We start from the raw sequence: 144179 nt of genomic DNA on the forward strand, positions 1-144179 counted from the left end.
TACAGGATTTTTCCCCAAACTTTTAGTGATTTACTAGCACCATTATTTTTATTTGAATAGATAATTATACTTACAACAACAATTTGCAATTTGTGTCTAATCCTCTATTTTATAAGTTCTTAATGTTGTGATTTAGAATTATTGACTCTTCTTTTTAAACTATCAACAAAATTGACATTTGAATTTTATACAAAACTGCTTTAGTTCTCTTCTGTACAACTGGCTCAGGGATGCAGAAATAAATTGTCAGTTTTTTTCTCTCATTTTTCTAAGTCTCCTATAAGGCTTCATTAGAAAACCAACAAAAAACAAAATTTAAATTCATCTAATTTAACTTCAACATCTGCTTTATTCTTATCTTCTATTTCCATCCTCTAGTTAAAATTTATTTTTAACCAATTATCTTCAACAGGAGTGAATTATGCAAACTCACCCCGAGAAAAGTAAAGCTCAAATTAGAATTCCATATGAGTATGATTTGCATTAAAGTAGAATTAAGAGAAATAAAGTTTGGTAGCAACAATAGAAACCTTAAATAAAATCTCTATTTTTCTCTCTGCCACTCCCCCACACATGTACACAGTGGAATTTTAAAGTTCATTCAATCAAACTTTGCTGGAAACAGAACATGTAAGCTCTTAATTTAAGTTTTAATATTATGATATACTTTCCGGTTTTCTGTAAAATTCCTGGGAGAAGCCAGGCATGCTCCTGCCTCAGGTCTATGTCTTGAATATTTGTTATCTAAATTTATGATTTGCAGTCTTCTTCATTTTTTTTTAGGCATTTTCCGCAATGTTACCTTGCTAGCTCTTCCTTAGACACTTAGTCTAAAATGTTAAATTCTTTCTTCTAGTCCATCCATGTCAACTCCTCCTTGCTTCTTATAACAAATACTGCCATCTGGCTTCCAAGCTCATAATGCATTTCTTACTGCCTTTCTTTTATTGTTGTTCTGGGGGTACACTGTGGCATTTACAAAAGTTGTCTATTAAAAACAACCTGAAATGGTGAAATGTAAGCTTTATGTAGGTACATCTCTTTGTTTTTTGGTATGGCACTAACCTTCTTCCACAGGAGACAGCAAAAATGCTACAAAGGTATATCAATACCCTTACCATAATAAACAGTAATTTGAAGCTTTCTATGTAGGAACACCACAAATTTCTTAAACTGACTAACAGGAGATAATTTTTTTATTTTTTATTAGGATATGTTTGTTGTACAGGATGGATTCATTGTGACAATTCCAATAGGCTTATATCGAACATAGGTTAGATCACCCCCCCTCAACCCCTTCCCTGCCCCAATAAAAGCGCAAGAAGTTTCTTTGTTCTGTTTTATTATTTTAGTCATGGTAGAGTCAGAACTAGACTGACTAAGCCTGGAATGTCAAATTACATTTTATAGAACCACGTGGAATTTTAAGAGTGGTGCATTTGATGAAATGTAGAAGGAATTATGTTTTTGTATGAACACTGTAATAGTCAATCAAATAAAAGTACCTTGTGTGGGCTAAGCATATTATGAGCACCCAAAGTGCTAACATATATACAAACAAAATCACATATCTAAAATTCACCCTAAAATCAACTATTAATGGCTGAGTTAATCAAATAATAAAGTCATCTCCTATTAATCCAAATAACATATTCTAAGCAGCTGCAGATACCATCTGCAGTGTACTAATATTTTTATTAGTCTTTGGAGATACTTTCTTCAAGCTATGAGAATGGATGACTAGTGCCATAATTTAAAGTCTATGGAAAGGAAAATTAGGATTAGAAAGAAGAAAATGTCTCGGATAAACCAAGTTCATTTTGTCTCTTTGGTGGCTGGAATAACAGTCGTACAACATGAAGTGCTGTTTAACTGATATTGTTTCCAATATGGACATTGAAGAACAAAAAAACTCTCAGGATTAAGAATTGCAGGCAGATGGATAGCCAGCACAGGAATATTCCTAGCTCATGAAAGAATATAGCTGACAGTTTCTATCGGCTGATGTTATTGCATTTTGATTATGTTTACTATTTTAAAAATCTGGATCTGATGTCAATTATTTTGACATCAATTATAAGGACAGAGAATGGAATTTGCTTTATTTACTCTTTGTTAATTATCAAATGCTCACAGCCTGGTATTGACTGAAGTGCTACATCTGTTTATTTTCCCAGCTACCCTTCACAGAGTTAGCATGACTTTCATAAGTAATCTGCCTCCATTCACACACACACACACACACACACACACACACACACAAAATCCTTCTGACAATGTGCAGATGACCAGATTCTGATGTGTGGCACAAAGTTCAATTATGCACTTGCACTGAAAAGTTTGATATTCACTATCAGCAAGTTAAGTTTCCATTCAAAGGAAAAACTACTCTTACTATAAGTAGAGTAAGTAGAAATCAGAATTAAAGGAGTTAAATTTCACTTTAAAAAAATTAGCTATCTTTCTTATGGTGACTCCACAGTGTTCTACCTGATTAGCTATCTGTTCTGTAAGGCATGTGCATCCTGTCTCCTCAGTAATTCCCTATGCTGAGCACTTAATGATGTTAGGTAGGGTGAATGTGCTGAGATGCTCATTGTCCTGAATACCCTCAATTAAATGTGGAATATTAAAGATACATACAAGAAATATATGATGAATCACAAAATAATAAAATCATTTCATCATAATGATGAATTTCAGTATTTTTAATACAACCTAACTTTTCTTACTTTATAAGGGCCATTAGTTAAACACATCTTAAAATCAATGGCACAAGCTATTTAAAAAAAAAAAAAAACTTCAACTCATACCATGTTAACTATTATTTTTAGTATATGGCTATTAAATGTTTTATTTAATTTTCCAAAATTACCTTAATTTTTTTTTCTTATGAATTGCAATAAATTGCTTTTGCACCTACTTGATATGGACAATGTCTTTAATGCACTCTGATAACTTAATATCTTTCCTCTGAACAAATCCATTCTACCATTTCCTACCTATACAACCTAATCCAGAATATTCTACTTAAGAAATAGTTTTTTCTTCCCAAGAATCTCATTTTTCAAAAAATCCAACTTGCAAGTATGAATAAATTAAGTTTTTGTTCAAAATAAGTATTAATAAATTATCTTTTTTTGAAATGAATTTACTTTCTCTGTAAATTATTTTTGAGTGAATAGTATGGATATTTCTTTAAACTCCAAAGTCTTTTCTTTTACTCAAAAAGGTTGCCCCATTCTAATGTCGGTTATTGAAATGAACTCCCTGCAAGGATCCCAATACTAAATAAATTATATTTGCAGTGTTTGTCTTAACTTTGCAGAAATGAAAATTTTTGTAACTAACAGCACTAATAACTCAGCCAGCTTTAATTGTTCCTTTAGCAATACATCGTTTCTGAATACTTCCCTTATTAGAGAATGAAAGCTTTCCAATTTACTATACTATTAGATCTCTGATCCAATAATACGTAATCTTTGTTTACAAAAATATGCAATCATTTTTTACCAGATATAAAATGTAAAATTTTAAACCTTCCAGTGTTTCCCATCACTTGTGTCAATTCCAAAAAGCTAACACATCGGACATGGTGACTTGCTTCATTGACTCCATCTTTTCTTATTCCTTCTACCAGCTAGCTCATTATTGTTTACTTGAACATAAAAACATGGTGTGATCAAGGAATTCTAAGTTTCAGCAACTCTGAATTGTTGTTCCTTAATCATTCTCAGGTCTTTCATAATTCTGTTTTGCACATGCACTTTCTCTTTCTAGAATGCTTTCCCTGTTTCATGTAATTTATAAATACATACCTTCAACTAGAATGGAATATCCTTTTAGCACTTGCAGTAGCTTGGACTACCTCTTCCTTTTTGTTCCAATCATGTGTAACACTATATTTCTTCATAGAGTTAACTACACCCAGATTTCTTGGTATGATTGTAAACACAGACTTATTCTCACTAGAAAAAGATACTATCACTAAACTGTGTAATATATTAGTATTACATCTCTGGAGAATAGTTACATTTCAATAAATAATTGGTGAATCATTTCTTTCCTCCTTTTTTATTACTGTTATACTGGGAATACATTGTGGCATTTACAAAATTCTTATAAAGTATCATAGTTGAATTCACTCCCTTCACTATTCTCTTTTATCCTCCTTCCCCAGATTCCTGAAAGAGTTTCAGCAAGTCTTGTATTTCCATTTACATGTATGTGTACAGAATATTTCCACCATATCACCCTCCTACAGCTTTTCATTCTCTCCTCCCCCTACCCACTGGTACCAACCCCAAGACAAGACTTGTTTTGCCTTACTATACTCTGATTTGAAAAAAAAAATGACATTTTTGTTTGTTTAAGATAGCTATACAGGGTGTTTCATTGTGACATTTCCATGTAAATCTGTATTATAACTCGAATTGGTACATCCACTTTATTTTTCTCCTTTCCACCTTGGTCTCCTTATTACGGTGAGTTCAGCAGGTTTAAAAATTCTATATTCATTCTTGTATAGGAAGTACATCAACCATGTTCACCTTCATAGCTTCCTTCTTTTACTCTCCCCCCCCATATGTGACTTCCACTTAGCATGACCTATTTTTCATAATATTGCTATCTTTGTATTTTTTTTTCATTTATTCATATGTGCACACAATGTTTGGGCCATTTCTCCCCCAATATTACTGTATTTGTATTAGGTCTATATACTACATATGAGAGAGATCAAGTGTATTTTGGCTTTCTGAGCTTGACTAACTTCACTTAAGATGATGTTCTCCAGTTCTATCCATTTACCTGCAAATGACAAAATTTCATTCTTCTTTATGGCTGAATACAATTCTCTTGTATATAAATACCGCCTTTTCTTAATGTATTCATCAGTATTGGGGCATCTTGTTTGTTACCATAGCTTAGCTATTGTGAATAATTCCTCAATAAACATGAGTGTGAAGGTGCTTTATTTAACCTGATGTACATTCCTTCATGTATATCCCCAAGCGTGTTATTGCTAGATCATAAAGTCATTCTATTTTTAGTTTTTTGTGCAGCCTCCATACTGTTTTCCATAGTGGTTATACTAATTTATATTGCCACCAACAGTGTATGAGGGTTCCTTTTTCTGCACATCCTTGCCAACATTTGTTTTTGTTTATGTTTTGATGATAGCTATTCTAACAGGGGTGAGGGAGAATCTTAATGTGGTTTTGATTTCCATTTCCTTTATGATCAGGGATGTTAAGAATTTCTTCATGTGTTGTTTGGCCATTTAGACTTCCTCCTTTGAAAAAGCTCTGTTCAGTTTATTTGCCCACTTCTTCATTAGGTCATTGATTTCTAGGGAGTTTAAATTTGTGTGCTCCCTGTGTATTCTGGTTGTTAATCACATGTCAGATATAGAGCTGACAAAAATTTTCTCCTATTCTGTGGGCAGCCTCTTCAAACTGGTGACTATGTGTTTTGGTGTTCAGAAGCTTTTCAGTTTCATGTAATCCCACTTACTAATCCTTTATCTTAATTGCTGAGCCATTTGAGTTCTATTTAGTAAGTTATTGCTTATGGCTATTAATACCAAAGTACTCCCTCGTCTTTCCTGCAGAAGCTTTAAAGTTTCGGGTCTTTTATTAAGGTCCTTAATCCACTTTAAGTTGACACTTGTATAGTGTGAAAGACATTAATCTAGTTTCAGTTTCGTGCATGCAGGTATCCAATTTTCCCAGCAATACCTGTTGAATAGGCTGTCTTTTCTCTATGGTACGTTTTGGCAGCCTTTGTCAGAAATCAGGTATGTGTAGCTGCATGGATTTATATCTGGGTCTTCTATTCTATTCCATTGGTCTTCGCGTATGTTTTTATACCAGTACCGAGATGTTTTTATTGCTATGGCTCTGTAGCATAATTTGAAGTTGGGAATTGTGATACCTCCAGCGTTGCTCTGTTTTTGTCAGCAACTTCATCAGAATAAAGTCTGGTCATTATGTTGTCAACAATGATTGTGATTTATGAAAAAAAAATTAAGATTAACTAAAGAAAAGTATAATTTCCCAAAATTCTTGAGAATTTCTTTTTAGAAGTTGATTTCCTTTGGTTTTCACAGAACCAAGATAGGCCAGCTTTTGTGTTAAACTTGGTTTTGCTATGAGACATTCAGGTGTGACTCAACAAAACTGATAGAACTATAATGCTATTATTTACTGTTGAATTTACAATATTAATATTTTTTGAACAGTACTGGCGTCTGAACTCAGGACCTCATTGTTGGCAAGCAGGCAGAATTCCACTTAAGCCACATCACCAACCCTTTTTGCTTTTAGATATTTATCAAATAGGGTTTCAGACTTTCTATGCTTGGGCCAGCCTGAATCATACATAAACCTGCTATTTATACTTCACTTAGCTAGGATATCAGGAACATGCCACCACATTGGTTGAGTTGGTGTCTTGTGAACTTTTTGCCCAGGCTGCCTTTAAACCACAACCTTTACCTTCTGAGTAGCTAGGATTACAGGCATTGGCCACTGTGCTTGGCTATTACTGATTTTTCCACAAGAGGCTATGAATATGAGGGATGACTTGACATTACTTTATATAAATTCATGCTTTTACTTAAATATCATTGCTTTAAATATAGGTAGAATAAAAAATATATATTTATTTCTTCTTTGTCAGTAATTAAAGCCTTGCACCTGCTAGGCAATTGCTTTACCACTTGAGCTACGTACCTAGCCCTTTATACTTTTGTTGGTTTTCAGATAGTTTTTGGCATTATTGCTAGGGTCTGGCCTCAAAGTACAATCATCTGCCTCGTACAAAGCTGGAATTTAGGTGCGCGCTGCCACATCCAATACTATATTTTATGAATAAGTAAAATGCTAAGTAGTTTAAGTAAAATAAATAAATATTTATTCATAGTAGCTCAAGAAGGATGAGTGAATAAAAGATGTCAGTGCAAGAAGATGGTGCTAGACAAATAGTAACACAGAAGAAAATGTAAGATTTTATGCTTCAACACTCTAACAATGACACTTTCATGTCTCAGTCAAATAGTTCTTATATTGACAGTATTTTTATTGGAGAATAAAAAAATAGCAATAAAATAAAATATCATAGAAAATGAAACCCAGGTATGTAGACTTATGTCCTAGCCCTTTAAGAACTGACATTCTTAAACTAGCTTAACTCACTAAAAATTCTAGCTTAACTAACAAAATCCAACATATAATTATAATTTTTGTCTCCTTCTATTGAAGAATATGATAGAATATTCCAAAATCCTCTCTAAGCTATTGAAAAGCCTAATGAAAATAATTGTATGACAAAATGTTTTTGAACCCATTTATGCAACTGTAAATTTATATGCATTTGTGGAATGGTCACCTACAGATTGAAGGATGTGTAGGAGATAGGGAGAAGAAAGAGAGAGAGAAAATGAAAGAGAGAGAAAGGTGAGATTTTCCTACTATTAATACCTCTTTCAACAAGTGAAAAAACTTTTCTCCATTTTTCTATACAGTTTTAAAAACCAGTAATTTCTGAATTTAAATATAAGTGAACTCTCCAAGGGACGTTGATATTACTGTGCTCAGTATAATTTATATTTTTGAGATAGTTTTTTTTAAGAAAGTAAAGTTTTCAATGCTTAAATATCATGCAAAGCAGGAATGCTAAAAGAAATCATCTTGCTTATCATCCATTATCTAACTGTTAAAATATGAAATTAACATCTAGAGTTGTTTTAAGCCAGATTTGGTGGTACATGCCTGTAATCCCAGTTTGGCAGGAAGTGTGGGTAGGAGGATCACAGTCAAAGATGCCTTGGCCCAAAATATGCAAGATCCTGTCTGAGAAATAAATAAAGCAGCAATGGCTGGGGGAGTGTCTCTAGTGGTAGAATGCTTGTCTAGTAAGCATGAATCCCTTAGTTGAAACCCTAGACCTGACATAAATAAATAAAATCTTCATACTGTCAGTCAAAATTGGTTTTCCCTTAAGTAAAAATGAAAACCCTGTAAGCAAATGATATTGAAATAAAAAAAAATCACAAAAATTGTTCTTTGCTCCTGCAAAATTTTCTTCCTTGTGATGTACCAAGAACTATCATGGATATACGAATTATACTGCATTTCTTTTTTATGGATAATTTTTTGATTCTTTTTACTGTTCTTGAGAAACAACTTCATCATTTTCTTAATTTTATTATTTGCTTACCAAGTTATGCATCTTTCAATCTTTTGAAGTTCCAAGTCAGTTTAAGTTTAGTTTTCTAATATGTACCAGTTAATTAGTTCAGTGCCAGGAATAAGGCAGATGTTCACTTCTAAAAGCATATCTTTATATATCAATCCCTTGACATCCCACTCACTACCAAAAGAGTATGGAAAATGCTGAATTGAATTAATTTATCTTTTTAATATTGACAAATAGATTAGGCAGTCAAGTTCAGGATTATAAAGACTATAACTATGTATTTTATTAGGATTGTAATAACCACCTATCCTTTATCGCAATTGATGTGATTTTTTTACTTACAGAAATATAAGCTATGTTTTTTGTAGAATTTGCCAAATTAATACATTTGATGCATATTTCCAACTTGAAATAATAGAAATTAGAAAATTAATTTAGTCCCACTTTTAGATGAAGGAAACTTTTAAAAATTTCTTTTGTTTGTTTTTCGTTTGCTGTTTTTGAGACAGGGAATTCTCTCTGTGTAGCCCAGGCTGGCCTGAAATTCCTTAAGTAGACTAGCCTGACATCTGTCATCCTCCTGCCTAGACATCCCAAGAACACTGGAATTCCAGGCAGCTGCCACAACCCCAAGAGAGACGGAGAAAACTTTTGACAAAAGTGTTAATTGGGTATGTTATATTAACTAAATTCCCCTCCCCTAAACACACAGGCACACATGCATGTAGACACACACACACACACACACACACATACTTTAGAAATCTACAACCCAGAAAAGCATCTGTTTCTCCCATCACATAATACTGCAGTTCTGTTCCTCAGTCTGCTTTATTTATTGCCTAGGATAATGTTCTCATCTCATAATCTACTCAAGGCAATCATTAATCTCAATTTGATTAAACAACTTCACTGGACACAGAATTTTCAAAGCTCAAATGAAAGAATGTCTTATGCAAACTGAGTTGAGTTCAGCACTTAGGCCTACAATACTATACTTCTATTTCAGTAGTAAAAATTAAAAGTAATGAATTTAAAACACATTTCCAGACCTCAGCAGATTTTCTGCTAAATGTCTGTTATGTAATTCATGAATTCAATATGAAATAGTACTTAAAGCACGAATTCTAACTATTAATTTAAGGAGATTAAAACATCAAATTAAGAGAACATTTCCATGTGAAATATTTTAATCCCACTATGTAGAAAGAAAATTGATAGAGAAAAATTATTATTACCATTTTACTTCAGATTAATATGGAATTTTAGTTATCCACAGAGGAAAACCATTGTTCAATTGAAATTAACAGCAATATAGAATAGAGACCATGTGACAGTAATTGAATGCAATAAATGCACCTTTTTGGTCATACAGATGACTGAATCATTAAGCACTTTTAAAATTAAAATTTCAAGACCTAAGAAAAAAGTGGGGGATATTTTTTGGTTTTGTTGTTTTGGTTATTTCTTTTGGTAATACTAGGTGATAGAACAATAATGTCGCCATTTTGTAAATCTGCAGCAATTTTATCCTCAGGCCTCACTTGAGAAATGGAGCCATTCCCAATAACAGCCCTGCCCTTAAACAGAAATTCCTGTGCTCCAAGACAACCTTCACCCTTACTGGAGATGCCCACGCATGTGCTAAATTCCATAACCTCCCTCTTCTATAAAAGCCACGCCTGGCCCAGATTCTGTGCTGTGCCAACTTTCCCCCGGCCAGCCTGGCAGTTTGGGCCTGCCATCAAACATTGCTCTTGGACGTGAGACTTTTCTCATGAGATTTCCTTGTGAGTGGCATTTTTCCTAACATTTTGGTGCTGTGACTCAGATCGGGTACACTCCAGGCAATCACCTTGCTCTCCTGGCCTCTCCAACCCAAACCCGTTCTCTCTCTCCCTCTTTAAATTCCCAATTCCTTCCTCAGGGATCTGAGCTGCTTTGCTGGAACCCCCCAATCCTAGAAGATGCCCTCCCTGCTCACAGAGAATTTCCTCAAGGTCCTCTCTTGGTGAGTCCTCACATGCAGAGCTGTGATCTCTTTCTCATTTCCTCAAAATCCTAGCACTAGGTCTCAGCTCGCTCTCATCCCTGGGGACTGGGAACCCTAGGACTGTGGGCCCCCAGGATGGAGACATCCCTCCTGAGTGTCCCACATCTACTCTTTCCTAAGGAACCAATATTTCGGGGATTCCTGTCATATCCTCTCCTCAGTTGTGGCCTCACCATGGAGATTGGACCATCCCAAATTCCTTCAGATTCTCCGTTGGGATGTCTCCTGGCCAATCTTGGGCACCTTCACATAAGGCCTGATCTTAAGCCCCAAAAGCTAATTTTTCTCTGTAATCAGGCATGGCCCCAATATCCATTAGCCAATGCCTTCAAATGGCCACTTAATGGCACTTCCAATCCCAACATTTTAAGGAATTTATACAATTTCTGTGAGCGTGCTGGTGAATGGAAATACCCTATGCCCAATCCTTTTCCTATCTCTATACCAAACCCTCCCTCTGTACTTTTTGTTCACCTGCACAGGTTGTATTAGCCTCTAAACCAGCTTCTAAACCAACCAAATCCTTTCCCGAACCTCCTCCTTCCCCATGTAAGCAGACTTCCTTACTCTGCTCATTCTGTCTGTCTCTTCTTATCTTCCAGAGGGACTTTCTCATCATGGTACCACACCAGCCACTCCTTGCCAACTCTGACCTCATGGCAATTCGGGCTCTGGGGGAGTTCATGCTCCCTCCTTGTGGGCTGAGAACAAGCCTGGGGTTTATTCGGGTAAGCCTCATGCTGTGTTGGGGGAGTCCTGATTAATTATGGCATTTGACAACTGCTTCTCTTTTCTCCCCTGTCTAATGCCCCTTTTGCCTGAGACAGTGACTGGAGAGTAGAGGTTTTGTGTTGCTGAAAGTGTTCCAGTACCAGTCAATGGGAGCAACCTAGAGGCACAGGTGATGGCTAATTCCTCAGGCGTGTGTCATGCCTCCAGGCTCTGCCTTCCCCTCCCTTACCTAAGATGTCAGGACACCTTTTCTGCTTCCCTGTGTCCTTTATCTCTGTCTGCCTTCCCCTCCCTGGGCTTACTGGGACACTGCCTCCCATGAAAACTTTTAGCATGGTATTTTATGACTTAAGTTATTCCAACTAGTTTGCCAGACCTCTCACTCTAAAGTAACTTTAAATCAGGTGCTAGGCACCACTGAGGCAAAAGCACTTACGAAAAAAAAAAACAAACTGCGGCTGCCACACTCATGACCTATCTCTGCCCCCACAAGGGGAGGAGGGAAAGCAAATAGGTGCACGTGTGCACAGGGATGCCAGGCTCTCAGCATAGTGGGAACACCTGCCATAGCTAAGAGAATCCATAGCGAGGACCCAACACACATCCTAGGCCTCCAGCCTCACATGGCAGTGGCTGTGGCCCACTGCCACTTCCCCTAGAATAAACATGTGCAGGTGCAAGTTCATGGGAAGGGGGGAAGGGCAACAGGCCACAGGATCAGGCCTAAGCAACCAGGCTCACTTGTCCCAGGTGTATGTTTGGGGGGGAAGTGGTACCTTGCACAAGCCCTGCTCCCAGTCCTACCTCATGTCTCAGGCCCCCAGACCCACCCCTTGTAAGCCAATTATTAGCTCAAGGTTATAATCTCAGGAACAGCAAAATGGGCGTTACTGTGGTCTCTAAACTTCTCAGTAAAAGTTTTCTATACTTTCAGCCTCATCATAAATTTTCCATCTAAATATTAGCACTAGTCATCCCTTAAGGTGTGTAAAAGGGAAAAAAGTGAACTGAGGTCCCTATACAAATTTTCTTTCATCTCTGAGACCACCCAGACTAGCTCTGTAATTACTATCTGGTACTCAGATAGTGGACATTCTTTGTAAGCCACAGGATAAACATGGAAAGGAGGACCAGAAAAATCTCTTATCAATGACAAGGCCCAGCCCTACTGCGCCACCCTCTGCCTTACCTTCTAAACCACCCTAATATGCAGAACCTCCTAATGGGTGCTTCCTCCTTCAATAGGTAATGGTAGGAAGAGGGCAAGTCTTATGTCCCTCTAGTTGTCAGATCTAAGGGAAATTAAATATATATATATGGCTAGCTATATTTATGCACCTGACAAATACATTCAAGCCTTTATCTCTGTGATTCAAACCTTTGAATTGGCATGAAAGGACATTATGCTTCTACTAGACCAGACTCCTTCCTCATTAGAAAAGCAATGGATTCTGGCCCAGGCCATTCAGGTTGGAAATGATTACCATTTACAATGAGCCCCAATACTATTGGTACCTGGAAATTAGGGAATAAATGTGCCTACCTACAGGGGCACAGGCAGTCCCCTTGACAGATCCACACCAAAAGGAGCTGGTGATATGGCTCAAGCAGTAGAGTGTAGCTTTGCAGGAATAAAGTCCTGAGTTCAAGCCCCAGTACAGCCAAAGGAAAGAGAAAAAGATATTTGGGGATAAGGACGTAGTTCAGTGGAAGAGTGTCTGCCCAGCATGTGCAAGGCCCTGGGTTCAATTCCCCACATTGCTAAATCAAAAAAAAAAATTGTAAGGAAGAAGTGGCATTAATGTCATTTCAGCCATCTCATAATGGAAGAAAGTAGCTTAACCAAGACCAGATCCTTCATTCTTCAAATGAGGAAACTGAGGCCCAGAATGATTCAGATACCTGCTCTCCAGAGTGTTAGGTGCCAATGTAAAATAACAACTTTACTTTACAGTAACACCTTGAAGAAAACCGCTTACCTTTCTGTAGCATCTTAAGGACACTATCAGAAAGCATACCATGGTGGACCCAGAGTCACAGGTGAGAGAAATTTTCCTCAAAGATAAATTTCTAACACAGTCAGCCCCACATATTTATAAAAAACTGAGTCTGTGGCTGAAAAGAAAAAGTCATTGAACCAAGTAATACAGCTAGCCATGTCTGTATGTATAGCTATATCTGTATTTTTGTATTTCTGTATGTCTGTATGTCTGGGACCTTACTAATGGGAGAGAAAAAGATAAGAGATATCACAACCTCATTGTTGCTCTCAGAGAGGGCCCCACTCAACTGGGGCCTGCATCCTGAACTTGCTACCATGATGGACAGGAGGGGCACTTCTGCAGAGAATTCTTAAGGGGGAACAGCCTGGGAGTTAGACCCACCCCCAACCAGGTCCCTGCCCTCTCTGCAAAGGTAACCACTGGAGGTCTAAGTGACCCCATCTCCACATGGAAAGCAGGGTCCACCCCCTATGGATTGATGGGTTCTGGCCTCCTGTCCATGTTCCACTTATTGGCATCAATGTTGAAGAGCCTTGGAGTAGCCATAATGGCAGAAAAATAAAAGTTCATTTTCCTGCTAGACAGTGGAGCTTGTTCCTCTGCCCTACCTTTCTCTCTGGGTCCCCAGTCCAATAACAAGGTTTTCATTTGGGTCATATTTGGCCTGACCCTAGAACACAAGTTTACCCAGCCTCTGGTCTGCTCTTTGGGAGACCTCCTCTTCTGTCATTCATTCCTCATAGTTCCTGAAACTCCAGTGACTCTGCTGGGATGGAATTTACCATCTCAACTAAAAGCTCAAATTCTCCTCCCTCTAGGCAGCTATTTCTGCTGCCCCCTCTTTCAGGAACAAATAGATTCCATAGTGTAGACTGATGAGATGAGTGCAGGGTGAGCCAGGACAGCCCTCCCTATTCAAATAAAACTCAAAAATCCCTCACAGTTTCCACACCCAAAACAATATCACCTCAATCCTGAGGGATGAGGAGGCTTTATGCCTATCATAAATTCCTTAAAACAACAAGAGCTACTTATTAGTTGCTTCAGATCCTATAATAAATTTAAAATTCTTATAAAAGTTAACTTTAAAATACAAGTTATAAAGTAAACAACTAGAAAGGATATAGATAGGTATCTAATGTATTTTTTGAGAAGTTAAAGGAAAAAGGGATGCTTTGGAAGAGAAAGGATTTTGTAAAGAAGGGTTTGTCCTAAAGATTGTTTCAAATAGGAGGGACAAAGACAAGCCCTCGAAAGGTTTAGTACATTTTATGAAGGTCTGAGTAAGTTTTAAAAGTGTATAATAAAAAGCTCCAGTGTGTAATAAAATTAAAGTTCAGTATAATCTAGGAGTTGCTTAAAAGAGTTTTAGGGTCATGTCAAACTAAAATCAAATGCTCTATGTCTACACAATAACAAGGTTATCTTAATATTGTTGTTCTCTTAGTAACATCTACAGAAAACCGTTATGGGAAAAAATTGATCAAAGAAATTATTTGTGTTTTCTGCTAATCTTGTCAAGCTTTAAGTAGTACTAAATCAGAGTTCATTTACATAGTTGCTCATGTGTCTTAAATGACCACCTTGTAACAGTGTTGTGTCTATACTTTATCTAAATGTGTACAAACATTTACAGAGTTATATAAAAAATAAGTTAGAGTTCTCTTTTATCCAAGAGTGTTACATTTAACCTAAATCCTGACAGCCTCTGCTTCCCACAGGTCACCTACCTAGGTGTAGCTTTAAAGGGAAAGACTCACTCCCTGAATCATGAGGGAATTGACCCAATCCTCTGTTTCCCTCTCCCCCATACCATAAAGCAATTTAGAGCTTTCTTTGGAGTTACAGGATTTTGTAAAATCTGGATCTCTGGATATGCAGCCTTTAGCAGACACCTTTTTATGCTCCATCTAATAAACTTGCCTCCAACAGACCCTGATCCTCTGGCTGACTATCTAACTTATCTTAATCTTCTCAGGGAACTTCTCAGAGAGCATGCAGACCAGATCCTGCCCCACCCTATAACAATTTCTGTTAAACCAGGGGATCTTGTTCTCCTAAAGTATCTTCTACCCTTTCCATTGGGATTTCAGTGGACCAGCCCTCATCTGGTCATTCTCACAACACCCACTGCTGTGAAGCTCAATGGGATCCCCTAGTGGTGGCACCTCTCAAGGAACAGTTCGAAAAAATGGAGAAGGGTGATGGAGGACCTTGCGATTCTCTAGGGAACAACATTTTACAGTTGTTCACCTGGCTAATGACCATCCTAATGCCTATGTTTCTTGCTCTTCTCTTCTTAAGCTTCCTCCCTTGTATCATACTGCATGTCTGCTATTGCTAATCAAAAGTTTAACCAGTTGTAACTGCAGGGATACCAACCTCTCCAACATCCAGAGTACTGCTGTGAGGGCCCCTACCAGGATGCCACAAGAGTCTGAGGATCTTGTCCCACACAGCACACCCTGCCAGCAGGAAGTAGCTAAGAGGCTGATGCTTTGCCCCAATTCCCAATCCTCAGCCCCTACCCTCCTCATTATTAGAGAAAAAAATGAGTGAATGATAGAAAAATAATGTCACCATTTTGTAAATCGGTGGCAATTTTATCCTCAGGCCTCACTTGAGAAATGGAACCATTCCCAATAACAGCCCTGCCCTTAAACAGAAATTCCCATGCTCCAGACAAGCTCTGCCCCTAACAGAGACTTCTGAGCATGCGCTAACTTCCTTAACCTCCCTCTTCTATAAAAGAAATGCCTGGCCCAGATTCGGTTCTGTGCCATCTTTCCCCAGCCAGCTTGGCAGTTCAGGCCTGCCATTAAACTTTGCTCTTGGATGTTAGACTTTTCTTGTGAGCTTTCTTTGTGAGTGGCATTTTTCCTAACACTGGGTACTGGGCTTTGATCTCAGGACTTTGCCTGAGCTTGGAAAGCTCTCTACTATTTAAGCTACACATCTATGCCTTTTTTTGGTTTAGTTATTTTTCACATAAGGTCTTGTAGTTTTGCCTGGGTTACCCTCAGACTGCAATACACCCTACCTATGCCTCCAATGTAACTAGGATTATAGCCCTATTCTACCACACCAAGGTTATTTGTTGAGATCAGGTCTGCCTAATTTACACAGGCTGAACTAAAAACATGATGCTCCAGATTTCAATGTTCCAAGTAACTGGGATGACAGATATGGGCTACCATGCAAGCTGAAAATCATGTTATAATAGGTAAACAGGGTGGATTATATTAATCTTCATTTACATATGAATTCAAAATGCTTATCTTTTCTTCAATAGCAGCATTTTCAAAATTCCTACTCAAAAGTTAGTTTAATTATAAACCATCTTAAATAATATAGTACTATGAAGGTAACACAATAAATAGTTAATTCAAATTATTGAATTATTATCAATTTTTAATGTACTTCACAATATAACCTTTTCCCAAAGGAACATCATCCATAAATATAGCTCTTCTCTCAATAAATTAAAATCAATCCAACAACATCTAGTGAATCTATTAGACAATAATTATCTGTACATAATTATGAAGCTTGTTGAGTAAAGGGAAGGCTTTTCCTGGAAAGGTCTGGCTCAGGGAAGTCTATCTTACAAGGTCGAGTCAGAATCAAGATGGCACTGTGTAAGGTGGTGCCTACCCCAAACCACAACATTACTCAAAAGTTAATGAGGTGCTTGCTTAACCATTGTACAGATTTCTACAGCTTTTTGAAGAAATGGACCAGATATACAAAGGGCAGGAGATTCACACAACCAAGAGAGTGATAGAGTGTTATCACAGGGGTGTTAATAACAAGGTGAGCAGACTACAGGGACATTTGTGGTTTATTGCCTTCCTCTTTTTGTCTATCTCTCTAGGTTGCTGATATTTGACCTAACCCTAATTGCTTGTTTAAGACCATCTCATTGTTATTCCTGTGAACTTTTTTGGCATGTGCCATTAGTTGGTGCCTATTCCTTACTGATCTATTTCCCTCAAGGTTAGTTCAGAAGATTTACATCTTCCTTATTATAAATGGATCCTCACTTTCCAGGTTTGCCATTCAGAGATGGTAATTGCATATTTTTAGTCCAACTGCCTCTAACAAACTAAGTTAAAAAGTCAATGAAAACATAATACCTAACAGTATTTTACTTAACTAAACTAACTTAGCTTAGTTTTTATTGTTTTGTTTGTTTTAAGTGAAGAGATGACTGTACAAGAGTCATCTATCAAAATAAATCATATGATAATTTTCTAAGCTTATTTTGTAGTCAGAGATTCAGAAGTTTCTACACCTCCATATCTTTCACCACAAAGCTTTCAAATACAATAAAGACAATATTCTTTGACAATGAAGATATGTTAATGCTATTTGTACAGTTGTGATTTGATATCTTAGTATAAATGTGCTTTGCTTATGATTTTGCTGATTTTTAAATATTTGAAGCCTATCGCAGTATTGTGTTCCCTTGGTGTTCATGCAATAAAATTAGCTGTTGGTGGTTTTTTAGATTATTTATTATCTTCATGTGATTTCAGTTAGTTATATAATCATTTATTAATTAACATATAACAGCCCTTTATCACATTAAAAAATTGTGATTGTGAATCCAGGTAGAAGACCATTATGACTTGCAAAAATTAAAACAAGGCTTACTTAGCATTGCAATGCCAAAGGAACTGTCAGATGTTAAACATTTGGTTCTTTTTCTCCATGAATTAGCTGTGCATGCTTCCTCCTGCTTTAATCCATGGAAGATTTCTTCACTGAGATCATGAAGAAGTACAAATTGTTGGAGTGTATGCACCAAACAAAATGCATAGCTCTTAAATATTTTGTACACATTTATGTAAATGGAAAAATGGATACCTGTTGAAACTATTAAAGGAAGGCGGGGGAGGGAGATAAAGGAGAATGGCAGAGGGGGTGAGTTCAAGCATGGTATATTTGATATACTGTAAAAACCTTTGTAAATGCCACAATGTACTCCTACACAGCACAATAAGTTAAAAAATGTAACAACTCAAAAGAAAAAAAAATCATGGCTCTTGTCTGTCACTAGGTTTTAAATTTTTTACTGGTTTATGATTTCCTAAGGTCTATATAAAGTAGTATGTATTAAACTCAGTAATGGAGTTGAAGGACTAAAGGATGGACTGCAGGAGGTCCCAAAAGATGATATGTGGTCAAGGAGACACCTCTCCTTCCCAGGAAACCTCTGTCTGCACCTGGGAGACATCTCTGCCCCCAAGCAATGCAAAAAAGAGTGTAAAAACCCACTCCCCACCATGACCCACAGGATCACTGGTTTCCGGGTCCCCCTGCATTCTCCAATATGCAGTCTTTCTCTTCTCTTCTCTACAAATAAAATCTTTCTGACCTCTCTTGTTGGAGTCTGCCTGTGCTTTCATCCTCAGAGCAGGATCAAGAACCCTAAGCACCTGAAATCCTGCATGTGTCATCCGTGCATCACGTTTGGTGACACACGAAGGGAACAGCCATCACCTGAGGTCAGTATAGGTTATACCACTCTGGTGAAGTCTATTTTACAGGATAGACCCCTCACCATGGCCTAGCAATGGTGAAACTCTCAGGTCGACCTTCTCTCTCTCTGTCTTGTTAAGGAGGGTTTCTCCCTTGGGAAACTGAGGAAAAGCTCCAAGCCCACTACAGCTGAATGACAGGCAATCTGAATAAACTTGGATGAAGTTCAGGATGAGTGCCCCCTCCCCGCCTTTGCTGTAAATAGCAGTGAGCTTCTTTCTTCAGGGAGTTTGGGATAAATCCCTACAGGCATCAGAAAGTGATAGTCTCCAATTTAGGCTTAACTGTCTTTGTGAAACATCAGGTTAACTAGTTAAACAGGTTCTGCAGCCTGCCCTCAGGGAAAGAAAAAAAAACAGTTAAAAGGCAAAAACCTCAGGTCTTTTTTGCCCCTTACCAGAGCAAAAGCCTCCAGATGCTCTCACTCTCTCTTTTCATAAAAAGCATATATGCCTCACAGGATATATAGGGGGACAAAAGTCTCCTTCATCAGGAGTCCCCATCCATGCCTCTATAGGGGTCTTCCTCCTGGCAATGCAAGCCCTCTTGGTTACTTTGATAGAGTTTTTTTTTTTTTTTTTTTTTAATTACAAGCATTCAGCTGGTAGAGGAGAACTAGGACTACCTGAGTTGGAGGGCAAAGAGGCAAGTCAAAATAGATGAGAGATTGGTCAAAGATCATCTCAGGGGGGTGGGTGCAACTGAGGTGTCTGTATATCCTCCATGACTTCACACACAAGTGGCAGTGGAAGGAGAAAGGGAGAGAGGGACACCTCTCCTCACCTGGGCACGCCTAAATAAAAGGAGAAACCTCTGTTAAGGTGACCAATTTTCCCTTGTTTCCCTTTTTTAGATGAGGACTCAAGCCTCAAGGAACCAGGAAGGATCCCCCCTTGCCTGCTTATTTAAACATTGGAAAGGTCTTGATCCAGAAAGTCTTCAGCAAAAACGACTTAAGTTTTACTGCACCCAGGCCTGACCACAGTATCATCTGGGAGATGAGGAAAGATGGCCAGAAGGAGGGAGCATTAATTATAATACCATTCTTCAATTAGATATGTTCTGTAAAAAGAAGGGAAAGCAGACTGAAGTTCCATACATTCAATTGTTCTTTATCCTAAGAGACCACCCAGAATGGCTAAACAAATGCAGGATAGATACCCAGACCATGGTAACCCTTTGCAAAAAGCCCCCAAACTCACTTGAACCAAAAAACCTGTCTGATGTTCGATCAGCTCCCCTTCTGCCCCCTTACTCAGCTACCTCATATGGTGGACGCTGTCGCACAGGACTTACCCCCTCCGGTTAATTCCTGGAGGGGACAGAGCTCATGTTCCTTTTAGAGTGAGTGAATTTAAAGAAATAAAAAAGGATTTAGGAAATCACACAGAAAACCCAGATCAGTACATCCAGGCATTTAGAGGAATCAGCCAAAACTTTGAACTGAGCTGGAAAGATGTAATGCTATTGCTATCTCAGACCCTCACTTCTCTGGAGAAACAGCAGGTAGGGTACTAGATAAGGCAGTTACAGATGGAGACAATTATCATTTAGATAAAAGTGGCCCTACAGGCCTGTCTCAGATTGGGCCCTCACAGGAGGAGGAGGGGGAGGGAGAAGAAAGACAAAGGCATTGGATACTTGAAAGGGAACCTCAATTCCCAATTCCAACAGGAGATCAGGCAGTACCTAGTTGGGACCCTTAGAGGGACCCTGAAAATGACAAGGATGAATGTAGTAGTAACTATTTAATCCACTGCATTCTTGAGGGTCTAAGGAGAGCCAAGGTAAAACCTCTTAATTACTCCTAAGTCACAGCTGTACAGCAAGGACCATTAGAAACTCCAGTCACTTTCCTACAGAGACTTAAGGATGCTTTACAAAAGCATACCAACATTATACCAGAGTCACAGGAAGAGGAAATCCTTCTAAAAGATAAATTCCTAACACAGTCAGCACCAGATATCTGTAAAAAGCCTCAGAAATTGGTGGCTGAAGGGAGCAGAGATCTAGACCAATTGGTCCATGTAGCCATGTCTGTATACTACAACAGGGACTTAGAAAAAGAAAGAAAGGACCTGGAAAGGGAAAAGAGAAAGGATAAGTGGCAGGAAGCTCTGATCACAGAGCTCAGAGAGGCTTCCCTGGAGCAAAGTCCAAACCCTAGGACACACTTGCAATGTGGACAGGCAGGCCATTTTAGGAGGGAGTGTCCTGGAGAAAGCTACCTCCGGGACCCTGCCCTATTTGTCGGGGAAAACATTGGAAGGCACACTGTCCCCGGTTCTCAGGGGAACCAAGGCCAGAGCCTCCCACCCAATGATGGGTCCTGGGGACTCCCATATAGGCTCCTGTGACCACCAGAAAAGCAGGGGAGCCCTGGATTTTACTCACAATTGAAATGCACAAGGTCAGCCTCCTTATGGACACTGGAGCCAGCATCTCAGCTATTCCTCTCTCCCGGACCCAAGTCCTCCAAGAAAATTACTGTTCAAGGCATAACAGGCCAGCCTCTAGAGAATTATTTCACTCAGGCTTTAGCCTCCTCCTGGGGAGATTTCCATTTCTGTCACTCCTTTTTAATTGTTCCAGAAACCACTACACCTCTGCTAGGGTGAGACTTTCTATCCAAATTGGGGTTACAGCTCCTTTCACCCCCAGGAGAGTACTTTTGCTTGCCCCTAATAGAGGAACAGGTAGACCCCACATTGTGGACAGATGGACACTGTGTGGGAGGGGCACAAACAGCTGTCCCAGCCCTAATTCATCTCAAAGACCCCTCCTGGTTTCCCCATCAAAAACAATATCCTTTAAAGCCAGAAGTTAAGGAGGAGTTAGTTCTCATAATCAAAGACTTAAAGAGACAGGGACTGCTAATAGAATGCTCCAGCCCATATAATACTCCTATTCTCGGTGTCAGGGAGGGACCTAACAAATGGAGGCTAGTCCACAAGATCTCCACCTGATCAATGAAGCAGTAGTTCCTCTCCACACTGTAGTTCCAAATCCCTGTACACTTTTAGCCCAAATACCTCCAGGTACCGCTTACTACTCAGCCCTGGATTTAAACAATGCTTTCTTTTGCATTCTCTTACATCCTAAAAGTCAACCTATCTTTGCCTTTGAGGACCCCCTCAAGAAAGTTTGGACAGGTCACTTAGACTGTCCTCCTCCAGAGATTCAGAGACAGCCATTGTCACAGTTTCACAGACCTTGCCTGTGTGAGTCAGCATCTGGCCTTGTGAGAAATCTCTAAGGATCTGGGGCAAAAGTCTTACACTTGGTGCCACCTCTTTGGGTTAGCTCTAACCCAAGACTTGGCAGAATGGCAAGATCCACAAGCTACTCAGCTACACTATGTAGATCACCTCCTGCTCTGTGGACCAAGTAAGCCTGTGGTTTCATGAGCCACTGAATCCTTACTAAACTTCTTAGCAGATAGATGTTATAAAATCTCTAAAGAAAAAGCCCAATTGTGTCAGTCTAGGGTGACATATTTAGATGTTGTCTTGGAGAAATAAATGAGGTCTCTAGGAGAAGATAGAATCCATCCAATCCTGACTTTTTCTCTACATAAAACTTTAAAGCAATTGAGGGCCTTTTTGGGGGTCACAGGGTACTGTAGAATTTGGATCCTGGGATATACAGACCTAACCAAAACCTTATATCAAATCCTTAAGGAAGCACAGAAGGATACCCAGCTCTTTACTGAGTGGGATGACAAGTCAGAAAATGTATTCCACCAGTTAAAAAAGACCCAGCCCTGGGTCTCCTAGCACAAGACAAGTTTCAATTATATGTCTATGAAAAGGGAGGACTGGCCTTGGGCTTGGTGACTCAGCTCTGGGGCATCACTTCCCAGCCAGTAGGCTACATAAGCAGTTAGATCAGGTGGCCAAGGGATGGCCAGGATGCCTTAGAGCAATGGCTGCAGTAAGTCTTCTAGTGCCTGAAGCTCAGAAACTTATCCTAAACCACACCCTAATGGTTTATACCCCACATGACCTAGGGGGAATTTTAAACTCAAAAGGAGAACTTTGGCTATCTGACAGCCATCTACTTAAATACCAGGCCCAACTTCTTGGAGGGACAGAAATAACTTTAAGGACCTGTCAGAGCATAAATCCTGCAACCCTTCTACCAGAGGCAGAGGAAAATCCTGAATACTCCTGCGAAGAAGTACTTATGGACAATTATGCTGGCCGACCTGATTTAACTGATCAGCCCTTAAAAAACCCAGATCTAGAATTATACACTGATGGCAGTTCCTTTGTCAAGAATGGTGTCAGACATGCAAGGTTTGCAGTTGTGACAGAATTTAGCATCCTCAAATCAGGTCCTCTTCCTCCTAATACAAGCGCTCAATTGGCAGAATTAGTGGCCCTAATAGAAGCCCTACAACTGTCAAAAGAACAGAGTAAACATCTATACAGATTCTAAGTATGTCTTCCTGATTCTTCGTGCTCATGAAGCCATTTGAAAGAAAAGAAAAATGCTAATGAATAGAAACAGCTTCCCATAAAAACAAGAGAGGTTACTTTTACAGTTTTAGAGAGAACAGCATTAGTTGCAGCCCTTGTTGGAATCAGTTATGTGGTGATTGCCAATCAGGTAACTGCAAAAAAGCTAACCAAAGTGGTAGAGGATGCATGCAAAGGTCTTTGTCATCCCTTTCCTCTATAGTAATGGACCACCACCTGGCCCTAGATTTTCTTTTGACTAAACAAGGGGGATATATGCCATCACCAATACCTTTTGTTGCATGTATATAAACACTTCAGGCATTGTAGAGGTATTTGCAGATTACATTTTCCAACAGGCTAAGTGGCTCTGGGAGCAATCTCTTAAAATTCAGGTTTCTACTCAGGTATAGGAACAAATAAAATCATGGCTCCCCTCCAGGACTTGGTTCCTACCCTTTCTGGTGCCTACAGTTGCCATTATTCTCTTGCTTGTGTTTGGGCCTTGCATTTTAAACTTACTTGTCAAGTTTGTCTCTTTTTTGCCCAGAATCCATCAAACTACAAATGCCTCTAATGGAGATGAAAACAACCTACTATCGAGGTCCCCTTGACAACCCCTGTCGTGGTCGGCCTTGATGCTTCCAGCCCCTTCATCGCCCCCTGTTAGCAGGAAGCAGTTACTGAATAGACCTGTCCTCCCTATCTCTAACAGAAGTTAGGGCCACCATTGAGAGGGGGGAATGAGGAACTAAAGGATGGACAGCAGGAGGTCCCAAAAGGTGATAAGTAGTCAAAGAGACACCTCTCCTTCCCAGGAAACCTCTGTCTGCACCTGGGAGACATCTCTGCTCCCAGGCAATGCAAAAAATGCTATAAAACCCACTCCCCACCCTGACTCATGCATTCTCCAATATGCAGTCTTTCTCTTCTCTACAAATAAAATCTTTCCAACCTCTGCTGTTGGAATCTGCCTGTGCGTTCATCCTCAGAGTGGGCTCAAGACCCTGAGCACCTGAAATTTCTGTGTGGGTCATACGTGCATCAGAATCACTGTGGCTCAAGACTGGTTTAAATTTGATTAATATAGCTGTCTATATGATTACATAAAAATTAAATCTATGATGATACTGGAGATTACCATAGACATGAAAATATATTTTCATGCATATTTTTATTTTATTTTATTTTTATGTTGTACTGGGGGTATGTTGTGACATTTACAAAAAATCTTACAATATAGTTAAATTCACCCTCTCCATCATTCTCCTTTACCTCTTTCTTCCCATTCCTATTAAAAATGTTAGCATATTTTCAATTTGAACATTACTGTGGCATTTCATTGTGATAATCCTACTGGATTACAAGAATTTTAAATGATGAGCCTTTTAAATTATACTGTAATATTTTTAATTTGTAGAAGGGAAAATATTTTATAGGATAGGAAACAGAAGATAAAGTTCTTGTGTCTTTTGAAAAGTCATTCAAAGGTACAAGCTAGGACATCGAAAAGCTTTCCAGGAAAGAAGGACCCTAAAGAATGGCAGAGAGTTTGGGGAAGAAAACCTTCTGGAGTGAGAGAATTGTATTTGTAGAAGTGCTTCATTAGAATTCATGAGTCTTTTAAAGGCTTCTCTGTGGCTCTGAAAAATGTTTCAGACCAAAGAGTAAGGCTACAGCTAAAGTGCCTGGTAAATGTTTAGATTTTTATTCTAAGAAGAATAGAGCAATAGGAAGCCATTGTGCAGTTAGTGCCCTGAGTTCAAACTCCAGTACTGAAAAAAGGAAAAGTTGTTTAGAATCATATTCTAAGGCAATAAAAGCTTAAAATAAATGGAAGATCTTTATGGATTGTAAACAGAGAGCATGTGTTGGAGGTATCAAGAGGACTACTAATTTTCTGGTTTTACACAGCTGAAGTAAAAACAATTCAACACTTATTTATTAAGTGCATTTTATTTGTTTCTTAGAATGGCAACTCTTAGAATTGCTTTGATGAACATTATTTTCTGTGATGATATTTTTAATACTACTTGACCTGGCTGATACAAAATTGACTTGCATTCTTCAAAAAGTATGTTACTTTAATTAATTCTTTTAAAAACTATTTCTTGTGACATTGATATTTTGGCATTAGTTTATCAACCATCAGCAAATTAGCAGATTCAATGTGTCTGTTTTCAAGTAAGGGCTTATTTATTTAACTGACAGCAGCTGCAAAAAAGATTACCATTACATTAAATAGTGTTAAATAAACGAACAGTTAGCCTTTTAAGCACAAGACATGATAAGTTATTTCATCCTGTTCATGAAATAGTATTCTGCAGAGTTAACAACCTCAGATGACAGAAATAGTTATCAGTTAATTAAGCAAATCATACTCAAGACTAGAAGTGGTAAATGAGAACAAGTTGTTGATTACCCATGAATGCTAAAAAGAGCTTTCAGAGTCTTATGAGTACAATTTTATAAATGACCCAGTAAAACAAAATAAATAAGCACAGAAACTAAAGCCAAAGAAAAAAGAATTATTTGTTCTCAGGAATGTTTAGCAGTTGTGATAGCTGTGCATATTTAAACTGTGGCCATCTGAGGAGCTCTTGACACAACTTGATGAATATCCACTAGAGAATGAAGTGTTTTCACAGTGAGGTGGACCCAGGAAGCATTCAAAGGCTTCCTAAATGCTTGCAACCTGCACATGGAGAAACGGTGTCTCCTGTGACACATACAATCAGTTCTTAGAGTTCAGAGCTTACATCATTTTCATATTTTATTTTCCTTTTGTTTCAAAGTAGGAATAATGCTTTTATATGTGCTTGTTTTTAAGCACAGACATCTTTTGAGAACTAAAAATAGCTAAGAGGACCATATTCAGAATGATTTAGTAACAAATGCATTTTTTTAGGAAAAGTGGGGGTGGGAATAAGTTAAATTGCTCATACATAAATCAGTATTGAATAAAAATAGTTAATTTTATGAATGGCAGTAAAATAACCAATATATTTTTCAGAACATGGGGGGTATAATAAAAAATTCAAATTGCACATGGATAAATCAGTGCTGAGTAATTATCATCAAAGTAATCTAAGCATATTTACTCATCATTCCTTCATGAATCTATGGCCAGAGCTCACTGAATATAGCACATTATCACAAAAATAAAAATTATATAACCCTCACATCTGAAAAATCTAGATCACTTAGGCTGTCTAAGGGAAAACAGCCAGCATGAAATGCTCAATTGTCAGTAAATATTTAAGTAGAGTCACTCAAGCTCAGTCTAATGTCAGAATTAAAATTCAGCAATACAACTTCTCTCAGTAAGGTTTTCTAAAAAAGTAGACTTTAAAGTAAATGAAAAATGTAAGTAATATCATGTATTTTATGCACTGCAAGATTTCTTCTTATTTTTTCTGGTTGTTGCCATAAAGATCTTATTTTGTTTCCTCATAAAATATAATTGAAGAGGAACTTTAAAATCAATCTGGTGAGTTTGCATAGCAGGCATTAATTTTACCAGCAGTAAAATTATTTTAATGAAGGGATTTTTCTACCAAGTAAATGAAGTGTCTTACACGCCCAATCAATTCTCACCACTATGATTACTCTACAAAAAAGGAAGGGTAATAAATTAGAAGAAGTCTCTCCAAGGACAATTGGTACACAGTGCACAACTTGAGAAAGAGCTGACGTGCACTGTCTCTTGTCAATGTCACTATCTATGCTAATTATATGTACTATTAGATTTTAGAAAGGACCCAATGATAGAGCTGATGGTAAATTCTGAAGCAAAATAAGACAATATGAATCATGCTTAAGAAAAGATAAAATCATAGCAAACTTGTCATTATTACAATTTGTTAGGCAAATTTAACATACACACTTAAAATTTTAAATACATGCTAATAAATTTTCATAAGTAAATAGTGGTTGTTTTATTTCTGAATTGATGTTGCAAACCAATATTTACTTTAGTTTTCTATATTTCACTTATGAAATACTGGACCTTGTGGTAAAAGACCTCATGAGGTATTAATTAAAATGTAGACATTGTAATTTGCTTTTATAAATTTATGATGACTGTTATTAGAAGAGGAAACTCTGTATCACCAAAGAAATCTTTACAAAAGCCATTTTTTTCTTATCATTTTCCTCCATCTTCCAGTCTTCTTTTGTAAGAAATCTACTATTTATACATCTGTTTAAGGTTTGTGGCATTAGTTCAAGATTTAAAAAGAAAAACTGTCATAAAAATGCAGTTTACAGTTTTCACACAGATTAGATATAATATTAAATTGTGAAACAAGCATACACTGTGATAATTCTGCTAATTAAAAAATTCAGAAATGAAAAAATATGATTTTCATGAACACATGACATAAAATTATATAATGAAAAATAGAACGTAAACAGCATTATCAAAATAATAGCAAAAATTAGCAAAGCAAGCACAGAAGTTCTGAATGGAGAAAATGTTGAAATTAACCAGGTTCAGAAAGTCAAATGTTGCATCTTTTCCTCATACATGAAATATGGACCCAATACAAATACATCAATATTATGAAAAACAAGTCATACTAAAGGGAAGTCACAGTGAAGTCAGGAATGGTAAAAGAAAGAAATTAAGAAGGTGAACATAGTTAATATACTCTCTATACAAGAACGAATACAGAATCTTTAAACCTGTTGAGATCACCATAGGAAGGGGACTAAGGTAGAAAGGAGAAAAATAGAGGGGATGAATCAATTCAGGTTATAATTCATACATACGTGGAAATGTCACAAGAAAACCAATGTATGGCTATCTTAAACAAAAAAAAATGTAACTTTTTTTTTTTTTACAAAATTGGAGAACAGGAGTGCAGAACAGATCCTGTCTGGGGGGTGGTATTAGTCGGGGTGGGGAATAGGTGAGACAAGGGTGTAGGAGAGTGAATGTGGTGGAAATATTATGTATACATGAATGTAAATGGAAAAATGAGACTGTTGAACCTATTCCAGGAATGGGTAGGGGTGGGGATAAAGGAGAATAGTGGAAAGGTGAATTCAAGTATGATATATTTGATACATTATAAGAACTTTGTAAATGCCACAATGTACCACCAGCACAATGATAATAAATAAATGAAATAAAAAATTTGTGGTTTAAATTGAAATTGATGTTTTACATAAAAAGTAATTATGTAAAAATGTCAAAAATTTTGGAGAATAGTTTTATAAATTTAGATCAGGAAGTTTACATTCCAGCAAAAATATTGGTGACTTTGACTATATGAAAACTAAAATTATCTCCTTGTAAAAAAATCATAGAAATTAAGATGCAAAAGAAAAACCTTATGTTTAACTTCACAGAAAAAATAAATTAAGATGCAAAAGAAAAACCTTATGTTTAACTTCACAGAAAAAATATTATTATTACTATTCTATCAATAACACCTAGAAATTAAGAAACTACATAATAAAGACATCATTAAATATATAAACACAATGTAGTTCCCTCAATCTACAGGGAAGATGCTCAGCTTCACTTAAAATGCAAATTTTTAAAACCCTATAAATACATACTTTTTCTTCTATAAGCATAGTAAAAATTGAGAATCATCATTTATGATTTAACCCATGGCTGACGACAAGGTAAAATCACTGTACCTGTCCAACTGGGCAATTGTACAGCATCCAGCAGTGAATGTGCCAAGAGTTGGCCTGAGGCTCCCTGGCTGAGCACATCCTCCTGCAAGGTGATGCAGGCACAAGGTCAAAAGAGCTGAAGAATGGACATTCCACACATGGTGTGGGAATGAATGTGCAACCCCAACCCTGGTGTGAGATACCTGATGGCATGCAGCAACAGGAAGGCACACAGCAGGGCAGAGTCCTGCATACCAGGCAGCTTCGTGAGTATTTGTAGGAACTTGTGCTTAATGGTCCACAATCCTGAAGCCTATTTCTGTTTTGTGAATCAATCTGGAATTTCATAATGATGGGGGTCACTGAGAGTGCTTTCTGTTCATGGTAGGAATACTTTTCAAAGTCTTTTGTTTGAAAGCATGGGTCTATCACTTTTTAGATGGTCTCTATACTGCACTTATTCATCTTCTTTAAGGGTTTCTCTTTTTTTTGGCAGTACTTGGGTTTTTTAACTCAGGGCCTTGCTTTTGTTATTTTTGAGGTATGGTCTTGGGGTTTTGTGTGGGAATGACCTCAGACCACAATCCTGCTACCTGTGCCTCTCTGGTAGGTGGGATTACAGGTTTATATCACAATGGTAAGTTTATTTGTTGAGATCGGGTATGGATCTCATTTTTTGCCTGACTGGCCTTGAGCCATAATCCTCCCAATCTCTACCTCCCAAGTAGTCAGAATTACAGGCATGAGCTACCACGGCTGGCCTGTTTTATATTTCTATAGCTCCTAATTCCAAAATTACATATTGCATATCCTAAACTGAACATCTCATTTTCGCACTAGTTCTGTTTATGTTGTTCTATTTTCTATTATAGCCTTACAACTGAATCTCAAAAATAATGTTAAATTTTTAGTTTTTTTATTGAATCTGTGATATTCTGGGTATTTTCCCACCTTCTAAATTGTACACAAGTGAAATTCTATTTCTTTCTATGGATAACAGTGCTTTACTTATAAATAAATATTATAGTTTGCTTCATTTTTCTTCTGTTCTATGCGTTGTCTCAGTTTTCTCTAAGTGTTTTGATGGTTTCTTCTCTCTTTTTGTAGTCTTTCAGCCAGATTCTGGTTGACAACATTTAATGGTAAAGAGTGGGAGTGATAACAAAAAGTTGCCATGTGAACTTGGACTTGATGGCTGGGGATTTCACTATAGAGCTGGACATTAGAATCTGACTTTTCCTTAGGATTCCTGGTGTGTTCCATATCCTCAGACAGGAGGTCTGAATCTCAGACCTCCTAATACCAAACCTGGAAGATTCTGTGTCAGTGGATCAGGGAAGGTGAGTGGGATGGCGGTTATTCACTACTCTGCAACAGAAGCATCCATGCAATTGCTTAGTGCTCACTCTTCCAAGCTTCTGCACCTTGCAAAGTGCCGGCTAGTCATGCAAAGATGGTGTCCACCATTGCTCTTTCTCACTCATTAGGCTTCTGTGCTTTCTCTGCTACTTCTCTGCTAATTTAGTCACATCTCTGTCATTTTTTCAGATTCTTAATACTTATTGAAAATATTACTCACTGTAGTCTATCCTTCCATTCTCTTTGTGGGTTCAAGTTTTTTATTTATTTCTTGTATTATCTTCTTTCTGAAGCTTTGGGAGGCAGAGGCAAATAAGTTGCAAAGATTTAACAAATAGCTAAATTTTAGTCAAATGTACCCTTACAAAAAGCTGTTAACAAGCAAGAATGGATAAAGTGCTAGAAAATACTAGCTGGCAAATCTGACTTAATCTTAAGTACAAAATCTGAACAATCCTTCTTAATCCAGCTTCTTAAGCAAGTGGATAATTTTTTTTTTATTATTGTTGTGCTGGGGGTACACTGTGGCATTTTAAAAAAGTTTTATAATGTATGAAGTACGTATCATAAAATGGTTTTAAAAATCTTTCCACAAATAAACATACTAGGATATATGGACTTCTGTCTTAAGTTTTTTCAAATTTATAACAAATAGTAAATTTGAACCAATTCAGGTTACAATACATATATATATATATGTATATACACACACACACACACACACACACACTTATATCCAATATAAGTCACAGTATTTTGCTTTTTTGCAACCCTGTATTACCTGTTTTATTATAACACAGATGTGTTCATAAATAGCTACGTGTATATCTATACCTACACACATACACATAACATACACACACGCACAAATTTCCTTCCTCCATTAAGAGATTACAATAAGGGAATAATAACTTGTCTACTATAATATTTTAAGGATTTTTCTCAAAATTTCTTTCAAAATGGTTCCATAACCAACTAAATTATGTAGAAAATGAAAATGCCTGGTATTTAAAAATTTTGGGTATAAACTTTATTGCTATTATTATTTCATTATATTTACTAACTGTAAGTAATTGATAAGTGATTAAATTTTCAGATACCCTGGCCTGTGACATCTTGGGAGATATTCTTCTGATGTTCTACTTTATGATCCATTTTTAAAATGAGAGGGTTGTGCTTTGTTTTTTTCATCTTTTGGGTCTGTTTCAAATTTAATTCTGTGTAGATATAAAAGCCATTTTATGGCAGGTGTTTTCAAATTTATCTTTTTAAGGAATTTATCAACTCTCCTTAATAATTAAATGTGAATTCAAGCTTGTAAAAGTTTGTTAAACATTTCATCTTATTGTTTGACAGAATCTGGTGATGAAAAATGCAAAGTGGTTATAGATACCTACTTCATTCTGGTCACAAAATGCTGTGAAAGTGCAGTCTATGTAAACACACCCAAAGACAACACTGTGTGTGTATGTAGTCCCCAGTGAAGGCATACAACGTGGAAAGTGAAGGTGTGTGGTAACTCAACTTTATTGATCTCTATGTCATGTAATTGCCTAATTTAGAAAATAATTAGACTTTTCATTGTTCAAGATTTGAATAGCCTAAACATAACTTAATAGAGAAATTCCTAACATGTATTTACTTCTTGAATTTGTAATATACAGTGATATGAAATTCCCTTTGTGGGGAGGTGGGAGGTAAAGGGGTAAGAGAGAGTAATGAGAGTAATGGAAAGGGTTGAACAAACCAAAGTAAATTATACCCACAGTGGTCATTCATTGAGACACACCTCTGAATATCAAGGTAAATAATTATAACAAAAAACAGGACTGTAAAATAGGTACAATATGTGTTTGTGGAGGTACTTGTGGGAGGGGAAGGGAGATTAAGATTAGAGTAAATGGTTTCATATTCCTGTATGAAACAGGAATTAATTAGGAATGGGAAAGTGTTGAGGGGGATAGACGATGGGGCAATGTAAATAATGTACAATGTAAGTCTAATGGGATTTGTCACTATGAATCCCCCCCTCATAAAATGAAAATATCCTAATAAAAATTTATAAAAGAAAAAGAAAAAAATAAATTCCCTTTGCATCCTACTCATGTGATTATTTGCTGAGTGGACAGAGGGTCCCATATGCCACTGCAATGTGCCACTGTATGGTCGGTGCAAGAAAGCCAAGTGAACTGCCACTGCACTGGGCTTTAGGTAAGCCTCTGAGACAGCCCTAATCTTAGACGGTCTTCCTTCTAATAACTGTGGAAAGAATAAAAAAGTCCTCTTTGGCCACCACTTACTTCCACCTTAAACACATAAAAATACATAACAAGATTAAAAGATATTAATTTTGTGCAAATTAGAAATATTTTATTAAAATAATTGTGGAGGTATCTGAAAAATTCAGAGTTTAACAAAATAGTTGTGTCATCTCTTGTCTGGATACTAACATAGTCAGTAAGATTAACATGACCTTATATAAGTCACTGTTTCCTTCAAATTCATCATCTAGAGGCATGCAATTATCGAAAAATCAGACATCAGATTCCTTAGACTTTTAATTTCAACATGACCTAAATCTATATTTGCTAATGTTGTATAATGTAAATATATGAAGTAAAATACATATATTTTAAATGTTTATATTTTGCCAGTCATAAATGCATGATTAAGCACATAGATGATTAAAATAATGCCTTTAATTTTAAAATTTATTTAACTTTATCAGTATACTAAAGATCATTATGTATAATAACGTATTTATCCATGAACAATTGTACACATTCTCTTAGGAAACAAGCAACTCACATTTGTTATGTTGTACATGTTTGGATTCCTCTACAATTCTTATAATCATCATCAACTTTAAATCAACTCTATTTATTTATTTAGACTCAAGGAAATACAGAGAAATAGGCATCTGCAAAGATTTTAGCCATTTTTCTTCCAGTCCTAGGGTTTGAACTCATGATCTCACACTTACGAGGCAGGAGCTCTACTGCTTGAGCCACTGTGCTAGCCCTCTTTTGTGTTGGCTATTTTTGAGATAGAGTCTCATGAACTATTTGCTCAGGCTGACCTTGAAATGTGATATTCTTTGATTTCTACCTCCTGAATAGCTAGATTATAGGCATTAGCCAGCGATGTGTGGCCATTTTAAGTTTTTGTGATCACATTTCTTATACAAATTTTACAACTCTTGATTCCAAAAGTATACATCCCTTAAAGAAATTTTCACATCTTCCTTTTTGTAAGGTAAAAGTGTGATTTAAAAGTATATTTAGAGCATAGATTTTATATTTTTTAATAACAGTTATTTTGTTATTCAAAGATAATTTTATTAATTAAGTTGAATATCAACGTAAGTTCATTGTGTTAAGTGTATGTAACTTATCCCAGCATGTTAAACCCTTATGATTTATAGTATTTTCGATAAATACTAATAATTCTAATAAATCAGTATAGTAGAATCAAAGCCACAAGAGTGAACACTTTAAATTATATCCATGATTGAAACCTCAACTACTTCTATTTCATATTTGTATAATCATAAACAGCTTGAGTAAGCAATAGTGCTTCTGAAGTTAAATCACTCTAACTAATCTGAAGTGTCATGTACATATTAGGATATTATGTCAAGTCTTTTCAAATAAGTAAATTATTTATTGGTAAGTAAATTATCTTTGAATAGATGAATAAATTATCCTTTATATTCACATATTTTAAAAATCAAGACTTTTGATTCTTAAGCCAAAAGTTCTATGGGCCTAGTTTTCTTTGGAAGTAAGTGACTAACAACAGTTTCCCCACATACTAGTATGATTTTCTACTTTGATAAAGTTTTGGCAAGAGGAAACATATAAATAAAGCACAGTTAATCATTTTTCCTTTCTTATAAATTTATGAGTTTTGTATCTGACAAATAGACCTGAAATTTTCAGATAATAAGAAATTATTTATGATCAATTGATTTGAAATTTTCCTAAGCACAATGAGAAGTAGAAAGGTAAAAATGAGTAAGTGAAAGCAAACCAGATTCAAATAAATATACAACCATGATTGCAAAATGGTTTCCTTCTGCAGAAAGTAGCAGATGCTTAAATGCAGAAAAACCTCATTTCGCACATGCACATACTTACACACCCACACATGGAAAAGGATGCACAGGTTAAACATTAACTCATGTACTCCACAATTCCATAGAGCCATCTAATTAAAATCCTCATTCTTATCAATTCCATAAGAATGAACATAAAGAGGGAGTTTGTGCATTAAGCAAAGCGATCTTCTGTTAGATGCCCAGGGCAGAGTCTCCTCTTGAGGATTTTCCCTTTGTGTTCTAAGCATCTGTCAAATGAACAATCTTATTCATGTTAAAATTTCTCTAGAGTGACCAATGCAATTACAGATTATCCTTTGAGAAATTACACCAATTATAGTGATATGTACATTAATCATAATAAAAAGGAAATAATGTGGGTATCAAGGCCTAAGAGACCTAGAAGAACTCAGGAAAAATTACATCAGTCAGCATTTGTGCAAAGTCCTGTACTTAGGCCTCCAAAGGTCAGTTGTTCCCAACTGAGAGCCCAGGGAAAGCCATGTGCAGAATTTTTCAAAGGAGACAAGAAAAATTTTGTCTAAGTAGTATCAGCTTGGTATAGCCATCTGAACCCTACACTTATTGTTTCTTACAAATTGATGATGTCAAGGATATCTGACTATCCTTTCTGAATCAAGTCCCTCTCATAGACACCTGTGAAAATAATGCTGTGGAGCTGAGTGTTCTGGGTAGCACCTATAACCTATAATTCCAGCTACTTAGGACATTGAGGCAGGAGCATCCTTTGAGCCCAGGGTTCAAGGTCTTCCTGAGTTAAAAAAAAAAGTAATGATACCAACAAAAATCTTCTTTGTAGATAAAATTAGATCACATAATCAAACATTGCTAAAATGTTTCTTACTGTTAAAAGACAAAATCTTCCCTTAAAAGCCAACAAAATAAGGTAGCATTTGGAAATTTGGTAAAAATAAATTGTTGTTCAGACCTGATCCTCTGTCAATGTCACTGTTATGATAGGAAAGAATAGCCAGTGGTCTGAATACCCTAGATTGTTTGTGCTCTAGGGTCTTGAACCTTGAAAATGACAGCATTTTCATTTTCTTTGGTGTCAGAAAACTAACAATTTTGTCAATGGAGGACATTTAATTATTTTAGACTTCTTACAACAAAAGAAAACCAATAAACCAATATGTTTGACAGGGTTTAGTAGAGGCTGGAAGAGAGAATTGGGAAGATACTTACATAGCATTAGAGCTGAAGGACAGTCAGTAGGGGGTTCCAAAGTTACATGGCTGGAATTGACCTTCAGTGTACTGAAGCTTTTTTTTCTCTCAACTCTAGGCTCCCTCCCTCCTTAAACTCTCTCTCCCTCACTTAGGAGGAGGTCCAAAAACAGCCTATGGAAATGAAAGTTTCTCTTCAAACTATAAGGATTCTCTGGCCGGGACAACTCCCCAGTGACACCTGAAGCCTGGAGATGCAACTTCCTGACCTATCCTGAGGCTTCAAAGGTGGCTAAGTCTGGGAGCACTCCAGCCATGTCCATGGCAAACAGACAACCAAATCTCTACACTTCCTTCATGGTTCCCATGGCCCAAGAGTGGAGGTCACTCCTTGCTTCCAGTGATCAAGAACTGCTTCTGGCAAGATGGACATGGACAGCAGTGATGACCGATAATCCTTCATGTGTTGAGCCTGGAAACTCTCTTTTTCCCCAATCCTCAGCCTCTCCTTCCCCTTTCCTAACTAGTTCAGAATGAGTGCCTTCCTCCTTTGTTCTAAACAGCAGTGGGCTTCCTTCTTCACCTGAGTCTAGGACAGATCCATGCATCCCCCATGACAGACACCAAAAAGTGCTACTCTCTGCCCTCAGGGGGAAAAAAAAGTGAAAGGGACAGAGATCTCAAAGGTCCTCTGGCTAAGCAGGTTCCAAGGTCTGCCCTTAGGGAGAAAAAAAAAAAAACAGTTAAAGGGATAGACACCTTAATGGTCTTCTCTAGTTTTTCTCCTTACTGCTGCAAAAAAAAAAAAAAAAAAAAAAAAAAAAAAACCAAAAAAAAAAAAACAAAAGGGGGACAAAAGTCTACCTCATCAAGAGTACCCATTCATGCCTCTACAGGGGTCCTCCCTCTGGCCATGTAAGCCCTCTTGGTTACTTTGATACAGTTGCTTTTAAATTATAAGCCTTCAGCTCATAGAAGAGAACCAGTTACCTAGGTCTCAAGGCAAACAGGCAAAGCAAAAGTAACAGACAAAAAATTGATCAGTGTCACTCCGACAGAGTGGCTGCAGCTGGATGTACCTAAATGTCTTTCCTCCACATGACCTTAGACACAGGTGGCAGTGGCAGAAGAACACAGGAGAGAGGTATGCCCTCTCCCACATAGAGTTCTCCTTAACTTGGGGACACCTAGGTAAAAGGAGAAAACCTCTGTTAAGGTGATCAATTTTCCCTTCCTTCCTTCCTTTACCTAAGTAAATAATTAGATCAGGTAGCCAAGGGATGGACAGATGTCTTTGACCAGTCACTACATTAGACTTCTAGTGCCTGAAGATCAAATACTTATCCTAAACTGCCCCTTGAAGTTTACATTCCATGTAACCTAAGGGGAATTTTAACTCAAAAGCAGAACTTTGGCTGATAGCCATCTACTGAAATACCAGGCCCAGCTTCTGGGAGGGACAGAAATAACTTTAAGGACCTGTCAGAGCCTAAACCCTATATCCTTTCTACCAGAGTCAGAGGGAAATCCTGAACACTCATGGGAGGAGGTATTTATGGAAAATTACGCTGCCTCATCTGACTTAACTGATCGGCCCTGAAAAAATCCAGAACTAGAATTATACACAACAGGTCCTTTGCAAGAATGGTGTCAGACATGCAGTGTTTGCAGTTGTGACAGAATTTGGCATCCTCAAATCAGATCCTCTTCCTTCTAATACAAGTGCCTTCAACTGGCAGAATTAGTGGCCCTAACAGAAGCCCTAAAACTGTCAAAAGAACAAAAAGTCAACATCTATACAGATTCTAAGTATGCCTTCCTGATCCTGCATGCTTACACAGCCATGTCAAAGGAAAGGGGAATGCTAACTACAACAGGAACAACTTCCCATAGAGATAAAAAGGAGATTACTTTAATAGTTTTAGGGATAATAACATTAATTGCAGCCCTAGCTGGAATCAACTATGGGGTGATAGGCAATCATGTAACTGCAAAATACCTAACCAAAGTAGTAGAGGCCACCTCAGAAGAGGTAGGGCTTGCCATTAAGGACATGCAAAGGTTTTTGTCTTCCTTTGCCTGTATAGTCATGAACCACTGCCTGGCCCTAGGTTTTCTTTTGGCCAAACAAGGGGGGAATGTGCCATCGCCAATACCTCCTGTTGCACATATATAAACATTTCAGGCATCATAGAGGAACATGCAGAGTACATTTTCCAACAGGCTAAGTGTCACCAGGAACAGTATCTTGAAACTCAGGTTTCTGCATAGATGTGGGACCAAATAAAATCTTGACTCTCCTCCAGGACTTGGTTCCTACCCTCTCTGGGGCCTATAGTTGCCATTATTCTCTTGCTTGTGTTTGGGCCTTACATTTTAAACTTACTTGTCAAGTTTGTTTCCTCTCGCCTAGAATCCATCAAATTACAGATGCCCTTGATGGAGATGAAAATAACCTACTATCGCAGTTCCCTAGACACCCCTTTCGTGGTCAACCCTGATGCTGCGGGCCCTTTCATGACCTCTTGTCTGCAGGAAGCAGTCACTGAATAGACGTCATGGTCCCTATCCCTAACAACAGTTAGGGTGATCACTGAAAGACGGGACTTGAAGGAGGGACTGCAGGAGGTCTCAAAGATGATAATTGGTCAAGGAGACACTTCTCCTTCCCCGAAAACATCTGTCTGTTCCTGAGAGATATCTCCGCCCTCGGGTAATACACAAAAAAGGCTATAAAACGCAATCTCCAACCTGACCCAGGGGACCACTGGTTTCCAGGTCCCCCTGCATGCCTCCATGCAGCTTTTCTTTTTTCTACAAATAAAACCTTTCTAACCTCTGCTGCTTGAGTCTGTCTTGTGTTTTCATTCTCAGAGTGGACTCAAGTACTCTGAGCACCTGAAAATTCCTGCGTGTCATATGTGCATCAGAGCCTTGGGTGAGAGATGGGAAATGCTTATGGTAGATTATTCAGAGATTGTGAATAAAAGCTTTATAAGCATGACACACCAACATGAAGGAGACTAGTAACAAAAGCCTTGATCAGCAAGCTGCTGGCCTTGGTAAATAATTTAGTTGATTCACCATTTTATCTGTATTCCTGGAAGCAAAAAGTATGTTAGTTTTGTTTTTTCTGAGTATTTTTAAATGTATGACAGAAAATTAGATTTCAGTATTTATCATTAAAGAAATAAACTCAAAATTTTTTTATCATTTCTTTGTGTTTAAATGTGGCCTTTCTCCAGGGTCATTTTAAAATGTAAACTCTTTTAAAATGGCAATACATACATGTACCTCAGTCACCTTATTCTCTATGTCCCTGCTACAAAATGAGTTATAAGATGATATTCTATTATGTGTTACTGGGAAAGAGAGCCCATTGTTAAAATAAGTAAAAGGGAAAGGTACTTGAAATTCAGGAAGTGAAAATTTTAACAAGTTTTATCTATTTCAGAATTTGGGATTGGGTCAAAACCATTGATTTAAACATAGAGATTAATTCATCAAAAACAGAGATGAATCCATCGATATAATCTGTAAATCTATCCATTTTATTTACCTAAAACTATGATTGACACAGCCTTTTTATTCTTCACATCTTTACTAAAATTTAGACAGATTTCTGAGTAAAAATTCCTGAAATCCTTTAGCTTAGACTATGCACTTCATAAAATGTGCATGTGTGAATGTCTTCTCTGCCCTTTCAAAATGTATGTAAATCTTTTTCCAGTCTTTTGCAAGTTTTAGGATGCAAAGAATGTTTTTATCAATGGCCTAAGAGTCACTTATTTGGGATGTAAATACAAGAAGAAACACCACTTTTATCCTCCGGTCTCTGCTACACATTATGAAGGCCTACTGTGGAAAAAAAATCTTGCACACTCTGGAATAACTCAATGTGCCTGGTACATCTCAATCATCATCTCAATGGTCTAAAGTTTTCCAGTAATTTGCCACTAGCTCTAGGTAGAACATAAAAACAAACCCGCTTTCAGTTTTGCAGAATTGAGTTCATTTTCTCTTCCCTATTGCAATAGTCTTGAGTGAAATCTTTCTTACCTGTTGACTTTGGTGCAATTTTCATTTTTACACGTATTAAGTATTCATTTTATTTCTACATATCATGATTAGAAGTCACTCATTCCTATCTGTGAAGTAGATTCTCATATATGTTTTATTAATAGTCACAAAATGGTGATATAACTGTTTATATTATACATTACAAAGTTTCTTCTCATAAAGAATCTTTCACTGAGCAACTCTACATAATGTGGGTGTGAAAAATATTTACCTAAACACACACCAAAGATATTCCTGAAATAATGGCTGGTATACTTGAATGAGAATTGCTTTCTTTTGTAAGCAAAACATTCCACATAAACATAGCAAATAACCTTCATGCACCTTAGTTACGATATAATGGAAGTTATTTCTATAGAAAAATACTGCATTATATGTGTACCATGGTAATAACAAATTCCCAAAATAGGAATGTCCAGAAGTTTTGCTTTACTTTTACTTCATTTGTAGAGAATGAACTTCTAATATCTACATTTATGATTTCATTGCTTCTCTTAACCACTATTTTATTTTTTATATTATTGACTTTTTGTGCAATGTAAAAAAAATAATTATGCATAGTAGGTAAGAAATCCTGCTTAACAAATACTTTTTAATGCCAGAAAATAATTGTGATATTTTTAGATATACTATGTAATTTCAGTGCAGAGAAATTAATCATCTTTCTCATATAATAAATGGCCTCAACCAAAGTTTAAGAGGTAATTCAGGTGTTATAGAACACACTTTAGACAAATAATGATTTGATTTTGAGGTGTAGATATGAGGGAAATCAATTAGATAAGTTTGCTGCAAATTCTTTTGGGGTAGGGGTATAGATGAGTGGTAGAGCATGAGTTAAGAATTTGACAGGCCTTAGGTTCAATACACACACACACACACAATGTGTATATAGGTACACACATATATATATATACACATATGTATATAACAGATAGAAATATATTATATATAATATATATTATAGGTGTATACATATACTCATATATATATATATATATATATCTTTATGGATCTTTTAAAATACAGTAATAATAACTGAAATGATAAGCATGTATCTATATAAAATAATAGTTTGCCTTTTTTTGCATTCTGTATCTTTATTCCTTATTGTAAAAACCTCTCTTAGGTTTTGTTATGAATTATTAAGCTACATAAAGGTATATAATAGTTAAAAATAGAATGGGTTTTCAGTTTATAGTATTTTTCTTTACTACATACTAGCAAATCAAACATTCTTTTTATATGTTTAGTAGATATAGCAAATTAGCATACCAGAGTCTTCATAAATTTTTTTTTAGTTATTAAGATTTTTTTTTCCTTGTGCTTAGCTTGAGCAACCCAGATCTCACTATAAGATGTAAATAAATAAACGTATGAAGAAAATCTATGGTTTTACACAGTATCTGGGAAGGATTGCTCTTTGATGGTTTGCATGGATTAAATAGATACACCAGTGTAGTCCTGACTATATCTCTTGAATGTGCCACATAGCAGGTTCTACAGAGGAAATGTTGGAAGTGGAAGTAGTGAGTCCAGCAGCTGCTGACAAAGACATAGAAGTGAGCCAGACATGGTTGTACACCCTGGAATTCCAGACTTTTGGGGTGTGGAGGCAGGAAGATGGCTAGTTGAATGCCAGCACTTTCTCAAAAGCAAAATACAAACAAAATGGCTGTAGGTGTGACTCAAGTGTTAAACTACTTGATAGCATGTAAGAGTCCCTGGGTTCAATCCCCAGTACCACAAAACAAAATCCATAAGCGTAAACCCTGAGTAACAGGTAACAGGAAGGGAATAAGTGTATCAATAGTCTATCTCCTGAGTGCTGTCAAATCTTCTGTTTAAAATACATGAAAAGTTTTGCAGCACTGTGTATGTTAAAACACAATAATAAGGTATTACTTTTTTTAAAGACTATGCCAAGAGATCAAGAAAAATTGTGCATATATATGTGCGTGTATGTGTGTGAAATAAAGTATCAGAGTGAAACTAATTAAATTTTAATGCTTTTATAATCAACTAGCAGGGCTTTCAAGGTAATCAAGGTTAAGGCATGCAGTAGGGCCAAACCTTCCAACACTATGTACAAAATTATGTGGAGCAGCAAGAATTACAAATAAAACCAGGCACACCTATGTTTATGTATTCTCCACTTATGGGTAATCTGAAGTTTGGTGTTTTATAATTTATAGTTAGGTCAACTGTGAAGATTTTATACTTTTTGAGTTCTTTTCTATGAAAAGTATTAAACAATTTCAAACAAAGTTTATAGATTAAAATACAGTATTACAACAAAATATAGTTTTTATCTTTGGTAATTTTTCTGAAGAAGTGAAAGAGAAAAATATACTTGTTTTCCTAAGAAACAAATTCTAAAGTTATTGGGGAAAATACAATATAAACCAAAATTTCAGAAGTCCAATCCAATGGTACATATGTGTGTGTGTGTGTGGACAGATGAGAAGAGAAAGTGGTATCATAAAATGCTAATATTTGTTGTTTATGATGTGTTAATTTATGTGTGTTTAATTTTAGAAGCCAACTATGTTTATGCTTCTTTAATTTAATAAACTTTAGAACTAATGCTTCCCCTTAATCTAGGAAGTCATTACATTGTCAAAGAGAAATAAAAGCCTTTCTAAACTGCAAACACATCCACCTACAGCAACAGATAGATAATACTTAGCTTCAATTGTAACATGTTAACTATGAGTCAAGTGTATTTAGGATTTGAAAAAAACCACTCTGGTCATGTGTAAGAGCTGTTTGCCTTTCTAAAGGGCTTAAAATTCTTACGAGATTTTAGATATAAAAAATGTGGAAACAGTTTCTCAGTTCATTTTTATCCAACATACACTAGACCTCAATAAGCCATTATTTTTTCCAACAGTCATCAAAGCATGAAAATATGAAACTAAATACCTAATATTGTTTCCAAGATAGAAATAAGCTATTTTTCTATAGACCCAAACCAAAAAGAAACCATGAGAAAGTATCCAGGGGAGAACATTTTAAAATTACTAAAGTTCCATTGGTGTTTTGGAGTTACTTTTAGCAATTAGAAAAATATATGCCTATTAACCATAAGAGATGGCTAATTCATTGGGGACAGTTGAAAAATAGTTTTCAAGCTGGGCACTGATTGATCACTCCTGTAATTCTAGAAACTTTTGAGGATGAAATCTGGAAGATCATAGTTTGAGGCCCAGTTGGGGAAAAAGTTTAGAAGAACCTATCTCTACCTATGAAAGCTTGAAGTGGTATGTATCTGTTTTCCTAAGCTACTGGAGGCTGACATGGGCAGGATTGTGACTCCAGACTAGATTGGGCAAAAAAAAAAAAAAAAAAAAAAAAATTTACAAGACCTCATTTCAATGGAAAATGCAGAGTATGGTGGCCTGTGCTTGTCATCCCAACTACAAATGGAAGCTAAAAATAGGAGGATTAAGGTTCAGACTGGACTGGGAAAAAAGTGAAACTTTATCTCCAGAGCTAAAAGGGCTGGAGGCATGGCTCAAGTGGTAGAGCACCTACCTCACAGGCACAATGTCCTGAGTTCAAACCCTAATCCACCAAAAAAGTTTGCCTCATGGTCATGCAAATATTAACTACACTGGTATTGAAGATTTTGTTTAACTCATTTTTAATAAAAAATCCAATAACATTTTTCTAGTATTTCAAAGAAGACTCAATATAATCCAGTCAAAGAGGAAAATCTTGTATCAGAAACAGATTTCCCATGAATCAGTTTCTCAATACAATGCCATTTCAGCAGTATAATAACATTGAAGAAATATCTAGCTATAAAATTTGATTTAAGTAATATAAAATACACACAAATATTTATGTAATGGATGATTATTTAGATTTTTTTTAATTTATGTGTTTTCATAATTTGAGACTTGAAAGTGAACTGAAGATAACCATAGGAAACAATTTTTATACAAATCAAAGTGAATTATATTTTTACCATTGCTACAGGAACACATGATATTAATTTATAAAGACAGAATGATTTTTAAACTTTAAAATGACTTTAATATTGTAGTTTATGATGGGAATTTTAAAAATTCTTATTTTTGTAGATTTGTGACAGTAGAGTCAGGTGTTTGAATGAAAGAGATAGGGGCAATATTGTTTGTGTACTCTCAGATGGGCTTGAAAATTATATCTGGAAAATACCACTAACCATCATGAAAATATATGCCAAGATGAGATTATTTGTAAAGAAAAATATAATAAATGTAGGATGTTATGTACTGTTTGAAAAATAAATATCTCTAATCTATCCAAAAGTTCTACTTATGATGATAATCATTATTGAATTGTCACAATATTTTGACAGTCATTATTTTTTAAAAATTATTGAAATTTGTTTACCAAATATTTACTATTGCATATATTCATATATTTATTATATTATGCTATATTATATATATACATATATATACATTTTGTGTTGTGTATAATAATTGTAGCATAAGAAAGAGAAAGAAGCAATAGGTCTGTATAGGTGAAAGTTTTCTTCATTACACTAGAAATAAGTTAGCATAAATCTGTGATAGATTCTGATTAGTTAAGGAGGACATGGTAAGCTCCAAAGAAATGACTAAGAAAATAACTAGAATAGTACAGTAACAATAGCATCAAGGGAATTAAAACATTGTGCTAGAAAGACTTTAATCAAAATCTTAAACTTTTACTTTAACATAATGAGTGAGGAAGAAAGCTAGAACTAAAACGAAAAGAAGGTTTATGATAAGATAGAGTGAAATTAGTTAAGAATAGACAAGTAGCAAAGAAACTAATGAAAGCAGTTCATTCTTGCAATAAAAAATAAATAAACTTGTTCCTAAAGACACTTAAATTACTAGAAGCAGGAATGAAAGAATTTTATTAAATTAAAGAAGGAATTATAAAGACACACTATGAATAACTGTATAACAAAAGTTGTTTATGACAAAATCAGAAAATTCCTAGGAAAACACATATTACTGAAATTATCCGAGAAGAAATAGAAAATCTGATTAAACCTATAAATATTGAAAAGTATGAATGAGTAATTAAACAAAAATTAATTCCAAGAAGTACACAAGCTTTGTTGGTTTTAATTTGGGGGCTTTTTATTAAACATTTAAATAATAATTAAAGGAAATTATTTATCAACTTTCCTTATGGAGCTAAAGTTATCACTGATATGATAACTAGACAGACTTCATAAGGAAAGTAAAGATCAATATAGTTTATTGATTTGAACATGAGAGCCCTCAACCCAGTAACAGCACACCAAATCCAGAAACCTCTGTAGGTTTATGCAGTATAACCAAATGGGAGTTATCACAGTAATGCAAGGTTGTTTCAATAAATAAGGTTAATTAAGATAATATGCCTTAGTCATATAATTAAAGAAAGAATGAAAATGCATGATAATTTTCATAGACGTAAAAAATACCTTCACTATTTCATGATAAATACATTAAATAAATGAATTCAGTGCCTATTGGCTTATCTGATGAAGGATATTTAAAATAAAAGCAGAGAAAAAATAATTAAGCTACATGTAACAATGAAGGAATGAAAATACAAATTAAAAACACTAAAATAATGCTGTATACCCATTATAGTTATAATGTAAATGATAGATAATGACAGGTGTTGGTGCTGCCAATGATATGGAAAAATTGGATTCTCATAAATTTCTGACGAGGTTATAAAATGCTATAAGTCCTTTGCTTTTTTTTTTTTTTTTTTTTTGCTGTACTGGTCTTTGAACTCATGGCCTTAGCTTGAGCACATGAGCCATGCCCCCAGCCCTGTTTGGATTGGAAAGTAGTCTTTCAGTTCATCAAAAGGACTTTTGGTACCCGCGGGAGTGGGGAGGAGGTGGGTAAAGGGTATGGGAAGGTGAATGTGGTTCAAATACTGTGTACACACACACACAAACACACACACACATTTATATTTGTGCATATGGAAAGATGAGACCTGTTGAAACTATTCCAGGAATGGAGTAGGGTATTAAAGGAGATCAGTGGAGGGGGTGAATTCAAGTATGATATATTTAATATAAGAACTTTTGTAAATGCTGTAATACATCTCCACCCAGCACAATAAAAAATTTGAAAAAAGCTTGCTCATAGATCATTATATGACCTAGCAATTCCACTTCTAGTATATACTTATGAAAAAGGAATAGCAGTGACTGCATAAAACTTGTACATGAATGTTGCACATTTTTTCCAAATAGCCAAAATACTGAAAGAAACATCTCTCAACTGATAGTTCCTTATAACCATGCAATGCAATATTATTCATCATTTAAAAGGAATGGATTACTGAAATGTGCCTCAAGATGGTTGATCTTTGGCAGTATTTTAATAAGGGAAAGAGGTCAATCACAAAGGAGACAAGTAGTAGAGGTCAAGAAATATTTACTGAAACTGTTTATCAAAATATTTCTACTTATTTAGAAAATTGTCCTTTCTTATAACTACGTTTTCCTCATCTGTATTTCTTTCTTTGCTTACTCTATTTTTTTTTGTAGGCAGAAATATCTTGGCAGTTTTCCAATTCAAATTGTCATCACTTTTATAACTTCTAAATATTTTCTCATGGATTAATAATAACAATGGATCCTAGTAAATATTGCAGATATGAGTATTTCATATAAAATTGACAATTTATATAAGTCACACATATCTATAACATTATATATCACCTACCTAAATGACAAAGATATGGAAAATCTTAGAATTAACAAAAGAAAATATATTCAAGTTCTCTGTGTTACTAAGTTCAATAATGATAGAAAATAATATGTACTGTGAATTAATAGAAGTAGTATTCATTGATTCAGATATTATACCTTAATTTGGTTAAGATAACAATTTCTCCATTTAATACATACAGTCAGTGAAATACCAAAAGTATTACAGTCTATTGTAGAAACAAATAAACATATTCTAACATCTATATAAAAATAATCTTTTACAAATTGATAAGGCACCTTGAAGAGTACCAAGGTGGAACTTCATGTAACCACGTGGTATGACCCAGGGCAGAACTAACAGGGAGCCCTTGTACAAACAAAAAAGAGCTCTGAATGTCAATATTTGAGAAATGTGGTGCAATCCTATGAGAATTCATAGGTTAAATAGTAACCAGGATTGGAAACTTGCTCATTCTGAGATCATAAATGAAACGGAATTTCAGCTGTATATTTTTTAAAGAAGCGGATGCCATTCTACAGTAGAAGGAAAATGGCTTTTGCTAAATATGGAGTCACAGTTTCTGAATAACAGCCACAAGATGTGAAATGTTCCTGATTCATTTCTTTGAAGCTTCAAATTGTCTAAATCATCAAACCCTACCTGATACCAGAAGTGTAGAAATTTGAAATATTTTCAGTTATACTTTCGTAAAGCATTTATTGAATATCCCCCAATTAGAAGACATCATACAAATGTGGAAAATAAACCTCCACTTCTCCTAGGTAATGTACCTTCTTAGGTTTATTTACATTCTGTCCAGAACCAATCTTATGGTTGTTCTATTTCATTTATAGAGCAAATATCTTTTTAAAGTACTTATTATTTTCACTTTCTGAGCATATAAGTACTATGTATTATAATGAAGGTTTTTCTGCCTTTCTTTCTTTCTACTTCCTTTGATGGCTATTTTAGGAGTTTCACATTTTCTATATAATGCTAAATATAACAAAATACTATTTTTCAACTTTAAGCCAGAGTTCTGTTTCAAAGTACGAAACCTGAGATCATCCATGATGATATCAGTTATTATTGTGAAACCTACTTCCACAGACTCAGATGCTTGTTTAAATAGAACTTTATGTGATTTTGCCACACAATAGATTTTGATTAGAATTTTCTTAAATTATTTCTGAACTAGAAATTCTAATAAATTTTTCCAAGACAAACGTCTTAGGAGTGGACTCTACATAAAAGTATCATATCGTGTGTGTGTGTGTGTGTGTGTGTGTGTGTGTGTGTGTCTGTGTGTGCGTGCAATGGTCTTTGATTAATCTTGACACCACTAAAATATTTTTTCACTACTGGCTGGATTCTTTTGTCTATTGCATTTACATATACTGATTTCTTCATTATCTTTTATATGCTCTGGAAAACCAAATAAACTTGCTTCCTTAAAATTTAATGTAAAATGATATAGAGGTCATTACTTACTTCATATAAGCAACTGTAAAGTAGATATTGTATTGTCCATATGTATTACAAAATTAATTATAAGAAACTTCATTAAATGAAGCATATTAATGTAATTAAGTTTCAACTATAATATGAATTGAAGCTTTGTTCATGGACAGCCCATTATCTCTCATGTATTGTTTCCTGTTGTGAACAAGCCAATGCATTTAAATAAAGGTTTGACTATATTATAAGTTAAAAGCATATGACTTTTCATGATTTAATTTCATATATCAAAATAGTAAAATGTTTTATGTATTTCATAAGTATGCAATCTGGGACAGATTTTTATTTTACTTCATAATATCTAAATAGCTTTTTATAGGTCTAACCTTTTTTACATTGCTTTTCAAATTATCTTGTAAAATTTTTAATTTCCAAAGCTATTTATATGGTACCTTTAAGACAATGACCTTTCTCTTGAGCATAGCTCACTATTTTAAAATTAATTTAAGGATCCCATAGTTAAATTGTATTAATGGAAAATCCAGTGTATATAGGCATATAGATGAAAGCACAGGGAATTTAGAGTATCAGAGACTATTACATTTAGTTTCTTCTATTATTAGAAAACTGTTTGTTGATATCAAAATGAAGACCAAAACTATTAATCACAATATTTTAAAATAAGATCATACTCTCATTACAGTCTTTTATCCAAATATTTTTGCTTTTTCCTTTTTATATCATTCACTTGTTTCAAATTTAAGTATATTTCAGAATTTATTTATTTAATAATGTGATGACTAATACCATCATAAAATCTTTTCATTCAATTTATTTTTTCAAGGAAAATTTTCTTTGAGTTTGTTAGAGTATTTTTAAATTGTCAATAATATATGCAGGCCACTGTAGTTTTCATTTTTTGTCAAAATATTGATGTACTCATCACTCAACAGATTTCTTTTCAAAAGCAAGTTATTTTAACCCTGAGTGTTCACTTACACATGCATGTTAGGGTTAACAAGACTGTGACTGATGATGACTATGAAATTTTTGATATATAACTACATGTTCAGCAAAACATTGTGAGTGCTTTTGTAAATTGAACAAGTTTATTTCAGGTTAATGATTTCAAGGGAGTGGTCTTACCTTCTGGAGACACGCTGGCAATTTCTGGGTCATTTCAGAATTCTGAAAAATTGGCTGCATCAGCTGGCAATTAACAGGTGTGTGGTGAATGATGAGTGTTACAAATCTTTCAATGGACAGAATAGTAGTACACAAAGAAATATGCTACATGGTGTGCACAATTTACAAAAGCTTTAGCAACCAATAATGTGGTATAAAACCTTTAACAAATATCAAAGTGTAGATACAAGCCTTAGTTTACATTTTAGGCAAATATTTACACACAATTTTAATGTTAGCTAGAATGGAACTTTCTTGTTGATCAAGGAACTAAAACTTATTTTATGAATTTATTAGGACATGTTATTTGTATTGGAAAAATCATATCTTTCTACTTTGAATTACTGATACCACCTTGTGGTTGCCAGCTTGTTTCCATAGCTGCCAATAGTAATTTTCTGTTTAGGTTCAAATGGCTAACTGCTTCAGCAAGACTCCTTATATAATTTTTATATCGTAGAATATTCATATAGAACTATATTAACTAATTAAAAATTAGTGTCCTTTCATATTTTTGTATTAGGATTAAGGCATTATATTGGATGTTTATTAAAATTAGGTTGTAGAAAGTTTTTATCTTTGAGTTCTACTGTATGAAATCAAGGCGGTTACTATCAAGAAAGAAATATACCATAAACAGAGTATTTGTCTGATTGATTTGACAACATTCTAGGAATTAAATACTGAAAGATATATGGGCAATACTTAAAAGTCAAAGAACAGAGTGCCTCAAGTATGGAGATCTAAGTAAGCTAGAAGAGATACGTGTCTGCTCTCAACCACTGCCAGGGTCTTTGATGAGACAAGAAGAAACTTGGGAAGGGTCCATGTGCTGCACAGTTACACAGAGAGTGACAAGAGCTTATGGGTATCACTTTCATATTGCACTATTGAAAACATTTTCTGATTTTTTATTTGAGTGATTTTTGTTCTTGTACTTTTTAGTAGTAAAATTGATGTTAAAACCAGTTAAAAGACTATATTAAAGTGGTGATATCTAACACAAATATGCGTATAAAGCACACAAAATGCAGCAAACACTAATTGTTTTCTGTAGTATTTTACAGATGTTGATCATGTTTTCTAATTTATTAATGTCATAAGAATTTCTTAGATATTTAGTAGATTATTTCAGTGTATTCATTTGGTCACAATAACTGGCCAAATTGATCTGTAAGTATAATAAACAAGCTTAAAATGTAATTGACAAATTTAGAAATACATGAGGAATATAGAATTTTATGAGCCCATGTTTAGAAAACAAAATAAAACATGCAAGCAAGTCAGAATATTAGCACAAGTTTTTGAAATAAATTGAAGATGAGCCTGGATTCCATATAAATGTGGACATAATATTAAATGATTATCAAAATTATGATTTACATTGTTCCAATAGTACAGAAGAGAAGACTTTAGATTGAATTATAAATATATCAATTTTCTTAGTTTTTTTAAAAGGAATATAATGCCAGAGATTTAAGTGTTGAATTTGAAATTTGAAACAAAAAAACTGTAATAATAAAATATAATGCATCAAATTTATGAGAAGAAAGGGAAAACTAAATACTTTAGTTTTCTAATATTTACACCAAGATTTCAGTAGATAATATCCAAGGGAAATTCTTTGTGGTTTTACTTTTTATTTATATATGAGATAACAAAAAGCAGTAAAACAGCTGCTGTCCACACACTGACTACATAATGATCTTGGCATTACATGTGAAGCACCATGTAATTTACCATCCCAACACAAACACTGTTGAAAGGGGAAGAGCACTATCAATCATTAATCTATAAAGTTATTTTAAGCAACACTGGGCACAGGCCAATTTAAATAGCACAGGACAGAGTTTTCAGATTTACTAAGGTTTTATTCTTCTGTCTTTTAGAGGAATTATTGAAGGAAAATAACATATAATTTCATTTTAGGTAACTATTGCATAGGCATTTGATAGAGGACACAACACAGCTTCTTGCCCAATAATACATACAAGTATTGCTCTCCTGTAAAATAGATATACAATAAAGATTTCATGAATGAAGAAACTAGGTGACACTTAGAAGTATTTGCAAAGAAGTTTGAGAAGAATTAGAACTTCATTTCTCTTTCCAAGGCTGGTACTTAGAATACATTGAGACTTCCACTATTGTGCTCCATTAACAATCTGTGACCCTTAGAAAATTGCATTAAATAACTAAGCTTTTCACATCTATAAGTGAAAGGTTTGAATTAATAAACCTTTAACATTTGTGTTGGCTCCAAACACTAGCCATAATATAGATTTATAAGAATAATGACTTAGGTTCAGTATTTCATTAATAATAACAAGTGGAGTGCTTTGACATTGCTCATCTCAACTCATTGACATGTTTATATGATTATCTTAAGTGCCCTTTGAATGCTGAGTAAAGGATACTTGAGAATAGCAACACTTTACTTTGAAACTAATATTATCACAATGATTTATGCTTTTTTACCTGTATGATTTCCTTTTAAATTTATATAAGAATTTATGTAATTTAAAAGAATATTTATGATTATACTATATAACATATAATTATATTAAAATTGGTGTGGTGGTACACGCCTGGAATCCCAGTCACTGGAGTGGAGGACATACAGAGGCAGTGACATCAAACCCATCCTTAGCAAATTTATCGAGCTGCTATCTTGCATTTGCAAGACCATGGGTTCAATTCCCATTACTGCAAAAAAACTCCAAAATTCCATCTCATAATCCATATTATTTAAGGTAGTGCCTAGAGAGAAGACCTAAAAAATTATTTAGTGTATAATGATTGAATAAATAAAAGAGTTATTGCAAAGGGTTTTTTGTGTGTGTGTGTGCATGTGTGTGCACACACATTTTATGTACACGCACACACATTTTATACACACACACACACACATAAAATGAAGAAAAAAGTTGAGCTGGACACCCGTGTCTCACATCTGTAATCCTAGCTACTCAGGAGGTAAGAGCTAGGTTGATGCCAGCTCAGGCAAACAGTTCAGGATACCCTGCCTCAACAGAAAAAGCTGGGTGCATGTTGTGTGCCTATCACCCCAGATACTGTGGGAAACTTAAATAGGAAGATTGTAATCTAGACCAGGCTGGGCAAAAAGTGAGACTGTATCTCAAAAATAACTAAAGGAAAGGGACTAGAGGCACAGCTCAAGTAAAAGAGCCCCTGTCTAGGAAGCATGAAGTCCTGTGTTTAAATCCAAATACTGCCAAAAAAAAGTAAAGAAATGAAAGAAGGAAGAAAGGAAGGAAGGATGGAAAGAAGGAAGGAAGGAAGGAAGGAAGGAAGGAAGGAAGGAAGGAAGGAAGAAAGAAAGAAAGAAAGAAAGAAAGAAAAAAGAAAAGAAAGAAAGAAGGAATTGAAATCACATGCCTCTCTTAATTCCAGAAAAATAGTATTCCTACTTTGTTGATAGGCAACCTGGCTCTCTATATTGAACCAGAAAATATTTCAGACATATCACCTAAATGCAGACTATATGAAACAGTTACATTTAGTTTAAGGAAAAACATCAAAATTGACTAGAAAAATATATTGGATAAGTTGAAATTCCTGTAGAAAGGAATTTGTGTGTACGTTACTAAAGTAAACACTCGAAATTTACAAATACAGTAAAATCTGTAGTTAGAGTTTATCAAATCCCTGAATTTCATCCATGTATTCAAGTGTGTATATATTTTAAAATGCAAAGTATTTTAGCTATAAAAATAATCTAAAGAACACATGGCATTGCCCTTTTGCTTTTTTGGATGAAAAGCTACATTGTGTGACAGTCTGAATTTGAATAATTTGATATATATATATATATACATATATGTAATATATATAATGTACACATATACATGTAATATATATATAATATGCACATATCCTGTCATTGAGCGTCTATAGAGTCCAAGATGTAATGCTATCTTACATAGCAAGTAAGTGGCAAAAAACGTCCATGAGTTTAGATTTGTCACCAAAGTTCTTTTCACACATAATTCTGCACAATAAAAAAAGGATATTTTGCCATAATTGCAGGCTTTCTGTGAGTATAAAGTTAAAGTGCATCCTTCAATCTATTTTTGAATGATTCTTCCAGTGTGTTTAAATAAATAGGTGACAAATACTTAAATATATGAAAGTGAAATGCATGGCTCATTGAGTTTTCATTTTTGTATGTTTCAGATGCAGCTGTTCTTTTGGATACCTTGGGAGACTGGAATGTGTGCCAGTGTTGATTATTCCTTTAGGAAATCAGAGTGCATCCGTGCATTCTGTCTGCCTGGCCCACTTGCCCAACTGTAACTGCCTGTCTTCAAAGTTATGAATGAACATTCATGCAACAGAAACAGAAGATTGCAGATCTTCACCCTGAAAAGCTGTGAAAGCAATATACATTTAAGTGAACATTTCTTCTGGAGTATGTCTTCGAATTTATCGGAAAGTATTTCCTGAGAAATCAAATTCTCCAGTGGGTAATTTCACTAACACATTTATTTGAAGTATTTCAAATGTGTCTAATGATTAGCATTGTAGTCGGTTTTCTCATTTGTAAGGTAAAAATGTCTTCACTTGAATAATGGAGTTGTTCTTTGGGCATTTCATTGCTGACTCACAGCCTTGCTCATTCAAATGAGACTGATAAGGTCAGGTTGAACCACTGAGAATGCTATGTCATATATCAGCAGTCTGAGGAACAAAATAGGAGCCAAAACCTCCTAATAATTTTGCATAAACACTTTCAGCCCTGCAGTTCAACCACCCTCTTGGCTGCACAGTCACAGGGACTGCCAATTTTCTATACTTTAAGTGTAAAACTTTGTTTTCAGAATTGGCTAGATAATTTTCATAAGTTAAAAAAAAGTAAGATCACATAAATACTATATTCCCTGTATGTATTAGAGGACAAGACTAGGTGGTAATGAGTCAGCTTTTAAGATAAAAATTTAAAAAATTCATTTAAATTTATATTACTTTATTTTATGGTTGAAATAAAATGATTTGTCTGAAATGAGTGTTACATTGAAGTAATTGTTCATGATTATTTCAAAACCTCATTATATCATTGTCTTATAAAAGACATACAGAGACCACACAGGAAGAAAATAATATTGTCACTTTCAAGTCATGCTAAAAAAATTAAAATGTGCTATCTAGTTTGATATCCAATTTTATTGCACAGACCCAATTCTAAAAGTTATTGGTTTTCCATTTTAAAATGGAAAATATTTTTCTATTTGGTGTTTAAAGTAACGTACTGAAGGTTTTGGAGGCAATGCAGGCAATGGAAAAAGATAAGCTGCCCAATCGGGTAGGAGTATATTTGGAACAGAGACACAGTCCTCCAGGTTAACTTTCTCAAAGTTGAAAATATATTTCAGTGAACAATTTCTGGTAAGTTTGCTAAAAAGTTGGTCTTACTGCACCATGTTGAAAAATGGCATAATGTCCTAGCATTTTTAAAAATATAGAAGTTTGTCATTGAAAATATATATATGTACATATATGTTTTTAAAACATGAACTATCTTCTAAAAAACAGTAATGTTAAAGTTAAGCACTAATTATATTTAAAATAGAAAAAAGAATAAGTTTAACTCTTCCTAATGCCATTACTAAGAGAAGACGTCAATTGGTGTTTGATATATAATATATTGTATCAATATATTTATATGCTTATTCCCACACATATAACCAATGTGTCATCCATCATTTTCTGAATCAAGACTATATTAGCTGCATGTTATATAATCATTGAATGTTGATTATATGTGCACTGTTCATATAACTACACTATATACACACGCACATTATGAAGATTATTTTCCTTTTATTATTTAAACTAAATGTAGCATAAGCTTTGCAAGCTAATATTAACAGCAAGACTTATGTCTTCCATAAGGTCTGTCTCTTTTTATTGGATTGTAAAGAACCCTTGTTTTCCTGTACTCAAAATGTACACTCTTACAGTTAAAGTCTTCATAAAGAGATGTTAAGGAACTAATAGTCTAAATTCTCCCAAGGATACAAGGAAAGCAGAATATTTGGATGCAGTTTAAAAGCAATAGCTCTCTTCATCTCACTTTACTTGTGCCCCTCTGATTTCTCCTGCTCTTTCAGTTTTACGTCCCTTCATGTGGATTTTTCCTCTCTATTTGATGTCTTCTTCCTGTTTTCCCTCTCCTTCATCTCATCTTCTCTTCCTTTCTCACTCTCCACTTAATTTCCACAAGCTCTGCTTTTAATCCACTAATTTCTATCACTCCAACTCAAGTGTTTCCTACAAAAATATGTTAAAAAAATTTTTACATATTTCTGTACCCTTCCAAGAAGGTTTGGTCATTTTTATTCTGATCCCTATCATCTTTAAGAGGGAATTTAGCCTTACAATCATATTTCCAAGTTAAAGGCTTTGTATCTGTAGCCCAGAAGTCCTCAGTCTTTTTGGGAATGGCCTGGGACAGTTATTGAAACCCTACATTTGGAGGTTCTTATTCAGTAGTTCCAGGGCCCAGCAGGCCTGGATGGTGCTGGTCTCTGAAGAGCTTTGAAAAAACTGTGTTAACTCCATTGAATAATACTGATGGGAAGGACTTGTGTGGATGCAAAGATGTGAACCTCACCTTTGACTGTGAACTACAATTCATCACAGTGTGAGCAACCATACAGTACTACCATCTTTTCAGGAAACCAACCAAGCTCAGGAGAAAGGAGCTGGTGTCTCTGTATGGTAAGACTGTGAACCTGGGTAGATTTTATGTGATTTAAATCTGATTCCAATGCTGTTACCTGTATTTCCCAAAGATTGTAAACTCTGGGAATAATTCAAATGGATTCTTTTCAGAATATAACCTTTTGCAGTTCTCATGTTATCCATATCTATGATATTTTGGTGATGAATTCAAAATTTGATTGTTTTCAGTTACTTTTTCCCTTGTCATTTTCACATGTTCAATTCTGTGCTTTTAAAAAATTCTTTATGGTCAAAATAAGAGTTTTTAGTTATAGGCTAAATTCTTAGTAATCTTTGTCTTTATTTCAAATATTCTGGGTTTCCTCTCTCTTTGACTTGAGTAACTCTATTCTCCTCTTCTTGTAGTAACTGGGGGTGTCTGGAAAGTTTTAGTGTTTTAGCAGTTTGAGGATCCAAGTTGATGTAGAAAATGAAATCCACACTTTCCCTATTGGAAATGGGCTTTAGCAAAGCCTCATTGAAATAGTTTCTCCTTTTCATCTGATTTCCATGATGTTCCTACTCTAAAGCAAGTTCCTTTCCTACGACAGCCTTATATGTCCTAAATTTGACTTCAAGGCAGTACAGTTCTCTATTTTTTCAAATCCCAGTCAGAAATCTTTCTTCTTTATGCCACATTGATAATACAAAACTTTTCAAATCCCAGACATCAACATTTTTCCACAGAATCCATATCTGTTAATTTCTATTCCTATAAAATCCAGTAAGAAGTTTCAGCCAAGTTTAAGCTTCATAGGACAACAGATCCTATTTCCCTTGTCAGTTATCATGTCTAATTTTCACTGTTCTATTATATTAGTTTATCATGCCAAGTTCATAATATGATGATCCTCAAACCCCTTGTTGATAACACATTTAATTCTGTTCGGAATAACAGTTTATTGGTGTCCAAAGGAAGCCTCACCATCCCTAATTGTTTTTGTCTAAACCTAAAACTGTCAGGAGGCAAATGATTATGAATAACTCTCCCCTAATCAAGTCATTAATATTATATTTCCTTCTTCCTTAAATCAGCCTATGAGGCCCTGAGGTCAGGCAAGAAGGTGGTGCAAAGAGAGACTCATAGCTCCATTTATCTTTTCTACCATGCTCAGGAAAAAAAGGCCTCTAGTTTACCAGAGCAGTCACTGGAGTGGTCACAATCCTCCATCTTCTCCTATCCACTTAAGGATCAGATGGCTTTTTGCTAGGTGCATGCACTGTTAGCTAGAATTCACTTGTGTGTATGGAATTAAACAAACCTACATTCTTCTATGACGTCACAGATTTTTTTTATAAAACATAAGGTTATAGAATAATGTACTTTGTATTCTGATCACTTAACATACACAGAAATACTAATCCAGATTTTTATCTGTAATTGGCACTATTTCTATATGATGTATGTATGAGACTAGGGAGCAGTCATTATCTGATATCTATACTTACAGTTTTCTCCAAATTTCACTATGACAGTATATTTCTCTTCTAAAAAATACTTGGTGGGTTTTTTTGCTGTATTATTTTCTTTCTTTCTTTCTTTTTTTTATTTATTTACTGAAGTTTATTTACTGAGGTTACTCTTTAAATCCTTGATTTCATTTCTGAGGCTGGCTAACCTCGCTCAGAATGATGTTCTCCAGTTTCATCCACTCACTTGCAAAAGATAAGATTTCATTCTTCTTCATGGCTGAGTAAAATTCCATTGTGTACAAGTACCACATTTTCTTGGTCCATTCATCAGTAGTGGGACATCTTGGTTGAATCCATAACTTGGCTATGGTGAATAGTATTACAGTAAACATGGATGTGCAGGTGCCAAATTTCAAGAATTTTTAAAACACTTGTCTTTCAGAGGAGTAGATTAAGTTTAGTGAAATATTTAACAGTGAGAAACATCTTGAAAATGGTAATTTCTGTTACATCAGATGACATGGAGGAGAGAAGTTTCTTCAACTCATTCAGAACCAAAACATGTCCAGAAAACATTGTAACCATCAATAAATATATACATCTTAAAACTGTTTTCTTTGTAAGGCATTTCACTGTTTTCTTTTAATTAGAGAGAGGATACTTTTGCCGTAAGAACATTATAGAAGAAATGCAAATTAACCAGATGTTCTGATGTGCTACACACTAATCAAAGCATCTTGCTTCATGAACAATTTGCAATCAGGTATTATTAAGTATGCTCTAATAAAATTATTTATTATCTGTTCATACAGGAATTCAGCTACCTACAATGTACTTATGCTTACCCATGGGTATTACTTAGCTTGTTACAAGGAATGAAACATAAGATGGTGTTAGAAATTAATTACTTTTTTAAAACCTCTTACTTATTTTCTTGATATATTCATCAGTAGTGGGGCATATTGGTTATTTCCATAACTTGGCTGTTGTGAATAGCGCTGCAATAAACCTAGGTGTGCCTTTGGAGTAACCGGTGTCACATTCCTTTGGGTATAACCCCAGGAGTGGGATTGCTGGATCATATGACAGATCTATGTTTAGATTTTTAAGAAGCCTCCAAATTTTTTCCAGAGTGGTTACACTAGCTTACATTCCCACCAGGAGTGTATGGGGGTTCCCCACATCCTCTCCAACACCTGTTGTTCGTGGTGTTCTTGATGATGGCTCTTCTAACAGTGATGAGGTAGAATCTTAGTGTGGTTTTCTTTTTTGGCTAGAGATGGTGAGCATTTTTTCATGTGTTTTTTTGCCATTTGAATTTCTTCTTTTGAGAAAATTCTGCTTAGTTCAGTTGCCCATTTCTTAATTGGTTCATTGATTTTAGGAGAGTTTAGTTTCTTAACTTCCCTGTATATTCTAGTTATCAGTCCTTTGTCTGATGTATAGCTGGCAAATATTTTCTCCCACTCTGTGGGTGGTCTCTTCAGTTTAAAGACCATTTTTTCTGTTGTGCAGAAGCTTTTTTATTTTATAAAGTCCCATTTGTTCAATCTTTCTCTTAGTTGGTGAGCTGCGGGGTTTTATTGAGGAAGTCCTTGCCTATACCTATTACTTCCAGAGAGTTTCCTGCTCCTTCCTGTACTAACTTCAGAGTTTTGGGTCTGATAGTAAGGTCCTTGATCCATTTTGAATTGATACTAGTACAGTGTGGTAAACATGGATCTAGTTTCAGTTTCTTGCAGATGGATAACCACTTTCCCATCAACTTTTGTTAAAGAGGCTGTCTTTTTTCCATTGTACACTTTTGGCACCTTTGTCAAAAATAAGGTGGGCATAGCCGTACTATGGATTCATATCCAGGTCCTCTATTCTGTTCCACTGTTCCTCGTGACTGTTTTTGTTGCAGTACCATGCTGTTTTTAATGCTATTGCTTTGTAATGTAGTTTGAAGTTGGGTATTGTGATACTTCCAGCGTTGCTCTTTTTGCTGAGTATTACAATGGAATTTTACCTGCCATGAAGAAGAATGAAAGCTTATCGTTTGCAAGTAAATGAATGGAACTGGAGAACATCATTCTGAGCAAGGTTAGCCAGCCTCAGAAGACCAATAATTCCATGTTCTCCCTCATATGTGGACTTTAGATCTAGGAAGATACAACAATGTGGTTGGACTTGGGTCAAATGTCAAGGGAAGAGCACAAATGGGAGGTATGGGGATAGGTAGAAAACCCAAAACATGAAAGTGTTTAATGTCCCCACTCCAGAGGAACTAATACAGAAACCTTAAAGCAACAGAGGTCAATATTGGAAGAATATCAGGAACTAGTGTAAAGATCAGTTGGAGATTAATCAATTTGGGTTATAACAAATTTGTACATGGAAGCAATGCTAGGATTCTCTCTCTATAGCTATCCTTAACTCAACTGGCAAAAATGTTTTGTCTTTCTTACTTATTATGCTTATTTCCTCTCTTCAACAAAATTAGAGATAAGGGCAGAACAGGTTCTGCCTGGAAGCAAGGGAGTGTGTGTGGGGGAGGTGGGGGCATGGGGCAGGGGAGAGAAATGACCCAAACAATGTATGCACATGTGAATAAATATATAATAAAAAATATATTACTTATTTATTTAAAATCTTTTACTAGTAAATGCTATAAGCAGAATTGTATTTGGATATCAGGCAAAATCATGTTGGATATTTTTAAAGAATATCAATAGATTCTTGATAAGATAGTGATAATAGACATTAACTTATTATTTTAAATAGAATTGTCAACATATGTGGCACAAAATAGTTTTCAAAGTGTTATTATTAATAGACTTGCTTACATTTTTTATAAACTCCAAGAAAGCATACTATCTTTATTAATTTTGTAATTACAGATAGATAAAACATATTATTGAAAACAAAATGGCAAAAGCCAGAATTTCCACATTAGCTATTTGTAGCAGAATGAAAACATGATATTTGGATAGAATTCTTTTGGGCAAAGGGGACTTCCATTGCCTGGAAGTCACACTCCTTCATGAAGTTGTTGCTGCAGTTGAGGGCTTCATGAACACAGAAGTAGACAGAGTCCACATCCACAAGGGAGACATACTGTGGTTGAGATACCTTCCTGTACCTCTACGAGCAATGATGCATTAAACAGACATTTTAATGATTAGCCTACCAAATTAAGATCTTGTCACTAAATTTTAATACTGGACAAGGAAATGGCAAGAATATAATGATGAAAATAATCTACTTTTGTCAGTAGTTAGCATTGTTTTAAGATTATCATTACATAAATTAATCCAGTATAAACAGCCACTACTTATATTGCCCATGAAATGTACAAATTAAAGGTAGAAAATATCATAATAATGAAGCTGAAAACTACACTATTTTTTGTTGGATGTTAAAGAAAATAATTATTTTCCTATTATAAAGTACATATACTGTGAAAAATTAGAAAAAAATGAGACAAAATACAAATAAACAGCAATATGAAATAGGAAAAATAGACTTAAATATTAATGCAACAGAATGAATATTAATCATTAAAAGACTAAGAGAACTACAAAATTCAATATGATATGAGAAATAATATGGAACATTTTTGACACATGTAATGAAAATTTACATGTTAATAGCTGCTATTAACAAATACATGAGACAATGAACTGCTAACACTGATAATATTATTGAAAGAAAACAAAATATATATTAAAGAGTAGCCAAAGTTAAACTATAAAACCAAATTTAACTTATGTGAAAGAAATAGAAGTATCATTTGAAAGTTTGAAATTTACATGAATGAATCCAATTGAATATCATGAGCTTAAAATATTTTCAAAAATAAAAATAAATGTTACTACCGAATCACTTTTGGCCCTTCAAATTTAAATGCCAAAAAGATCAGCTAGAATGAAATCTATGTATTCTTTTGTTTTTTATTTATTTATTCATTTATTCATATGTGCATACATTGTTTGGGCCATTTCTTCCCCATGCCCCCCATCCCCTCTCTCTTCTCCCAGCCCCCTCACTTCCAGGCAGAACCTGTTGTGCTCTTTTCTCCAGTTTTGTTGAAGAGAAGACAAAAGCAATAATAAGAAAGACACAGTGTTTTTATTAGTTGAGATAAGGATAGCTATACAGAGAGATTCCTAGCATTGCTTCCATGTACAACTTATTACAACCCAAATTTATTCAACTCTACCTGACCTTTTCTCTAGTTCCTGATCCCTTCCCATATTGACCTCTGTCACTTTAAGGTTTTTCTCCTCTGCAGTGGGGACATCAAACACTTTAATGTTTTGGGTTTCCTACCTATCTCCATACCTCCCGTATGTGCTGTCCCCTTAGCATGTAACCCAAGTCCAAAAACATTACTGTATTTGTCCTAGATCTAAAGTCCACATATGAGGGAGAACATAAGATTTTTGATCTTCTGAGGCTGGCTAACCTTGCTCAGAATGATGTTCGCCAGTGCCATTCATTTACTTGCAAATGATAAGATTTCATTCTTCTTCATTGGTTAGTAAAACTCCATTGTGTGTAAGTGCCATACTTTCTTAATCCATTTGTCAGTAGTGGGGCATCTTGGCTGTTTCCATAACTTGACTATTGAGAATAGTGCTGCAATAAAAATGGGTTTGCAGGTGTCTCTGGAGTTACCTATGTTGCATTTGTTTGGGTATATCCCAGGAGTGGGATTACTGGATCATATGACAGAACTATGTTTAGATTTTTAAGAAGCCTCCATATTTTTTTCCAGAGTGGTTGCACTAGTTTGCATTCCCACCAGCAGTATATGAGGGTTCTTTTTTCCCCACATCCTCGCCAACACCTGTTATTGGTAGTGTTTTTGATGATGGATATTCTAAAAGGGGTGAGGTAGAATCTTAGTATGGTTTTGATTTGCATTTCCTTTGTGGGTAGAGATGGTGAGCATTTTTTCATGTGTTCTTTGGCCATTTGAATTTCTTCTTTTGAGAAAGCTCTGTTTAGTTCAATTGCCCATTTCTTTATTGGTTATCAGTCCTTTGTCTGACGTATAGCTGGCAAATATTTTCTCCCACTCTGTGGGCCCAGTATCTTCAGTTTAGAGACCATTTCGTTTGTTGTGCAGCAACTTTTTAATTTTATGAAGATCTCCTGTGCTCATGGATTGGTAGAATCAACATAGTAAAAATGGCTATACTACCAAAAGCAATCTACATGTCTAATGCAATTCCCATCAAAATCCCAATAACATTCATCACAGAAATTGAAAAATCTACCCTGAAATCTTTGTATTTTTAACAGTAAAATTGATTACCAATTAATGTTGAGGCATATATTTTGACACATATGAATACAGGTTAAAAATGTGGTCTGTAAACAATTTATCTTTTTAATTGATTAAGAAAAAGAAAATTAATACTGTAGTAAGTAGTTGGAACTACAATCTATTAACAGAGAATGATTTTTTAAATTGTGCATTTTATTGAATCATGTCCAATAATACATGAAGTACTAAAATGACAAAGTTAGTGTGATGTTCACATATGTATGTGTCTACTTTTCTGCATATGCTACATACCAATTTTTGTATTCATCAACTTTTTATTACTTAACTCAAAGTAGGAGTAGTTAAACCAAATGTTGGAGTAATCTGGGTTTGGAACTCATGGCCGAACACTTGTGAAGCAGGTGTTCTACTGCTTGAGGCATGCCTCCAGCCCTTTCTTCTCTGCTTATTTTGGAGATTAGTTCTATCTTATTCCCAGGCTGGCCTGAACCAGATCCTACCATATCTCAGCCTCCCAAATAGTCAGGGTAAGAGATATGAGCCACTAGCACCTGACTATATGTGAAACTTTTAACTGTGGTTCTGTATGTGACTGTTCTGGGAGGTCGATATTACATTTATGTTCTTTAAATGAACAATTTACCTTGTCATACTGAAAAATTTATCCATTGTTTTTGGAAATGATTTAGTGAGTTGCAAATGATTAATTGTCTATATTCCTTTAGGTATTTAAAAAAATTTTCCTTTGCAAGAGGTACATTCCTTTACTGAAAACTATAATATATATCTTAAATTATGAATGTTGATATGTTTGCCTTAAGTTTGACTATTTTGATGTTATGGAACGTACATTATATTTTTGGCATCTGGGTCTTCATTTAATTTTTAAATTAAATGTACTAAGTTTAATGTTTGAATGTTTTTGCCATTGATATTGGTATTAGCAGGAAGAACACTTATATTTTGCATCTTGTGACTTATTGAGTATCTGTCTGAAGAGAAACATTTTAATTTTCTTCCCCAATGTAATATGTCTTAACCATTCTTGAGTTAGGACAAATTATAAAATTCCTAAGTATCAAAGTTATAAAATAGTTACAAAAGCAATATATACACTTATATAAACTACTTATTTCATAGCTTTATACTATTCAGATCTTTAGAACATGTCATTTTAAAACTGACAGTTGTAACAGAGACATAAGAAAACCTACAGCCAATTTATTAGATTTTTAGTTTCCTTTTTCCAAGTATTCATCATGTACTGTTTATCTATTACTTTGGCAATATCCCAAATCAGAAATATACTACTAACCATCTATGCAGCATTGAACATGTATCTGTTTGTACAAAAGGTATAAGATAAATCAAAATGATATCTGAATTACACATTCCCAATTCTGCTGAGTAAAATAATTTCCATTATCAAGTTAGTTTATCTTTTCCAACCAACAGTTCTTACTATCATTATAATAAGTTCCCTATATTCATTTACTTGTAGACAACTGTAAAATATCAATATACAGCATATGTAGTGGCATAAGCTCAAACCCTTTATGAGGAATAGCAGGGATTTATATTATACTTCATTTGCAGAGTAGTTAAAAGAATTTAAGAGATTGAAAACTATCAATATTAAGAGACCAAAAAGTGTACAAAAACAATATCAAAACTATACTGCTGAGTATAAACACATTCTACCTGTAAAAGAAATGGCATTTTGGTAAATAAACTAAATTGCATGAAACCTACAAAGGAATGCGATAGGTTAAAAAACCTATTCAGACAACATCATTTAACTGTCTAAATAAGATCAAGAATCAGTAGTATAAAACTGCTATTAAATTCATTCATAAGAAATCTCCCAAATTAAGAGTAATAAAGTATTAATAAACCAAAACATTGTGCCTGTAGTTTAATATTGCAGCCTGGAGATATGTTTATGGAAAGCCATTGTCAGTGAAAAATTTTGTTAATATACATGACATCAGTTATTGGTATTAAAGTTATATTATCCCATTCAACCCCAGATATTTTGTAATATTCACAGTATTTATAAAACAAAATTTGGTTGCATTACCCAAGTCCAAGCTTTCTGTTGTTTAATCATTTGTTTAATAATTTAAGACTATACACAAGGGCATACTTAAAAATTTGATTAGGTGTAATCAACTTTGTTTTATTTTGACATTTATTATTTTTTCTACTTTAAGTCATCTGAGACGGTATTTTCTTTTATTAAAATTTAATATCATTCTGCTATTCACAGAAGAGTTGGAAATTTTAACAGACAAATGGATTAAATATTTTATTCACTTAAAATTACATGAAGTTTGAAATACCATATTGTAGGTAAATAGTAGGATTATATTCTGGGAATGGAGTTATCTCTCAAAAATCTTAAGGTACCTGTTAGGTCTGATGTCAGCATTCACAAGAAGTACCCAATGCCATTTGCTGTCAGTCCACACCTGTCCTTTATAATATGTTACCACCTGGAAGTACACAACTCTCTCTGGTGCTGTGTGAGATCATCAAATCCTGAGCTCTTTTTAGTTAAGATTTCAAATAAAATACTGGCATATGCAAGAATGACTACACATTCAAATGTACATTTATGTGATCTTTCAAAAATATGCAGCTGCAAGCATTCACAGAGTTATATTAAGATTGATCTTTCTAAAGTACAAGTAAATAACACATGGCCCATGTGAAGGACGCTATTTCCAACTTTGACAACTTCATTTCTAAGTCTGACTCCCAGTGGCAAGGCAAAAACTTTAATTACTCCACAATTAGAAATACGTAATTGCTGAGTTACCAAAGGAGTTTATTTTATCTTAGTTTGACTAAAAGAAAATGCATCTGAGGTATTCAATTAAATAACATTTACTTTAAATATTGCTGGTTCTTTTTACAAATATTCTTTCTAACATAAATGAATGAATATCAAATAAATTTAATTAAAATTTAAAAAAATCTTTAAATTAGTTTCATTTAGTTTTTTTTAAATAAAAGAAAGATAGTAGACATAAGATTCTGAATATTTCAAACATTAATTTATCCTATACCCAAAAATAACTTGTAAATAACACCTTACTAATGAAATATCAAGTTAATCAATATTGTGATGCATTTTACAATAACACAAGGGGATTATAATTTCATATCATAGGAATGTGAATTGTTACTTATTCCAAAGACCTAGTTTTAAGCATGAATAACAAAAAATAATGAAATCATATAAAAATAACACAACTATTCATCAAAAAGTACATAGCAAAGTCTCATAGTCATAGATGTTTATGACACAACTTTTATAAAGTTAGTAGATTGCTACAGCTGCACGCTAGCATTCCATTTGAAATGTCAGGTTGCTTGAAAGATATCTTCCGTAAAACAGTAACTGAAGTCTCTACTTGATAAATCTGGGAAATATATATCTTTCATAAACATCCAAGTTACAATAAACGCTAGACATTTTCTAACTTTAGATGTTGATTTTTTTCATAAACTTGTCTCCTCACCATAGCTGTGCAGTACAGGGATGGGGTGTGACATGTATGACAGATGGAAGGAGGGGCTTACTGAGGGACTTTTTTTTGATTAGTGAATTTTGTGGGTTTTTTTTTTTGGGGTGGTATTGGGGTGGAACTCAGGGGTTCACACCCATGAAGTGGGTGCTTTACCACTTGAGACACAACTGCAGTCCATTTTGCTGTGGTTATTTTGGAGATCCGGTCTTGGGAATATTTTGCTGGTGCTGATCCTTCTGCTCTCAGCCTCCCAAGTAGCTAGGATCACAGGCATGAGCCACCTCCACCCAGCTAATTAATGAGTTTTGTTTGTGGACTGGAAGACTATGAACATGAAAATATCTAATTCTTTTTCAAAGCTGTGAACAATCCATCTGTTTTAAATTCATCTATTTTAAAGTAGCTCATTTTTACCTTCAAAACCATGAGTTTCCTAGTAAAATTATTTCTTTAGTTATTATAAAATGAAAGTGAAGAATCTAATGACACATTTTCATTATTTTTCATATGTAAATGTGCAGATTCTTTCATGTTTACTATGAATCACTAGTAGATGTTTGTTTCTATTGGTATTTGTTTCCAAATTACAACTTATTGGCTATTCATTGAATGTTTACTGTATAGAAAGGATTTACACTTTAGGAAATATTCAATTCATCTTTTATTAATGTAAAAGCCTTATTTCACTAACCAGTATCTTATGCACAATAAGATACAAATATCTATTTTATGTATATTTGTACATATGTATTTGTGTATGCAATTATGTCTATTTAACACTAGCTTAAGACTAATATTATGCCCTACTCATGAAGGGGGTAACAGTTTGAGGAGAAACTCACTTTGCCTTTTTTCAAGAATTCGATAGAGCTGTAAAAGTATTCCATATTTTGTAGAAAGCAAAAATGCTGTTTAACTGTTTTGATTTCATGATTTAGGTGTTTAGATTATGATATACTTTCCCTGGATTTGAATTTTGAACAATCCATGACAGTCATTAAGGTTGATTGTTAAAAATGAATAGCCCTTTATTTCATTTAGATAAACTATGATGTATCAGGGCAAGGTGAAGTTCTGTTGGCCAACACTGGATAGGTATTTGTGTGAGTCTCTGGTACCTATTCTATTATGGCTAAATATCTAATTATTTGTGAAGACAGGTATTCTAAATGGAGGTGGGCTTTAGTTTTGCCATTGGCAAGAAATGTTCTCACAGTATTCTTTAATTTTCCTAACACAATGTAAACATTATCTTTAAGGGGACACTTACTATAATAAAGAAAATCTTGAAAGGAAACTATATTACTAAATACTCTAGAAAAATATTACATGAATGAATCATATTTTACCCCATGGTAAAACACTGGAACTTTGATAGTGTTGCCTGGGAAAATACTTATGGGTTGTCTCAGGTCATTGACATATGATTTATTAAGATTTATTAAAAAATATAGATTTATTAAGTTTTCCTTCAAATAAAGCATTTCAAATAAATTACAGCAGAAGTATAATTTTAATTCTGCCATCTGTGTAACTCTTGTTCTCTGTTCTCAGTACCACCTTCTTTCACTGTTGGTCATAATGACTTTAAGATATTTTTATACTAGTTTCTACTTCCTTGCTTTCATTTAATTTTAAATAACACACTTCTCTTTGCCTATTTCTTTTTTGGGGGGACTTTTCTTGATTGTAAATAAGGTATTTGTGACTTTTGAAATATAAAAAACATATTTTAATTTATCCAATGTTCATAAAAATTATCAAGAAAAAACTTTGATCCCTCACACATTAATTATGCTGTAAATTTGTTAGACTCTTATTAAAAATGAGCTTTGTTTAGTAACTTTTCTGAAATGTTCAAAGCCTATCAAAGGAGATTATTACTTCATCATATTCATTGAAAAGTCTATTTTAAAGTGTATTAGTGCTTTATCATTTCTTAAACATTGGTTTTGATAACAAATGCTTTACATTTATGTGGACAACAGTCTCAGTATTTATTTCTAGCTCCTTACACTGTTTAAAATTTTCTCTCATCTGAAATTGGCATTATTTTTATATTTGCTTTGATTGCTTTCCTTATTGTCCATTTCCACTTCACAGTAGGTCCTGAGCCAAAAACTGGATTTAGGATAATATACCCATGAAGGACGGAAGGAATTTATGAGTACAGGAGGAGATGGTCACGATGGACAGTCACTGTAGTGAGTAGACTCTGTACTTAATCTTCTTACCTGTGTCCCATTAAAATGTTCTAAATGTGTCCTTCCACTGAAAAATGGATACATTTGCTTTAAATAGATGTAAATAGTAAATCTGGAACAAGGAATGTGCACTCTGAAACATATTTAGGTTCTGTTTTTTTTTCCTCTGAAAAAGTAATATAGAGAAATGGTATGTAAATCATATTATATAAATTAATTGTAGCATGTATCACATATGATGAACTATGGAACCTGAGTTCTGTGGAAACTCAAAACTATTCTTGTAAGTACCCAGTGCTAAATACATCTTCTGTATTCTAGCTCTCAAGTAATAAAATATCATTTTCTCACTGAATATATTAATGTATGTTTGGTCTGGGAGAGGTCATTGAATATTATTTTTAGCATAGAATAAGTAATATCCATCTATAGATTCCTAGTTTAGTAATGCTTCAATTCAATTTTACGATGATTCTATTTGTTTACTTAGGTGCTTAACACTGTATATACTGGAGAAAATATTTAAGAATAAGTTGGTGACTAATGAAACCAGGAAGTTTTATTCACAAATGACACAAATACACTGGCTAAGTGAGTCAAAGGCATGTTGCTGGGAAGATATAATGAGCTCTGAGAATTAATTGAAATACTGGACTATGAAAAAGTGCATGGGTCCTAGTTAGAGGTCAGTTAGGGGCAGGAATTTGGGGACTGATAGGTGATAGTTTTCGTGACATGAGCAGTCTACTTCATTTTCACCTCTGAGGACAATCACATTTGCAGAAAGTAATGTTTAACTGGATAGTTTGATTCAGTCACCATGCCTGGGAAGAAGGTGTCCATAACACAGTCTCAGTAGATTGTGTTCAATTGGAAGACATAATTGCGTGAAATAATATTGTGTTTTTCAGAAGGTGGTGATATCTAGAAAAAAAGAACAAACATTTTTGTACATTTATAAAAAGAAACTATTTAACGAGCATGTAGGATTAACTATTTTGAAGGGCTAAAGAAAAAGTTCGTTTAAAAATGTTGAAGTCAAAACCTTTTGACATGCCATTCATGATTCAGAAAACAATGAAGTAGAGTTTTAGGATAAGAAAGCTTAGACTCAATTCATATTTTGAAAATCTGCAACAGTTTGATCCTGAACCAGTAAATAATATTCTCAACATATGTTTTATGGATAAATGTTTTATATAAGCTTGTATTATATAAGTATTAAATATTTCATTATTTGAGGAAAATGTTTTGTTTCTCACCCTGAAAAACTTAACTGAGTTTATTGTTCCTTCAAAGTTATCATGTAACCTTTTATTTCATGAATGAAGAAGCAATTTCACTGCTATTTTTTTCATAAGCATTCGGTTACGGGTGGACAGAGGCATAGCAGATAGACATAAATGATGTTCTGTTATAATTTTTAGTTCACCTAGTTATTTCAATGACCCTTAAATTATGTAAGACATATATGCATATTTATATATTCTGGCATGTATGTATATCTTTTCAAAATATAGAAGTTTAAAAAATAACCATTAATTGAACTTTAATATACACTACAGCTATAGTTATTTGTGCAAGCCAAACAAACAGAACTTGAGGGATACACATAATAAGATAGGCACTCAAAATTCTCCTAATGCATTGGTAAATGTTCTCCATTCTTTAAGGAACAGGGAAGCGCAAATCCCCAATGCAATCTACACCAAATACAGCACTCAGTAGCTCTGGGCGCATCACTGAGTAACAGCTCTCAGATTTTGGAAAGGAGAAAGGTAAATAGATGTATAAAATATGGGAAAATGGATTAATGGAGTAAAAGAACATATAATGTAACTTGATAGAATACAGGTCATGGCCCTTGTCTAGTGAGTTATTAAAGGCACATAAATCCATATAAGTCCTCTATCAGCTTTTTTCGTTTTTAAAAATATTTTGTTTTTGCGCTCTTTTGTGCTTTTTTATCCATAATCTTAGAAGTGTATGTATAGCATGTGTGACATAAATGGCACACAGTGTGTATTGTGTGACATGTAAATAATATTAAACAAGTTACATACTTCATGATTTTAAAATGTGAAAATAAATAATTGATGAATCTGACACTAGAAAATGCCATGAGAGTCAGTGATAATATAATGTGGAGGGTTATATAAGCAGTGACAATTTTAATGTGGTAAGAGAAATAAAGCTTTATGCAAGGAGTGGTATTTTGGTGAGGAATACAAACACTGATAAGTCCTAAAAGGAATCACAGGTATCTTTGAAATAATGAAACAGCAAGGAAGAGCTAGGTTAAGAAAGTGAAACCACAGAAACCAAGTTCACTTTGTGGTGAGACAGAACAAGGTTTCAGTTTGAACTGTGGAATATTTGACACCACAAGCTGTCCAAGGACGGGTTCCTACAAGACAGAACTGAAGAGCTACTGTCTATTTCTGTTCTAAGTCAGTGTTCATCATTCTGTCATTTTAATCAAAGTTTAAAATCCCATGAAAACACAAGGACAATGTCTCCATTAATAGTCATTAAAATTGCAAGCTATATTGAGTTAGGTCTTAGATTCTATCAGAAGGAGTATCATTTTTCTTGATCAATCATATGTGTACAATAGGCATTTTGAATAATAGTGAATCTTGGTTTTCTGTGTGATGTTCTAAACATTGAAAATAAATTTTTCATTTTTTTTGAAGCAGTATTTGATGTAATTCCTATGTGGCCACTTTACTATCTAAATTGCATTCAACTACAAAAGTACATCAGCCATTTAAAAATAATTTATTGAATGTCTTTCAGGATAGGATGTGCTATACTGTAATGCACAATGACAAAATCTGGGAAGATTAACACCACAAACATTAATTTCTGGCTCAGAGAAAACTAGTTGCAATTCTCCAGGAAGCTGTGAGGAAATTGTCCTCTACCTCATTGCTCAGTATTTTCAACTTCTTCAATTGATTGCACCTTCACTGGTTACCACAAGTGAGAAAGAAGACACTTAAATGCTTCTGTGCTGAAATGGTATCACTTTCCTTCCCTTTTTATTGGAAAATAGTCTCAGTCAGCCCTACAACACTATAAGAGGTATATATAGCTTATATTTATATATATATAATATTCCCCTGTTATCTGTCCTTGTTGGTTCAATGTATGTAATATATATATATTGAACCAACAAAGATAGGTATAATACACTTGCTCTTAGCTAAAAGGACTAGAAGTGGTGAAACAATTTGGGTTATAATACAGACATATATAGAAACATGACAGTGAAACACTCTGTATAGCTGTATATCTGTCTTAAACAAAAATGTCTCTTCTTTTACAAAAACAGAGAACAGAAAGGCAAAACAAGTCCTCTCTAGGGGGTAGGTGTCAGTGGAAGGGGGAAGGATATAAGGAAAGGTTGTAGGAGGGTTAACATGTGGAAATATGTACACATATATGTAAATGAAAAATGAGACTTGTTGAAATTATTCCAGGAATGGGGGCGAGGGGAGGGATAAAAGAGAAGGATTGGGGGGTGAATTCAACTATGAAATAATGTAAGAATTTTTGTAAATGTCACAATGTACCCACAGTATAGTAATAATAAAAGCAATTAAAAATAATAATAGAAGCAATTTTTTTTTAAAAAGAAAATATCCAACACAAAAACAGGGGTGGTAGAGCACCTGCCTGGCAAGCATGGAGCCCTAAGTTCAAACCACAAAAAAGAAATTACATTATTTCTCTTATATATAATACAGGTACATGATGGTGATGACTGCTGAATATTTTTCAAATTAAATCCTACATATTGCCCTCCATTGTGTCCACCCTAAGGCTTGATGCTCTTTCCCAGTGACAGAGATATTTATGCTTCTTAGATTCTGTAGTCATTTTCACAAAATCCTGCAATTCATTTTTAAATTAAGTTTTCTAAAATTACAAGAAATTACTCAAGACTTTGAGGAATTTTGATGTGTTGCAAATTCAAATGTTTACTCACTTTTAAAATAAATTTCCATCAAAAAATTTCCTTTACATTAAATTATGTTATACTTTACCTGTTGTATTAGAAATTCCATTTGATTCAAATGGATCACATGCTGTGATACAAGATGAACTTTTGCAATTCTGTAGGTGTTCAAAAATTGATTAATCTTTTTAGGAAAGTTATGTCATTATTAATGGACTATAATTTCTTTGATGATTACTACACAGTAAGGAAAGAAGACAAGGTCATAATCAGTAACTTGTAGAAATGGAATAATTGCTACTATACTTTTACTGTAAAACTGAACTAATAAAATTTAGTAAAACTTCCATCATGCTTACTTTAATAATACTAAAACATATCTCAAATCACTTTGTGAATAATTAGCACAACATTTTTAGAAATAAAATAATTAAAATTTGAATAAAACAGGTATAAGTACCATAGATATCTAGTACCTACAATTTGTAAGTTCAAATATATACTTATGGATAAAATTAAAGTGTGCAAATTACTCTTCATCATCCTGTATAGAAATATTGTTTCAGTTATCAGGCACTCAGAAATATTAAAAATTATTTATGTTTTTCTACTAGCTTGCATTTCCACATGCAGGTTTTTCCTACTTGTACCAATTTCTTCTTTTCCAAAGTTAAAAAGTCTTTGTAAGATGCTTTTACGATTATGACATTTTACAAATGCTTCACCAATGACAGTAATGTAAATGGCTAGAAACTAGAGAAAATGTTCCTTTAACTTTCACTCTTACTCATATTGTAGGCTCAGGCTTTGAGAAGCCCTCAGTATCTTTCCTTACATCTCCTGCAATGGCACACTTACACTGACAGTCACTTATCACTTTCCACAAAGTTCAGTAGGTAGTGGGAGACCCAGAGGACATTACTTTTATAAAACCTGGAAGAGTTTTGTTAGTTTGGGATGTATTTTCAGTCTTTAAATTATGTATTGAGTGGGATGCAGGTTAGTCTCTCCTGTCTCAAATCTTGTGACATATACTACATCAGCTTGAAAAAGAAAATCATTTTTTCCTTTAATATTAAAGTAAAGCAATCCACCACACAACAGAATATAAAAATATTATTTTATCAGTAATCAGCATTACATAAAACCCAATAATTTACACAAAAGTCAATTGAATTTTTCAGCAGAAATTCACCTACATTCCAGGAAAATGAAAAATTATGGAAATGAGGGGCTAAATTACAGTGAATTGAAAGTGCTCTCTCCTCCTTTAACTAATCAACACTTCTTTTAGGCATTCAGTTAATTGTAAACTTTTTCATTGTATTGTCTCAGTCATCATTTCTACAACTGACCCTAAAATTACATTCATGTAATTTCTTTTTTAACTTGAAATTTGTTTTCCTTATTGTTAATTCAAGTGACTTATATACACTGTTGTTTGAACATTATGGCTTTAGTTTATATAAAATTATGTAGGCTAGTATATACAATTTTAATAATGGAGTTGAAATGAAAATCACATTGAATCTAGACAGTGATCTGGCACCTTTTATAAAAAATTAACTCAAAGTATATCCAATAAATCATATAAGACCTGAATCTTTGGAAATACTTCAGGAAAACATAGGGAAAACACATAAAGATATAGGCATAGACAGCAAATTCCTGAATAGGACTCTATGAACTCAAGAAATTACAAAAAAGAATGGAGAACCAGAAATTCGTCATAGTATAAACCTTATTCAAAGCAAAGGAAACAACTAACACAATGAAGAAACCACCTATAGAATGAGAGAAAACCTATCCAACTTTTCATCTGGCAGAAGATACAGACTATATAAAAACTCAAAATGTAGATGGACAAGCAATCTAATAAAAAAATCAACAAATAAACCCAATGGATACTCTTCAAAGAGGTACAACTGGCCAATAGTTACAAGAAAAGTGATAAACATCTTTTCTTTAAACACACAGGTAAAAACCACATTAGTTCTCCTTGTTATCACAGTTAGAAAGACTATTTAACAAATGTTAGACAGTGTGTAGAGAAAAGAACAATCATACATTGTTGGTGGGAATGTAAATTAGTGCATTCATTATGAAAATTGGTATGGGGTTCCTCAAAAAAATGAAAAGTATAACTAATACATGGTCCTGCTATACCACTACTAGACCTGTATCTGAAGGAAATGCAGTCAGCATAGATAAATTACACTGGCATAGGTGAAAAGATGTACAATACATGATATACAACCAAAATAGAGTATTATTTAGCCACAAAGAAGAACAAAATCCTATTATTCACAAGGAAATATATGGTGATAAAGATATAATATTAAACAAAATAAGTCAGATACAGAAGGAAAAGTGTTTATTTTCACACACAAGTGAAAGTCAAAAATGAAAAAGAAAAGGACCTAAAATTAGAAGAGGGAGTACTAGGACTGAGAAGGTGGCTGAGGAAATGGAGAAAGAGCAAGACATTGTGGACCTGATAAATGTACTACGTAGTAATGTTTAAGAATTGTCACAGGGAAACATGGATTTGCACTGCTAATGCATGCTCATAAAATATCTGCACCTCTTTACCAAAATGTTACCTTATGTGGTAAAAATTTGCAGCTTCTTTTTTGTACCATTTCAAGTGACAGGGCCATTAAATTCAGAAAACAAAACAGCATACTCTCCATAGCACTAAATATCCACTTATATTAAAAGCCTTATGTAACTTGAACACATTTTTCTTTTAAAAAATTTTTGTTAAAATTTATTATATCATTTTTACATTAACTCACATGTTTAAATATTGTTTGGGACAACCCACCCACTTCTAGGCAGAACCTGTTGTGCCATCTTGTTCTCCAACTTTTTTGAAGAGAAAGCAAAGGAGATAATAACAAAGGCATAGCATTTTTACTAGTTTGAGACAAAGATAGCTATACAGAGAGATTCCTAGAATTGCTTCCATGCACATATATATTGCAACCCACATTGGTTCATCCCTACCATACCTCTTCACTACTTCCTGGTCCCCTTCTTATTGTGCCCTCTGCCAGTTTAAGATTACTATATTCACTCTTTTACAGAGAGCACATAAACCATACATAAGTTTTAGGTTTTCATCCCATCCCCTGTTACTTCTGTGCATATACTTCCCTTAATGTGTGACCCATCTCCAATAATGTTACTGCATTTGTTTTAGGTCTATCATCTGCATGTGAGGGAGAACATACAATTTTTTCCTTCTGAGCCTGACTAATTTCACTTAAGATGATTGACTCCAGTTCCATCCATTTACTTGCAAATGACAAAATTTCATTCTTCTTTGAGGCTGAATAAAATTCCATTGTGTGTAAATACTACATTTTCTTTTTTTAAAATTTTTATTTTTTTATTATTCATATGTGCATACAATGCTTGGGTCATTTCTCCCCCCTGCCCCATCCCCTCCCTTACCATCCACACCACCCCCTCCCTCTCCTCCCCACCCCCTCGATACCTGGCAGAAACTATTTTGCCCTTATCTCTAATTTTGTTGAAGAGAGTATAAGCAATAATAGGAAGGAACAGGGTTTTTGCTAGTTGAGATAAGGATAATTATACAGGGAGTTGACTCACATTGAATACCACATTTTCTTAATCCATTTCTCAGTTGTGGAGCATCTACACTGTTTCCATAGCTTGAGTACTGTAAATAGTGTGGCAGTAAACATGGCTGTGCAGGTGCCTTTGTAATAACCTGAGTCTCATTCCTTCCGGTATATCCCTAAGAGTGGTATTGCTTGATCATATGGCAGATCTATGTTTAGCTTTTTAAGAAGCCTCCATATTGTTTTCCAAAGTGGTTATACTAGCTTACATTCCCACCAGCAGTTACTTCTTCCTCTACATCCTTGCCAATATTTGTCGTTGCTGCTTTAACTAGAGTGAGGTGGAATCTTTGTGTGGTTTTGATTTAAATTTCCTTTATAGCCAGGAATGGTGAATATTTTTTCTTTCTTTTTTTTTTTTTTTTGCTATTTGGGCTTCTTTCTTTGAAAAAATTCTGTTTAGTTCAGTTGTCCACTTCTTTACTGGACCATTGATTTTGAGGGTGTTTAGTTTTTTGAGCTACCTGTGTATTCTGGTTATCAGTCTTTTATCTGATGTATAGCTGGCAAGTATTTTCTCCCACCCTGTGGGTGGTCTTTTTAGTTTAGAGACCATTTGTTTTGTTGTGCAGAAGCTTTTTAATTTTCTTTGGTCCCATTTATCCATTCTTTCTCTTAGTTGCTGAGCTGCTGGGGTTCTATTAAGTATTCCCTGATCATTCTTGTACTAACTTCAGAGTTTCAGATCTGATATTAAGGATTTTGATCCACTTTGAGTTGATACCAGTACAGGGTTATAAAAGTGAATCTAATTTAAGCTTTTTTGCAGGCAGATAAGCACTTTTCCCAGCAACATTTGTTGAAGAGGCTGTCTTTTCACCATCACAGGTTTTTGACACTTTTGTCAAAAATAAGGTGGGCATAGCTGAGTGGATTCATATCCGGGTCCTCTCTTCTGTTCCACTGGTCTTCATGTCTGTTTTTGTGCCAGTACCATGCTGCTTTTATTGCTATTGCTTTGTAATATAGTTTGAAGTTGGGTGTTGTGATCCTTGCAGCATTGCTCTTTTTGCTGAGTATTGCCTTGGCTATTTGTGGTTTCTTATGTCTCCAAATGAACGTTAGGGTAAATTTTTCATTCTCTGTGATGAGTGTCATTGGGATTTTGATGGGAACTGCATTAAACATGTAGATCGCATTTGGTATTATAGCCATTTTTACTATGTTGATTCTACCAATCCATGAGCACAGGAGATGTTTACATCTTCTGTAGTCTTCCTCAATCTCTTTCTTCAGGGGTTTGTAGTTCTCCTTATAAAGGTCATTCACATCCTTTGGTAAGTTTGCACATAGGTATTTGATTTTTTGAGGCTACTGTGAATGGAATTATTTCCATATATTCTTTCTCAATTTGTTCCTTGTTGGTGTATGGAAAAGTTAATGATTTTTGTAAGTTGATTTTGTATCCTGTGACCTTACTATAGCTGTTTATGGTGTCTAGGACTTTGGGTAGAGTTTTTGGTTCTTTAAGATATAGGATCATATAGTCTGCAAATAGGGATATTTTGACAGTTTCTTTACCTATTTGTATTCCTTTAATTTCTTCTTCTTGCTTAATTGCTCTGGCTAGGAATTCCAAGACTATATTGAGTAGGAGTGGGAATAATGAACACCAGTACCTAGATCCTTATTTTAGGGGAAATGGTTTCAGTTTTTCTCCATTAAGTATGATGTTGGCTATTGGTTTGTCATATATAGACTTTGCAATGTTAAGGTACATTCCTTTTATTCCTAGTTTTCTTAGAGCCTTTATAATGAAGTGGTGTTGGATCTTATCTAAATCTTTTTCTGCATTTATTCAGATGATCAAGTGTTTTTTTGTCTTTGCTTCTATTAATGTGCTGTATTACATTTAAAGATTTGTTGTGTTGATTATTTTGATGATGGGGTCTCACAAACTTTTTACCTGGACCTTGAAACATGATCCTACTGATCTCAGCTTCCCAAGAAGTTAGGATTACATACATGAGCTATCAGAGCTCAGCAAAACTCCATTTTATTTCTGTTTTGGAGCACAACAAATTTATAGCAATTTCAAATAATATTAAAAATAATTTTGATCCTTTAGAAAAATTTCTTATCATTGAAGTATAAAACACATTTGATGAATATTATAGGGGTTTTTGGTTTATTTTATGTAAATGTGATCAGAAATTAATTATTTTTGTTCTAATGCAATCTTTACTTTTGATATATTTCATATATAGTGTTTTTGAGTCAAGATAGTGACCTATCCTTTCTATCCTTGTGCAATTCCTTCCACCACAATGACTGAACCACACCTCTACACTTATTACCCTGTTGTTCACACCTCACATATCTTTGTCCTCTTCCCAATCTTCCTTCTTCTTTGTCTCCTTTCCCATTCCTATTATTTTTACTGTGTTTTCATCTCTATATGAAAGAAATATTTTTCCAGTGCACATGTTTATATAAAATTATCAAAGATTTTTACTTTATATAAACATCTTGCTTAATATTGAATTCATGAATTTGTTATTGCTAAGTTATACACCCAGGTCAGGATACAGAATGACCCAACAATGTGGCCAGTAACAAATCCTGCCAGAACATTAAAATTAAGTGAAGGGAAAGGCTTTAGGTAACTCAAACCCTCAACCAATTAATTGACAATGGATGAGAAAATCTCAAAATAGAATATGTGAAAAAGCAGGGAAATATGACTTCTCAAAACAGTCAACACTCGCACAACAAAGAATCTGATGGAAAGTGAAGAGGATGTCCAAGCTCAAAAGAATGATGATAAGAATGGTTATGGAGGTTAAAGAAGTTGTGGAAAAACAAGTCAATGGTCAATGAAATCCAAAAGAATATGGATAAGCAGCTCAAGAAGGAACAAAAACAATGAAATGAACTCAAAGAGGATACAAACAAAAATCTGAATGAAATCAAGAAAGATACAAAAACCAGATAAATAAAGTAAGGAACACAATACAAGATTTGATAGGAGAAATTAATATACACAGAAAGACTTAAAAAAGTGGAAACTATGGAAATAAGGAGCTCCTAAGTCACATGAAAAATGCAAGTTGGAGCAAATGGAAGACAGAATTTCAGGATCTGAAGACAAAGAATGTACAATAGAGAAGAGATTGGATGCATAGAGAAAAGAAGGCAAAAATATGAAAATGAGTGCAAGAAGTCCTTGACTACTTCTGATTTATGGGATTAAAGAAGGAAAAATGTTTCAAGCCAAAAGCATAGGAAAGACATTCAAAAATATAGTAGTAGAAAATTTCCTAAATCTTAAGAAAGATGCCCATCCAGGTACAGGAGGCCTCTAAGACAAAAGAGACACAGTCAACATAGCATATTATAATCAAAACATTAAGTAGAGAGAATATCGAAGAGTACAAGGAAGAAACATCAAATCACCTTTAAACATACATGGATCAGAATAACTGAGTATTTTTGACAGAAATTTTAAATGCAAAAAAGTAATTTAAGTATTGAAAGTAAATGACTTCAAACATAGATTAGTCTACTCAGCAAAGTAAAAGGGAGAAATTAACACCTTCCATGATAACAGAAATTTTAAAAATTTATGAATGATAAACCAGTACATCCTAACATTCTCAAAGAATTCATATGCAGAAGATGAAAATAAACGTTGTCATGCAAATATGAAATAAATTAATCTCAAGAGGTAAGCAGTTAAGAAAGGGTAGAATCAGAAAGAATCAGTCATGCACACACCCAAAAAAAGGAAAATGTGATGGAAATTACCACATTCCTGTTAATAGTGACACTGAATGTTAATGGTCTGAACTCTCTAATCAAAAGACAAAGATTCACAAGCAGAGGTAAAAGCCAAGATCGAATGATTTGTTGACGTACCGCTGACAAAAACAAACATTGGCGTAGGTTGAAAAAGTAGAAAAAGACTTTCCAAGCAAATGGACCATGAAAACAGGCAGGAGTAACTATACTTATATATGATAAAGTAGATTTTAAATCTAAGTTAAGTTAGAAAACACAAAGAAGTTATATTCAGATGAGATAACAATTGTTGACTTATATATGCTCAATCTTGGCACGCCCAAATTCATTAAACAATCACTACTGGACTTAAGAGCACAGTGACAATAGAAAACTTCAATACCCACCTTGTTACAAATAGATAGGTTGTCCAGACCAAAAAAAAAAATCATCAAAGAACCTTCAGAATTAATTGACATCATAGAACAATGGACATAACAGTCATCTATGAAGTATTTCATCCACTATAATACATGTTCTTCTCAGCAGCCCATGGAAGTTTCTCCAAAATAGATCATAATTAAGGATATAAAGTAAGTCTTAACAAATATTAAAAAATGGAAGTAACTCCTGTATCCTCTCTGATCGCAAAGGAATAAAACTAGAACTGATTGGGTTGTGACAAAATTGTGGATTGCTGAGTGCCTCAAATCTTGGAGCTCTCACAAACCTGAATGAAGATGGAAATTGAGGGCTCTGGGAAATGGTCCCAGTTACTACAGTCTGTGAGTAGCAGAGCTCTGCTTGAACCCCAAAACAGTGAGGCATCAGAATACATGGAAAATCAGTTTGCAGGTTTGCACTCTCTGAGTCCCCAGAGCTGAGTGTCAGCCGTCGAGTGAGAAGCTAAAAGCGTCACCAAAAGAAATACATGGAGAAGGTCGATGCGCAAACAAGAAAGGTGCCCCGTGTGCAAGCTGCTGAGGAAAACACCTGGGATCTGTCAGATAAAAGAGAAGCCACACTGCACTGAGGCCCCTTGAACAAAGACCACTTTGAAGCCTTCTCACCTTCCCTGGATCCCATGTGAACTCCCATGGAACTTTTGCATCCACTGCAATGAAAATGAAAGAAAATATAAGTATTGCATTCTTTTACTTATGCATTACATAAATTATCAGTAGATGCTATTTAGTAACTTCAGAGCAGCATCAGTTCAATTATTCTTATAATAAGTGAAGTAAGCCCCATTCAGAAGGACAAAGGCCACATTTTCACTCATATGTGGAAACTACATCCAAAAGATAAATGCAGATACAAAACTAAACATGATCATACACACGTTTGTATGTAGAACATGTTTGTAATAGTGGAACTACTCTTTAAAATCATGGGAGAAAGGAAAGGAAAAGCAAATGATAGAACCTCAATACATAACATCTGTGATGATAGAGGCATAAGGATACATAGTGAAAGCCATTGAAAAATGGTGAGGGAAACTGGTTGACGGACTTCATATACATATATGAAAAAGAATAATGAAATCTCTTGTAATTGTTATAAATGGGACTGGGAGAGAGTTGGGTGGGGTGGAGAATGTGGTGTAAAATGTAAGCCTATTCAGAATTGTCACAATGAATTCCCCCTGTAAAATGAATATATCCTAGTAAAAATAAAATAAAAAATTGTACTTAATCTAACAGCTGAGATTTCTTAGTTTGACCATAAAGGATTTTAGAAAAGAGCAGAATTGAGCATGTCTAAAGGACAAGGGAAAAAAGTAACTAAAAAAAAATCAAAATTTGAATTTGCCACTAAAATATCATGGAAATGGTTAACATTAAAATTGTAAAAGGTTGTATTCTGAAAGGAAGCCACTTGAATTTTTCCCAGAGTTAAAAATCTTTGGGAAATTCAGGTAATACCATTGGAATCAGATTTTGGTCACATAAAATCCACCCAGGTACACAGTCTCACCTTATAGTGGCACCAGCTCCTTTCTGCTGGGCTTGCTGGGTTTCCTGAAGAGAAGCTGGTACCAGCCGGTTACACATGCTGTGGTATGCTGTGGTGAATTGTGGTTCACAGGCAAAGGTGAGGTTCACATTTTTTCATCCATACAAGTCCTTCCCATCAGTATTATTCAATGGAGTTAACACAGTTTTCTCAAAGCTCTTCACAGCCTGCAGAATCAAATAATCCCTATTTGCAAAGGACATGATCTTACATCTGTAATACCTGAAAAACTACTATAAAAGGAATTAAAGAAATATCACAAGATGGAAAGATTTCCCATGCTCATGGATCAGCAGAATTAATTTCATAAAAAGGGATATGCTACTAAAATCAATCCATACATTCAATTAAATACCCATCAAAATTGTAAGAACATTTCTCACAGATATTAAAAAAATCAGCCCTGAAGTTCATATGGAACCACACAAAACCTCAAATACCCAAGACAATTCTGAGTAAAAATAGCAATGTTTGAGATAGCATAATACCTGACTTCAAACTATATTACAGAGCCACAGTAATAAAAACAGCATGGTACTAGAACAGAAACACACACAAAGACCAGTGGAATAGACAAAAAGTCCCAGACGGTAATGCATGCAGCTGCAGCCCTCTAATTTTTGACAAGGTAGCATAAAACCTATGATGAATAAAAAACAGCAACCTCAATAAATTGTCCTAGAAATGCTGATATCTGCATGTAGAAGACAGACACTAGGTCCCATTCTCTCACCCCGTACTAATGTCAATACAAAGTGAATCATCAATCTTAGTGTAAGGCCTGTAACTTTGAAACTAGTGCAGAAAAGGATGAAGAAAACATGGAACATGTAGGTGAAGGCAGTAATTTCCTAAATTGAACTTCAATAGCTCAGAAATTAAGAGACCACATTAACAAATGGAACTACATGGAACTCAAAAGCTTCTACACAGCAAAGTAAATCACCATGGAATGGAAGAAAAATCTTTGCTAGCCATACATCTTACAAAGGATTAATGATCAGAAATTACAGGGAGCTTAGAAAACTAAATTTCCAAAGAAACAATGACCTAATGAAACGGGCAAATGAACTGAACAGAACTTTTTTAAAGGAAGAAATTGAAAGGGCAAAAAAAGTGAAGAAATGCTCAATATCCTTAGTCATAAAGGAAATTCAAATCAAAACCCCAATAAGATTCCATCTGACTCATGTTGGAATGGCTACCATCAAAAACAAAAATAACAGTAAATGTTTGTGAGGATGTGGGGATAAAAGAAACCCATATACACCATTGGTAGGAAAATAAATTAGTACAGCCACTATGTAAAACATTATAGAGTCTCCTCAAAAAAATAGAAATAATACTGATATATGATCCAGCAATACCACCTCAGGGCATATATCTGAGGCCTGTACGTCAACATACAATTAAGACACTTACAGACCCATGTATATTGCAGCACTATTCACAATAGCCAAGCTTTCAAAATAAACAAGATGCCCTATAACTGATGAATGGATTAGGAAATTGAGACACATACAATATTATATATATAATATATACATTCCATTATATATATAATGGAAAATTTTTCAGCCACAAAGAAGGATGAAATTTTGAGAATGGATGGAACTAAAAGGATATCATGTTAAGTTAAATAAGCCAGTTTCAGAAATACAACAGTTGCATGTTTTCTCTTATGTGGAAGATAGATCCAAATGCAAATATAAGCATGTTCAAATTTATTATTTCTATCATGCACACACATATATAGATACATAAATATATATACATTTGTGTATATATAATATATATACATATACTCACAATATATATATTCATATGTATGTATGTATGTATGTATGTATGTATACAGAACATGTTTCCAATGGCAGGACCGTTAGTAGAGACTAGGGGAAGAGGACAGGATGATAAGAACAACAGTAAGTCAATAATACTGAAATACATCCTATCTCTGTAGGAAGAAGATACAAAAAAATTGTATTTATAACTCTTGAATATTGGGTAGGAGGAAAAGTATAAGGAAGAGTAATAGACTTATTAAAGTGCAGTATATTTACAGGGAAAATACGTAGACAAAACCCCGCTGAACTTTGAACAGATGAACAATGAAGGAGAGGAATGTAAAACAGGATGTGTTAAGGCCTGGGAAATAGCAGGAGGGAGGGTAAATGAAGAGGGTGAAGGAGGGTGAATATCTATTTTCTACATATGTATAAATATGGAATATTGAAACCTGTCAAAGCTATTTTATGAAGGGGGGAAAAATGAAAATAATGGATGGAATAAACCATACAAGGGAATTATGTACAAGGGTATATTATATACCTACATGGAAATGTCACAATGAAATCCCCTGTACAACTATTATATACTTACAAAAATGTTTAAATGTTTAGTTTTATTCAATAATTTATATGCTTATTTTTTCCAGTAGGATGATCAACATTTTCATTTTGACTTATTAAATAGTCTAAATTCTTTCAACTAATAACCACCTCTTTCTGAATACTCAATACCATAAAAGTACACATTTGTCTCTTAGGAAAGATTCACTCTTTTAGACATATAGTAAGATTAATCCTCTTCTGAATTTTTATTTGAATATCAAAATTGTTATCTATTTTTAGGATTTTTTTTCAATATGCTTTTGAAGTCACATTAATGAACTTCTTCTGAATGCAAAAAAAAAAAACCCCTTGTGATTAGAACTTTAATTACATTAAATTTTACGTTAATGTATAAGAACTGATGTTATGGTTTTATGTTTTTATTTAAAGGAACATTGTTTCATTTTTTTCTGGTAGAGACTAATTCCTTTGCATTTTTCTGTTTTTCTTCTTTAACACACAGTGATTAAATGAAAATAAAGACTTAAATAGTTAAATATATGAATTTATCTTTTTGATAATGTGCATGTGTTTATATTAAAATTCTTCACATATGCACATAAACATTACATATATCTTAAACTTTTTACTATGCTAGGGATTGAATCCAGGGCACGCACTCTACCACTGAGCACCATCACTAGCATTTATTATTGGCATTTTTATTGTCATGATATTTTTATGATGCTGTATCTCTATAAGTATCTGCAGGCCCAGGATATGGTTCTAAAGTTAGGATACAAAATAGAATAAAAGATAAATTGTAAGTATTGGTGTTTTTGAAGAACAAAGTCTGTGCTGCTCACCCCACCTCCAAGATCTATAAGAGTTAATTGTTTAGTATTATGGGAATTGACTTACCGATGTGGGAGAATAACGTGTGATATTCTTAAAACTCATAAGACAGCACTTAAAAGAAATAGCCTATGCTTAAAGTCTTAGCCAAATTTGTTAAGCAAGGAAAAATGTATACAGTAAGGAAGAAGGCTACTCATCCAATTTGATGAGTTTCCAGAGCACTCTCCAATAATCCATGCTGCTTGTTATAGAACACAGTTTTGGTGTCTTTATCCTCTTAAGAGAAAGCAGTTATGGCATTACCATACACTTAATTGCTCAAAACAAAATCTCAAGCTACGTGTCACCCTCAATTCCAATATCTACCATGAACTCCTCACATAGTGTTTCAGCACATTTTCAATCTTCTTTCACTGTATCTCTGAAAGTTGACTTCTTCCAGTGCTTATATTAAACCTGGCCCTAGATGTCAACATCTCCTATGTGGATTCCTGCAAGTTTCCTCTAGGGATCTCCTTAATAATGCACGTGTTGAAACTGTATGTCACCATGGTCCCCCATCAATTACCTAATCCTTTGCCTCTGTGGCTTCCTTACTATACTCATATGTAAGTGTTTTTAAGGTGTGAGCCCTTATGGTTACTGAGGTTACCCTTTCTTTTCTCCCTGTCATAACAATCACTGGAGGTAGGCAACATTTTTCTACATAGAAGCAATTTATTGAAGAATTAATCAGCTTTCATTCAGTAATTTTTATATGTTAATATAGAAGCAAAACATGTTGCAAGTAGTTTCCCTTAAAGTAAAAGGACACAGCCTTTCACATTGAGAAATGTGCTTTCACACTTGTTTTGTAAAATTTCAACAATTGCTGTCTGCATTCTCATCGCAGTGATTGTGGACTGCAGATATTTAACGTATCCTCCTTGTACTTCCTAATAGCACTTCAGCCACTTTTACCATAGCAAAAAAGGAAACGTTTCTCTAATCCTTTGTATATTTTGGCTATCTGCTACTGAAAATTTAAATTAAAAATTCTAAGCATTTAGGATTTTGTGCGAAATTATATAAAATATTGGATTGAGATTGCATTATTTTAGATATTGCTCAAAAATTATGGTTGCTTTTCTTCATTTTGTTTTGGTGGTACTAGGGTTTGAATTTATGGCCTTGCTAGGCAGGTGCTCTACCAATTGAGCTACTCTGCCAACCTACTTTTCTTCATTTTCAGTTGCTTAATTTTTAATTTTCTACTGATTTCCCTGGCTTTACTTAATCATCCATTGACACTCACTATGTATAAGTCATAATTTGTCATTAACGACAATGGATGAGTACTTACATTTAAGTTTATTGCGGTTTTGAGTGTTTAGAGCTGGCATTATTAGAATGGACTATCATTCTTCCGTCATGGTGTGGCTAAGATGGTCGCACTCTGAGAAATATCAATAATGTCATTTTCTGCCCTCACTGTTAACTTCATTTTATTTTTGTATGGCAATTTTGTAAGGGTAAATGCTATTAAATCTAGAAAACATTTGTAAATTAAAATGTGTGGCTGATACTCCTTATATTTAAATCTACTTAGCTGCTCAGTGGTGACATATATTACAATGTACTGAAATGTAGCAGATTGGTATGTCGGCACTGAGGAGTACTGCAAAAAAAATCAAGTCCTAAGAAATCCATCAGCCACAGACAACTTCTCTGTTCGAAGATCTTTCATTCTTCATGTTACCTTATCCAAGATTTGTCACACCAAAGGTCCTGTGACATTGGTAAGATATATATTTTAATCTGAACGTTAGGTACTTAATGCCATGAGTCAATATTTTCTTATATTTTGATAATACTTTTCTTCCTACATATACCAATGGATTTTTTTTAATTTGCTACTCTGGATATAAACCATTCTACTTTATGGGCTCCTTATAGACAGCTGAAAGATATTAATTATAAATGAATGTGATTTTTGTTTTGTATTCTGTTTTTCTTTTAATTTATTCTACATTAACTCTCTTGTAGGATTTTGTTCCTCTTTTAATTATTTATTACTGTGTTACATAAAGTCCCATAAACCTAACCTGAGACTCTAGTCAGTCCAAACCTGTACACACTGCAGATCATACGCTGTTCCCTTGTGTTCTACTATTTGACATAGGGAAAATGTGACATACGTCACTGGTTCAAATCCCACGCATCCCTACCTCTCCTCTCTGGCAGGTTGGCCTTAAGGTTTGACTTATTGTCCTTTCTACTATATGTATTACAGACCATAAAGCAACTCCTGCTGGGCACTAGAGAATCAAGCTTTCAATCCTAGCTAGTTACGAGGCAGAGATCAGAAATATTGAGGTTTGAAGCCAGCCTGGGCAAATAGTTCTGCGAGATAATATCTAGAAAAAACCCTTCACAAAAGTAGACTGGTGGAGTGGCTCAAGGTGTAGGCCCTGAGTTCAAGTCCCCGTACTGCAAAAAAAATCAAGTCCTAAGAAATCCATCTAGATTAACTCACTAAAAGATACATTGATATGTTCTCAGTGCTATTGCCAGTTATCCAAATGTTAATGGAATAAATATGGCAATTAGAACATAAATGTCTCTGACTTAATGCAAACTATTAAATAACATATGTCTGAGTAGTCACTAGGGAATGGTCAAATTAAGGTGCCAAAACCAGCTGATTAAAACTAAAAAAATTAAAATAACAATCTCAGTGTCTTTTTCCTTCTTTTTTGTTTTTTTTAATAGGTTGAATCATAGGAGATATTGCAGGCAATTTCAAATATATGGTCTTTGATATTTTATATTACTTTATAATGCATAAATTATTTTTTCCAAAATAATTGTGCTTTGAGAGTTTAATGAAACAAATAAAAAATTGGTCAAAATATTTTCTTTCCAACAAAGCAAAATATTAGAGAGTGGATAGCCAATTTTTAAGGAAAAAATTATATAAGGGATATGGAAGAAAATAATTTTCAATGATTCTAGACAAAATGAGTCTAGAAACAAAAGTAAATGTAACGCATTCTAATATTCCAGTTTTCCTCTATGTATTACATATTTGATGGGGCCTGGTAATTAATCTAGAAGTCTTAAAGACATAATTGGAGGAGAAAACATTTCCTCCCCTATTTCATTCATTCTTCAAATAACTGATTACTTGCTTATCTCAGTAAAGAGTATGAGGCAATATCTGTCCTGGAAATGATACAGTTCTTGATGGAGAACTTACCTAGTTGAGAGGCAAAAAGTGAACAGAAATTTATCATACACTATGCATAAAACAATACTCAAGAGCAAATAAAACAGGCTAGGAGTGTTGGGATATGAGCATGAATCCTATCTGATATGAGGTTGTTAGAAACTTCTCAGATAAGCTGATGTTAAGAAGAAATCTGAAAGAAGTAGGGAAGTAAGAAAATAGAAAATGCAGGGGTGGGGTGAAGACTCACAGACAAATACAACATAGGTCCTGAGGCAAATGAGCATGCAGTGTGTTCACAAATCTACACGTTTGTATCTGCCACGGTGCATCTCTGTAGGCATTGTAAGTATTCTACAATCTGGGATGCTGTGATTGACATTTTCAAAGACAGTATCTATCTCCAGAAAGAGAGAAAAGGGGCACGAGTAGAAGGTGACCCAAAGTGAAGTGTTCGCTCCCATGTGTCCTGAAGGCTAGTGTAGTGAGCACTGAGAAGAATACTCTTTAAGCATTCTTGGTGATTACTAGATCAGAAACAAAAGAATTGACCTTCTTCATAGTCAGTCAGTTCACCCTTACAGAATGTTAAGTGAGAGACTGACTTCTGTCAGCCCCACATTTGGAGTCTTTGGATTAGTTGAGGAAAGTTAGGAGCTGGGCTAGATGTTTAAAATCTTTTTTTTTCCATGTTTGGCACTGGAGTTTGAACTCAGGGCCTCACACTTGCTAGGCAGGCTGTCTACCAATTGAGGCACTCTGCAAGTCTGTTGCTTAAATTCTTTGTTGAAATTTACTCATTTCTGAAGTGGAGATTATAATAAGTGATGATAATGTGGTTGTGATTATTATTGTTGTTGTTATACATGTTTATAGTACTGATAAAAATCTGTCCTTTAGTTCTATATTCTAAGAGTTAAGTTTCAAACTGTGATATATATGTCAACACAATTGCTCCTATGGGAGCTTTTATAAATAATATATTCATTCATTATTACTTTAGTAAATAAGCAAAGTTTATTTCTTCATTCTTTTGGTGGTAATGAGGTTTGAATTCAGGGCTTCCTGCTGCTTTAGCACTTGAGCTATGCTCCCAGACCCAGACCTAAAACTGTCACAAGGAAAGTCCCTGTGTACCTATATTAAATATACAAAAATGTGATTTTTGTTTTCACTTACAAAATCAGAGAACAGGAGAACAGACAAGTCCAGTCTGTGGGGTTGGTGCCAGTGGGAGGAGGGAGGATGTGGGGAGAGGATATAGGAAGGTGATTATGGTACAAATACTGTATACACATGTGAAAATGGAAAAATGAGATCTTTTGAAACTGTTCCAAGAATGAGAGGAAGGGAGATAAAGGAGAATTATGGAAGGGGTGAAATCAAGAGATATATATTTGAGATATGGTAAGAGCTTTTGTAAATGCCACAATTTAGCTGACCCAGCAAAATAATTAAAAAAAAAGAAAAAAAATACTCTCAATTCTTTAATAAGTTTAGAAAAGTCACTTTCACTATATGTTCACTGATTTGTTCAGAAATTCTGAATCTGCATTTAAGTATAATGCAATTATTTAAAAATTAGCTTGTTGAAATTTTAATATTAAGGAATGTGTATCAAATATTTTTGTCAAAACAACAATAATTTTTCAGTGGCAAACCAAATCCAACAATACATCAGAAAGATCATACACCATGACCAAGTCAGCTTCATCCCAGGGATGCAGGGGTGGTTCAACATACGCAAATCTATAAATTTAGTACAGCACATCAATAGAAGCAAAGACAAAAACCACTTGATCATCTCAATAGATACAGAAAAAGCCTTTGATAAGATCCAACATCACTTCATGATAAAAGCTCTAAGAAAACTAGGAATAGAAGGACTGTAACTCAACATTATAAAGGCTATCTATTGTCAAACCTACAGCCAATATCATACTTAATGGAGAAAAACTGAAACCATTCCCCCTAAAATCAGGAACAGGATAAGGGTCCCCACTATCCCCACTCCTATTCAACATAGTACTGGAATTTCTAGCCAGAGCAATTAGTCAAGCAGAAGAAATTAAAGGAATACAAGTAGGTAAAGAAACTGTCAAAATATCCCTATTTGCAGACGATATGATCCTATATCTTCAAGACCCAAAAAACTCTACCCAAAAACTCTTAGAAACCATAAACAGCTACAGCAAGGTAGCAAGATACAAAATCAACTTACAAAAAACATTAGCTTTTCTATATACCAACAACAAACAAACTGAGAAGGAATATACGGAAACAATTCTATTCACAATAGCCTCAAAAAAATCAAATACCTAGGAGTAAATTTAACAAAGGATGTGAATGACCCCTACAAGGAGAAGTACAAACCACTGAAGAAAGAGATTGAGGAAGATTACAGAAGATGGAAAGATCTCCTGTGTTCATGGACTGGTAGAATCAACTTAGTAAAAATGGCTATCCTACCAAAAGCAATCTATATGTGTAATGCAATTCTTATCAAAATCCCAATGACTTTTATCACAGAGATTGAAAAATCTACCCTAAAGTTCATTTGGAAACACAAGAGAGTGTGAATACCTAGGCAATACTCAGCAAAAAGAGCAATGCTAAAGGTATCACAATACCTGACTTCAAACTATATTATAAAGCAATAACAATAAAAACAGCATGGTACTGGCACAAAAACAGACATGAGGACCAGTGAAACAGAAGAGGACCCAGATATGAAGCCATACAACTATACCCTTTTAGACAAATGTGCCAGAAATATACAATGGAGAAAAGATAACCTCTTCAACAAATATTGCTGGGAAAAGTGGTTATCTGTCTGCAAGAAACTGAAACTAGATCCATGTCCATCACCTTGTACTAGTATAAACTCAAAATGGATCAAGGACCTTAATATCAGGCCTGAAACTCTGAAGTTACTATAGGAAGGACCAGGAAACACTCTGGAACTAATAGGTATAGGCAGAGACTTCCTCAATAGTACCCCAGCAGCCCAGCCACTAAGGGAAAGGATGGACAAATAGGACTTCATAAAATTAAAAAGCTTCACACAACAAAAGAAATGGTCTCTAAACTGAAGAGACTACACACAGAGTGGGAGAAAATATTTGCCAGCTATACATCAGACAAGGGACTGATGATAACCAGAATATACAGGGAAAGTAAGAAACTAAAGTCTCTTAAAATCAATGAACCAATTAAGAAATGGGCAACTGAACTAAACAGAACTTTCTCAAAAGAATAATTTCAAATGGCCAAAGAACATGTGAAAAAATGCTTACCATCTCTAGCCATAAAGGAAATGCAAATCAAAACCACACTAAGATTCCACCTCAGCACTGTTAGAATAGCCATCATCAAAAACATGACCAAAAATAGCTGTTGGTGAGGATGTGGGGAAAAAGGAACCCTGGTACCCTGCTGGTGGGAATGCAAGCTGGTGCTACCACTCTGGAAAAAAACTTGGAGGTTTCTTAAAAATCTAAACAGATATACCATATGATCCAGCAATCTCACTCCTGGGGATATACCCAAAGGAATGCAACACAGGTTACTCCAGAGGCACCTGCACACCCATGTTTATTGCAGTGCTATTCACAATAGCCAAATTATGGAAACAACCAAGATGCTCCACTACTAATGAATGTATCAAGAAAATGTGGTATTTATACACAATGGAATTCTACTCAGCCATGAAGAAGAATGAAATCTTATCAGGCAAATGGATGGAACTAGAGAACATCATTCTGAGAGAGGTTAGCTGGGCTTAGAAGACCAAAAATCGTATGTTCTCCCTCATATGCGGACTTTATATCTAAGGCAAATGCAGCAATGTGGTTGGACTTGAATCACCTGATAAGGGAAGATACATATGGGAGATAAAGGAATAGGTAGAAAACCCAGAACATGAAAGTGTTTGATGTCCCAACTCCAGAGGAACTAATAAAGAAACCTTAAAGCAACAGAGGTCAACATGAGAAGGGGATCAGGAACCAGTGTAAAGATCAGTTAAGAGTTTTATCAACATGAGTTGTAACACATGTATACATTAAAGCAATGCTAGGAATATTTCTGTATAGCTATCCTTAATTCAACTAGCAAAAATGCTTTTTATTCCATATTATGCTTATGTCTTTTCTTCAACAAAATTAGAGATAAGGGTAGAACAGGACTTGCCTGGAAGAGAGAGTAGGGGAGAAAAGTGTGGGGGAGGGGAGCAGAGGGGAGAAATGACACAAACAATGTATTCACATGTGAATAAATGAATAATTAAAAAAATAGGTAAGACACCTAAAAAACTAGCTAGCATTTGTTGCCCTTAATGCAGAGAAACTAAAGCAGATACCTTAAAGCAACTGAGGCCAATAGGAAAAGGGGACCAGGAACTAGAGAAAAGGTTAGATCAAAAAGAATTAACCTAGAAGGTAACACCCACGCACAGGAAATCAATGTGAGTCAATGCCCTGTATAGCTATCCTTATCTCAACCAGCAAAACCCCTTGTTCCTTCCTATTATTGCTTATACTCTCTCTACAACAAAATTAGAGATAAGGGCAAAATAGTTTCTGCGGGGTATTGAGGGGGGGAGCGGGAGGGGGTGGAGTGGGTGGTAAGGGAGGGGGTGGGGGCAGGGGGGAGAAATGAACCAAGCCTTGTATGCACATATGAATAATAAAAGAAAAATGAAAAAAAAAATAAAAAAATAAAAGTAATTTTTCATTGACTCTAATACAATTACATGACTAATCACCCAGCATGCTAATAGATTCTGGTGATACATCCAAAATTGCAGCTTCTACCAATCTTTACAACAATAAAATAAGCTGAATTAATATCTTGTTTGCCCTTTTCATTATTCTCTGGGCTCTGTAGTTTGCAATTTGGAGTTTGATAGCTATGTCTCCTGAGCATTTTTGAATATTACAACTAGAAATAAAATTGATGCTTAAAATTAATGTTATTTAATATGATTTTATCTTTTAAAATAGTTCTGAAAATTTTTGAAAGATCACAAAAATTTACTAGAATCCACATTAGCAAACATATTGATTGACTGGGCCTCCTAAATTTTAGAGCATTCCAGTTCCTAATAATTACAGTGAATGTTAAGAGCAAGCTCGTGCCCATTCTGAGGATTCAGTTGGATGCCTGTAATAGCAGCAGAAGGCAATCCTTCCAATGCATTTGTCAGTGCAGAAAAATTCTCCTTTTAAAACTTGGAGAATTTGGGATTGGGTTTCTTTACTGGTCCCTACTTCAGTTACAAGAATAATTCATTTGCTTTTGAATACATATTTTAAAATACAAGATCACTGTAGGAATTGTTTGTCTGTTTTCCACTTCAACACTTACTATTGTTCCTCTAAGAGACCTGACATTGAGAAATGATATCTGAAATGGTGAGGACTTTAAGTTATCTTCATTTCAGAATTTATTCTTTGCTTTTAATTTAGCTTTATGTTTATAACTTTATAAATGTATTTGAAAATATTCTGTTGCAAGGACATTGTGTCCTTAAGAATAAAAAACACGGAAAACTAAAATAATTGCTTTTTGAAGAGGGCTGGAAAGTGAGGTATTTGTTTAACTATTGTTCTTTGATATTTTAAAATTTTAGATTAAGGAATGCATAAGTGAGTTTGTTATGCACCTGGTGTGTATCTTCAATGTGAAAGTCAAATACTATTATAAAAAATTCCATATACCAGCTGCATTAGAAAAGACAGTATGAAAAATAGAGGGTGTATTGAGGGTAAGTAAAAAAAAGGAAAAGAAAAAAACATTAACATTGGAGCCATTTTCCCAGTGATCAACAAGATTGTATAAGGCACTTTGAATCTGTATAGATATAATTGTAATAGTGGATTAAAAATTAAATTGAAATCTACATTCAAATGAAATCCCACGCGTTGTTCTGGTTTTGTTTTATGCCATATCATAAGACATTCATAACACAATCATGTCACAAGATAACAAAACAGTAGTTCCTTATTTATTTTGAGACAGTCTTGCTATGCAGCCCAGACTTGCCTCAAAAATGGAGTTCTCCTGCCTCCATCTCCCAAATGCTGGGATTACAGGTGTGCTGGCCACATCTGGATTAGTTCCTTGATTTTAATTCAGCAGATAGCTTCACCCATTTTTCTTGATAATGTATGAATATCATCTCACACACATTTTCAAATTCACTGTAAAGAATGGTAAGGTCATTTATACTGTCTAGAGTTCAGTTTCATAATCTGCAAACTGAAAACAACACTATCAATCACAAAATATGGTTACTGTGAACAATCAATAGAAAAATCTATCTATACTTTTTAGTGCACACCCTGATAGAGCAAACACCATTGTTTATTGTCATCATTACTCTAGGACAGTACCATTTTAAAAGTTATAGGAATGGGACTAAGCAAAATAAAAATCATTGTACATGTCTTCCAAACTACTACTTATTCATACATTTGCTCTTCATTCTCCAACAGACATTTTATGGAATGACAAGTGAGGACAGCTGTGCTGGTGGGGCACAACTCCAGCTATGCTAAGGGCAGCTTTACTTGCTATTGTTATGATGGAGTTTGAGTTGTATCCCAGGTTCATGCGCTGGAAGCTTGGTTCCATTTCCATGATAGAACCTTGAAGAGGTGGGGCTCACAGGAAGGTGATTAGGTCATTGGGAGTACTGCCCTTGAGAGGGAATAAATTAATTCTCATCTCTCTTTACTTAGTTCTTATAAGAGTGGGTTGTTATACAGTGAGACCATCCCCTGCTCTTGTGCTCTTCTTCATAATTATTTCCCTGTCCATTTTTCTATGTCTTCACCTAGTCAAGGGGGTCCCTAACAGAACCAATGAAAACTGAAATTATGCTCTATAATCACCAAAACTGTCAGTTAAATAAAGGTATTTTCTTTATAAATATCTAGCCTCAGATATTTTATTGTAGGAATAAAAATGAACTTATATGTTAACAAAAGTATATTTTTCAAAACTCAAAAAACAATAAACACTATTGTTAAATAAATTGTATATTTATTTAGCTTCTAGACAAACATACTCATTCATACACACACAGACCAAGAACCCATTAGTAGTTTTTAGATTTTAAAATGAAAAAAAATGCCAGAAGCAACAAAAACTTTGTTTAATCCAAAATCTGTGAAATATAAAAAAAAAGAGACATGAATATCCAAACACCTTATTATCCCAAATCCTTTGTTGGAAGAGAGGATGGCATTAGATCAAGTACTTTTAGAAATGTTGGATACGAGTAAAATGGGGACAAAAAGAGGAAAAAGCACAACAGATTTTTTCACCTTTAAAAACTCAATACAGGAAAGAAGTTGGCAAATGCTATGAGAAAGGACATAGATATAAAGTGGTAGATATGAGAGAAAATATCGAAAAATCAGCTGAGAGGTAGTCTTTTGTAAGAGCTATAGAATTATATGTAATTCTTTTGTAACATACATATTGTACATATGTGATTTATATATGATTTGGAATTGTGAATGTAATATCACCTCATTTTTTTAATACTTGGGCATCAATTCAATAATTCATAAATTAAAGTTGGCTACTTTGCTACATGAGATATAACAAATTTCTAGTACTATTTCACATGACAAATTGATACTTTAGAAAATAAACATTTAATAATAGTATGGACATCATTATAAATTTATCATTTATGACATATTCATTTCATGTATTTATATTAATTATATGCTACACAAAGGAACTAGGAAGGAAGGAAGGAAGGAAGGAAGGAAGGAAAGTAAGGAAAAAAAACCTTAAAATTCTTTGAAAATTATTCTAAGGACATAGAGCAAAGGGAGAAACATTTATTAGAAACATACATTTTATTTTTCTATTCCTTTTAAATTTGTGTTTACATTTTTTTAGCATATATTAGTTGTACAATTGAGAAAGACAAATATCACATGTTCTCTCTCCTATGTCATATCTAGTCCTTAAAAATGAATGGCAGAGCCAGGCACTGTTGTCTCATGCTTGTGATCTTTGTTATTTCAGAGGCTCAGATCAGAAGGAAGGCAGTTCAAGGCCAGACCAGCAAATACTTAATGAGAACCTATCTCCAAAATACCCAGAGCAAAATGGACTTGGCTGGAGGTGTAACTGAACAGTAAAGAACCTGCTTTGCAAGTCTGAGCCCTGAGTTCAAACCCCAGTCCCACTTTAAAAAAAAAAGAAAGAACTACAGGAATGTAAGACAAGTTCTGCTTGGGGTGGGTACCAGTGGTGGGAGGGGGAAGGGTGAAAGGAAATGGTAAAGGGGTGAATATGGTCAAAGTACTTTCTGCACATGTATGAAAATAGAGCAATGAAACTTTTGAAATTATTTTTAGAAGAGTGGAAAAGCATATGAAGAGGAGTGGTGAAGGGGGTGCATTTGATCTGGATACATTGTATACTATGGAAATACCTCAATGAAACCTGGAAGCATAGATCAAGTGGCAAATACCTACCTAGCAAGCACAAATCTCTGAGTTCCAATCCCAGTAAAAGAAAAATGAAAATAGACAAACGAAAAATAACTCTCATTTTCTTATTCATGATCATAGTAAAAACTGCAATAGTAAGAACAATGAAATATTCACATAAGTATAACCATACAAACCAGTGGAGTAGAGGTGAAGATTTGAAAATGCATCCTTACATTTATTATCAAATGATTTTCTGTGAAATTGAAAAGATAATTCAATGAGAAAATGACATATTTTTGAAAAGTGATACTGAGGTAAGTAGAGATACATACAGAAACTAATGTTGGATCCCTTCCTCAAACAGTAGACAAAAGTATTTCAAAAGGAATCATATACTAGCCACTTAAATGCAAGAGTTGAAGCTGTGAAATTTTTAGAAATAGCAATAAATATTTTTTAACAGCAGTGTTAACATTTTAACTATCTGAGCACAGTGGCATCTGGTAGGACGGGGACATAGCTAGGACGGAAAACCACACAGATGCTCAGCATCTATCAGTCTGAGAGATGCTACTGCACACTACCCTCAGAGAGCCTACACAGTTCTAGCACCAAGTGCACTGAAGTAGAAAGGATGCAGCAAGAGAAATAGCTTACAGTAGAAAGGTCAAGACATTAGAAAAAAGAGTAAAACACTTTGAAGGTGATGAAGGTGAGGATATATGGCAGATAGACTTCATGTACTTATATGAACTAGAACAAACAAACAAAAAAACTCTTCAAATTGTTGTAAGCCAGACAAGGAGGGGATTGAGGAGAAGGGAGGATGGCGGTGATCTAACCAATGTACAATATAAGCCTACTTGGAATTGGAACTATGAATCCTCTTTGTATAATAAATATGTCCTAATAAAATTTTTATAATTAAAAAAAACACTTGCAGTTTCTCCACTTTATCCCCTAAAATGGCATTTTACAATCTCAATTTACCTATAGTCCTACATCAGCTTCTAGAATATTTGTCAGGAAGGAAAAAAGTCAATTTGGACTTTGGAAATTTAGGAAGGGACGGTGGAATAAGTTAAGTGTCAGAGGAGGAATCAGCTTCAGTTTGCTCACCAAGCTCTTTGGATTCTTTGATCCTCCACACCTCCTCCTTGTGTTCTATGTTACTGTTCTGACAGTTGGACAACTCTTTATTCTTTTCAGGTCTCTTTATTAGATATAACTTTATATTAGGCAATGATTTCATATTTATATCTACCACCCTCACTACAAAATACCAAAGGACAAAATAAATAAGTAAATGAATTAATGAATAAATTAAAAAAACAGAATTAATCAAAACTAAATATCTTTATACTACAAATAGTATATGAAAGAAAGCTTTGTTAATCATTTATCTGGTAAGGGATTTTCATCCAAAATACACAAAGAAAAAATACATTAAAATATAAGTAAAGCACTTGAGTACATACTTCTTCAAAGAAAAAACAAGCAACCTGTACAGATATGACTATTTAAAAATATATGGACACAATTTTAATAGTGTAATGAAGCCATAGTACAGATAATTCACTTAAAAGTGAACTTAAAAAAATTGCTAGGATTTTTGCTGACTAGTACAGAGTTTCCCATAATTCACTATTTTAGTTCTACTATAATTGAAAAATGAAAACATACATTCCTCATTACAATATATTGTTTTGAACATACATCTATTGTGTGGTGGTAAATCTATTTAAGAAAGAGATTCATGGAAGCAAGGAATTAAATATCCTAAAAAGGCAACCCCTAAAATACAGACACCCCATTTACTTTTCTCTCTCCAAACAAGATAGCTAATCACATAAAGAAATTTAAGAAACATGCTCTATCTGTGTTGAAAGAATCAGTTAAGTACCGAACCATAAATCCAGCACACAAGAAGAGTTAGTCCTAAGATTCCTTTAACTGATAAGAAGAGTTACAATAGGTTGTGGATGAAAACACCTGAAACAGCAATTCTATCAAAAATGCAGAAATTATAGGTGTGGATGATTATTATGAATAAAGAATTGAAAATTTAAATGATAGAAATAATTAAATCCAAGGAAATCAGTATGGTAGATACTGATTTTTTATGGTACAAAAAAGAGCAGTGAGAATTGAATCAGATAATGAGGTTTGAAATACACCCAATTTGAAATTCTTATAAACTTGCGTTTGTTACTGGCTCTCCAGTACGGGGTAGAAAGAGAGCACAGAAGTACTTCAAGTGGCTTAGAATGGAAATGTCACTAAGAATAAATAACAGTAACATGGTCATACATGCAACAAGCAGCACAGACAAAACGGGCAATAGAGATTTTCGTGAATAAAATGAATACTCTGATTTTAAAAAATACATTGAGTGTATCTAATGCACACTTTTACTTTCTTTGGCAGTATTTTTAAACATATTTCATACCAACTTGAATTTTTATTTTTTTTTTAATTTATTTTCATTATTGTTGTACTGGTACAAAAGTTCTTACCATATATCTTAATTAAATTCACCCCCTCCATCCATTCTTCTTTATCCCCTCCAATGCCCATTCATGAAATAATTTCAACAGACCTCATTTTTCATTTACAAATGTGTACATAACATTTCCAATATATTCAACTTCCTACACCCTTTCCTTGTACCCTTCCTCCTCCCACTGATACCAACCCCCAAACTGGACCTGTTTTGCCTTCCTGTTTTCCATTTTTGAAAAAGAAATCTTTTTTTCAAATCATTTCATTATGACATTTCCATACATGCTTATAATGTTCTTAAATCATATTCATATCTTTTTCAATTTTGTTAAATGAATAGAAATGGCTCAAAAGTAACTAAAATACAGATAAGATACTCTGTTTAAATGTGAGTCTAATTGAATATAAATGTCACTAAAAAAATGAAAACATTTTCTAACATTTTATGTGTAGTCTGGTAGAAAACAGCTTATATTTAAAAACAATTATCTGTGAATCATATATCTTTATTTTAAATATTTTAGGACAGTACCACCAGGAATTTCTGGGAGACAATATAAAGTGAAAATCTGTAACAGAAACTTTAGGAAACCCAATTTAGCAAGCTTTTGATCTTTCCAGTTACTCTTTTTTATCGCATTATGCAAATATGGCAGGTATTCACTGCCCTATAATTAGCCCAAGAACTTTTGTGAAGAATAGAATACATCCAGTGTACTTTTATTTTCATGTAATCGTGTAAGGGACTCCCACTTGTAGCCCCATTCCTGCACATCTGCTCATCTGAGATATGCTCCTAGAACTTAACTATTTCATATTCACGAATATTCATAGTAAATTGAGTGAAATTGTACAGAAAATGGCATGATCGTATGTGGATATTGTCACTTGTCACCAGTAACATATGAAAATTTTCCACCTGCGGTTTACTTGTCCTTTGGGGACAGGGAAAGCATTATGAGGATGGGTAATAGATACACATTAGTAATAATGACAATAGCAAAATTATGGTGGGTTGTTATTTTTCCCAAAGGGCTTTCATTCCCATTATTTCTATTCTACTCATTTTCTCTCTCTTTGTCTCTCTGTCTGTCCCTATCTCTCTCTGTCACACCCACACACACACACACACACAGAGTAGAGAAGTATTAACTTCTATTTCACAAAAGAAAGGTCGGGACAATTTGAGTATGATCACTAAACTTCAGTCTGTAGCTCACACTGAAGACATCATACCAAAGAAAGTCTTTTCAGTAAAACCATGATGATGCAGCTTTGGATATTTTTTTATAAGGAATAAAGTGAAATATTAATTCAAAATTATTGGGTTGTAATTATAGTACTATTATTATTAGTGTACCTACCCTGAATATTGAATGTTTTTATTATTTGTGATATTATAAATTTTATTTTTAAAGGATCATATATATATTGTCTAGGAATCATCCTTACATAAAACTACTTGATGTAAAAATGTAACAGAGCAGAATTAAAAGCAATTGAATCCAGAAACTACTTTCTGTAGAAAATATACTCACATCATCATTCTTGAAGTTCTGGGGTATTCCTAAGTATTGACAAATTACAAAAATTAAACTTCGGCAAAATAAATGTCTCCAAATATATGGAAGTATATCTAAAGTGCCCAAGAGCAGGCATCATTTATCTCAAATCAAGCATTGATACAAATATGGATATATCACACTTTCATGTCCCTAAGTCTGTTTTTTTAGTTATTTTTTGTTTTGTTTTTTAGGCAGAATCTCACCCGGTTGGCCAGGATGTCCTCAAACCTTGATTCTCCCATCTATGGCTCCTGCATAGCCAGGATTGCAAGAGTGAACCCCTTGCCATTTATTTGTAGAGATGTGGGGTCTGGATTTCTGTCTGGACTGGCCTCCACCTGCAATTTTCTCAGTATTTACATCCCAAGTAGCTGGAATTAGAGGTGTGACTCATGGTGCCCATCTATACTTCCCTTTTCAATATTTCTGGCTGGAGTTTCTCAACTGTTTTTCATAAAAATTCCACAAATGTCTATCATTTTAGGTATATGAGATAAATATGAAATGTCTATTGGAAATCTGTACTTAGTTATAATTATATAGGCTTATTGTTATTGAAGTCTCTAGAAAACATTCTAATATGTTGTGTCATTTCTTTACATACTTCTCCCACATTAGTTTCAAGCAGTACCATAATTGTCCATTAGTAGTCAAAGAGTGTTTATATATTTTAATAGTATCTGGGCAACTGCAAATAGTGTCCTGGTGAATAACCTGTAAAGCTATTTATTCCACAACTGTGCTTTTTGGGATTTTGTTTGTTTCTCAGAATTATGGTAACTCCTGGGAAATCTATAGGTATCTAAACTTACCAAATTTTTGACTTTTGGTTTTTTTTTTATTTTTAATCAAATATAAATATAAAAATGTTTTTGAGTGTGTATGTGTGTTAAAGAGACAAAGAAAACATGAGTAAATCATGAATCTTCAGGACATCCATCATATTCACGTCACTCAATTTCAATGTAATTATTTGAATTTCTGTTTATGAATAGTAAGTTTTGCAGAGAAACAGCTACATTAATTATATTGTCCATAGGAAAAGGTAAAGGGAGATTTAATCCAAAACTATTTAGTGTATTTTATACCAAGATCAAAAGTTGTTTCCATTAGAAAAGTGGTGAAATTCTCACACATATTTACTATTTATGATTCATGAAAGTGTTGACTTGTTAAATTTAAAAGAAACTACACTGCTGAAGTCAGTGCCAATAAAGTGTTAGAAACTCATGATTGTTAGTTACAAATAATCATTAGCTAGAGTTTTCTCTTACTGTAATTTTCACTTTGTTTCATATTTAATTCCTTGTTTTAGGTAGCGATCATACTGAACATGAAGCATGAGCAATGTCTGCCTTTTCTGTACAACTTAAGTAACATCATTATGGTAACATTATGGTCCTCAAGAAGTTTATAAAGAGTCATTAATCATTTATAAGAATGCTGATATAGCTCAAACTAACAAATTTCTACTAATTATTATGTTAGTCACTATAAAACACTGTGAAATGTATTTTACTTTAGCAATTGAGAAGCGCATGTGTAATTTAAATATAACAAAACATTTTTGATAACTAATCTAGAATGCAAATTACTGAGAAACATACAATTTTGCCATTTTAATGCAAAAATCCTAAAGACTAGGGACTTCTCTGAAGTAACAAAAGTTGTTATGAAAGAACTGAAATTAGAAACCTTTTCTCCAAATTCATAGCTCAAGTCTCTACTATAGATGTCAGCTTGTACCTCCTGGCATTATGAACTGTATAAAAATAAATATGATATATGAAACAATCATAGTAGAAAAATTGCCAAACCTTTACATTAACTACCTCTGTTATGGGTTCATCACTTATGGGGTCTTATTATACAGTTTAACACCTATTTTTATTGCACATTTATAAATTCCACTGTTTAGAGTGTCATATATATTCTATTTATTTCAATCTACTTGCAGCAGATTAAATGTAACTCAGCCACAGTATGGTCGTGGATGACAACCTCTCTGCATATTTAAGAGAAGCATGAACAATGAACATCTGTTATATGATTTTCTATGCTGAAGCATGAAATCTTGACATCTTCTTATAACAACTCAGTGACATTCTCCACCAATATTTAAGGCCGTGGATCTGGATCAAATTTATATTCTGAATAATTCTTTGCAATTCTAGTAATGCATCTTAGTGCCTATGACAATTTGAGTTGAGTGCAACAATGACAGAATGTAACATGCATTAAAATATCCTGCATCTACTCTAATATGACCCTTGCTATAATGAAATACTTTTCGTTATTTCAACATGGCATGCTCTAAGTTCCTCTGTGACTTTATTTATTTCATATGGTTGCCTGTATGAATTTTTTCCCAACACATTTCTAATTCCCTAGTAAACATCTGCATAAATGTTAAGCTTTATATCTCCAGTTTTTTAATGTGTTCTTTAGCTCCTATAAGCCTACATTATGGGTTTGTTTCTCCTTATTTTCAAAATATCTCACACCAAGTCTACCTGCATAGCTCCATATTGTAGCAACAATTTTCACATATCTATCCCTACTAAGTAGTCAAATAAATTATGTAGTTTGTAATTTTCTACCAGTCTACTGCCTTAGACAGTACATCCTTTGAACTCAGATGCTGTGTCTTATTCATCTTGGCATTTCCCGTGTTTAGTGTAGTGACTGGTAGAAAGGACATGTTAAATAAAAGTTCCACAGTTCTATTGGACTCAAATTGGAGGAAAATAATTTATTATTTGAAAAATAATGGTGATTTTCAACATAGAGCTTCAAAGGTTATATCACTTCTTATATTTAGAAACTAATAATATCTTTCTTGGATATGTATATATTTTATATTGAAGAAGTCAGAAATGATGTCTGTACCTGGGATCTTCTCATTGTGATGCATGTGGTATTCTCTTTAAAATAAGGGCTTACTTATATAATACACTTAATCAGCAGTTAGGCAGCACAAAATTTGTAGAATAAGCCAGGCAATCTTGAGTAAATGATCAAAGTAAAGAAAAGGCATGGTTTGTGTTCTCAGGGAATACATACAGTAGCTCCCCCTTAGAATTTTCACAGATTCTAGTAATAGGAAGTTTTCCCTCAAAGCCATTTGGCAAAGAAAAATGAGGGCTTGGTTGCACATCCCTCAACTTTGTGGAAATTACACTCAGGCAAGAGCAAGACAAAAAGAAGAGGGACTACCCCTACTACTTCTACCCCATGCCCACTCCTAAGGTAGGAGTATCAGTGAAAGAATCATCTTCACTCCCTGAGCTGTGGTATGATGGTGGGGATTCTTCTAGGGGAGAAAAGCCACAGGATGGAGAGTTCATAGCTCTACAAGACAAGAGTGACTTTATTAGGAAGAGATATAGAATCTCTTGCCTAGCGTCTGGGCAAAGCAGTAAATTCTTGGTGGACAGAGTTAACAGGGGTCTAGACTTTCAATAATGGAAAACAACAGAGCACTCAGAAATTTATTAGACTTGGGACAAGAGCCAGCCCAGAAGATCCCTTCTAGGATCACAGTCAGCTGTGCTCTGGAAGGCTCTGTGCATTTACTGGATTGCCAGAGAGCACTCTGCAGAGGACCTGAGGTGGAACTGAAAGATTCCCCATTATCAGGGCACAGGTCTCAGTGGTCACGGGACTGAATTACAACTTCTCTCTGAACTCTGGTTGAACAATTATCTATTCTGTCACAGCAGTAAAGATTAAAAATAAAATAATACACGCCCTCAGCCTTCTGAAAGCACATTCCCATGCCTGAGGCATGAGCTGAGAAGTAAACTCCTAGTTCACAGTTCTGTGGTGAATGTGAGAAATCAAGCACTGATGACATTTGTGGCCTCCCTGCCACACATAAAAAGAGAAATAAAAGAATGAAAATCTAATTAGGAGAACTCAAAGACAATGCTTCACCAATAATCTCCTTATATCCACCAAGGGGCAACCTCCAGATAGATAGGTAGTCTAATAGATAAAAGGAGGGCAAAGTATATTTGTGATCAGAGACATCACTGAATGGAAAATATCCTTTTTATGGTAATGCAGGCAAGTCAATAAGCCACTCTAAAGCAAACAACAATAAGAACAACCATCATGTGGAGGAATGGGATATGCAGTTGCGTATTACCTAAAATGTCTAGTTCACAAAAAAAAGTGACACAAAAAACCTGAAAGCATGAGCCATTTACAACAATAGGAGCTGCATTTGAAGGGGTGCAGATGGCAGAATGAGCCAGAAGAGACTTCAAAGCAGCTATGATGAGCATGTTCAAAGAACTGAGTGAAATTACGTTTAAATAATTAAAGGAGGGCACAATGACAATTTCTCATCAAATAAAATATCAACAAGAGATACATACTAAAAAAAGACACATTGTGATGATGTGAATGGAAGTGGAGAACATTAGAAGTTGAAAGTAGAGTGATAGTTACCAGAGATGGGAAAAAAGGAGTTAGGAGAAAAGGTTGATCAATGTGTATGAAGACATATTTAGAAAGGAGTAAGAAGTTCTGGTGTACCATCCCACACTAGGGTGATTATAGATAATAATTAGATATTATATATATAAAAAACTAGAAAAATGATTTTTTAAATTTTCACCATAAGGAAAAGATATGTTTGAAGCCATGCATATGTTTAACTTGATTTAAACATTATACAATTTATATTGGTATCTAAATATTACATATTACTATCATGTTAATCAAATCCATTGTTTCATATAATTTTTATAGTTTTATGTATCAGTTATATTAAACTAAATTAATTTTAAAAAAAGAATAGGTTAAATTGCTTATGGGGGTATAAAGGAAACTCCTGCTATTGGTAAATTTCGGTAAATCTAAAACTACACTGTAAGTTAAATCCTTGTCTTAAAAAAAGTCTTGGATGAAAGAAGGGTGATTTTATCTTGAACATTGTTGAGCATGTTAAGAAATTAGCACTTTAAGAATTAAAAAAAAATTACTGAAAGATTTAAATTGTAAGAAAGTCATGTAGTCACTTTCAAGGTGCCCTTTTATACAGAGCGACAACAGGAGGGCTTTTTAGTGCTTAGCTGCTTGTCCCATAAAAAATTGAGTATCATATTGCAGGTTTTTCCCACATTTCATTTACAAAAATACTCTATTTATTAACTTTTACTTCAGGAAAGAAAAAAAGCATGATTTGGGAAGATATCATGTTTAATTTTCATATATGTATTTTTTCATAAATCTCTTTGAGAGCATGAGTAGGTAATACGAAATTTTCTCAAAACTTTACAGAAAAGTATGTTTGTCTGACATCTCAGAATTTTATGCAGTTTTAAATTTTAAATACTGTCACTTTCATATATGCAAATATTCAGTTATTTCCATATATTAAATAATGTCTGTGCTGGTCCTTGAATTAAGATTAGAATTTACAAATTTCTATCTGTGCTCTACTGCTTATCTGATCGTGAGGGCTTTTTAGTACCCTGTTATTGCACAAAAAACCATTACAGAGTCATGTTGATGAAATAAAAATGGGCTAGTTAGAACTGCATAAATTGAAAAATTTTGAATTAATACCTACAAGTATTGATCACTAGCCATATATAGTGATCAATACTTGTAGGTATTAATTCAAAATACATATATATATATATTTATACTGTATTCCTAATAATTCCTTCACATAAGTTACATTTTAAGGTTGGTGCATTTTTATTTTAGGTCATGTTGCAAAAATTCACATGTAAGTACTTAGTTATAGCAATATGTTATATACTATATTCAAGGAGATTCATAAAGTGTTAAAGGCCTAGAAAGTAACATGGTATGAAACACTTTATCATTATTATACTAGATAATAAATGTCAGTGCACTCTATGTGTAATTCTTAGAAGCGGAAAAAAATTTCACAGGTTTAACCTTTGAATTAGGTTTTATCATTGAATTGACTAGACTATTGATGTAACATTAAATTTGTAGGCTAAGTAAGATTAAAAAACCCAAAAAATTCAAATATTTACACTATTATCTTTAACACACTTAAATTTTTGAATTCTAACTTTAGACATTGCCTTTATTACAAGACACGAAATCTTACTTCATATAGCCTTTAGAAATTTTGAATGTTGCTATATATCATTCACCAATTTGTTAGCTCAAATGTTACAGAATGCACACATGCCCAGCACATATACACCCAAATGTAACACATGTACATGTACACATGTACATGCACACATGTACATGCACACCCACACATGCATACACATACACATCTCAAATCTGATGGAATAGGACTATTTGTTAGAACTTCAAAAATAATGACATTGTGTATATGAACATATGCATTGGGTTTACTAATTGCTATACATGTTTTCCAGCTACTCTCACAACAAATTTTCTGTTCTTTTAACCATAGTATTTTGGAATTAATCATTTTTGAACTTGTGTTTGATGAAGCTATTTTTAGCCAGTATGAGAGTATTTTAATTAAGATTAGTTCTATCTTTGAAAATGCTTAAATCTATTTATCAAATATCTAACTGTATTCATTTTCTCAGTACAGAAAACAAAGTACAATTTGTTACCCCGAAATTGTAAGGTTATCCATTATTCAGGTATCGAATTTTCCATTTTCATCAGCTTCTCTTTCAAATCCAAAAAAATTAGGAATTTCAGGAATGTACATTGTGTTCATGAAGAATATGACATCATCAGAAAGAAGGGCTACAGCATTCTGATACCAGATGGTTACTTTAAATTTAAATGGATTTTGATGCCTCTTGATTTAAGAACATTTTTTATCTTTAAATTGAATGACTCATTGCAGACTCTTTCATAACAATTTTAAGGAATCCTAAATAATTATGTGACTCAAGACTTTCCAAGGAGTCTGAAGACTTTATTAGATGTGAGCCGACATGATGACTTTCTCTGCCAGCAGAAGAAAGTGTTATTTAGTAATCAGGTAAAGTCGGATCCTTATACTGTCCTTTGAGAAAATATTCAGAGCATGGGATTTACTTTATAAAATCCAATTTTAGAATTTAACTGTTTTAACTATGGGAGTTCATTAAAACAAGATGTTTCTTGTTTCTTTTCTTAGTTTTGACTTGTTTGGTTTTATGGATTTTTTTCTTCTTATTCTTTGAATGCTTAAAACATTTGGTGAGTAAAGAGATGCGCATGCATGTGTATTTGATATACACGTTAATATACATGTATATATGCACAAATGTGATTTTGAAGTGAAATTTAAAAAAAATTAACCTATGAAGTCTCCATTTTTTATTACCCTAAGACTTTGCCAGTATGTGACTCAGCAAGATATATTTTCATTTTTTAAAATGTCTTTAAACATTGTCAGCACCAATGAAATATGACCTGGCAAGAGTAAAGTCACCGGCCTGTACAATCTTAAGTATTTTTCCCAAACAATGTAAACTTGGACACACATACTGCTACTTCAAACTTTTAAATTTCTACTTGTATGAATGACTGATAGTCCAGATAGATTCTGGGCCTTGCGCTCTGAAAACTCATCCTCAAAGTAACCTAACAGCGTGTCAACTGTTTAACTCTGGAGTGTATAAAAAGATGAGAGAAGCTCAACAACAGGTTCATTGTTCGTGTCCAGGGGCTCTAGAAAATAGAGACATGAAAATAAATTTTGCATTGTTTATAGTCATATTTAATCAAAATAGTGTATTTCACTATCTCAAAATACTTTGAGAATGGGGATGAGTACCCTATATTAAATTTTAAATGAAGCATTAAAACTTATGTTACTGGATCAAAATAGTATTTGAGGGGTAAGAAGGTTATTTATATTAATAGTGAGTTGATTAAATGACTGCTAAATCCACATAGATGACTCTGAACACTGTACTTATTCAGCTTTGGATTTAGAATCTGTCCAGTTATGGAGCAAAATAAAGAAATATAATGTAATTAATCTAGGAGAAAATTATTTGAGTGTAAAGAAAAAGCAAGAGCTGTGACTCATTCTGCTAAGGTCTTGACTATTTAACTTCACATTGCTTCTATTGTTATTAGAACAGATGTTGAACCTGCACCAGCCTGTGTTCCATCCCACCCTTCATTAATCAGGTGTCTGTTGCACATTCTCTTTTCATAGCTCATTCACCCCTACACTTTTGTTTTTTTAAGGAAGACAAAGCGTTCTTGCTAGTTGAGTTAAGGATAGCTATACAGAAAGATTCCTAGCAATGCTTTCATGGACAAATGTGTTACAACCCAAATTGATTCATCTGACTGATCTTTACACTGGTTCCTGATCCCCTTCTCATGATAACTTCTATCACTTTAAGGTTTCTGTAGTAGTTCCTCTGGAGTGGGGACATCAAATGCTTTCATGTTTTGGGTTTTCTACCTATCCCCACACCTCCTGTATGTGCTCTCCCTTTGTCATGTGATCCAAGTCCAACCACAATGCTGCATTTGCCCTAGATCTAAAGTCAGCATATGAAGGAGAACATACGATTTTTGGTCTTCTGAGCCTGGCTGACCTCGCTCAGACACTTTCTAATAGTCTGCCAAAGGCTCTTTTCCACTGCTCCTTGAGGCTTAGATCACATCTGTGGTACTTTGGAGCACTACCCTAAGACCCTTTGATGATGTGTGTGTGTGCATCATGTATTTCTGCAAACCACATAGTCTGCATTTTCCATGTCTTCAGTTGGGCAATTGCACAAACTGCGTTGCTTCATAGTAAAGTAGAAGTTTCTTAGCATATACCTGCGATTCCCAGTCAAGAAGGAACAGAACTAATTGCCCAGACATAACAGTAGCTTCTGTTTAACTTTTTGTCACTTTGTACATTTTCTACTCTTTCATCTTTCTCTAAGTTCAGCCACTTGCCACTAGCTCCAGTTCTGAAAAGATTTCTGTCCTTGAATTTCTTCTTACTCTTCCCAACCAAATCCACACTCATCTACTGCATTATTTCCTCATGTTACATTACAGGTCTTTCTTTTCTTATTACCTGCCTATCTCCTAAGAGGGTTTTGGATCTTACTCTTTTTATTTCCTCTGCAACTTTATTAATGCATTTACATATTTTATCTTTTATTTAAGTGTATTTTGTCCAACAGTTTGATCATTTCTAACATCTTTTAATCTCATTTGAATTTGCAGCATCATAAACAAAAATAAAAAGTAAGACCTCTGTTATACTATCTCCCTTTTCTCCCTCTCTCATCTCTCTCTTTCTCTCTCTCAGTCTCTCTCTTTTTCTCTTTCTCTTTCTCAATACTGGGTTTAATCTTCTCTTGCTCAGAAAAGTCTGTTTAAATTGCTGTCCCAAATCTATATTATAGTCATTGCTTTTTACTCTTCAAATTATTTCAATATGACTTGATCCTCCATCACTACACTGAAATGGTCTGTAGCTTGCTAACTACAACAGACATTTTCCAATCTTCCTTCTATAAAACAGTTCAAAGGCTTCTAATGTAGCACTCTTTTCGTGATAAAAGCCAATTCTCTTTCTTGGGGCTCAATGAAACAATGATATCTTGATGACTTTTCTACCTTTCTCAGCTACTTTTGCTACTCTTCAGAATCTTTATTATGTGTGCACTTAGGCTTAATTCTCCTGAATCTTTAATGGTATCAATCAAGTCTTGCTGTTTCTTTCTTATTTTCAGTATTACTATCTGATTCTGCCAGCATTTTTGACAAAATATTACTTCCTACTGAATTGCCTTTTCACAATTCTCAAAATTCATTGGCCATGTAAGTGCAGCTCTCTGTGCTGTTCCATTAATGAATAAACCAATCCTACACTCTTGTGATTACTATAGCTTGTAATAAGTCATGAAATCAGACATGTGTCAGAACTCCAACTGCATTTCTTTTAGTTTCTTTGCATTTCCACCTGAGTTTTTTTAAGCCTGATTGTCAATATTTCTATCATGTCTATTGGTAAATCAGTGAGACTGCATTTAATCTGTAGATAAATTTTAGGAGATAGTTATCTAAAAAATACTGATTCTTATCACCATCATCAAAATACATCTCTCCATTTATGTAAGTTTTCTTTAATTTCTGGCAATAATCTTTGTTATTTATAATGTGAAAGTTTTATGTATTTTTGTAATATTTACTAAAAAATATTTAATATGCTATAGTGCTACTTCAACATTATAAGTACTTATACATTGTAAATATTATAAATATGTAAGATAAAAGACATGTTACTGTTAGTGGGTGTGTTTTTTAGGTACATTTTACAGGATTTTCTGTATAAATAGCCATGTCCTCAGTGAATAAAAAGTTTCATTTCTTCCTTCTCAGTTGGTGCCTTTATCTCTTGGCATTGCCTCATTGCTTTGTTTAGAAATCTTCAACAATACATTGAATAGCAAAGGTAAAGTGGATGTCCTCATCTTGTGATTAGTTTTTTTTGTGGAAAAATTAAGTGTTTTTTCAATAAATTCATACCAGCTATAAATTTTAGAATAGTACATCCATTTTAAATATATGTGTATATATATATATGTATGCATATATATTATGCAATTTGTCATTATGACCCATTTTATGTATAAGGTTCAGTAACATTAAGTACAATAATTTTGTAGAGAACATTTTCATGGTTATAAACTGAAATTCTTATTCAATTAAACAAAAACTCCCCAATCCCCCTCTTCTCATAGTCCTGGTAACCTCTCTCTCTCTCTCTCTCTCTCTCTCTCTCTCTCTTTTTCTTCCTCTGTCCCTCCCTCTCTCTTTCACTGACCCTTTCTCTATTATCTCATATATAGCACAGAGTTTTAAAGAGAGATGTATGGTACACCATGTCTTGAATTTCATTCATTTTTTAGTCTGAATTATATATTCATGAAATATATATATGAATTATATATATATATATATATATACACACACACATATATATATATCACATTTTGTTTATCCATGTAACCATTTGGGTTTCTACATTTTGGCCATGGTTAATGACAGCACTATGGACAATGGTGTTCAGATACTTGTTTGAGTTCCTGCTTTCAAAATTTTTTTTTCATGGTACTGGTGCTTGAACTCAGAGTCCATACTTTGAGCCACTCTACTATCCCTTTTTGTTTTGGTGGGGGTTGTTCAAGATATGTTCTCTCAGCCTATTTGCCTGGGCTGGTTTCAAATCATGATCCTCCTGATCTCTGCCTCCTGAGTAGCTAGGATTACAGATGTGAGCCACCAGCGCCTGGCCCACTTTCAATTTCTTGCACATAGCAATAAGAAGAACTTTTAGATACTTTGGTAATTAGGTTTGTAAAATTTTGGGGAACTGCCACACTGTTTTCAAAAATGTTTTTGCCATTTTACATTCCCAGAAGCAATGCCTGGGTTCCAATTCTGCACACTTTTAACCACATTTTTTAAACAATAGGCAACCTAATGATTGTGAAGTGATATCCTATTGTGCTTTTAATTTGAATTCCCCTAATAATTGACAGTGTTGAACATTTTTTCAGTTGCTTATTGACAATTCTCATGTCTCCTTTGAAGAAAGATCTGTTCAAGTCCTTTGTTCATTTGAAATACTTTGTATTTTTTGCATTTCAGTTTTAGCAGTTATTTGTTTGTAATGTCACTGCCTTATTTATATAGCCCATTTTTAATGCCGTAACATCTGCTTTTAGTCTTCTTTTCTCTGGTACTCAGTTTTGAACTCAGGGCTTCTTGCTTGCTAGGCAGGTGTTGTCAGTGACTCAGTCAGCCCTTTTTTGTATTGGGTATTTTTGAGATAGAGTCTTGTGAACTATTTGTCCAGGCTGATTTTAAATTGCAATCCTCCTGATCTCTGCCTCCTGATTAGTTAGGAATACAGGCATTACAGAACAGTTTCATGAACCTAAGAGGAAAATTTATGACGTTAAACAATAACTAATCATTTTTCCTGTCCTAACCCTGTCAACATTAAATTGCTTTCAATCTCCATGAATTTTCCTATTCTGCATATGTCATATATTGTAGAATAATTCATAAACATATATAATTCATTTTCTTCTCTTTTTTCTTTTGGTGGTGATACTGGGGTTTGAACTCAGGGCCTCACATTTGTGAGGCAGTTGCTTCATGCTTACAAAGCAGACACTCTACCACTTGAGCCACTCCACCTGCCCTGATTCCTTTTCTTTCTTTTTTTCTTTTTCTCAATTTTGGTGATGGGGATGAAACCCAGGACATCATACACACTAGGCAAGGGTTTTACCACCAAGCTATATCTCTAGCCCCATTGCCTTTTATTTTTGCCAGAATAGTAAAAATGTCCCTAATTTCATTTCTGGTTTTAGTAGTTTGAGTATTTTTTGTTTTTCTTTGCTCAGTCTGCATAATACTTGCCAGTTCTGCTGTGCTCTTCAAGGAAAAAACTGGATTTTGCTGATTTTCCCACTGCTTTCCCATCCTCTGTTTCATCATTCTCCATTCTACATCACTTCTTTTCTTCTAATTTTGGTTAAGGTTCTCTTTTTTAATGCCTTATGTTGTAACATTAAGTTATGTATTTGAGAAATTTCTTTAATGTAGGTATTTATTTATATAAATTTTCATCTGAGCACTGCTAACCAACCTTCCATCAGTTTTTAGATATGTTTTGCTTCCATTTCATTTCTCCAAACATTGCTTTTCCATTTGCCTTTATGATTTCTTTTATATCAATGGTTCTTCAAGAATGTGTCACTTAATTTTCACATATCTGCCAACTGTCTACTTGTTATTGCTTTTTACACTTTTTTATTAATGTAAATTAACTGTACAAAGGGTTTTCATCATGATATTTCCAACAAATGCACAATGTACCTGGATCAAATTCAAACTCCAATCACAATTCTTTTGATGTTGTTACTGAAGACACATTGTATGATTTCAATTTTTTAAACCTTTAAAATGTCGTGTGGCCTAATGTATATTAAGATCATGTTACCTTAAGAAGACTCTGTTTTGCTGCTGGTATTGTTTTACTGATGGGGCATCTTGTACAAATCTCTTAGGTATAGTTTATGGTTTCCCTCACATCTCCTTGTGAAGCAGGCTCACTGGTTGCCTGATTGTCTGAGTGCATTGAGAGAGAATACCCATGCATGCAGCAAGTTCACCGTGATGCATTTATCACATACAGACAGGTAGCAAGACCAGCAGAAGAGTAGGATTCCTTGTTAATTTGCTCCAATGCTCAGGAAAACTGACCATCCTGTGTGTATTGTCACCTGTGTGGGCTTCACTTGCACCACACCTAAGGGACCCTGAAGAACAATCTGTCAGAATCTGCCATTGTCTTTCTTCCCAGGCTTTCCTGCTGTGGCTCGTATATTTTCATATAAATGCCTTTACTATGCTAGGCCTGTGGGTTTTCCTAGGCAGGTGAAACAAAAGGCAGCATTGAATCCATTTCCTCAGGTGCCCACCAACGTATCAAACCACATCACAATTCTTTGAGAATAAAGTTATTTTTACCACCTCTGGCACCACCTTGTCACACTAGGAATATAGACCATTGTTCCCCAGGTTTTCACAAAACTAGAGGGAGAAGGTAGAGAGAAGTTAAAACACCACATGCTCTCTTGCCAAAATGTTACAGCTTCTCCTTCTCCCATCATTATTCATATCCCTATTTAGCTTTTTATTAGACATCAAGTGCTCTTTAAAACATTGATTCTGACAGTTTGGGGGTGTTTAGTCTTGCTTTTATTTGCCAAATTTATTACCACTTCAAGTGGTGCAACTGAGATTTGGAGTTCTCTACCATTGTTTGGCCTCTTTCTCATTTTAGTTCAGCTCTTGCTGGTGAGAAGTGTTGTGTGCTCTGACTCCTGCTATTCTCAGCTTGTCACCACGTCTTTTTTTTAACATAGGGCTTAGGAATAGTATTATTTCTGGCCTGGTGAATCCATTTCTCTCTCATACTCCATGTATTCAGTTAATGCATACTTTCCTTGGGAACTGAATTAGTAGTAATTGCCTAAACAAATATTTTCTGGACTCACCAGACTAGGCACATCAAGCATATTATACCTCTTATCACTATGTATCTTTACAAATGTATGTTTACAAATGTTGTAAAACATTTGTCACATTCCCTTTTTATTATTGATTTACCTCAATTAAGTGATCCCAAATACTATGCTGGTGTACATTCACAATATTCCTCCTAGTACGTAGCAGAATATATAATATGTGGCATATAAAAAGTGAATGATTTGATACTATTTTGATTCCTGATCTTATAGGATACTTTTTAAAAAATAAAATCAGAATCAATTAAAATGCAAGTATTCCTTTTGGTATAAATAAAATATGGGGGAAAATGTCAAATTCTGAGCATAATGAAAGCCTTTGAAAATAGTTTTGTAGATAGGCCTTCTCTAAGTTAGTGGATCATGTTATGTCAACATGTAGCTTGTCTCTAAGAAGAGCTTGTACAAGGTAGAAGCAGAAAATCATTGGGTTTTAGCACTGTGATATTTTTATTCATGTGAGGTCCAAATTATGTGTAATAATGCTTTTTTAAGTGCTTCACAAAATTTAAAAAATGGAACGTTATCTCACTGCATATTTTTGAATATTCAGTTGGAAAAAATATTTTCTCTAGCATCAGTTGGAAAAGTAAAAGCATTACTTTTTTTGACCACAGCATTCTGCCAGTAAGACATGGAAAACTCTTTACTGCATTCTCCCCACTACTATACTGTAAATTCTGAGCTATTCTGCCTTACTTCACCAGTCAACAGTCTTCATCTATTTACCATCTAATGAAAACTCTCATTTCAACTTTTTTAGACCCAGGGTTTCAAACTTTGCCAATGCTGGCCATATTAATCCATGTTTTGTACACCTCAGTTATGTATGTGTTGATATGCACACACCTCTTCACATACGATTATAGGTTTTTTCTTAACTTGAATGTCATATAAATCTACTTGAACATTATGACCTCTCTACCATGTTTTCAAATGCTTCAGTTCATGCAAAGCTTGCAAGACATATCTGCTGTGTAAATAAAGATACATCATAATCATAATTAAGGACTCACAGAATTTAGGATTCAGCATTCACACAGTAGTCCTATTTTATATTTTAGAAAAAGGAGATATTTTGATATGTAATACTGTTCATTTGCTTGGTTTTTTTTTGTTGTTTTACATCCTTGTTCATCACGCCAATTTTTTTTCTATCAATTCTTCTTCCTCTACCAGAGTATCAAAAGATGAATTATCTTACCACTGATTCCTCTTTTCTTTCTGTCTGACTCTAGACCAGGTGATATTATTTAGAATTTGTGCTTTTTTTATGCAATATATTTAACAATATCTCCAATGAGAGGTTATTGTTCATCAACAATGCTTTAGAACCGTAACCATTTATGTCTCTTCTTCAGTAATCTGCAGTGTGTGGGGAAGTTTTGTTTTAGGCCAGGGGCTAACTCTAGTCTTCCCATGTGTTTTTCATTCCAAGAATAGGAGGGACTCAGAGTATGCTGTTCTCATGGCAGATGGTAGAATACAAAAAGAGTGAGTAGAAAATTCTGATACAAATTAATGCCTAAACGCAAAACTAGACAGAGAAAGGCAAACTGTGAGCCTCAGATATATTTTATACCATGTCTACCACCAATAATTAAATAGTAATTGTTCTATCATTGTTTCCTTAAACATCACATACATACTTCATTTAATATCTTTATGAGACATAATGAGAAGCTTAAGTAAACACTCTATGCCCTAAATAACACACTCAATGCCTCACTATGACCGGCCACACTAAATACCATACACCTACAAGATTTTCTCATCTTCTGTCATTTAGTAAGTTGACATTGTTTCCCCCAAATGTGTAAGAAAAACCAGTGGCTCATGCCTGTAATCTTAGCACCTCAGAAGGCAGAAATCAGAAGGACTGCAGTTGGAAGCCAGACTGGGCAAATTTTTTGAGACTTTGTCTTAAAAATACCCATCACAACTGGAGAACACCATCTTAAGTGAAGATGTTTGAATATTTTGGGGGGGGCCAAAAGCCTCATGTTTTCTCTTGTCTGTGAAATATAGACCTAATAAAAATACAGCAATATTATGAAAAACAGAACACACTAAGGGGAGGTCACATATAAGAGAAGAAGGATAAAAGAAAGAAGTTAAGAAGGTGAATATGGTTGATGTACTCCCTATACAAGAATAAATATGTAATTTTTTAAACTAGTTGAAATCACCATAAGAAGGGGACTGAGGTAAAAAGAAGAAAAACAAGTATATGAATCAAGTAGGGCTATAATACATATACACATGGAAGTCCCACAAGGAAACTCCCTGTGTAGCTATCTTAAATAAGCAAAACCATTATTTTCCTGTTTTTTTTTCTTTTATTATACAAAATTGGAGAACATGAGGGTGATCAGGTCCAGCCTGAGGGGAATTGGTACCAGCAGGAAGGGGGAAGATGGGGAAAAATGGTGAAGGACGGGGAATATGGTACAAATACTGTGTATACATGTGTATGAATGTAAAGATGATATTTGTAGAAACTACTGCAGGAATGGAGGGGGAATGAAGGATAATTGTAGAGAGGGTGAATTCAAGGATGATATACTTGATAGATTGTAACTTTTTGTAAATGCCACAATGTACCCCCACCCAGCCTAATAATAAAAAAATAAGAAAATATCCATCACAAAAAAAGAGCTGGAAGAGTGGGGTAAGCAGTAGAGCACCTGTCTAGCAAGTGCTAGGGCCTGAGTTGCCAGTACCATGAAGAAAAAAAAACAGGAAAGGAGTTTCTTTGATGTCTTCCTCTTGCTCGTCTTCCACACGCATACCTTTGCAAATCTATTTTATTATGTTTTCAAATATAAACTGAAGGCCTCTATCATTCTCCAATCCAACTGCCACTGCCCCAGTTGAGGTTACCAAGATCTCTCAACTGAGAATGAAACCTAATTTAGAATTGACCACTCTTGCTCCTATGTCCAGTCTCCACAGAGCAGTCTGAACATTTTTAGTAAGTTTGAATCACATATGTTCTCAGCCTAGTGGCACATAAGTATCCATACCATAGCTGACAGACTTGTTACCATAACTCTGAACCCCACACATATTCTATCCTAGCCTACTGTTCCAGCTCCAGGTTTCTTTCCACACCTTCTCTTGACCACCTCCATGCTCATAAAAATGTTCTCATTCCTAATTCTTCCATCTTCAAAAGCATTTCATAAATCTTTTTCCATGCATTTTTCTGCCCACCAGTAACATGTTATCCATTCCCTCCACACCAATACCTCTTGATACCAGCTCCCTTTCTCTGTCACCACTGATCACATCATCTGGATTCAGGTGACTTTTAATCACCACTGAAAATAAGCAATTCAATAATGTGTGATATGTATTTATTAATATTTAAAAGTGTTAGTCAATCTTTACAGTGTTTCCTATTTAAATATTCAATAAATTATTAAACGTGATAATAGAATTTCTAATATCTTAGATTTCACTTTTATTTAAAACAAGCATTGTGGCAAGATGGCAGATTGTTGACATCTGAATAGCCCAGTGGCAACAAACTACCCTAAAACAGGAAAAACAGAGGAACCCAAAAGTCACCCACATGGTCCCATAACCAGCAAGAAACAAAGCCCTTTCAGAATCTGCAAACTAACCATAGGAGGAGTGGGAAGAATGACTTGCAATTCAACACTTCTGATCCCCCACCACTGAAGTTGGCACATCACTCCAGGCTCCATAACTTGGCACTCCCTTGAAAGTAAGTCTTACTTCCTCACACACAAAGGAACTCAGACCTCCACAGTCTCCCCTAATACATGACCTGCTACCTTCACTTTGAACCTCCGAGGAAAGAAGTGCCCCTGTGAAAGTAGGACCCTCAGCTTCTGTTGAGGGCAAAAGTGAGTATGATTGACTTCCCTGGAAGCAACACCATAGAAATGAGCTCCCTGAAACCTGTGTGGGAGATTGTCCCAGGAACTCCCACTGTTTGCAGACTTGGTTCTTCTGAGCTGAATTGGCAGCAGAACCACTGAATTGCATTCCCAGAAGCCCATGTGGAAGATTTGCCCTAAGAACTCCCACTGCTCTCAAACGTGGCTCTCCTATGCCAAGCAGGTAGCAGAGCAACTAAACTGAGATTCCGGAAGTCAAAGCAGGAAATCAGGCCCCAGGGCTTCTGCTAGCAGAAGGCTTGCTCCCAACATGCTTGCAGCACTACTGCACTAACCTATTGGAGCCTACAGCTCAAAAGCAGGTCCCAGAATTTCTGCTTCCTGAAGGCTTGGTTTCCACATGCCTCCAGCAGTGGCTGTGGCTCTGGGTAGTCCAGTGCCAGAAAGCAAGCCTTGGATTCCCCATGCCTGCAGCAACTGCCACAGCTCCTGGAAACATGAGCCCCAATGCATGTAAACCCCAGGTCCTCCACTGCCTTATGGGCACCAGACAATTCGAGCCTACCAGCTCTGCTGCCCCATGGGAAACTTCAATTTGTTACTCAGTGCCAGGAGGCTGCTACCACACACCCAAGTGAACCTCAGACTCCAGACTTTGCTATCTGTTGGCACCAGGAGGCTTTCCTCCCCACAGAGCATGGAGGCTCAGCCCTCCCCACTGTTCCTGACAGGAAAAGAGCCCTCACAGCCTTGCCAAAAAACAAGAATGCCATATTCCACACTGAAGGGAGGAAAGCAATAATCTTCCATTCTGCAGGTGACACAAGAAGCCCTGTTCTCCCAAGGCACACAGAACCCCAGTGCTTCTCACTGCACCTCCCTGCAGAAGAGTCACTTGTCTCCTGTCCAAGAGCTGGAATCCCAGCTCCTCCACTGAGTGGCAATCTGCAACTCCACTGGTGCTAGGAGGCCTGCCCCTCACAGTACACAGAGACTGAGCACTCCCCACTGTGACTGCAGGAGAGCCCCTGTGCACCCACCAAGCAGCAGGAAATCCAGCCCCCTCACTGAGGAGAGAAAAGAGATGATCAGCATCACAACAAGATCCTTGCAAGGGGTAACATAACCAGCATACCCCTCTCTGAGGGACACTGGTGGAACACAAGGAGAGAAAAAAAACCCCAAAACCCCCAACTACAGGGGAGCAAGGGATTAAAACCCTAACCAAAAGCAATTCTAGATGCCTAAATCTCAATGCAGAATGAAACAGCAAATAACCACACCCCATCAAAAGCCAATTCCAGCACTATAGATCCAAATACCTGCATGGATGAAGAGCTATCAAATAATGAATGCCAAGAAATAATAGTAAAATTAATTAATGTCTTTGAAGCAAAAGTATGAAAGTTAGTATTTGAGCTCAAAGAAAACATGAATAAACAATTAAATGAGCTCAAAGAGAATGCAAACAGATGGATTAAATTAAGAAGACTATCCAGGAAATGAAAGAGGAAATCAATAAATATATAGAAACTCTGAAAAGTAATCAATTTGAAACAACTCAATATCTCAAATCAATATCACAAAAGCTTGGTGAACAGAGTTGAGCAAGTTGAAAATAGAGTATCAGGAATGGAAGACAAAGTACAGGAACTAGTTCAAATAGTGAATGATCATGAAAGAATGCTAAGAAAATATGAGTGGAACATTCAAGATATCTGGGACACCATGAAAAGACCAAAACTATGGATCATGGGTGTAGAAGAAAGAGAGGAGATACAAACTAAAGGCACTGACAATCCATTTGATAGAATAATAAGAAAAAAATTCCCTAACATCAAGAAAGATAGAGTCACCGAGGGGCAGGAAGCCTATGGAGCACAAAGCCAGCAGGACAAATACAGAAACAACTCAGACACATCTTAATCAAAACACTCAGCACAGAGAAGAAAGAAAGAATTCTGAAAGCTGCAAAAGAGAAAAGACAAGTTACTTATAAAGGCAAATCCATCAGAATAACAGTAGATTTCTCCTAAACACAAGAAAGTCATAGAAAGATAGAATTCAGATACTGAAAGAAAACAGCTGTCAACCTGGATTAGTCTACCCACCAAAACTGTCCTTCCTAATTGAAGAAAACTTAAACCCTTCCACAATAAGGAAAAACAAAATGGAATTTGTGACAATCAACCAGCACAATAGAAGATACTTAAAGGACTTTTACATGTAGAAGAAGAAACTAGAGTGAGAAAGGAAGACTCAAGAAAGAATAAACCATTTTGAGCTAATGGACCAAAAAACAAGGGATAGCTAAAACTAAACAACAGGTAAAGAAAAATGACTGGAAATAACAAGCACCTGCCAATATTAACATTGAATGTAAATGGCCTCAATGACACAATCTAAAAACATAGAACAGTCAACTGGGTCAAAAATAAGACCCAACCATATGTTGCTAACAAGAGACTCATCTCATAGAAACTCTGGCTTAGAGTTAAAAGGTAGAAAAAAGTTTCCCAAGCAAATGGACCCATAAACAGGCAGGAGTAGCTATACTCACTTGAGAAAGTGAACTTCAGACTAAAATTAATCAGAAGAGATAATGAAGTCACTTCTTTTAATGAAAGGAGCAATTCATCAAGAGGAAATATCAATCTTTAACATACATGCATCAAACACAGCGACACCCATCTACATTTAAAAAACTCTAATTGCCCTAAGAACACTGATAGACACTAACACAGTGATAGTGAGAAACCCAAATACCCCACTGTCACTAATAGTTAGGTCATCCAGATAAAAGATCAGCAAAGAAACTTCAGAGCTACTCCATACATTTGACCAAATAAACATGGTTGATATCTATAGAGTATTCTACCCAACAACCAGGCAATACACATTCTTTTCTCCAGCTCATGGAACTTTCTCCAAAATGCATCATATTTTAGGAAACAAAGCAAGCTTAACAAATTCATGAAAATCAAAATAACCCCCTGCATCATATCAGACCACAATGAAATAAAACTAGTCATCAATAACAAAAGAACCCTCCCAAAATATTCAAACACATGGAGACTGAATAGCACATTGCTGAAAAACTAATGGGTGACCAAAGTAATAAGGGAAGAAATCAAAAAGTTCCTGGGATCCAATAAAAATGACAATACAACCTACAAGAATCTGTGGAACACAATAAAGGCCATGATAAGGGGAAAGTTTATAGTTATAAGTGCATACATTCAAAAAACAGAGACCTTTCAAATAAACAATATAATGATGTACCTTAAACTCATAGAAAAACAAGAACAAACTAAACACAAAACCAGCAAATGGAGAGAAATAATAAAAATCAGAACTGAGATAAATGAGATCAAAATCAAACAAACTATACAATGAATCAATGAAAAAAAAGTTGGCTTTTTGAAAAGATTAACAAGAATTTCAAACCCTCACCCAACATGACAAAGCAGATGAGGGAGAAGCACCAATTTAATAAAATCAGAGATAAACAGGGAGATAGAATACAAATACCAGTAAAATCCATAGAATCATTACAGAGTACTTTGAACACTTATATTCAAGTAAGTTGGAAAATCTAGATAAAATGAATAAATTCCTAGATGTATATAACCAACCAAAATTGAACCAAGAAAGTATTAACCACCTAAATAATTCTATTACTTACAATGACACTGAAGCAATAATAAAAGTCTCCCTGTAAAGAAAAGCCCAGGACCTGATGGATTCATGGCCAAATTTTACCAAACATTTAAATAAGAACTAAAACCAATACTCCTCAAAAATTTCCAAGGGATAGAAAGGGAAGGAACACTACCAAATTCACTTTATTAAGCTAGTAATACACTCATTCCAAAACCAAAGACAAAACCAGAAAAGAGAACTATAGAGCATTATCTTTAATGCACATAGATGTAAAGATTCTCAACAAAATACTGGCAAACAGAATCCAACAGCACATGAAAATATCATATGCCATGATCAACTGAGTTTCATTCCAAGGATGCAAGGAAGGTTCAACATATGTAACATAATACAGCACATAAACTCAATCAAGGACAAGAACCACATGATATTATCAATAGACACTGAAAAAGACTTTGACAAAATCCAACACCCTTCCATGATAAAATATTGAAGGAACTAAGATTTGAAGGAATGTTCCTCAAAACAATAAAGGCTATGTATGGCAAACCTAGAGGCAACATCATAGTAAATGGAGAACAACTGAAACAATTCCGTTTAAAGTTAGGAATGAGACAGTGTTATCTACTTTCCCTACTCCTATTCAATATAGTTTTGGAATTTCTAGCCAGAGCAATAACAAAAGAGCAAGAAGTAAAAGGGATTTAAATAGGGAAGGAAGAAGGCAAAATATTCCTATTCACAGATGACATGATCCTATACCTAAGAGACCCCAAAAAATTTACCAAAAAAACTACTAGAAATCACAAACTCTTTTGCAAAAGTAGCAGGATACAAAATTAATATACAGAAATCAGTAGCTTTTCTGTATAGCAACAATGCACAGACTGAGAAAGAAATCAGGGAAACAATCCCATTTACAATAGCCTCAAAAACAGTAAAGTACCTTGGAATAAATATAATGAAAAATCCTAAGAACTTTTCAATGAAAACTATAAATCACTGAAGAAAGAAATTGAAGATGACATCAGAAGATGGAAACACCATCCATGCTCATGGATTGGTAGAATCAACATGGTGAAAATGGTCACACTACCAAAAGCAATCTACATGTTCAACACAATTTCTATCAAAATTCTAATGACATTCTGCACAGAAATAGAAAAATCAATCATGAAATACATATGGAAACATAATTGCCAAAGCAATTCAGAGCAAAAATGCAATGCTAAAAGCATTACAATACCCAACTTCAGGCTATACTATAGAGCCATAACAATAAACACAGCATGATATTAGCACAAAAACAGACAGGAAGAGCAATGTATCAAAACAGAAGATCCAGACGTAAACCCACACATCCACAGCCAGCTGATCTTCCACAAAGGAGCCCAAAACACACAATGGAGAAAAGACAGCCACTTCAAAAAATGCTGCTGGGAAAACTGGATATCAACATGTAGAAACTGAAATTAGATCCCTGTCTTTCACCCTGTAATCAAAATCAGCTCAAAGTGGATCAAAGACCTTGATATAAGGTTGGAAACCCTGAAACAACTCTAAGAAGCAGTAGGAAATACACTGGACCAGATAGGTATAGGGAAAAACTTCACAAATAGAACTCAAAAGGCTCAGCATTTAAGAGAAACAATGAAAAAATGGGACTAAATCAAACTAAAGAGCTTTTGTATAGCAAAGGAAACACAGACTCAAGAGACAGCCCATAAAATGGGAGAAAATCTTTTCCAGTTACTCATCCAATGAGAAACTAATATCCAGAATCTATACAGGTATCAAAATTCAATCCCCAAAGAAACAACACTCCAATGAAGAAATGGGCATATGAATTAAACAGGGAATTCTCAAAGGAAGAGGTAAAAATGCTAGAAAATACATGAAGAGGTGTTCAATTTCCCTGGCCATAAAAGCGGTGCAAATCAAAACACAACTTAGATTTCATCTCACCCAGTTAAAATAGACATATTCAAGGGTAATAACTACAGCAAATGCTGTTGAGGATATAGCAAAACGGTACCCTTATACACTGCTGGTGGGAATGTATGTTAGTACAGTCACTTCAGAAAGCAGTGTGGACTCCTCAAAAACCTAGAGATAGAACTGCCATACGATCCAGTGATACTGCTCCTGGTCATCTACCTAAAAGAATGTAAAGACAGGATACAATAGATACCAGTACACTGATGTTTATCAAGCACTACTCACAATAGCCAAGCTCTAGAAACTACCCAGATGCCCTACAACTGATGAATGGGTCATGAAATTGTGGTACCTATACACAATGGAGTATTACTCTGCCGCAAGGAATAATGACATAGGGTTTGAATGTAAATGGATGCAATTGGAGGAAAACATGCCAAGTGAAGTTAGCCAGGATCAGAAACACAAAAGACACATGTTTTCTCCCATAAGGAGATGATAGAGCCAAAGATAAACGTACATACAAAAACAAGAATGATCATATACAAACTGAAATGTAGAACATGTTTGTAACAGTGGAACTGCTCTAAAGAACTCTGGGAAAGAGGGAAAGGAAAATAGAATGATAGAGCATCAGAAATATCACCTACGATAAGATGTAAAGACAGAGGATATAAGGATGTGTATTGAAAACTGTTGAAAAATGGGGGGAGGGAGCTAAAGGGGTAAGGGAGAGTATTCTAAGGGATTGAACAGACCAAAGTAAAGCACACCCACAGTAAGCATACACTGAGACACTGCTTTGAACGTCAACTTAAATATTAATAATGAAAATCAGTACTGAAACATAAGCACAGTGTGTACTGAGGGGTAGTACTAATGGGAAGAGGGAGGGTGAAGGAAGGAGGTTAAAGTGACAGTATATGGTTGATGGACTTCAAATACCTATATGAAACTGAACTAAATAAGCTTTTGCAATTGCTCTATGTGGGTGAGGAGGGGGTTGAGGGAGGAAAGACGACAGGGGAGATGTAAATAATGTACAATATAAGTGTAATCAGAATTGTCACAACGAATCTCCCCTGAATAAGGAATATTTTTTAATAAAAATTAAAAAAAAAAAAAGCAGGGCCAAACAATTAAAAAAAAAAAAAAGTAAAGAGAAGTGTTTATGAGAACTTCGAGGCCCCAAAGAACATGGCACAGTCTTGAGAATGGGAAAGGCCAATGTGCCCAGAGCAGAGTAAGGACAATAAACGCAGTAGCGAATACCCACAAAGCTATCCCTACATGTCAGAAAATGCTCTTGAACTTCCCATGTTTAATATGTAGTCATCAGGACAACCTTAGGAGGAGACACAGGACAGCCTAGATCAGGTCATATCAGGACTATTCACACAGCTTCATTACCTTCTTTCCAAATTAAGCAGAAATTATAGAATTAAGCACAAACTCATAGCATCTTTCAGATGCTTCAAAGTATATTTTCAGCATAATTTACAGATCTTTTGCTGACATTTTGATGTGCCTTAAAATTATTTTTTTACTTATACAAGTAACTCATAAAAATATTTTCCTTATAAAAATTTGAAATGATATGTTTAAGAATTTTCTAGCTGAAAATTTGATAAAATTAATTTACTTTCCAAGAGTAAATTGTTGAAGATGGTCACAAGACAATTCAGCATTCTTCCATTTCTCCTAATTGGATACAAAATTAAATCATTTTGATTACCTTTTTCACCTGGTCCTGATTAAAATTCCATAAGTTTTAAGTCATGTGGTTGGAGCTCATTTTCTCAGTAAATTTTAGCTTGATTGGTTTGTTAATTGATTAATATGTTTCATCAATTCTCATTGAAATGTGGGTTTTATTCAAATTAGGATTTCAATAAATTTTAGATATATTGTGCTGTATAATAGGGGACTTAGAAAATTGTTTTGATCTTTGCAAAAAATATACTTTACAAGAATGCTACGGAAAATATATTCTCAAAAATAAAATGATGTTAGTAATTAAAATACATGTTGATATTATGAAGCAAAATAAAGTCTTATGATCTATTAAATATGTTTATATTACTTATAAAACAGATATTGCTAAGCACTCATTAGGTATAACATTTGTATATTCTATTTATATAGAATTTCATAAAGCTGGTCCTACTTTGTACTCGTATATTTAGCACTCAGTATTTTTTAACCCAAGTCTAATATGACAATGTACCTTCACAACAATCATCTGCTAGTGTACATCATCATTAGAACACTCCCAATTCTTCCAATGAAGACAGCTTGTATTCATATTTTATGTAATTTTGTTATCCACAGACTTAGCAAGATTTTTATGTTCATATTTTTTTTCTTTTTTTTTCTTTTTCTTTTATTATTCATATGTGCATAAAAGGCTTGGTTCATTTCTCCCCCCTGCCCCCACCCCCTCCCTTACCACCCACTCCACCCCCTCCCTCTCCCCCCACTCCCTCAATACCCAGCAGAAACTATTTTGCCCTTATTTCTAATTTTGTTGTAGAGAGAGTATAAGCAATAACAGGAAGGAACAAGGGTTTTAGCTGGTTGAGATAAGGATAGCTATACAGGGCATTGACTCACATTGATTTCCTGTGCATGGGTGTTACCTTCTAGGTTAATTCTTTTTGATCTAACCTTTTCTCTAGTACCTGTTCCCCTTTTCCTATAGGCCTCAGTTGCTTTCAAGGTATCTGCTTTAGTTTCTCTGTGTTAAGGGCAACAAATGCTAGCTAATTTTTTAGGTGTCTTACCTATCCTCACCCCTCCCTTGTGTGCTCTCGCTTTTATCATGTGCTCAAAGTCCAATCCCCTTGTTGTGTTTGCCCTTGATCTAATGTCCACATATGAGGGAGAACATACGATTTTTGGTCTTTTGGGCCTTATGTTCATATTAATAACATATTTATGTAACATATTTCTAAACACTCTCTTGTACTTTTTGTGTTTCATACCAATTTTGGGTGATTTATTAAATTTTTCATCTAGCATAAATCATTTTCTCTTTATGAGTCTGTCTGGCTAACTTAGCTTTTCCTTGCTTTCTGGTAAGTACAGCTCCATTTTCCATAAGAACAAAGATATTTGACTTTAAGCTTACATGTCCATAATTTAGAAAACAATATACATTATTTCTAAATTTAGCATAAAGATTTTATATGCAGATGAAAATTTAACATCATTTGTGAGTTACCTCTGAGTGATAATTCAGCCTACTTCAATATAGTCTGGAGGTCTCCAAGTGAAGTCGCCGGCAAGCCACACATTCGCCTAGTCTCGCTGCTGTATTGAAAAGGGTCTACCTCCTTCCTGGACCTGAATATCTTATCCCTTGCAGTGCACAAATAGATCATGAGTTTACACAACTATCAGGCCTCTCATAGTGTCTACTTTTCTCTGCTCTGCTTGCCAATGCAATTCACAAATGCAACACAAACTCCACTTTCCTGCCCCCCGATTGGAAGTTTTTCTCTCTAAGCATATAGGATTAAATACAAAAATGATTTGGTGAGAATAAAAGTTAGAACTAAGTGACTTTTCTGTTCATAATATATTATTGTTCTGAGTCAGGTAATGATTAAATAAGATTTGCAAAGTGTTTTTTTTATTTTATTTATGAAGTAAAACATTAGGTCTCTAGCAAATAAGTTTCCATCAAAAATTTCTTTCCCATAAGATGAATAGTTTTGTTTTTTTCCCATTATTTCACAGATACAAAGTCAGCCTTCTACACTTCTTTTCTGTGATATTTGTTTTGGAGTTCTGAAAAATGCCAGTTAACTTCTAATTAGGATCAAAAAGTAGAAGGGATGCTTATGAGTATCAACAGCACACATCACCCCCTCCTCTGGGAGACTGGAGCATTCAATTGGTAGGACTTGCCTGAGAGTCACAATTATGACAACTCTCACTTTTCTCTTTGTTTCCCCTTCATTTAGCAGTTACTCTTGAAGTTGTTATCTTTGGTTACTTTACGTTCCATTTTTGTTATTTTTTTGATCACTCCAAAACTTGTAAACAATAATTCCACATTAAAAATTCCCTCTTAGACTTATCTAGTGTACTTTCTACTTTTCTAACCACATGCTTAGTGGTAGAATAACCTCTTTTCAGTGACTCTATAGTCATCCAGAATTATAACATATTTGCTTTTAAAATTTATACCTAAAACATTTGTTTGAAAAATTTCAAAGCCTCATTGAAATATGCTATAAAAATACCTATAAAAATCTGTTTTTCAGGCTACAAGGAATTTCCATTTTTACACCTTAGTTATATTTAAATTTCATGGATTATCATCGATTAACTCATGCTTCCTTTCATACAATTTTCTTCTGTAACACATTATTATTTATTTTCACTTTTCTATACACTTGAAAAACTGCCTTTTACTTACAAAGTTTCCACATGCTAAATCATGTCAGTTGATTTCATAATGTGAGATTATTCTCCAGTGTGCTTCATCAGTGCAGTCTTTCTTTATTTTATATTATTGGAAAATTATCCTGTCAATCTTTTTTTTTAAATATATCTTTTATTCATATGTGCATACAATGTTTGAGTCATTTCTCCCCCCTCCCCTCCATTTCCCTCCTCCCCCTCAGTCTGTCCCTCTACCCCCTCACTTCTCGGCAGAAACTGTTTTGCCCTTATCTCTAATTTTGTTGAAGAGAGTGTATAAACAATAAGAAGGACCAAGGGTTTTTGCTAGTTGAGATAAGTATAGCAATACAGAGAGATTTCTTGCATTGCTTTCATGTACATGTGTGTTGCCTTCTAAGTTGATTCTTGCCAAACTGACCTTTTCCCTAGTTTCTGTTCTCCTTCTCCTATTGGCCTCTGTCACTTTAAAGTTTCTGCATTAGTTCCTTTGCATTGAAGACATCAAATGCTATCATGTTTTTTGTGTGTCTTACCTATCTTCATACCTCCCTTGTATGCTCTCACCTTATCATGTGACCAAAGTCCAGTCCCCTTGCTGTATTTGCCCTTGATTTAAGTCCACATATGAGGGAGAACATATAATTTTTTGTCTTCTGAATCTGGCTAACCTCACTCAGGATGATGTTCTCTAGTTCCATCCATTTACTTGTGAATGATAATATTTCATTTTTCTTCATGGTTGAGTAGAATTCCATTGTGTATAAATACCACATTTTCTTAATCCATTTGTCAGTAGTGGAGCATCTTGGCTGTTTCCATAACTTGGTTATTGTGAATACTGCTTCAATAAACATGGGTGTGCAGGTGCCTCTGGAGTAACTTGTGCTGCATTCCTTTGGGTATATCCCCAGCAGTGGGATTGCTGGATCATGTGGCAGATCTATGTTTAGATTTTTAAGAAGCCTCCAAATTTTTTTCCAGAGTGGTTGTAGTACTTTGCGTTCCCACCAGCAGTAGATTAGGGTTCCTTTATCCCTACATCCTTGCCAGCACTTGTTGGTGGTGGTGTTTCTAATGATAGTTACTCTAACAGGGGTGAGATGGAATCTTAGTGTGTTTTTAATTTGCATTTCCTTTATACCTAGAGATAGCGAGAATTTTTTCATTTGTTTTTTGGCCATTTGAATTTCTTCTTTTGAGAAAATTCTGTTTAGTTCACTTGCCCATTTCTTTATTGGTTCATTAATTTTGGAAGAGTTTAGTTTTTTGTGTTCCCTGTATATTCTGGTTATCACTCCTCTGTCTGATATGTAGCTGACAAATATTTTCTCCCACTCTGTGGGTGGTCTCTTCAGTTTAGAGACTATTTCTTTTCTTGAACAGAAGCTTTTTAGTTTTACGAAGTCCAATGTTTCTATACTTTCTCTTAGTTGCTGAGCTTCTGGGAGTCTATTGAGGAAGTCCTTGCCTATATTTATTTCTTCCAAAGTGTTTCCTACTCTTTCCTGTTCCAACTTTAGAGTTTGGGGTCTGATATTAAGGTCCTTGATCCATTTTGAGTTAATACTACTATATATTCTCTCGATCATTGAACAGAGTCAATTATACTAGATAGTATGTCCACATGCTCAGATAGGGACATAATTCTACTATAGCCTTTCCAATTTTCTTTCACCATTAAAACCCGTAATGTAGAGGAGGTAAACAGGAATCCGGTGGGAAAATTCTCAAATTTTCTGTTCCAGGAGGTGCTAGGCAGAACACTGTGCTCACAAAACTATCATGAGGCTCAATTTAAGATTATGAAAGCATTGTGAGCTGTCACTTACAAAGCACTTTAAAATGTTAACGATTCAATTGTAAACCTGTGTTTATACCCTGGCAGTTTCGGTATTCATTCAGGCATTCAGCATTTATTTAACAATTGTTCTCTCAAGTACAAGTCTTTACCAATGACTACAGTGTCATACATACTTTATTCTTTCTTATACTGTGCATTTCTCTTTGCTTATTGTGCTTGAAGCATATAGTCTTTCTTTTCCTTCTTTAAATAAAAAGTCCGTTTCCTGCCTGAGGTATTTTGTATATACTATTCCCTTTGTCTAGGATGTGCTTCCCTCCATCTTCACCTGGCTATTTCATCAACACTATTAAGGACTGTTCTGAATAATGATCTCTTCAGAGAGATGGCTACTATGATACACAGAGTGCTCCCTCTGGAAGTCTCAAATCCTTATTTGGTTTTATCTTGCCTCTTCATATTTATCTCCAGCTGAAGTTATGTTACATATTTTAAATCTATGACATCTCCAGAAACATGTATGCTCCTCTGAGGTAGGAACATCATCTACACAATTTCTACTGATCCATCGGTGCCTATACCAGTAGCAGATACAAAATGCAATCAGGGAATGCATAAAACATTTAACTGAATCAGAAAAGCAAGCTGGAGAGAGTGGCTCAAGTGGTACAGCACTTGCCTAGCAAGTGGGAGACCTGAGTTCAAATGTCAGTACATAAAAATAAATTAATCAATTAGTTAAATACAAAACTGCCTCTGTACTATTTGTATTGTAAACTTATATTGAAAAGTGGGGGTAATAAAGAACAAAATCTATGCATGGAAGAAGTGATTATTTATTTTCTCATGTTCTGTCTTCTATTGTGACATTTTTGGAATTTTTTGAGTATTATGAGTAGTTCAATTTAGTGATATTCAAGTAATAAATAGAACCATGGTAGTAAAAATAAAATTTAAAAAACTTTCCTCACATATTGTGCTTTGCTATCTAAGACACTCCTCATATAACTATCTGATATAATTCTCACATGTTTTTGTAAAAAATATCAAATTGTTTTACAGAGTAAAAAAACAAACATTGTAAATGTTTCTAACCTGCAGAACTCGTATTTTGCATTTAAGTAGTATTTTTCTAGAGTGTTATGAATAATTTATACAATTGTGTGAGTGTATAAAAATTTGCAATTCCAGAATTATTATTGTGTTTATTTCTCATTACAAAGTGATTGCTAATTGTTCATCAGCTGACTCTAAGGCAGCATGAATCAGTCATTTTTAAGAGTGAGGAAACTGACCAGCACTTCCACCAAGAAACACTTCACAGTTGTCTTCAACATGCATTTGGACAAGCACAAGACATCTCTGAATTACTGAAATTATGGATGTAGTCATAGTTTTCTAGTACTTTTCAAGTTACTTTTTACTAACTTCAGTTATAATGTAAAATAAAATCTAAAAGAACAGATAGGAAAATATTCTACATCAAAATGTTATACGTGATTTGCTTTACTTTGTAGTGTTTCAACAAAGATCTAACTTCAGCTTTACACGTTTTAAATGAAATTAGTATGATCATTATTTACCTGACATAATATGTATACATCACAGAACATAAAATATGCTATACTGAAAAGAAAGAAAACTCAAAGAAGTAAAACAAGAAATGAAAAAAACAATGCAACTGATAACAAAGAAATACAATGGCTCATAAGGGACTACCAAGAATAACGTTATACCAACAAATTATACAACCTAGAAGAAATAGGTAAGTTCCTTGGAAATCATTTCTTCTGTAGGCTAGCAAGATTCCTGAAATTTAATGCACTATGATTAGCATCACTTTTCTGGGCTCTGTAGTTGTTATTACTTTCAAATCCTTGTGGAAGAAAAGAAAAAAAACAAAACAAAAATATTCTTTTTCTTTCGCATGAAATTAATATAAAAACATGTATATTTTAGCTAGGTCACATTGTATTAAAAGAATATTTAGATTTCAGAAATGAAAGCAATGGAACATAAAAATTAATTTTAAATTAGACTAAGAAGATGGAAGGTATTATCAATAGCAACTTGAGTGGGACAATGTTTTTTAAATTGGTCACCAACTAGAGAGTAATTGGAGGATTGAGTTATCCATTTACAGCATGTAAACAAGGCTATTAAAAACTAGAAATAATTAATAAAAGGAAATTATATAATAATTAGAATATATCAGACATATTCATTATATATTGTATATGTGTTCTTACATTAATAATTTACATTTTTAATTTAGTAAAACATGAAGCAATTAAAATATACTCTTAATCATTTGCTTTAATATACTAACATAGCATTAGATGTTTTCAAATTTAAATTTACATAAGATATTATTTTCCTAAAATAGTCAAGAGTGAGTACTTTCTTCCAGAAGCCCTTAATCTTTATCTGAACATCTCATAGCCATAGATCACTTTTTGTCATGTCCTATCATTATGACCTGAGTCCTATTAACTTGAGAATTAACTCTGCGGCAAGTAATACATTTGAGAAATAACTGACTTAAACAGGAGGGTGGAATAAGCCCTGACTGAGGGGGGTGGTATCAGTGGGAATTGGAGAGGAGGTGAGGAAAGGGTGCAAGAGGGTGAATATGTTGCAAATACTATGCAGACATGTATGTAAATAGAAAAATGACACCTGTCAATACTATTGCAGGAATGAGGGTTATAAACGTGAATGGAGGAGGAGGTGAATACAAGTATAATATATTTGATATATTGTAAGATGTTTTGCAGATACCATAGTATACTCCTACCCCACAAACCACTAAATATCATAAAAAAAGAAAAAGCTGAATTATTATTATTATATTATTATATGCAGAATGCATTTTTCCAAAATACATCACTTGTATTCATCAACATGTATGTAGCTATAGAAAAACTTTAAAAGTATCTTTGGACATAAAACATGAAAACATCCTTTGAGATACATATTTATTATCAGTTCCAAAAAATGAATTGCATTTTTATACTTTCTCTGTTTTTTAATTTTTTTCTTCTGTTTATGCAGTTTGATTTTATAAGCATAAGTTTTCTCAGAAATGCAAATAAGAATGGCTTGAAAAAATTTCTTGTACACTTTAGCTACTTTTCAACTTTTAGGCCTTTAAAGATGTTCAAAGCATTACAGCAAATTAAGAACAGAGAGATCTAGAAATGCTACCATAACATTTGTTTTTAGTAATAAGGAAAGAAATATGGCTATAGTAATGCATGCTTACACACCATGGCTTCACTTTACATTGGCTATTATTGTTCCATTTTAAAGCCCTCTTTTGTATTGGCTTCAGTCTAGTTTCTCTTCATTTCTCTGTGATCTCTCTGATATGATCTTATTCTGGGATTTTCTGCCTCTCCTCTGAAAGTCCACATTCCTTGGAGTTTTATGTTAGGATCATTTCTCAATTTGATGTTCTCTTGGTGACTTCATAGAATCCAGCACTTCCTATTTTCTTGAACATGCTGATAATTTAATTATCTTATGTAAACTTTTTTTTTTGGAGTTTTTTTTTTCTTTCTTTTCTTTTTTTTTTAATTTTATTATTCATATGTGCATACAAGGTTTGGGTCATTTCTCCCCCCTGCCCCCACCCCCTCCCTTACCACCCACTCCGCCCCCTCCCTCTCCCCCCCCAATACCCAGCAGAAACTATTTTGCCCTTATTTCTAATTTTGTTGTAGAGAGAGTATAAGCAATAATAGGAAGAAACAAGGGTTTTTGCTGGTTGAGATAAGGATAGCTTTACAGGGCATTGACTCACATTGATTTCCTGTGCGTGGGTGTTACCTTCTAGGGTAATTCTTTTTGATCTAACCTTTTCTCTAGTTCCTGCTCCCCTTTTCCTATTGGCCTCAGTTGTTTTAAGGTATCTGCTTTAGTTTCTCTGCGTTAAGGGCAACAAATGCTAGCTAGTTTTTTAGGTGTCTTACCTATCCTCACCCCTTCCTTGTGTGTGCTCGCTTTTATCATGTGCTCATAGTTCAATCCCCTTGTTGTGTTTGCCCTTGATCTAATGTCCACATATGAGGGAGAACATACGATTTTTGGTCTTTTGGGCCAGGCTAACCTCACTCAGAATAATGTTCTCCAATTCCATCCATTTACCAGCGAATGATAACATTTCGTTCTTCTTCATGGCTGCATAGAATTCCATTGTGTATAGATACCACATTTTCTTAATCCATTCGTCTGTGCTGGGGCATCTTGGCTGTTTCCATAACTTGGCTATTGTGAATAGTGCCGCAATAAACACGGATGTGCAGGTGCCTCTGGAGTAACCTGTGTCACAGTCTTTTGGGTATATCCCCAAGAGTGGTATTGCTGGATCAAATGGTAGATCAATGTCCAGCTTTTTAACTAGCCTCCAAATTTTTTTCCAGAGTGGTTGTACTAGTCTACATTCCCACCAACAGTGTAAGAGGGTTCCTTTTTCCCCGCATCCTCGCCAACACCTGTTGTTGGTGGTGTTGCTGATGATGGCTATTCTAACAGGGGTGAGGTGGAATCTTAGTGTGGTTTTAATTTGCATTTCCTTTATTGCTAGAGATGGTGAGTATTTTTTCATGTGTTTTCTGGCCATTTGAATTTCTTCTTTTGAGAAAGTTCTGTTTTAGTTCACGTGCCCATTTCTTTATTGGTTCATTAGTTTTGGGAGAATTTAGTTTTTTAAGTTCCCTATATATTCTGGTTATCAGTCCTTTGTCTGATGTATAGTTGGCAAATATTTTCTCCCACTCTGTGGGTGTTCTCTTCAGTTTAGGGACCATTTCTTTTGATGAACAGAAGCTTTTTAGTTTTATGAGGTCCCATTTATCTATGCTATCTCTTAGTTGCTGTGCTGCTGGGGTTTCATTGAGAAAGTTCTTACCTATGCCTACTAATTCCAGAGTATTTCCTACTCTTTCCTGTATCAACTTTAGAGTTTGTGGTCTGATATGAAGATCCTTGATCCATTTTGAGTTAATCTTGGTATAGGGTGCTATACATGGATCTAGTTTCAGTGTTTTGCAGACTGCTAACCAGTTTTCCCAGCAGTTTTTGTTGAAGAGGCTGCTATTTCTCCATCATATATTTTTAGCTCCTTTATCAAAGACAAGTTGGTTATAGTTTTGTGGCTTCATATCTGGGTCCTCTGTTCTGTTCCACTGGTCTTCATGTCTGTTTTTGTGCAAGTACCATGCTGTTTTTATTGCTACTGCTTTGTAATATAGTTTGAAGTCAGGTATTGTGATACCTCCTGCATTGTTCTTTTGACTGAGTATTGCCTTGGCTATTCGTGGCTTCCTGTGTTTCCATATAAATTTAAGAGTAGATTTTTCAATCTCTTTAATGAATGTCATTGGAATTTTGATGGGAATTGCATTAAACATGTAGATTACTTTAGGGAGTATCGACATTTTTACTATGTTGATTCTACCAATCCATGAGCATGGGAGATCTCTCCACTTTCTATAGTCTTCTTCAATCTCTTTCTTCAGAAGTGTATAGTTTTCCTTGTAGAGGTCTTTCACATCTTTTGTTAGGTTTACACCTAGGTATTTGATTTTTTTTGAGGCTATTGTAAATGGAATTATTTTCATGTATTCTTTTTCAGTTTGCTCATTGTTAGTGTATAGAAATGCTAATGATTTTTCTATGTTGATTTTATATCTTCCTACATTGCTGTAGCGATTGATGATGTCTAGAAGCTTCTGAGTAGAGTGTTTTGGGTCTTTAAAATATAGGATCATGTTGTCTGCAAATAGGGACATTTTGACAGTTTCTTTACCTATTTGTATTCCTTTTATTCCTTCTTCTTGCCTAATTGCTCTGGCTAGGAATTCCAGTACTATGTTGAATAGGAGTGGAGATAGTGGGCATCCTTTTCTGGTTCCTGATTTTAGAGGGAATGGTTTTAGTTTTTCTCTGTTAAGTATAATGCTGGCTGTAGGTTTGTCATATATAGCTTTTATAATGTTGAGGAACTTTCCTTCTATTCCTAGTTTCCTTAGAGCTTTTATCATGAAATTATGTTGGATCTTATCAAAGGCTTTTTCTGCATCTATTGAGATGATCAAGTGGTTTTTGTCTTTGCTTCTGTTAATGTGGTTTATTATGTTTATTGATTTTCCTATGTTGAACCTCCCCTGCATCCCTGGGATGAAGCCTACTTCGTCGTGGTGAATAATCTTTTTGATGTGTTGCTGAATTCGGTTTGCCATTATTTTGTTGAGGATTTTTGCATTAATGTTCATTAAGGAGATTGGCCTGTAGTTCTCCTTTTTGGAGGTGTCTTTGCCTGGTTTTGGGATAAGTGTAATACTGGCTTCATAAAATGTGTTTGGCAGTTTTCCTTCCCTTTCTATTTCGTGGAACAGTTTAAGGAGGGTTGGTATCAGTTCTTTTTTAAAGGTCTCATAGAATTTAGCAGAGAATCCATCAGGTCCTGGACTTTTCTTTTTGGGGAGACTCTTGATTGCTGCTTCAATTTCATTTTGTGTTATAGGTCTATTCAGGTGATTAATTTCCTCTTGGTTCAGGTTTGGATGATCATATGTATCTAGAAATCTGTCCATTTCTTTTAGATTTTCAAATTTATTTGAATATAGGTTCTCAAAGTAGTCTCTGATGATTTCCTGGACTTCCATGGTGGTTGTTGTTATCTCCCCTTTTGCATTCCTAATTCTACTAATTTGGGTTTTTTCTCTCCTCATTTTAGTCAGGTTTGCCAGGGGTCTATCGATCTTGTTTATTTTTTCAAAGAACCAACTTTTTGTTTCATTAATTCTTTGTATGGCTTTTTTGGTTTCAATTTCGTTGATTTCAGCTCTTATTTTTATTATTTCTCTCCTTCTATTTGTTTTGGGATTTGCTTGTTCTTGTTTTTCTAGGAGTTTCAGATGTATCATTAGGTCATTGATTTGGGATCTTTCAATCTTTTTAATATATGCACTCTTGGCTATAAACTTTCCTCTCAAGACTGCCTTAGCTGTGTCCCATAGGTTCCGGTAGGTTGTGTTTTCATTTTCATTGACTTCCAGGAACTTTTTAATTTCCTCTTTTATTGCATCGATGATCCATTCTTCATTAAGTAATGAGTTATTTAGTTTCCAGCTGTTTGCATGTTTTTTGTCTTTACTTTTGTTGTTGAGTTCTACTTTTACTGCCTTGTGGTCAGATAGTATGCACGATATTATTTCTATTTTCTTATATTTGCTGAGGCTTGCTTTGTGCCCTAGGATGTGATCTATTTTGGAGAAGGTTCCATGGGTTGCTGAGAAGAATGTATATTATGTAGAGGTTGGATGAAATGTTCTGTAGACATCTACTAGGTCCATTTGATCTATTGCATATTTTAGATCTTGGATTTCTTTATTCAGTTTTTGTTTGGTTGACCTATCTATTGATGATAATGGGGTGTTAAAGTCTCCACAACCCCTGTGTTGGCGTTTATATATGCTTTATGTCTTTCTGGGTATGTTTGGTGAAATTGGGTGCGTTGACATTGGGTGCATACAAATTGATGATTATTATTTCCTTTTGGTCTATTTACCCTTTTATTAGTATGGAATGTCCTTCTTTATCTCGTTTGATCAATGTAGGTTTGAAGTCTACTTTGTCAGAGATAAGTATTGCTACTCCTGCTTGTTTTCAGGGGCCATTGGCTTGGTAAATCTTCTTCCAGCCTTTCATCCTAAGCATATGCTTATTTCTGTCAGTGAGATGATTCTCCTGTAAGCAACAAATTGTTGGACCTTCTTTTTTAATCCATTTTGTCAAATGGTGTCTTTTGATGGGTGAATTAAGTCCATTAACATTAAGCGTTAGTACTGATAGGTATGTGGTGATTCCTGCCATTTAGTTGTCTTAGTTGTTTGAAGGTTTGATTGTGTGTACCTAACTTGATGTTACTCTCTATTGTCTTGCTGTTTCTTATCCTGTGGTTTGGTGCTGCCTGTCTTTTCATGGTTAAGTTGGGTGTCACTTTCTGTGTGCAGAATCCATTGAAGAATCTTTTGTAATGGTTGCTTTGTGGTCACATATTGTTTTAGTTTCTGCTTATCATGGAAGACTTTTATTGCTCCATGTATTTTGAATGATAGCTTTGCTGGGTAGAGTATCCTGGGGTTGAAGTTATTTTCATTCAGTGCCCGGAAGATCTCACCCCACGCTCTTCTTGCTTTTAATGTTTCTGTTGAGAAGCCTGCTGTGATTTTGATGGGTGTACCTTTGTATGTTACTTGTTTTTTCTCTCTTACAGCCTTCAATATTCTTTCCTTAGTTTCTGAACTTGTTGTTTTAATGATGATATGTCATGGAGTAGTTCTATTTTGATCTGGTCTGTTTAGTGTCCTGGAGGCCTCTTGCATTTGTATAGGAATATCTTTCTCTAGATTTGGGAAATTTTCCGTTATTATTTTGTTGAATATATTACGCATTCCCTTCGCTTGCACATCTTCTCCTTCTTCAATGCCCATGTTTCTCAAGTTTGGTCTTTTGATGGAGTCAGTGAGTTCTTGCATTTTCTTTTCACAGGTCTTGAGTTGTTTAATTAATAGTTCTTCGGTTTTTCCTTTAATTACCATTTCATCTTCAAGTTCTGAGATTCTGTCTTCTGTTTGTTCTATTCTGCTGGATTGGCCTTCCGTTTTGTTTTGCAGTTCTGTTTCGTTCTTTTTTCTGAGGTTTACCATATCCTGGCAGTTTTCCTCTTTAATGTTGTCTATTTTTGTCCTGAGTTCATTTATCCGTTTATTCATTGTGTTCTCTCTTTCACTTTGGTGTTTATACAGTGCTTCTATGGTTTCCTTTATTTCTTCTTTTGCTTTTTCAAATTCTCTATTTTTGTTGTCTTAGAATTTCTTGAGTGTCTCCTGTACATTTTGGTTGACCCTATCCAGTATCCTCTCTATAAAATTCTCATTGATTACTTGTAGTATGTCTTCTTTTAAATTATTCTTGTGGGCTTCATTGGGTCCTTTTGCATAGTGTGTCTTCATTTTGTTGGAGTCTGGATCTGAGTTTCTGTTCTCTTCATTCCCCTCTGGTTCCTGTACTAATTTTTTGCTGTGGGGAAACTGGTTTCCCTGTTTTTTCTGTCTTCCTGTCATTGTCCTTGGTGTTGTTACTGTCCCTGTACTGTGTGCAATTAAGTTATTTTCTAGCTTGTAATAATAACAATGGTAATATTTAGAATGGAAGGGTGAGCTGAGATGGAAAGCAAGAAGTTAAAGAAAAGGGGAAAACAAATATACAGACTAGAGGGAGAAAGCAGAACAAGGTATCAGACAAGAAAGTTTCAAAGGTATAAACAGGGAGTGTTAGTGTACTAATTGACAGTAAGCTGAACAGACATTAGAGAGACAGAGAGAGGATTGAAAATCAAAGATAAAAAAATAAAAAATAAGTAAATGAAAGAAATATCTATATATAAAAATGAATTAAAATAAAATGGAAAATAGAAAATTGAAAAAAAAAACCAAAAAACTTCCAAGTTTATATGCAATGCAGTTTCAGTCTTAATAATTTGGGTGTCCATCTCAATCTCCAGTCCTGGAGTTGGTGCCTCAGATGTTGTTCTGTAGTTGTCTCATCAAAGGGGATGCATAAAGTAGAACAAAAAAACTACACACTCACATACACACACACACACACACAAAAGCCCCACCAAGTGTCCCCAGTTCAAATGCAATACAGTTTCAGTAAGTTTTTCGGCTTGCAGGTGTAATTCGGTTGTTCTCTCATCAAAGGTAGGGAGAAAAAGAAAAAAAAGCATCTGGAGACAGTTCTGAGAGTGGTATCTGCAACTGTGGCTTGCCTGCCTGCTGCTCTCAGACTGTAGCTGGTGGTGTTATTTATGCAGATCTCTGGGGTGAGCTAGCACTCACCTTGTCCCACAGGCTTTGTTTGCTCAGAGTTCTCCTGTGTGGGAGCCTCTGCTACAGGCTTTCCCCTTTCCAAGCACTGGGAAAGGTGACACTGCCCCCACATTGTCAGGCCTGCATGTTTATTTAAAGTTCATGTGGGAGGTGGGTCTTCCCCACTCTCCTCTGAAGTTTTCCTCCCACTGCCACTTTCAGAAGCTTTCCTGCTCCTGCTTACTAGGTGGTGCTGCTGCTCCTGCCGGCCGCCATGTTTATTTACAGTTCACGTGGGAAGTGGGTCTTCCCTCCTCTCCTGTGGAGTTTTCCTCCCTCCGCCACTCTCACAAGCTTTCCAGCTCCTGGTTGCTGGGTGCATGCCCTGCTCCCGCCAGAGCCTCTGCTGCCCGCCCGGCTTGTTTATTTACAGTCCCTGGAAGGATTCCTTTCCCCCAATCTTCAGCGCTCAGGGCGCCCCACCCTCTTTCCAGCGTGTCTTAACTGTTCTTATTGCTTATTACTCAGTTTCTCTTTCTTTCCCCGTGACTTTTCCTTTATACCTTAGTTTTTTTATTATCTCCAGTACATCATATACATTGAGGTGTCATGATCACTTCACTACTAGTTCTTAATTTAAAACACTATTTAAAATTTGTAAGGCATATTTACATGTAACTACAAAGATAAAACCATAATTTAATACTGATGAAAAATTAATTCTGAATTCTGATGAATAGATGTGTATCATTCTCACATAAATCATTTTAAAAAGTGATAGCCAGCAGAGTAACTTGCAGGTTGATGATGGAATTATAAAAATGATATTACATCACACAAATAACTCAAATAAAGATAAAAAACACATAAAATGATTTCCAAAGGTATACAAAAGTTATTTAAAAAAATTCAAAATCCTCAATTTTTTTCAAAGCAAGATTTTTTGTATTATAAAAATATTAAGGAAGCAATAAAAAGCAACAACTATTTTCTTATTCTCTTCTTTGAGAATACAAGCCAATCGGTTCAATATTTTATAGAGTTCTGTTAGCTATCTAGTTCTAAAGAAACAGATGGCAAGGTTGAGATCCTCTGCATTTTTTTGTTAAGTTGGATCAATTCACCAGATTACTTTTAGGAGACTGGAAATGGGTCACTGTCGGTCTACAATTCCATGGATCTTTTCTCCAGTGTCGAGAAGGTTCCCCTTCCTACTTATCTCCTTGTTCTTGAAGGATTGCTTAACTTAATGCTCAAGATGCAGCTCCTTCAAGGGGCCAGAAGCATATATTTCATGGACTTAAAATGTAAGTATATGCTAATATTTGATTTTAAAATATCAGACTCTAGCAAAAGGATACTTAAAGGAGGAAGCAATTTTTGTTGATATTGGCTTGATTCATTTAAAAATCTTCTTATGAACTGGAAAGTTGAGTTGACAATAAACTATTCTTCAAATCTCTTCTATTTCAAGAATATGTTCAAAATGCCTAGACTTACCATAACAGGAATTTGTTTTGAGTTAGACATTAGAACTAAGCAATCTAGATTTCAAGGGTTCTTTTTTTTTTTTTGAGGGGGGATGGAAGACATATCACATCGGGTAATGAATTTCAATGGATTCATATTCTCAACAAGGGCAGAAAGTTGTTTGCTTTCTTGATAGGATGTAGTTGGACAGATGAAAATGTACATTTTCATCAAATTAATCACCTCTTTGTAATCTAATAATGACTTATTTTATACAGGATATATGTAAAATTTATTAAGCAGAATGTTCTGAACAGTTTTCAATTCCTGTGTGAGTGAAGTTACATTTTCTCTAAGAATTCATAGATGGTAATGTGTAATAATTCTTGATACAAAGTTTCATACAAAATCAAGTTTCAAAAGAGCACAACACACCATGAACAGTCTCATGTATACATCCCACACACATAGTGCACTTGCAGACTAGAAATAGCTATAGAGAAAGAAATATTTCCTAAGGTGTATAATTATAAGATATCTAATTATAGATTGTTTCTATCAAATTATTTGTATTTTCTATAATAAAATGATAATTGCTTAAGTATAAAAATCAAAGGCCTGATCATAACACTTCATGTTTACTGTATGTCTAATATCAAAGGATTTGAATTATATGCAACCAATCAAAAATATATAGTTATTTATTTTTGGCAGGTTGGGATTTGGACTCAGGACCTTGTACTTACTAGGCAGGCACTCTAGACTTGAGTAACTAACCCCAGGCATTTTTTGCTTTAGTTATTTTTCAGATTGGGTCTCATGTTTTTCCCAGGCCAGGCTCTGACTATAATCCTCCTACTTAGTAACTCCCATGTAGCTGGAATCACAGACATCCCCCTATTGTGGGCTTTTTAATTGAGATGGGATCTTGCTAAATTTTTGCCCAGGACTGGCATTAATACATAATCTTTCAGATCTCTGCCTCTCAAATAGCTGAGATGATAGACACATACCATCATGCCTGATATGGATAGACTTTTTTCCATTTTAAAAATTGATCATTTCAACTTAAGCACAAAAATTACTGCTAAAATAAATATCAAAAGCAATAGATATTTTGGAAGGCCTTTAACTTTGAAACAATAATGTATAGATGAATACAGTTTCCATTATGTTTAAAACAAGTACTGAAATAGACCAAATTATTTCTTGTTGGAAGTTATGAAATGGTACAAAATATCATGCAGACAACCTATTTCACAGGGCCAGAGTGTTTATTTATGGTACTGCAGACACAAACACACCCCACCAACCAAAGGCTGAGTTAACACATCTATCCTCAGCGCCATTTGCCTTGTTCAGGGTACCATCACTGGTCAGCGAGAGATATGTGAAAACTTTTTCTTTTGGCAAGTCACAGTATTATCTCTCTTCCAATGCTGTGAAGCATGTGTAATTTTTATTGTGGTTTAGTTGATTGCCTTGAAATTGTTTTCCTTCTCATGTAAATTTGCAAATGTCTGTGTGTTATTGGTATTCACAGTTGAAAGAACATAAATTGTTCTTATTTTACAGAGGTGATATATCAGCATATTTCCCTAAGTTCCTTAAAAAAAAAGAAGGCAGTGAAAAGATGAAATCAAATAACAGTAATTTATCTGTTTTCAGAAAGTTGTTACTCCAGTCTAAAATACCCATTGCATTTTGTGTACATTTGCCACAACAAAACCAATATTCTTCAGATCAATTGCTATTTAACATGTTTGATATTCTTAACAGATTTTACACTTTTTCAGGCATATACTCACTATTTTGTCAGCACTAAACATATGAATTTAACAGAACCTTACATAATCACTCTGATTCAGAGAAAGAAAGGCTGACTTTGTAAGAAGTTCAAATTATAGATCATTTTAAAGAAATATTTTTAGTGTAGAGGAAGATATTCATCATCCAGTTTTGTCTCAGGATGTAGAGTGGACGGTGGAGCATCGAGTTGCCTAACTCACCACAGCAAATCGCACTGAGGAAGAACCATCCCTACCAGGGCAGCTCTTCAGAATCTACTGCTATTGCCAATTTCAGCTTCTTCATCACACCTTAGAGTATACATCAGGAAGTTTCTGGAATTTTCATCTAAGTAATATTCTGTATGACTTGCTTTATTGATATAATCATTGCAAATGTTCACTTGCTTCTTTGAGATTTGATACATACAGATTGTATATATTTTCTGAAAATACACATTACAAATTTCAGACATATTTTTTAACACTTTGGATAAAATAGTGAGTAAGATTTGGCAGTATGAAGAAGCATAGCACTTTAAAGCAAATGCATAAATGTTTTTGCTGAATCTCTTCATGTTTTGAATTTTAGGTAATCAACTTACCTATATTCTTACTAACATTGATTTGTATTATCAAGGTATTAAAGTGGAAAAATATGAAGGAATGAAGAAGTGCTGATGTTAGGAAGTAGTTACAAACACCAAGAACTAGTCATCCATTAGGCACAGGAGCCCAGAAGCATGATAATATTAGAGGCCTATCAAACTTTAGAATTTTAATTTGTTTTAGAAAGCAAAGGCAAATCATAATCATAATAATGAATGATGAATATAAAATAATGAACACAGGCTACTGTGATTAAATACACTTTATGTATGCATACCAAAACCACATATATTTTATACATAAATACTTTGCATGTAATATTTTTTATTATATAGCAAGAGTAGGCAAGAGATGTAAAGAGAGAGAAAGGCCAAGAAAATCACACACACAATATGATAAAGGCAAATCTGTTAAGAATATTATTACTCCCTTCCTTCTTGGTTCCTCCCCTGCCTTGCTTCTGGGGTATTACAATTAGGTTGTGTTGTATACCATGTATAAATAATCCTACTGGCCCCATTTCCCATTTTCTCTACATTTATACTTT

At 34.7% G+C, this 144179-nt stretch overlaps 1 long non-coding RNA gene across 5 annotated transcripts; it reads left to right on the forward strand.

Annotated features, from left to right (window-relative positions):
- The first annotated feature begins 46574 nt into the window (after nucleotides 1–46574).
- On the forward strand, nucleotides 46575–100562 carry LOC141424973 (uncharacterized). Of its 5 annotated transcripts, XR_012449960.1 has the most exons (8): nucleotides 46575–46842; nucleotides 48637–48741; nucleotides 52901–53186; nucleotides 57511–57623; nucleotides 67778–67878; nucleotides 70678–70965; nucleotides 95680–95873; nucleotides 100351–100562. It is a non-coding gene; the product is annotated as an uncharacterized lncRNA (long non-coding RNA). The 5 variants fall into 5 exon arrangements; XR_012449958.1 differs by lacking the exon at nucleotides 48637–48741; XR_012449966.1 differs by lacking the exons at nucleotides 48637–48741; nucleotides 70678–70965.
- Nucleotides 100563–144179: the final 43617 nt, after the last annotated feature.

This window comes from Castor canadensis, chromosome 1 (assembly GCF_047511655.1).
Source record: "Castor canadensis chromosome 1, mCasCan1.hap1v2, whole genome shotgun sequence".
In the NCBI taxonomy this organism is placed as follows: domain Eukaryota; kingdom Metazoa; phylum Chordata; class Mammalia; order Rodentia; family Castoridae; genus Castor; species Castor canadensis.